At 41.2% G+C, this 138,696-nt stretch overlaps 1 protein-coding gene and 1 non-coding gene across 2 annotated transcripts; one reads left to right on the top strand and one right to left on the bottom strand.

Moving 5' to 3' along the window:
• The first annotated feature begins 65,171 nt into the window (after nt 1-65,171).
• On the top strand, nt 65,172-111,574 carry LOC126174255 (uncharacterized). Its single transcript, XM_049921024.1, has 11 exons — nt 65,172-65,256; nt 70,004-70,071; nt 70,587-70,678; nt 72,164-72,349; nt 74,508-74,622; nt 74,989-75,040; nt 80,030-80,171; nt 93,045-93,183; nt 101,205-101,354; nt 103,800-103,957; nt 111,400-111,574. The coding sequence occupies exons 1-11, from the start codon at nt 65,172-65,174 to the stop codon at nt 111,572-111,574; spliced, it is 1,362 nt and encodes a 453-aa protein (XP_049776981.1).
• Trnas-cga (transfer RNA serine (anticodon CGA)) lies at nt 98,085-98,159 on the bottom strand. The gene has a single exon. It is a non-coding gene; the product is annotated as a tRNA-Ser (tRNA).
• Nucleotides 111,575-138,696: the final 27,122 nt, after the last annotated feature.

Genomic DNA, 138,696 nt, shown 5'->3' with positions numbered 1-138,696 from the left:
ATGTAAATGAGGATGGACGGACGCGAGTTCAAACCGAATGTGAGTCTAGTGTGCTAACCACTGCGCCACCTCGTTCGGTATCGCGCTTTTAGCTAATGTCATTGCAAAATATTGTCTTATTATTATCTGGACACCTGATGCCGCCACAATTCTTTCGAGACACGTCGTATCAGACTAAACAGTGACGTTAAGCCTTGACTGAAGCGGAAAAGTGCGCTGTGTATAACATTAACAAGAAAACACTGCTACTTCATTTAAAAATAGATAAGTCTCTATAGCCTTTAATGTTTTCATTAACTTGAAAGTGCGCTAAAATTAGACTATGACATGATAACTATATTTGCCATTTACGTAGAAAAGCATGCTGTGGAGCAACCAACACACTCACAGTCAAATATTTGCTTATTTATCTCGCATTTCACACTGGCAAGATTATGATATTCTGGTCCTCTCTTACACCTAATCGAACTTCATTTTTCCGCGAAGACAACAATTTGCATAATGTATGTTGTATAATAATAATAATAATAATAATAATAATAATAATAAATATTTACTACTGGATATATGGAACTTACGATATGGTAGTCCTGTATTTATTTACCTGGATCAAACCGTGCCTATAGTTCAGGAGAGATGGAGATGCGACTTTAACTCCATCTCTCCTGAACTATGGACACGGGTTTGATTACAATAGCATGCAAAGCTGATGGTAGAGATCGTCGGATCATTCAGCTGTAACACGAACTGTGGCAAGATCTGCCTATCTTATTCAAAATTCTTGTAAAATTATTAGTAGTTAAGCACTTACAGAGAAAGTTACATAGACAATGTTTACAGAGACCACAATGACGTCATCAGATATTACACTTCCGTACACCAATATCATCGTCATCTTCATCTTGGTACGTTAGAAACTTCGAACTGGTACGAATTTCTGACATGATCTTGCCATAGTTTCTTTGATGTGCCCACCAATATTTGTATAACAATCCCTCTTAAGATTATTGAATGTAATTTACTCGTGAAAATGTGGAGTTAACTAAAATGTTTCAATTGGTTTTGGTTGTTAATGTTTTCGACGTACTGGGAAAAATCACCAGCAACTAGGCGGCCTATATGGATAAGCAACAGTCTACCTTAGGTATCAGTAACCCATTCATTGTGAACGGCCATGGAACTAAGTACTCTGAAGTGTATTCACGAATAAATGAAAGAATATTATTCAGAAATGGTTCTCAGCACTATGCGACTTAACTTCTGAGGTCATCAGTCACCTAGAACTCATAACTAATTAAACCCAACTAACCTAATGACATCACACACATCCATGCCCGAGGCAGGATTCGAACCTGCGACCGTAGCGGTCGCTCGGCTCCAGACTGTAGCGCCTAGAACCGCACGGCCACTCCGGCCGACAAAGAATATTATTATTAAGTGCGTTACATGGATGAATAAATATTATTGTTTACTTGGATCCCTAAATCGAGGATGTTGCTGCTGAAATGAGTTTTCTGTTTCTTAAAATAACTTTAACGATAGATCTAGGAAAAGACGGCAGTGTATGTTACCTTTCCGTAAAACAGTGAAAGCTAGTGAGATACCTGGTCTATTTTGAGGAAGCTCACTGCGTCATTACCACTATTAACAAACGTTCACAACAGATTAGCAAGTCTACATTAAGTCAGTGACAGATTAATAAAACTTATGCCCATTAACAAAGAGGACGACAAGAAATGAACCATATTTTAAAAAACAGTGGTGTCAAATAAATATATACTATAAAGGAAAGGGGAAAATTACATCAGCGAATAGTAAAAATTATAGATATTGCTTCATACGACTGTATAAAAGCTAATTATGTGCGTACAAAAGAGAATCCTTGTCTACATATCTGCATTATGAAAGTCAGTGTACAGTACAAAGCGGAGGGAGCTACGTACCGATATTAACCATTTTTATCCTTTTGTTCGAGCATTATCTGTATGCCTCGGTGTATGCTCTAGCATCTCGTACCTACTTCTCACGATCCCTACACGTTGTATATTGTCAGTGCAGCAGATGTGGTCGAATGAATAACAGAGGCGTGAAATGTTTTCGCGTGAGTGTATTTGGATTAGGCTTCTGGTCATCGAACTCGATTAGATTTCAATTGCGACAAAATATAAACAGTTCATCATCATCAGCATTAGGCCGGTTTAGGTTCTGTCTGTAATGGCAGTCATTTTGACTTCTTCTCCCGACTGGCTTAAATCTTCTTATCTGAAGGGGTAATCTTCCTCCCATCATTGTTTCAAGCTGTTCGTTCACATTTTTCCTATTTTCTTGTATTTTATTGAGGATATTATCTTTATTCAGTTCTCCCTAATTTGTAAATTTCTAAACCTGTCGATTCTTGTGCATCTCCCTTTCTGTCCTTAGATATCTCGTATCTGTTGCTTGTATGCGGCTATCTTGGCATGTACTTATGCCCCACGATTCACAAGCATTGGAACTGCCACTGTCTTATAAAATTTCTATCTTGCTTCTTTTCTAGTTTTATTTTTTAGGGATGTTTATTGCGCCACATACATTACCAAACTTTGCTAATTTCTTCTCTGTCTTCATCCTAATCATATGTGATGTTCCAACCTAAATAGCTAAACTGTTTGACATGTTCTAAAGTTATGTTGTAAATCAGAGTTTTTCTTCTTGGAGGATACATTCTTTTACAGGCTTTCGGTTTTTGTCTTCTTTTATGAAATCATCAAGTAGTACTCTTCTCAAATCTTACCTAATAAATATATTTTTCTTTCTAGGTATCTTCTTGCTCCGTCATGAATGTGACGTCGTCTGCATTCAAGTGGAAATTTCTGTTAATTTTAATTCCCCGGTTAAAAATTTCCTTCCGTAAATGAATTGCGTCATGTAAGTAAATGTTAAAAGTGTGAGTGTCTAACAATACCACCACTTGCATAGTAGGTTAGAAATCAGATTAATAATGTTGCTCACGCAGCGTATATTCGCTTTATAGGGCAACACAAAGGTATTGACTGCGCATGGTATCGTCATAATGGGAATAATGAAGTAACTGTAAAAAAGTCATTAATTTGGGCACTTATCTTGAATGGATTTATAAAATAAATAAAATAAAAAATATTATTTAAATATTAATTTTTCTATCTGTATGATGGTGATTGTGATTGTAATTGTAATTAATATTTGCTTATCTGGAACGTGGACGTTTAATTATTCGGTGTCAGACGCTTGACAATGGCTTTCTCGTAAAGGCAATGTTACTCGTAGTTGACCGTGAAATAAAACTGAAATAATCGGACTTCGTAAATAAATCGTTTCCAAAGACTGCTGCGGTAGGTGCGGACTCATAATCTAAATCTCAATATTTCAATAATTTGCCAGCCATGCCAATACGTCGTACAGAGGTGACTGTCTACTAAACATAAAAAAGTTACACAGTTAGTTAAATCAGATATATTCAATGAATAAGCCTACAGTTCATAATCCTACTTACTTTTATAAATATAAATTCTTTACAGAATCGAGTGCCTAGTCTGGTTGCAACTCGCAGTATTCTTCTATAACATGAAATATGGCGGTGTGCCAGACAATAGAATAAAATACGTGCTTCTCGCACCACTTCTACCAGAGCTCTCCCCTTTCTTAATCAAACATAAGAGTAACGTAATTGTGCTTTTGTTTTATCAGCGACACAGCGCTGCAGTTGTGTGCCATAGGCTTTATTTATTTGTCACTGATTATTTATTTAATTAATATTTCGCGTTTCCGAGGAAACTCACGCTCGGCATGCAAATGTGCCTTTATAGATTCCCACGTAGATTTCGTCGAAGTTGTTATGGCTCATCTTGTTGATTCTAGGGTGATTCCACTTTGACTGCTAGAAGGTCCAGATCTGTATTTTAGCAATATTTGGAGACCTAACAAATGCGTATTTCAGGAAATTCTTAATGATCAAACAATCCCAGATCAGAACAATGGTATGGTAGAAATAATATTTGACTTGGTGTTCACCATCCACATTTTTATTAAACTTCTTGTAAATTCACATATACTTCTTCTTAATTGTCACATCATCAAGAAAACAGTTTTGTTTCAGTCTTCATATATTTAATTTCCACTTTAACCAAACACAAGACTTGACTGCTCTTTTACAAAGCGAAATAAAAACCTAACTTCTGCAAAGTGAAACAAAGACTGCTCTGTGCGCATTCGTGCCAAAACAGTTACAAGTAAGTCAAAGATTATAACAGTCTCACAGAAATGAATACACACAAGAACCATATCAGTGTAATATATCGATACATCGGAGTACCTATAAAATAATATAACCAAATGTGAATATTGTCAAAAAAACATGTTACTTCGCTGAAAAATAGAACGATATTACTGGTATCGAGAACTGGGGTTGGAGTGCCGTAATGGTCACGTAAATAAAGAACCACTACAAGTGAAATGCTGTACTCTTGTGTTGACTCTTGTGTTTGTGACTATGGCTGTGTATGGCAGCGTGTTGCAATAAAATTCACATCCTTTGAAGCAGATACACATTTACGTTAGACCTCCAGCGCCAGTCTAAAATTAGCGAACGTGGAGGACATGGACGGGGACTGGGGATACGTGGCGTTACGTTGTAATGCGAGTCGGCTGGGAAGCGAGCAGAGATAATCCGAGCATTTGAGTTAAGCACTGCGTCCAGGTGGCGTAATGATTAACGCCACTGACCAGTAAATAGGAAATCCCGGGTTCGAGTCCAGATCCAGCACTATTGCTCGTCGCAGCTGATTCTGCAAAACGTTCCGCTGTCGTTGACGTCGTTAGTTCCCTTTCATTCTCCCCTCTCCACCAGCAATTAACGTAATAGTATCACAGCTGCGAATTTCGCGTAGTGTCTGTTCTTTCAGAGATGTCAAAAAACAGCACATGTTCATGAAATATACTCCATTTTATTTTTTAATTATAAATACTGCAGCTACTGGTGACTGGCTCCTCCGAGATCCCATATGTTCTTCGCCTAATAACCTCTCAGCTATAACCTATAATCTCTTGTCTACTAGTCTTCCATAAATTTTTTTTATGTGGTGTCCAATAAGTTCATTCCTCTAAGGTTCTGAAGGGACAGTCGTAACTATGGAAAACAGTGATATTACCTTTGCTAGCGTACATATTTCTGAAATAGCTCCATTTCTCCAGCACACATTAAATAAACTTAGAAATATCATTTGCAGTAGGGTGCTTCGATATTTTAATAGTTCAGCGCTTATGTCATTCATTCAGTTCCTTTTGGAGTTGATGGGTACTATTAATTCACGCATACATCCATAGTCTTCAAACGAATTTCAGTTTCATATCTTTTATTCTAAGCGGAGCATGTTTCTTCGTACCACAAATTCTTGTAATTTTCTATCCATTTTGTAGGATGTTAGCTATTTCAGTAGCTTTCTGTCTGTTACATTGAATATTTTCATATCTTTTACAAGCTTTAGTGTCTTGTTTTTTCTTGATAAGTTTATTTTAATTCAGGAGTTCAAATTTCTAAAACTTTCTTTTTCTATCTTCGTAATGCTTCCTGAGCTGCTTTCTTAAGAACAGTTTCCATATTTTCACATTCCTTCTCTATTTCCCACATTCTCCTTGTTGTTCTAGTTCTTGATTAAGCCTCCTCAGGTACAGACGTATATGCTACGACTATATAGTGACAGTATTCTGTAAATGTCTTTCCTCATATTATCTTCTGTCAACTTTTTGTTCTTTCTCCATTTGATCTACCTATATATATATAAAGGTGGAAGGAGTATATAGAGGGTCTATACAGGGGTGATGTTCTTGAGGGCAATATTAGGGAAATGGAAGAGGAGGTAGTGAAGATGAAATGGGAGATATGATACTGCGTGAAGAGTTTGACAGAGCACTGAAAGACCTAAGTCGAAACTAGGCCCCGGGAGTAGACAACATTCCATTAGAACTACGGCCAGCATAGGGAGAGCCAGTCCTTATAAAACTCTACCATCTGGTGAGCAAGATATATGAGACAGGCGAAATACCCTCAGACTTCAAGAAGAATATAATAATTCCAATCCCAAAGAAAGCAGGTGTTGACAGATGTGAAAATTACCGAAGTATCAGTTTAATAAGTCACAGCTGCAAAATACTACCACGAATTCTTTAGACGAATGGAAAATCTGGTAGAAGCCGACCTCGGGGAAGATCAGTTTGGATTCAGTAGAAATGTTGGAACACGTGAGGCAATACTGACCCTACGACTTATCTTATAAGAAAGATTAAGGAAAGGCAAACCTATGTTTCTAGCATACTTAGAGAAAGCTTTTGACAATGTTGACTGGAATAATCTCTTTCAAATTCTGAAGGTGGCAGGGGTAAAATACAGGGAGTGACAGGCTATTTACAGTTTGTACAGAAACTAGATGGTAGTTACAAGAGTCGAGGGACATGAAAGGGAAGCAGTCATTGGGAAGGGAGTGAGACATGGTTGTAGCCCATCCCCGGTGCTATTAAATCCATGGAGAAGAAATAAAAACTGCGGGAATTGGATTAGGAAATGAGACACTTAATGTAGTAAAGGAGTTTTGCTATTTTGGAAGCAAAATAACTGATGATTGTCGAAGTAGAGAGGATATAAAATGTAGACTGGCAATGGCAAGGAAAGCGTTTCTGAAGAAGAGAAATTTGTTAACATCGAGTATTGATTTAAGTGTCAGAAAGTCGTTTCTGAAAGTATTTGTATGGAGTGTAGCCATGTATGGAAGTGAAACATGGACGATAAATAGTTTAGACAAGAAGAGAATAGAAGCTTTCGAAATGTGGTGCTACAGAAAAATGCTGAAGATTAGATGGGTAGATCACATAACTAATGAGGAGGTATTGAATAGAATTGGGGAGAAGAGGAGTTTGTGGCACAACTTGACTAGAAGAAATGATCGGTTGGTAGGACATGTTCTGAGGCATCAAGGTATCACCAATTTAGTACTGGAGGGCAGCATCCCTTAATCGGGCAGGTAGGTTAGAAAATTTAAAAAGGGAAATAGATAGGTTAAAGTTAGATAATACACTAAGCAGATTCAGAAGGATGTAGGCTGCAGCAGGTACTGGGAGATGAAGAGGCTTGCACAGGATAGAGTAGCATGGAGAGCTCCATCAAACCAGTCTCAGGACTGAAGACTACAACTACAACAACATATATTTCACCAAGAAATGGTCATAACCTCTGTCATACCCCGTTTAGACTCTTGTGTCTCTTGCTTTACCTTGTAATTTTTCATTGACGATAAAGTTGTCAATAAGAGACTAAATTCCTCTAGCTGCCCATATATATTTATGTATATCATTTTTTGCGGAATAAGGTACTGGTTACCCTTATTTTGTTAAAAGAAGCCAAATATTTGAGCTAACTTTGTCATTTATAATGATTTCTCCCTTTATTTAGGATAGGTTTATACCCTACCCTTGCTTGCTCCGATGTTTTACACTCAAAAAACTGGGCTAACTGTTGACAATCCGTATAATAAACGTGTGGGCGTATAAAATACCACTTCATTTGATGCACTGAGCTAAAATAGAATCATTCCAGCACGATCACCAATGAACGTAACTATCATTGCTGGGTATTAGCTTTGAGCCGTGACGTTATTATCTAGCGACTTGTGATGCCAGGTGTTTGTAAGAAGAGATGGAATATAATATTTAAGATATTTATTTTAGTTCTATACTGTTTCTTGAAATATAGCGTGTGCTGACTGACTAAACGACCTGTATGCTAGATTACAAGGTGATAGCTTTATGTGAGATGGCGAAGCCAACGAATTAAAATAAAAAATCTTAGTTGTGGTGAATTAATATTCTATACTGTAGTCCGAGGTCTAGGCTAGGTGATAGTCTGACTTTCTGAACGACCTTCATACTAGATTAGAAGGCAATAGCTTTGTTTGTGACGGCGAAGCCAACAAATTAAAATATAAAATCTTAATTGTGGTGACTTAATATTCTCTACTGCACTTCGAGGTGTAGGCTACGTGATAGTCTGGTTGCCAGTCGGTGAAGCCACGAATGTAACACAATGAGAATGATACTTAGTCATGAGGTGGAGCGCACTTTAGCATTCTGAATTTCCATTAGTGGTTTTATGTTTGCCATTTTGATGTCGTCGTAAGTCAAAGTGGATGGGTGGTTGGGAAGGTTCCAGTTCTCGAAACTAATGTTTTGAAGCAACGAAAAATTTAAACTATAGAGAACACGAAGTACGGTACGAATGTCTCTTAGAATACATCCGAATTTTCTTTCTATTTGTCAGCGAATTCGACTTTGTAGACAGAATCTGATGTTTCTTCTTGTTTTTAAATCACCGTTTCAGCCAAAACGATGCTCACGTTATTTTGTTAAAATGCAAAGAAAGAAAGAAAGCGAAACGGTGACTGCAATTACAATGATGTTTGTGAAGGCTATGGTGGCGTACTAGATTATAGCGATGAATAAAAGGAAACAAAATATGTTTCTCTCTATGTTCAGAACCAATTTTTGAACGTGGTATGCTAAACCTCTAGAATACACTTAAGAAGCAAGTTTAGTAAGTAATCAATTGATCTGTGATAGAATGTAACATAGGAAGCGTGCTGTATATGACGCACATGTTCACGATAGAAGATGTCATGTGAGACACAAAAGTGCATGAACTTATTGATAATGTACGGCTTTGTAGGTGAGATTTCTCTCTTAACTGGTGACATGAAGAGTTGTATGGTAAACATGCAGTTAAAGTAGTGATTTTGGGTTTCTTATTTACAGAGTTGTCAGGTAATAGCACACTCATGTCTATTAGAAAAGGACTACGTCGTGAACAAACCACAAGCACATATACGGAAGTGCATGACTCTTGGCGTTAAAAAGGCAAATAGCACACTAGCCTTAACAGAAAAGAAAGATATAATGATAACGGTGCTAAAATTTTAACCGTTTTTTAACAGCTTATTAAATGATTTGGATTTCCCTAAATCGCCTTAGGCAAATTCCGGGATGCTTCCTTAGAAAGGGGACGGCATCCTTCCCTAATCCGAGCTTGTGCTCCGTCTCTAATGACCTCGTTGTCGACGGGACGTTAAACAGTAATTTCCTCCTCCTCCCTCTCACTCTATAGTTACCTATACAGACTGGATTTAATGAGTTTCACAGAATAATTTTAAATTTTGATTGTAATTATTAAAAATAAATGGGAAGAGATACATGTCGGACTTCTTAAGCAACTAAAATCAGCAACATTGTGTGACCGCGAGGGTCAGGGAAATATGAATCACTATCTTATTATTTCCCCAGTTTTCGTTCTTTGATGTCTCTTGGTGTAAAATGCTTTGAGTTGAGATAAGTCACTAGTAATGAACCATGTGTAGCACTGTATAGTTGCCTATGCAGACTGGGTTTAATGAGTTGCACAGAATAATATTAAATATTGATTGTAATTATGAAAAATAAATTGGAAGAGATACATGTCGGACTTGTTAAGCAACTAAAATCAGCAACATTGTGTGACTGCAAGGGTCAGGGAAATATGAATCACTATCTTATTATTTTCCCCGTTTTCATCCTTTGACGTCTCTTGGTGTAATATGCTTTGTGAAAATCGTCTTTGAGGAAGAAGATTTTCCATGCATTAAGGCGTCCATTAGCATAGTGCTTGACAATCACTTATTGCCAACCTCTGAAGAATTATGAGATATTTGTATTACCTGATCCAGTGCAGTAAAAAGAAATGAAAGTGTCCATAATCGTAAAAAAAGTGAAAATATGATTTTATCTCCAAAAGACGTGAAATATGGGGAACATCAACAATTGATATTTCTCCCTTAACGAACTCTCCGGCTCCATAGTCGAGTAGCTTACTTTCTTCTACAATCTTGTAACATGTACACTACAAATAATAATGACTGAACAGAAAATACGTAACTATAAATTAAAAAGTATTCCGATTGATGAAGCCTAAATCACTACACTCCACATCATAACAGTATAAGCAACATCCGTTCTACCTGCACCACACTAGTGACTGTTCACGCATTACGATACAGTATTTCTGTTTCCCTGTTTTGCGATATCAGGCATCTGTTGGTCTTTCTTAACGTGTGCTACAACCAAGCGTGAATTCACGCACCCATGCGCTCAGAAAGCATTTTCCGGACAGTTTTGAAATTCAGTGTTTGGAAGTTTCACTAGCTTCCAGACGTAATTAATTCTACAGAATCGATGCGCTGAAATCGATTTTCTGTTAAGGTTTACAGCTATTGTTACCAGATTCTACCTCAAGTATAGAAGGAATAAGAAGTTAAAGTGCAAACATATTCAAATCAAAATTACACCATTTATCGTCACGAACTACGACGATAATGTTCGCACTGAAAGGTATAATGTTAAGAATTTGAGACTTAAAACAGTGAAACTTGTCTAAGATGCCCCAGAAAACTAGTTACGAGGCATGCGTGGCACATAACATAGTGATGTCCCTCCACCGGAAGGGTACAGAATACCAATAAATTTTTTGAAGCCTGATGCAACAATACAGGAAGATCAATGGTTCCCTTACTTCGTATCAGACCATCCAGCATGGCCTGCACTAAAGATAACGAAACATAGAGAAATAATTTAAAACTAGGAGGGTAACGATTCAAAAGTGGTTTTGTTAGTTCAGAGAGTAATACAGGCTTGAAGTATAATGTACTTCGTGAAATAATCATAGACCACCCCGCATAGGGTAGCCGTGCGGTCTAGAGCGCCTTGCCACGGTTCGTGCGGCTCCCCCCGTCGGAGCTCTAGTCCTCCCTAAGGTATGTGTGTGTGTGTGTGTGTGTGTGTGTGTGTGTGTGTGTTGTCCTTAGCGTAAGTTAGTTCAAGTTAGATTACGTAGTGCAGTTTGGTCCTACTGGAGCTTACCACAGATTTCCAAGTTTCATAGACCACTTCCCACACTGTTGCCCTACAAATAACTATTCACAGTAAATTATGTACATAAAAAGCCATGGTAATAGATAATATCCGACATCAAAAAGAAAGCTAACTTCATTAACCATTAAGAGATATAGTTGATGACAAAAGTAAATCATATATCGTAACGTATTGCAAAATGCCACGAAAAGTCATCAGAGCAACAAAATGTTGGAGGATAATGTGTTACTCCGACAAAAAGATAAGAAATGTTTAGAACATGATGAAAATGAGACAGAGGTGAGAAACTAACCCATGAAACATGTGATAGGTACTCAGTGTAGCCAATAATACCATATGTCTTCAAGTGTCGAGACCCATCAAGTTGTATGCTGGACGTGCCGACAAGGAGGGCGCAACACAGGCCGTGAGGGGAAAGTGCTCCATTGCATCGTGCTAATCCTTGGGCTTCAGGGAAATGTAGTCAAGTGTGGGCCAAATTCGGGAAAGCTAGAACTGACATGCAAGCTGTGCCCTTAAGAGCTCTCCAGGGCTGTACTCTAGTATACATGTGGGGCTACACACACAGAGAACCCGAGTTACTTGCGAGCTTTTCTTCCTTTACATTTTTGTGCTGCACTCATTCTGTTGTGATTCTTTTCATCCGTTAGATACGAGGGAGTCAATCACAAATTCTAAATTACCTATCCTACAGTGATATCTGAATTTAAGGATGAAGTGGGAATTAGAAGTGGACAAACGTTGCAGAGATTTTTTTGTTTCGTCAGAGGTCTCTCGAGTAGAACTAGCGTGTCAGATAAAATCTACCCACAATACGTGTTAGAACCAATGTAGTGTGTCATGAGGAGGGATAGTTTTATAAGTTTAAGATTGTGGAATTGTAAGATTTAAGGAACTTGTGTAATATCAACGGGATATCCTTTGATGTTTCGTATGCTAATTGCTTGTTGAGTACCGATTGCCTTAAGGTTGTACAGGAGGTATCTAGAAAAACCCCTTTGAAGGACAGAATTAGTCACTCGTTGTGGCACAATAAACTGAACGTTCTCCATTGATTAATTTCTCATGGTCGGGGTTCATGTAGAGTTTTTTAAAGGAGATCATATTCGTCGTTGACTGTATAAATTTTTTATTTCAAAATTGCAGTTTCGGTCTTTGGGTAACTTTTTCACAATGTACAGAGCTTTGCACTCGTCTCATGTTACTGCATTTCTACAGTGAAAATGCTTATTTTTGAAGATGAAATGTATAAATGTCGGATGGTTTTAAAGTCTAACATGTGCTGAAGCAAAATCATTATCAGAAGCAATGCCCTTTAAAAAAATAAACATAAAAGTAAAAAAAAGTCCATTGAAGCAAGGGCTATTGATCAACGACAACTCAGCCCACGTTGTAACAGCCATATGCAACCAATACCTGCCTCAGGTGATGAAAAGAGGGAACGAATGTTTTTGCTGTTATTCCAAGATTATTAAGAGTTGTGAGATTTTGTTTTTGGCTGTATGAGGTAATCCGGATGCAACGATCCAGTTCTTTACGTTTCCTTTATTCCCTTGCAAAGGTATTAATTTCTGATATAAGGCTAGGGTAAGAAATATCAGATTGTTGCCGAGCAAAGGGATTGGGGCGACAAGCGAGAGAAACCGTTTTGTTAGTCATTATTCTAAAGAAATTGTTTCATGTTCACTGCTAAGAATGTCCGAGGAGACAACAAGCTTCTCGTTCTGGGGAATGCAGTGGTACACGGAAAACTGACAATGCGGTGGGCGCACGGGGAAATGTTCACCGACGATGACAGATGTTTGCAAAAAGCGACATGAAGCTGAACATTCTAACAGGACTGACAAAAGGATGACCATACGAAACCAACAGTTGCCCATATTCACACTGCTTGTAATATTATTTGAAGAATGTATTGTGTTTTTAATTCACTGAACAATGGTTTAATTGAAAAAGTGAATTTATACAGAGCGTGCTAGCAAGTTTTAAATAGCTGCGTGACCTCAGATAAACGTTCATTCCTAGGTTTTTGTTGTTGTCGTTTTGTTCAGTTGTTTTATGAGAGGTGCCAGAACTGGTGGAACCTTTCGTAGTGCAGCAGACGCTAAATTATGGACGCAGCTATGCTTTTTTGTACTGGCAACTCAAATATTGAGGGGTTTTGGTTTTAGGCCTCTTATAGCGGTAGCTCATCCTAGTCAAATGCAGAGAACAAAACTATTACTGAAATTAGCACTCGGCACTGAATAACACTTAATTACATTCAGGCTCCATTAAAAATAAAGGGGGGGGGGGGGGGGGGAGCGCCACACGATGTACGAAACTAGCGAAGCGATATTTCTCTGTCAATTAGTGATCGTGCACTTATGGTTCGTTAAAACAAGCTCGCCAACATGTACTCTTCCTGTCTATGAACTAACGTCTAGATTCTTCTGTCTAGCTGAAGGAATACCGGTACCTATGGTAGTATGTAAAGACCCGTGGTTTTGGAGCAGTGCCTTTGATTCATAATCGAAGCGTCTTTGCACCTAGGTTCAAACGATATTTAACCCCCCCTCCTCCATTAACCATGGGCCTTGCCGTTGGTTGGGAGGCGGTACAGGTAGCCATACCATAGGTGCAGCCACAATGGAGTGTATCTACTGAGAGGCCAGACGGTTAGTGAAGAAAGGCAGCAGCCTTTTCAGTTGTTGCGGGAGCAACAGTCTGGATGATTGACTAATCTAGTCTTGCGATATCAACAAAAATGACCTTGTTGTGCTGGTATTGTGAATGGCTGAAAGCGAAGGGAATCTACAGCCATAATTTTCCACGAGGGCATGCAGAGCTACTGTATGGTTAAATTATAATCGCATCCTCTTGGGTAAGATATTCCACAGGTACAATAGTCCTCCATTCGCATTTATTGGTGGGGACTACTGAGGAGTATGTCGTTATCAGAAAGCAGAACTGGTATTCTAAGAATAGGAGCGTGGAATGACGGATCCTTTAATCGGGCAGGTTGGTCAGAAAATTGAAAAAGGGAAATGGATAGGTTAAAGTTAGATATAGTGGAAATTAGTGAAAAAGAAAGAAAACTGGCGTTCTACGGATCGGAGCGTGGAATGTCAGATCCCTTAATCGGGCAGGTAGGTTAGAAAATTTAAAAAGGGAAATGGATAGGTTAAAGTTAGATATAGTGGGAATGAGTGAAGTTCGGTGGCAGGAGGAACAAGACTTTTGGTTAGGTGATTACAGGGTTATAAATACAAAATCAAATAGGGGTAATGCAGGAGTAGGTTTAATAATGAATAAAAAAATAGGAGTGCGGGTTAGCTACTACAAACAGCATAGTGAACGCATTATTGTGGCCAAGATAGACACAAAGCCCATGCCTACTAGAGTAGTACAAGTTTATACGCCAACTACCTCTGCAGATGATGAAGAAATAGATGAAATGTATGACGAGATAAAAGAAATTATTCAGGTAGTGAAGGGAGACGAAAATTTAATAGTCATGGGTGACTGGAATTCATCAGTAGGAAAAGGGAGAGAAGGAAACATAGTAGGTGAATATGGATTGGGGGGAAGGAATGAAAGAGGAAGCCGCCTTGTAGAATTTTCCACAGAGCATAACTTAATCATAGCTAACACTTGGTTCAAGAATCATAAAAGAAGGTTGTTTACCTGGAAGAATCCTGGAGATACTAAAAGGTATCAGATAGATTATATAATGGTAAGACAGAGATTTAGGAACCAGGTTTTAAATTGTAAGACATTTCCTGGGGCAGATGTGGATTCTGACCACAATCTATTGGTTATGAACTGCAGATTGAAACTGAAGAAACTGCAAAAAGGTGGGAATTTAAGGAGATGGGACCTGGCTAAACTGAAAGAACCAGAGGTTGCAGAGAGTTTCAGGGAGAGCATAAGGGAACAATTGACAGGAATGGGGGAAAGAAATACAGTAGAAGAAGAATGGGTAGCTCTGAGGGATGAAGTAGTGAAGGCAGCAGAGGATCAAGTAGGTAAAACGACGAGGGCTAATAGAAATCCTTGGGTAACAGAAGAAATATTGAATTTAATTGATGAAAGGAGAAAATATAAAAAGGCAGTAAATGAAGCAGGCAAAAAGGAATACAAACGTCTCAAAAATGAGATCGACAGGAAGTGCAAAATGGCTAAGCAGGGATGGCTAGAGGACAAATGTAAGGATGTAGAGGCTTGTCTCACTAGGGGTAAGATAGATACTGCCTACAGGAAAATTAAAGAGACCTTTGGACAGAAGAGAACCACTTGTATGAATATCAAGAGCTCAGATGGCAACCCAGTTCTAAGCAAAGAAGGGAAGGCAGAAAGGTGGAAGGAGTATATAGAGGGTTTATACAAGGGCGATGTACTTGAGGACAATATTATGGAAATGGAAGAGGATGTAGATGAAGACGAAATGGGAGATAAGATACTGCGTGAAGAGTTTGATAGAGCACTGAAAGACCTGAGTCGAAACAAGGCCCCGGGAGTAGACAACATTCCATTTGAACTACTGATGGTCTCGGGAGAGCCAGTCATGAAAAAACTCTACCATCTGGTGAGCACGATGTATGAGACAGGCGAAATACCCTCAGACTTCAAGAAGAATATAATAATTCCAATCCCAAAGAAAGCAGGTGTTGACAGATGTGAAAATTACCGAACTATCAGTTTAATAAGTCACAGCTGCAAAATACTAACGCGAATTCTTTACAGACGAATGGAAAAACTGGTAGAAGCCGACCTCGGGGAAGATCAGTTTGGATTCCGTAGAAATGTTGGAACACGTGAGGCAATACTGACCTTACGACTTATCTTAGAAGAAAGATTAAGAAAAGGCAAACCTACGTTTCTAGCATTTGTAGACTTAGAGAAAGCTTTTGACAATGTTAACTGGAATACCCTCTTTCAAATTCTGAAGGTGGCAGGGGTAAAATACAGGGAGCGAAAGGCTATTTACAGTTTGTACAGAAACCAGATGGCAGTTATAAGAGTCGAAGGGCATGAAAGGGAAGCAATGGTTGGGAAAGGAGTAAGACAGGGTTGTAGCCTCTCCCCGATGTTATTCAATCTGTATATTGAGCAAGCAGTAAAGGAAACAAAAGAAAAATTCGGAGTAGGTATTAAAATTCATGGAGAAGAAGTAAAAACTTTGAGGTTCGCCGACGACATTGTAATTCTCTCAAAGACAGCAAAGGACTTGGAAGAGCAGTTGAACGGAATGGACAGTGTCTTGAAAGGAGGATATACGATGAAGATCAACAAAAGCAAAACGAGGATAATGGAATGTAGTCAAATTAAGTCGGGTGATGCTGAGGGAATTAGATTAGGAAATGAGACACTTAAAGTAGTAAAGGAGTTTTGGTATTTAGGGAGTAAAATAACCGATGATGGTCGAAGTAGAGAGGATATAAAATGTAGACTGGCAGTGGCAAAGAAAGCGTTTCTCAAGAAGAGGAATTTGTTAACATCGAGTATAGATTTAAGTGTCAGGAAGTCTTTTCTGAAAGTATTTGTATGGAGTATAGCCACGTATGGAAGTGAAACATGGACGATAAATAGTTTGGACAAGAAGAGAATAGAAGCTTTCGAAATGTGGTGCTACAGAAGAATGCTGAAGATAAGGTGGGTAGATCACGTAACTAATGAGGAGGTATTGAATAGGATTGGGGAGAAGAGAAGTTTGTGGCACAACTTGACTAGAAGAAGGGATCGGTTGGTAGGACATGTTGTAAGGCATCAAGGGATCACAAATTTAGCATTGGAGGGCAGTGTGGAGGGTAAAAATCGTAGAGGGAGACCAAGAGATGAATACACTAAGCAGATTCAGAAGGATGTAGGTTGCAGTAGATACTGGGAGATGAAGAAGCTTGCACAGGATAGAGTATCATGGAGAGCTGCATCAAACCAGTCTCAGGACTGAAGACCACAACAACAACAACAGTGAAGTTCGGGCGCATGAGGAACAGGACCTATGGTCAGGTGAATGCAAGGTTATAGATACAAACTGAAACCATGGGGCAAGGCCGGAGTAGGTTTAATAATGGATCAGAAAATAGGAATGCAGATAAGCTATAATGAACAATTTAGTGGATTTATTATTGCAGCCAAGAGAGATATAATGCCATCACCCACCAGAATAGTAGAAGTTTATGCACCATCTTGCTCCGCAGGTGAGGAAGAGACTGAAGAAATGTATGATGAGGTAAACGAAATTATTCAGATAGTTAAGGGAGACGATAATATAATAGTCACGAGGGACTAGAATTCAATTTTAGGAGAAGGAAAAGAAGAAAAAGTAGTCGATGAATATGGACTGGGAGAAAGTACAGAGTTCCTTGGCACCCTCGTTGTGAAAGGTTCCGGGCCCAAAGGCAGTACTTCAGGGGTACGTCAGCGTATGTGATGGTACGTTGATGAATGTATTAGTCCCGATGGAGAGCACTGATTCACACAAGACAGAATTTCACGTGATATGCTGCTACGTTCCGTTCCTATGTGTTTTACATGGAGAGCTGTAGAGTAAGATTTCTAGCGTGGAAATAAAGCGTTTCCGGAAACATCCATCTAATATGTGTTCTTCTTCTGTGTGAGGAATATTTCCTGAAGATTTTTCCATACCATTTTCGTACAACAATTATATAACGAAATAAATCTCGGGTAAACAGCCTGGTGTGAGTGTATAAAGGAGACAATATTTCCGTAATCGAGGTTGTTCAAAAAATGGTACAAATGGCTCTGAGCACTATGGGACTTAACATCTGAGGTCATCAGTCGCCTAGAAGTTAGAACAACTAAAACCTAACTACTTAAGAATTCGAACCTGCGACCGTAGGGGTCGCGGGGTTCCAGACTGTAGCGCCTAGAACCGCGTGGCCACTCCGGCCGGCAATCGAGCTTGTTGCCATCATCAGGTTTGTACACTCACACCAGGCTGTTCACCCGAGATTCATTTCGTCATGAAATACGCCTGAAGAAATTGAAGAATCACACAACAATTATATACTCAAGAACACTGTAAGGAATGTTACTATGCACGCCGTCATCTATCTGGCAGATACAAGAAATTAACTAATGAAACAACCTAACTGTAATGTATGTTTAAGGAGCCAGTCATTAAATATCCTTCGAGGTAAGGTACAAACAATAATTTAATAGTCACCTCCATTACAAATAAAAAATATTGAAACAAATAAAAATTTACAAAATATGCTAAGACAATAAATTCTATAATATTATTTCGGTTAAATAATGAAACAAACAAAAAGACATACAGTATAACCACTACTCAAGATATGATTTGCACAGAACAGTTTTCATTGTCGGTAGGACTCGATTTTGAAGGTTTAAATGCTAGACTATAATGTCTTGCATGAGTACTGTATCATGTTGTTTTTCGCTGTTGTTGTTAAAGCTACAATTATGGAATTTTTATTCGTGTTACTTAATGTTTCTCAAAGCAGCTGCATTTAAATTTCAATTTACAACCAATAATTAAAATAAAAATTTCCCTGAAATCAAAGCCATACATTTCTCTCTTTGTTCCAGACGAATTTTCATTCTGCAGTTTGTACTGATTTGAAGCTTCCAAGCAGATTAAAACTATGCTGGAGCGGAACTCGAACATGGCACCTTACCTTTCGCGAGCGGATGCTCTACCAGCTTTGTTCCTTTCTTTGTGTGTGTGTGTGTGTGTGTGTGTGTGTGTGTGTGTGTCCAAACCTCATCCCTTCTAGGCCATGCCAATCTCTGTACTTAATTTCCTTCTTCGGTCAGCTTCGTAAGCTTTACTAATTTGTAAAAAGAGAAATATTTTCACAAAAATAATTTGAAGTTTGTAATTAGAAACCAACTTCATTTAAGAAAAGACGTCTTCTACGTAGAAGGCAGGCTTCTTACTGCCTATCGTCACTGCTGGATGAAAGTACATCATGTCTGATTAAAGAATCGAAGTTTAACATCTTTTATAAACAAACGTATTCCTAGAACTTAAAACAATGTCTTCTTTGTGCTTAAGCTTGGTTCAAATGGATCTGACCACTATGGTACTTAACTTCTGAGGTCATCAGTCCCCTAGAACTTGAAACTACTTATACCTAACTAGCCTAAGGACATCACACACATCCATGCCCGAGGCAGGATTCGAACATCGGTCGCTCAGCTCCAGACTGTAGCGCCTAGAACCGCACGGCCACTCCGGCCGGCGTGCGCTTAAGGAGAATGATAACAAAAAGTAAGGGCTAACGGTAAAATATCTTGTTCTGTATTTGTAAATTAAATATTTCTATGGTGAAATAAGTTTGTTTCTCTCTGTGTATAAGTAGAATTCAGTTTCTGCCTTATGAAATCTGTCTTAGGCAACAATGCGTCGTTGCTCACCTATCTTCATCGGTTAAATGATTGACCAAGTAGCTATGCAAGCATGACGAACAACCCATCGTCACAGTTTCACCTTCCCCAGTACCTGTTCTCCCACCTCCCAAACTTCATGGACGTTCTTGTGGATATCTCCATCTCTAATAACTTCCATGTCGATAGTACGTTAAACCTTCATCCTTCCTGCATACATTGCTGTTGCGGAGAAATGTCTAAGCCACAGGGTGGAGGATTGTTCCCAGAATGGTTTACTACTCTGCAGTTGTGTGTGCTCTGCTTTGAAAATCCTTGGTTGATTTATACCAAGCGCCAGACTGTTTCTCAAACCGCAGGCCCTTGCCTTTCATGGACATGTGGTCTACCGAGTGAGACATACAAGCACTGTTCCGATCCGCCGTCACAGTTTCGTGGCTAAATTTTACGTCTAATTGTTACAATGTAAAATAAATAAATAGAAGTAAAACGCCTACAGATTGGGTCGAGCAATTGCTTTTACTTGTTGATCATTTATTTCTCGTCTTTGGCATGAAAATTGCTATCAGACCTTCGATTTTACCACTCGTAGATACTATCACAATTTGGTCGAATTTCGGGCTAATGTTACTAACTCAAGATGGACTACCGCTGTTTAATATTTTAAAACTTCTATCACATCTTGCCCCCTCCACAAATCAATTGACGATCTACTTGTGGTCGGGTACTGTACAGGTATTAAATCAATTACAGCGGAATATTAAATTCCCACACTTCTTATGATGATTGCATTCAAGAAAACCTGCACCTGTATGACGAAAATAAAAGTATCGTTTACGCGTGGTCTTCATCCTCAACGTCATTACAAAACACCGTTGCGTTTAGTGGGCACCTAATATATAATGTCTGATGATGTTTAACAAGTGACGACCTATTCGCTGAAATATTTTCTGTTTCTGAAATGTAAAACATTTGGCTCGCGTTCAGGGTGACGATGATCCAACATCTCGTGCAGCCACCGAGCGAGGCGGCCTCAGTTCCGTTGCGGCTGCGATCCAGAGCGGTTGTGCCAGCACTCTCGTCGCGCGCGCTTGTTGGTGACTGCAGCTTGGTGGAACTTTGTGAGTACCGAGTTCATGTTTGTACCACCGAAGCCCAGTAAGATAATATGCACTGAATACCGCCTTCCCGTATGGATCTGAGGCAGCTGATATTCTATTCGATATCATTATTTTGAAAGTCGAAAAAGTTTTCTGAATGCAACATGACTTCCTAGGAAACTGCCTTTACATCAACCTGCTACACGATCAAACATGTCTTCATGTCATGACTAAAGCTAATGGTGTTGCTACTTTCAGTTGTTGTAGTAATGAAGTCTGTGAAGTCGAGAGTTATTACGCAGGTCTTCGAACTATCTGTATTTTCAATCTGCCTTTTGAAATAATCCATGCACGGATCAAAAAGTGGCTTTCTACATGTGGTACAGTGCGATAAATCTATAGTAAAAATTGGAGCGGTCTGTGAAAATCGAACTACGAAAGCACATCACTCCATATATAACAACCCATGTTTTCAAAGTTCTTGTTGTCTATAACGGGCAGCCAGGTAAGTAGGTGGTTTGTGGCTCTCTCGGTCAAAGCCGCTTGTCTGTGTGTCAAACCTGTGCCTAGAAACCCTAATACATGCACAATTTTAGACGACGGGGAAGCAACAGGCAGAGTGACACACGCGCAAATGCATGCTGGCTCTCCGACGGGTGACCATTAGCTGGCTACCCAAAGTGCGAACACCCGGTCTCTTGGTGAGAATTGATTTACTGAATGTCGAACCGAGTATGTTATTAAGAAGATTGTTCCAATAATTACAAGGAGTCCATGGAATCCAATGGCAACGAAAAATGTTAATCTACAAACTGCACCAGCGATAGTAAAGAGAGTTGCGAGCCCGCCGTTCCTAGCAATACGACCACAAATCTGTGTTATACGTCACCGCAGCTACCATCACAGACGAACCAGCAGCAAGTAACCGAGCAGCGTCAAGTTCCTCATAATTCTGACGTGAAGCGGTCTAGTACTTCTCTTGATGCTCCTGTGATTCCAGGAGAACGGGCATAAAACTGCAAATTATCACGAGGTAGAAAATAACAGCAAAAGCGAAAGCCGCAGACCAAAATCTATGAAACCGAAAATACCGGTAAGGAAACAACGTGAAGATGAAATTCAATACGTTGAGATGAGATTAGATCGGACGTGCAGGATCACCGGTGGTGACATTACAAAAGACGAGGCAGACAATAAAGACATTGTCCACACTACAGAGAAAGGCGTTAACATGGATATCCATAACCAGAACGGACGAGTCATAGAAACTGACGGCCCACACACTCCTGAGAAGGAAGTAAGATAGTCTGGCGACACCAAACAATAAAAGACGTTTCTCTTCACTCATGAGAGCCTGTAAAATACTCGTATCTACACTGAATACCAATGGAATTGTATCGGACACTAAATTGTAACACCTGAAAGATTATCTCTATGCCGTTGACGTAGAAGTAGCAATCCTTAAAGAGGTAATTACATCAAAGATAGTCGACATCCCCGGTTATGATGTAGTTCTTAGTATCAGTAATGACTCTGAAACAGAATCTTTTTTGGGAAGGAACTACCTTCTGCAGAAAAAGCGATTCTGAAAAATGGCATATGAATCAACGCTCTGCATTTGGTCAACATACGTTCTCCGTCAAGAAGCAATGGCAGACTGACCTTAGGGATTTCTTTAATGACTGAATTGCGATCTTTCAACAAATATCAGATCCAGTATAACAGTAGGTGGAAATTTTAATTTTGTATTGCGAAAAGAAGACCAGCTACCAAATTTAAACTTTCCGAAGAGCGCACTTTTTAACGAATGGCTTCGACTTTAAAGATACTTCAGTTAAACTGTACCCACATTTCCTACGTTATACGCGACAGTGTAGTGTATCGGAACACTGTGCATACCACTTAACGGTTCAACAACCTCCGCAGAAAACCTACTTAGGACTAGAGTTATCGCATCTAAATGCAAGGCGATATTAACTGGAACGTGGAAGCGACTATCAAGGTGTTATGAGCAACTAATGTTGTTGACACAGTATGTCAAACCTCAAATCCGGAGATTTATTTTCCAATACGATCGCAACGTAGCTTACTGGCGACGGAACACGCTGTAAAATTACTTCACCGGCTGCGCGAATTGAATTTTAAACCAGCAAAGCTCACAAACAACATCCTTACGGTGAAATGCATGAAAACCCAGATCACTGCTTCGGTACGGAAATCTCTAGACCGCTTGCGATGAATCACCGAGGGCTATTTCCTACACAAAATCCGGACTACAGTCCATCAGGATGACAGCGTTGGACTTTAAGAGGTTATTACAGACAAGGAAATAAAAACTACGGTCGTCGAGTCCCCACACAAGAAATCTGTAACTTCTGGTGGCCTGTCAATTGAATTTTATGGAAAATTTTGAAATCTGACCGATCAAGAGCTTACTAACATGTACAATGATCTGGTGTCACGCAGTTCCCTTCCAATACCTTCTACCGAAGGCATAGTTGTCCTGATTCCCAAGAAACTGCAAAGGAAAATGTTGCAAGATCTGCTGCTTCTTACTCTTCCCAACGACTTTCAAATTCTTACGTGTACGATAAACCACAGAATGAAGCCGATCTTTGTGAACGTAATGGGAGGATATGAAGCCCGTACCGCCCCATTATGCTCAGTGATGGATATTATATTGTAGAGACATAGTGTATTTAATTTGAATGTGCAAAAACCGAATTGGCATTATGTTCTTTACGCTTTAATAAAGTTTTTGAAGAGCGAATCAGAATTTCTTAATGGTTACAATTAGAAAAATCGGTTCAAATGGTCAATTCATGCAACGATACAAATAGCATGCGTGGAATATAGTCTAAGATTGAAATCAGTGGTCAAGTAACGGCTCCTGTACCTATCAGTCAGCCAGGCAAAGTTTCACACTGACCATAAATTTGCACGCTATTGCAGTCGGAACGCTACTTCTCAAATTGCAAGGGTTGCAAATTTTAAATACAAAAACGGTGGGTCACGGTCGCGCATGCGACGTTAGTATTATTGTTAAAAATAAGGCGGAGACAGATGGAGTACGAGGAATCATCATGTATTGTGTTGACTCTTGTGGCTCCAGCCGCGTGGGGTAGCCGTGCGGTGTATAGGCGTCTTGTCACGGTTCGCGCAGCTCCCCCCGTCGGAGGTTCGAGTCCTCCTTCGGGTATGCGTGTGTGTGTTGTCCTTAGCATAAGTTAGTTTAAGTTAGATAAGTAGTTCATAAGCCTAGGGACCGATGACCTCAGCAGTTTGGTCCCATAGTCCTTACCACAAATTAACAATTTTTCTTAGTCTTCAGGAGTCCAAAATAATTTGTTTAGGATTTTATGCCGAATATATGGTTACTCCATATTCCAGATATCTGACGATTCACCGCCTATTCATGACGGTTACGACCAACCTGCGGGTAAGGGGTCAGTTAAATTGGAATCAGAAACACAACACTATATACAAACAATGATCACAGATCATAATATGAGGTCATTAGACAGACTGCACAGGGTTCCACTCGTCAACAGCTTTGTAATAAGCAAGATCTGTCACATTGCTACGGTGTTACCAATATCCACTGCTATCGCGCAAAAAAATATGGCGGTTGCATGCTGGTATGTTTGGAGTGACAACGTCCTCAGAGTATCGAAGACTGGGTATTGAAGACATCCAGTCTCAATTTACGGCGATGTTTCTCAGTCGCACCTCCAAACTGCTGCACAGTAACCAACTCAGCGTATCACGAAACCTATTCAGCGCTTTAGGCTCTAATGATCGATGTGTTCCAATAAATGGTGAACGAATCGGTCCCGACTGGACTATGTTCGATTATATTTCGTCTAAGTTATGTGCACGACAATATGCAAGATCTTAGTACTCGTACATTATACCGTACACTTAATAATGATAACCCCAGGAATACAACTGAAATGAAATATAAACATTAGAACTCGTCAAAGATATGACGAAAAATCGATCATTCTGCTTTACGAACGAATGTAAGTTCTCTTTGGTATCAAGTGGTTAATGGGAAGCTCTCCACATGTGACAAGCTCCACATAATAAATCTGAGACTCACCTCATATTGCAAAAAAAAGTACTCCAGCCAGATTATCTATAAATATAAAGAAGAGTGTCAGTTTCTTTGTTTGTAATTCATACAAAGCTACTTTGCACATTTTACCATCAACATAAGAGGAAGGTCACTGTCTACATCAGGTTTCGTAAACTGACTTGATACATATATGTATGTAACATATAAAGGGGAAAGATTGTAAACAAAGACCTCTAAAATTCCTAGGCTGGCTTACTTCGAATTCCCAGATGATTCCCTAATGTACATTTAGGACGACATAGGCTATATGTTTTTATTAGTATACACAATATCAAAAAAGTTTTGCATCACCCTGACTCCCAAAACTCCTGAAAATAGACGTTGACTGTGGATATTGTACCATAGACACAGTAACTAAGTAACTTTGACTATTCAGAGATGTCATTAAACCCGCCAAAATATGTAAAGCACCACGCATGAGCAGCGCCTATTAGACGGAGGAGGTCCGACAACTGATCATTTCCAGTCATTCCACCAGGAAGGAAGTACCCGGCTCGTGTTCAACCATGCGTAGACGGTCAGTACCACGATTCCATCACGTCCACATTTTTTACTTTTTGCCAGGAATGACTCTCAACAAGGGAAGTGTCCAGGCGTCTCGGAGTAATCCAAAGCGATGTTGTTCGGGCATGGAGGAGATACAGAGAGACAGAACTGTCGATGACATGTCTCTTCTAGGCCGCCCGAGGGCTACTACTGCAGTAGATGACCACTACCTACTGATTATGGCTCGGAGGAACCCTGGCAGCAACGCCACCATGGTCAATAATCCTTTCCGTGCAGCAACAGGACGTCATGTTACGACTTAAACTGTCCACAAATGGCTGCATGATGTACAACTTCACTCCCGATGTCCGTGGCGAGGTTCATCTTTACAACCGAGACACCATGGAGAGTGGTACAGATGGTGAATGACTTCCTTCGGGATAACGACATCGCTCGACTAGAGTGACCAGCATGTTCTCCAGGCATAAACCCTACCGAACATGCCTGCGATAGATTGAAAAGGGCTGTTATGGACGACGTGACCCACCAACCACTCTGAGGGATCTACGCAGAATTACCGTTGAGGAGTGGGACAATATGGACCAATAGTGCCTTGATGAACTTGTGGATAGTTCGCCACGAAGAATACAAGCATGCATCAATGCAAGCCGACGTGCTACTGGGTATTAGAGGTACCGGTGTGTAGAGCAATCTGGACCACTTCGTATGTAGGTCTCGCTGTATGGTGGTACAAAATGCAATGTTGTTTTCATGAGCAACAAAAAGGGCGGAAATATTGTTTATGTTAGTGTCTGTTCCAATTTTCTGTACAGGTTCCGGAACTCTCGGAACCGAGGCGACGCATTTTTTTTTTTTTTAATGTGAAAATATTTGCCATTTAATTCACATTTCTCCATTCACATGAAATAACGAAGAATATCAATCAACAATTGTAGGCCAAAAAAACGAAATATATCGCGGTAAACTGACTGTAACTCCTATCGCGAAAATAAACTACAGCGGCACTACCCATCTTTGAGATAGTACCGTCCGACGTCAATAGATCGGGGTAACAGCGACAGCTCGAGAATTTGACAGAAACATGACTGCAAGATCTTGTTTATTGATCAGTAGCCGTTGTTATATAAAACATATACTCTGGAAGATATTTTAGTAAGTGTTTCACAGTTATTTTTTATTGAAAGCGATACTGACTTACAGTGCCAGTCACGTTGTGTGGCAGATATTAAACATCACGAGCAATTACGGGCACTGCGGCTAGTAATTTATATCTCAGAACAAAACATAGCAGTTACAATTAATTCATTTAACATTACGTAGTACCTGAGGCTTGAAAGTCAAATCCCAACACAGAAGACTGCTTACATAAAATGTGTCAGTGAAGAGCATTTTTGTTTAAAGAAACATCCTAAATATCAGCAGAGTTTTCAAAAATATTTAATTGTTGTTTTAAACCCAGAATGATATTCCACTTATGATTTTTTTCTCAATTAAATCATCCTGAAGCGGTGCTGCTTCCTAAATAAATGCATTATTTTTGGTTCTACGAACTGGCAAATCTGAAAACTGTTCAAATCCCCGTCCTGCCATTCAGATCTAGGTTTTCCGTTGCTTTCGTAAATCACTTAAGGCAAATGCTGGGAAGGTTCCTTTGAAAGAAATTCCCTGCGAATCATTTCTTAATTCAAGCCCGTGCTCCGTTTCTAATAACATAGCTGTTAATGGGACGTTAAACACCAATCTTATTCCCTTCCTCCCTCGTTTAGGCATTTAGATTTAGGTTTCCGATAGTGCCCGTATATCACTTGAGGAAACGGCAGAACGGTATCCCTTGGAACGATACGTTTCAAATGAGCTCTTCGCCAAACAAAGTTAAATTTGGTTGTGCCTACCCTGTTACTGGAAGAACCTGAACTGTGTACATATGAAGAAAATCAGCTCGCTTTCCGAAATTTTAATGCTCTCCACACCTCTCAACAGGTAGTTACAACACCATACCAATACCCGATTGTCACTTCGAAAGTTAACGATGTTCATATTATGGTTTCCTGTTCAATGCGCCTATATAATGATTGGTGCCTAACACCAAATGAAAATTTTCTTTCTCTGTCTCATGTTAAGAGATAAGTTTTTCGAAGAAGAAGACAAACAAGGCCGCTATAAATTGCACTCAACAATATTACACATAATTATATCTAACTGTTGAACAGTAAATTTTTAGTGTTACTGTCACTGTTTCTGTTCAGAATTACCTTATTCTTGCATGTAATGGTCTGAATTTTATATCAGAAACTTTCACTCTCGGTCACTCTCACAAACGCATAGTCGCCACCGTGCCAAACACTCAACTGACTGAGCAACCTTCCTCGTTACTCGTTACTATGGCGTTCACCAGCGGCACCGAATAAAGACTAGTGTAACAAACAAAAGAGAAATTATCTTACAGGAGCACTGGGTGGTTTACACCGATTTTTCCACAAATTATCAGTTGGAGTGAACCAGTCTTCTGTATTCACACCATCCGTAATTGAGGATCTCTCAGACAGAGGACGAGTTCTGATCCAGTTGCGTATAGTAGACAGAACAACAAAGGTCAGTTTGACTGTCATGTCTTCACTGTGACACACTGAGGCTGACACGTGTTGTGGTAGCGGTATTTATGTAGGGAGTCATTGCTGTTGGGTCGGACAGCATGTTATGTGTGAAGGCACCTCTCCAGCGGGCTCTTTCCGTAACGACTGTATGACAGTTCTGAAGTTTCCACTTTCAAAGTATGTCATCTCTGAATTATAAATGTGCAGGTTATCCGCAGTACAGCATTCAAGCAGTTCTTAAACAAAATTCAACTAAATATAAGTTGTTGTTGTTGTGGTCTTCAGTCCTGAGACTGGTTTGATGCAGCTCTCCATGCTACTCTATCCATACAGTAGAGCTGCATGTCCTCGGGAAAAATTACGGCTGTAGTTTCCCCTTGCTTTCAGCCGTTCGCAGTACCAGCACAGCAAGGCCGTTTTGGTTAATGTTACAAGGCCAGATCAGTCAATCATCCAGACTGTTGCCCCTGCAACTACTGAAAAGGCTGCTGCCCCTCTTCAGGAACCACACGTTTGTCTGGCCTCTCAACAGATACCCCTCCGTTGTGGTTGCACCTACGGTACGGCCATCTGTATCGCTGAGGCACGCAAGCCTCCCCACCAACGGCAAGGTCCATGGTTCATGGGGGGCCATTTTTTTGCCGTTCTTACTGTCCATCACGAAAATATAAATAAGAGTTATTTATGCTTATGGTTTCAAGAGTGGCGTAAGGTTAAACAGTATATCGAAGGGCGACGCCCGCATTGGGACTGCTGAAAGTCCAGCAGTAGCGCAGCGGAAATTTTGCCGTGCGATAACCGTGCAGCGCAGCGGGAGTGGAAGCCGCCTAAATCCGCGGGCTCAACGTCCTTCACACAGCTGCGGGCTGGCGCAGCAGAAGTTGCAAGGCAGGCGGGCGCTCGCTGCGGGTCAACTGGTCATCAGTTTGTTAGCGAATCTACAACCTCGTCATACGAAAGTTCACTTGCAGTGGCGTTAGGGAACAATTTCTGAAACACTGCAATTCCTGCCGGGACAAAAAGTAGTGTAGTTTCACATTACCTGGCACGTTGTGAGCAATTACGTGGACTTCAAACTGTTGCAACCACTCAAGCCATTCCTCGTCTTTTTCATTAAACTGGCGAAAAAGTGGTATTGCACTCGTAGCTACAGTTGTACTTGGTGCTGCGTTTGTGGCTTGAGTCGTCAGGAGCTTCTGTACTGAGTTTAGTCGCGAAACAGTTTCTTGCGTCTGAAAATGAAACATCTGTACTAGTTGTGTTGCTTCCATTGTTTGCAGCTGAGGCGCCTGAGCAGGGGGTGGGAGACGTGGGTTGCTCATATCAGAAGAGACAAATGCAATAAACAGACAAGGAAAGTGATGTGTTGGCAGAAGAGCCAACACCGTATAGCTAGAGGAGGCCGAAATGCACGCGTTAAGCTCACGCAGACTGGCGTGAGGTCTGGAACATTACAATGTAATGAATATAGCAAATAAAGTACGTAGTTGATGTAGTACTTAACTTTAATATATATTTGGTGTACATCGCTCTTGATATCACACAAGTGCAATCTCAATATACACTGGTAATGGCGCCTTGCTAGGTCGTAGCAAATGACGTAGCTGAAGGCTAGCTAACTATCGTCTTGGCAAATGAGAGCGTATTTGTCAGTGTAGCTTCGCTAGCAAAGTCGGCTGTACAACTGGGGCGAGTGCTAGGACGTGTCTCTAGACCTTCCGTGTGGCGGCGCTCGGTCTGCAATCACTGACAGTGGCGACACGCGGTTCCGACGTATACTAATGGACCGCGGCCGATTTAAAGGCTACCGCCTAGCAAGTGTGGTGTCTGGCGGTGACACCACAGAAAGCAATAAAAAGAAGGGAAGAAAATTTACGCAACGCACACCTGAAAACACTGATTAGCAAAAACACTATAAAAGTCACTATCCAAGCAAGAAAACACACCCCTGCAAAGAAAAGACAAGGTAGAATTAAGGCACCAGAAACACAATAGCCGGACGCAGTGGCCGAGCGGTGTTAGGCGCTACATTCTGGAACCGCGCGACCGCTGCGGTCGCAGGCTCGAATCCTGGATGAGTGAGATGTCCTTAGATTGCTTAGGTTTAAGTAGTTCTAAGTTCTAGGGCACTGATGACCGCAGAGCCATTTGAACCATTTTTTGAAAAACACAACAGCCCACGAAAAAGTCCAAAAACTGTGGCAGCCAGGCGTGGGGCTCTTCTCACTAACCGCGAATGTTGCCTCCTGCCTAGACGACGAATGAGGTTTATCTAGGAAACCTGCTTTCTCAGGTCGCTAGACAACAATTGAAGGAAATCGTACTTATTTGTTCTATTATTAAAAATAATTGACAAAATTTAACTTTGAGAAATACACAGGTGTGTCGCAAGCATAGGGCGACATGCGAAATAAGCAATGTTCTTCAGTATAACAATTCAAAGATTGAGCTGCATAGAACGTACGAGAAAAGTAATCAGTTTTGACGCTTCTATCTAGCTGCTAGTCTTCAAGCTGCCATAGAACTTGGGCCACGGCCAGTCGGGCCAGGCACTTACGTTCTCTTTGCATAGAGGCCGCTGCTGTGGTGTTGTCGTCCTGGAGAGCGGTCGGTCGGCGTGCAACTGGCTGACGTCTTCTTCACAGCCCTCTCTGCTCTCTCGTTCCCGACTGGCGTGCCGGTGCTTGACTTTACGCCGTAACAATCAGGTTAAAGGGTAAAACGAAGGGCCATCGCATTGTCTCAGCTGGTCTTCCACCAGGGACAATTTTCAACCCTTCACTACACTCTCTGCTCTCTCGTTCCCGACTGGCGTGCCGGTGCTTGACTTTACGCCATAACAATCAGGTTACAGGGTAAAACGAAGGGCCACCGCATTGTCTCAGCTGGTCTCCCACCAGGGACAATTTTCAACCCTTCACTACACTCTCTGCTCTCTCGTTCCCGACTGGCGTGCCGGTGCTTGACTTTACGCCGTAACAATCAGGTTACAGGGTAAAACGAAGGGCCATCGCATTGTCTCAGCTGGTCTCCCACCAGGGACAATTTTCAACCCTTCACTACACTCTCTGCTCTCTCGTTCCCGACTGGCGTGCCGGTGCTTGACTTTACGCCGTAACAATCAGGTTACAGGGTAAAACGAAGGGCCATCGCATTGTCTCAGCTGGTCTCCCACCAGGGACAATTTTCAACCCTTCACTACACTCTCTGCTCTCTCGTTCCCGACTGGCGTGCCGGTGCTTGACTTTACGCCGTAACAATCAGGTTACAGGGTAAAACGAAGGGCCATCGCATTGTCTCAGCTGGTCTCCCACCAGGGACAATTTTCAACCCTTCACTACACTCTCTGCTCTCTCGTTCCCGACTGGCGTGCCGGTGCTTGACTTTACGCCGTAACAATCAGGTTACAGGGTAAAACGAAGGGCCATCGCATTGTCTCAGCTGGTCTCCCACCAGGGACAATTTTCAACCCTTCACTACACTCTCTGCTCTCTCGTTCCCGACTGGCGTGCCGGTGCTTGACTTTACGCCGTAACAATCAGGTTACAGGGTAAAACGAAGGGCCATCGCATTGTCTCAGCTGGTCTCCCACCAGGGACAATTTTCAACCCTTCACTACACTCTCTGCTCTCTCGTTCCCGACTGGCGTGCCGGTGCTTGACTTTACGCCGTAACAATCAGGTTACAGGGTAAAACGAAGGGCCATCGCATTGTCTCAGCTGGTCTCCCACCAGGGACAATTTTCAACCCTTCACTACACTCTCTGCTCTCTCGTTCCCGACTGGCGTGCCGGTGCTTGACTTTACGCCGTAACAATCAGGTTACAGGGTAAAACGAAGGGCCATCGCATTGTCTCAGCTGGTCTCCCACCAGGGACAATTTTCAACCCTTCACTACACTCTCTGCTCTCTCGTTCCCGACTGGCGTGCCGGTGCTTGACTTTACGCCGTAACAATCAGGTTACAGGGTAAAACGAAGGGCCATCGCATTGTCTCAGCTGGTCTCTCACTAGGGACAATTTTCAACCCTTCACTACACTCTCTGCTCTCTCGTTCCCGACTGGCATGCCGGTGGTTGACTTTACGCCGTAACAATCAGGTTACAGGGTAAAACGAAGGGCCATCGCATTGTCTCAGCTGGTCTCCCACCAGGGACAATTTTCAACCCTTCACTACACTCTCTGCTCTCTCGTTCCCGACTGGCGTGCCGGTGCTTGACTTTACGCCGTAACAATCAGGTTACAGGGTAAAACGAAGGGCCATCGCATTGTCTCAGCTGGTCTCTCACTAGGGACAATTTTCAACCCTTCACTACACTCTCTGCTCTCTCGTTCCCGACTGGCGTGCCGGTGCTTGACTTTACGCCGTAACAATCAGGTTACAGGGTAAAACGAAGGGCCATCGCATTGTCTCAGCTGGTCTCTCACTAGGGACAATTTTCAACCCTTCACTACACTCTCTGCTCTCTCGTTCCCGACTGGCGTGCCGGTGCTTGACTTTACGCCGTAACAATCAGGTTACAGGGTAAAACGAAGGGCCATCGCATTGTCTCAGCTGGTCTCTCACTAGGGACAATTTTCAACCCTTCACTACACTCTCTGCTCTCTCGTTCCCGACTGGCGTGCCGGTGCTTGACTTTACGCCGTAACAATCAGGTTACAGGGTAAAACGAAGGGCCATCGCATTGTCTCAGCTGGTCTCCCACCAGGGACAATTTTCAACCCTTCACTACACTCTCTGCTCTCTCGTTCCCGACTGGCATGCCGGTGCTTGACTTTACGCCGTAACAATCAGGTTACAGGGTAAAACGAAGGGCCATCGCATTGTCTCAGCTGGTCTCCCACCAGGGACAATTTTCAACCCTTCACTACACTCTCTGCTCTCTCGTTCCCGACTGGCGTGCCGGTGCTTGACTTTACGCCGTAACAATCAGGTTACAGGGTAAAACGAAGGGCCATCGCATTGTCTCAGCTGGTCTCCCACCAGGGACAATTTTCAACCCTTCACTACACTCTCTGCTCTCTCGTTCCCGACTGGCGTGCCGGTGCTTGACTTTACGCCGTAACAATCAGGTTACAGGGTAAAACGAAGGGCCATCGCATTGTCTCAGCTGGTCTCCCACCAGGGACAATTTTCAACCCTTCACTACACTCTCTGCTCTCTCGTTCCCGACTGGCGTGCCGGTGCTTGACTTTACGCCGTAACAATCAGGTTACAGGGTAAAACGAAGGGCCATCGCATTGTCTCAGCTGGTCTCCCACCAGGGACAATTTTCAACCCTTCACTACACTCTCTGCTCTCTCGTTCCCGACTGGCGTGCCGGTGCTTGACTTTACGCCGTAACAATCAGGTTACAGGGTAAAACGAAGGGCCATCGCATTGTCTCAGCTGGTCTCTCACTAGGGACAATTTTCAACCCTTCACTACACTCTCTGCTCTCTCGTTCCCGACTGGCGTGCCGGTGCTTGACTTTACGCCGTAACAATCAGGTTACAGGGTAAAACGAAAGGCCATCGCATTGTCTCAGCTGGTCTCCTACTAGGGACAATTTTCAACCCTTCACTACACTCTGTGTGCACCACAGATCTGGAAAAATGTCTTCCTTAATCGACCAATATACTTCGGTACGCAGATGATGTTTATAAACTCAGTTCACTCCTTTTTGAGAAATATGTAGACATACTTTCCTCCGCCACGTCCCGTGAGGAAAGCTGGCTCGTAACACACGGCACTGAAGCTTCGGCTGATGAGTCATATTTCGTTGTATTCACCAAGTGCTTCAACCAACGTATTTCCTATAGAATATCCTAGGTTCAGAATGTTACCCAGTGTAATGGCTGTAGTCATAGGTGTCTCATGTGAACCCATTAATTGCTGGCATTCCATACTTGACGAGAGGATAATCTGAGAAAACTACGGATATTTCAGTTTAGACATGTTTAGATGCTAAGAGTCCCTAACTCTACCATTGCTCTTTTAACTGATGCCCATTAAATTGTCTTACATATCAAAAGGCAGCTACAATCTGGCAATTTTCTCCTTAATGGAATGTCCTTTGCAAATCATCTTTTGCAATCCAAACAGGAGTGGCTCTCATGACGCCTTGGCTCCCCGCCCTATCCCTGCCCTGCTGATTAGCTGTAGAATATGGGATCATCTCTCACTAAAAATTCTCAGCACATCTATATGCGCATTCACTCAGTCCTCTCGCATGGTGCGTATCTATCTAGACAGTACAAAATTAACGGGAAATCTACTCATATATTGCAATACAATGTGCCAATGTCCTCGTTGATATCGATGTCTCCAAATGAAGAGAGGGAAAAAATGTGGGCTGTGCCTTTATCTATCTATAAATATAACTTTAAAAAATGTCTCAACTACCAAAAGAAACTGGAGTTTCCTGTAGCAGTACTAGAAGCGTCAAATGTTTCTGCTCTCTTCAGGTTTCCAAGATCCTCGTTCTATCCGATTCTATGTCGGTTTTACTATCTCTGAGGCACAAGCAATGAAATTCAAACACCAGCAACCTTATTCTGGCAACCATCTGGTAATGCATCCTGTGGGTTAAATCTCACTGCGGAAGAAGTCAATCTTCTTGCTAAGGTGGCCACAAAATCCAGAAATTCATCGGCCTCAAACTTCCACTTTCTGAACTATAACGTGTGCCCACACAAAGCGCCTTTCAAAAATGGAATGAGAAGTGCAAAGTGTCTCAGTTCTTAAGGGTAAGATATTACGCTCACGTGCAGCCTGTTATGCCATGTGCACCCTGTTTTTTCGATGTTTGCCTACCTCGATAGCCAATATCCATTCTCTACCGCGGGAGATTCAACCACGCAAGTTTTCCGATGCACCTTCTCCACACTGAAATTACTCCTAACCCATGCTGTTACTGAACACGATAGAAGGTGATGTAAGTCACTACCTCGTTGAATGTTAAAAACAGGAAATGCGCAGACAATCGTTTCTGTAACATTTAAGTCGTCTGAAAGTAGAGTTTCCTACCAGTGCCGCCATTGTACTTCTTTGAGTTATCGCACACATAATGAAGACTTTTGCTATTATTTACAAGCTGCCAAGGTATCTTTATCTTTATAGTAATAACGCAGTCCTGAAAACTGTATCAGTCATCGTTTCATGTAGGTATATGTTTATATGTATAGCCATTTATCTTTTAGCCACTGAACATTTATATTTTCATTGCTGTATTCTTTTTGTTTTAACCCTTGAAGCCGGCCGCGGTGGCCGAGCGGCTCTAGGCGCTTCAGTCCGGAACCGCGCGACTACTACGGTCGCAGGTTCGAATCTTGCCTCGGGCATGGATGTGTATGATGTCCTTAGGTTAGTTAGGTTTAAGTAGTTCTAAGTTCTAGGGGACTGATGACCTCAGATGTTAAGTCCCATAGTGCTCAGAGCCTTTTGAACCATACCCCTTGAATTTGTGGCGCCAGAGCAAATAACTTTGCTAATCTACCGTACACAATTTTACACAGCGTATCAAACAGCTTTGTTCTATGTGTACTTGCGCCTTTATTTATATATGTGCCATTACACCGTTGTTAACCGTTAATATTGTTACATTATTCTTCCGTGTTTTCCTTGAAATTAACAAACCATGTAAAATGTCTTCCATGCGTATTCCTCAATAGCAGGTTTGTAAAACATTTTGCTAAACTTGTCTCTATATTCTCTCATATTATATTAATTTATGTTTGTTCTGTGTGACAATTGTGTACCTTTTTAGTTGACTAAGTGACAGTTAGCTGCCGGACTCCAGATAAAGAGAAAAATAAAACAGAAACTTCAGTATTGTCTCATAGAAGGCGATAATCTACGGTTGCGCCGTAAGACTTAAAGAGCCATAAAAACGTCAATCGACTGACAGATATACGGGCTCTGGGCTTAGAGACTCGTTACATGTCCAGATGTTACACCAAATTATTTTCTCGAAGTAATAAGTACTTCTGTATCACAGTTGAGAATCGTGCCGACATCTCGACTGTTTCATAAATAGAAACAATTTCTTCTCTTTGTCTCAGAAAGGTTCGACGAAGTTGTAAAGACACTCGTAGATGCAGAATGGTTGAGACGACACACAGCAGAATTCAGCACTCCGTATTTCATATCTAGGAGAACGGTAATTTAAATTTAATCGATATCTAATACCTTCGATACGTTTAAAAGTATCGAAACGTTAGTTTATAACCGTCACTCTACATTATTATATTCCCCCACGTACGACATACAGTACAAGTAATATACATTTCTGAAGATGTGTGCAACACATCCGGTTACAAAATCAATGAAACTGAGAAAATGATAGGAGGTCGTAACTCAGAGGGAATGTCATTTTCATGCCTGATCTTTGTAGGCATTAGTTTTCTGGATGATAGATGGCTGTAACGGTAACTGAAACATTATTTAACATGATACTGTGGACAAGTGCTACAACATAGTCCCTGAAGTGATGGTGAGGGACGCTACAAAAATTTTGGCGGGTAATGATGACACTGAGATACAATCCGGCTGTGTCCAAATCAGGACAATATTATGGTGCTAAAAGCAGTTTTTTAGCTTCTAAAAATCAAGCAAAATGTAAAGACATCATTCGTCTTCTAGATTTTTGATGCTCTAATAGCAGCTTCCACCCTTTTGCACAAACCATCAAACCTTTTCTTACTTCTCATGCTCGAACAAGTTCCGGCAAAGTCGGGCCATCATCAGGCGCTATTATTTTACTGAAGTCTTAATTAATATCCGTGAAGTTGGGCTATTAAACAATTTGAGTGGTAGTAATAATAAAAACAACAAGGGCAGAGTATCAGCGCCTCTGTGTGCAAGACAGAAATTTGTATGCGATGACAGGGACAGCGGTACAAATCCTGACGAGCTACCTGATTAGTTCCTGAAGGACCTACACAGCCTAATCGGCTATTAATTAGGATGGTAATAAAGTAATACACCACTGCTGATGCGCAGAAACATGTTTCTTCAAGAAAAGCAAAGTAACAAAACTGCCTAAGACAATTACCATAAATTAAAATTTAATGACAGGCCATTAACCACAGACTATTCTAGAAGAATGTTTGTGTTACCTATTAACGTTTCTCCACTCAGCTTGCGAGACACAGAAACTGTACAAAGAGAGATAGAATTTGATTTAATGGCCCAAGACACGATAAAATATTTTGCAAGCTAGTTGTGGCGTAGTTGACCGGAAAGCATCTTATTATTCTCTGCAGCGACCAGAGCGGAGGAAACGTTATGCGTGAGTAACTGGAGCACATTAACACCAAAATAGCCTTACGGGTTCTTTGTCAGAGCTTACTTCATTAACGTACTACTCAGAGCACTAACGGCTACCAACAGTTCCTCCGTAGCCGCCCGACAGCAAACAACGTACCTCACGATTCATATTCCGGAAATATTATCCTGCAGGTTAGTAACTATATACAGTTGGAAGCTCCTGGTTCTTTTCAAGAGAATGTTCGTCACTTTATCCGTAACTACCACATCCGAGTTTGTATTCCAGCAGCAAAGGTACATAACGTAGCACTGAATCTCATTCGATTTGAGGATGATACGTCGGAAGTTACATTTTTAATACCCCAATAACCAAGGTAAGGCATCTAAGACAAGGCCAGCTATATCCAAAACAACTAATTATATAGAGCTGTGGTTTTCGCCGAGATGTAAAGGACAAAGTGACCAGTTTTCTAACTCACGCATGTATTTACTGACTTTACTATTACTTTGAGTGGAATTACATACTTTACCTTCGGCATGGGAAAGCTCCTTTGAAGGAGACTTCAACGAAATTAAATTTATAGAACTTGATCAAATAGCCTCAAGATAAAGAAGGCAGAAATCACGGTGCCTTCGTCATGAGAAAATAGTCCAAGGAACGTCCAGCCTGCTGCATCAAATGTAAGCAAACACGCAACTCAGATTCCGTTCGTGTGTTTATATTAATGACTGTCATATTAAGTAGCCGAAATGTTGGTCCTGAGTGCTGAAAAAAGCCATACATCGATTTCGAAGTAGCATGTCACGTTTTCGATAGTAGTCACTGTCATCGTGTAGAAGTCATGTTTAATTTTCTAAACAAATTAAAGTCTAGAACCACCGATCCCACGTTCTTCTATTGTCTGTCGCTAAATATATACTTGTGCTGAAACGGCGATTGTGAATTTGCTTTGTATCAGGTAGGATGTCTTCCAATAAATGTGGCAGCATATCAGTAGGTAACTACAGTCATCAAAAATAATGATCTCACGTTGATAGACTAATATCGTTTATTGACTTCTCTCAGCGAACGTTGATTTTCAACTGGCCACTAGTAGACTGTACGATGATTGATTTGCGCGTGTTTTGTGAACAATGCTTCAACTAAAAACAAAACCTTGCATAGTGTCGCTGCATTGCTTCGTAGTTTTTGTAGAGGTCATTCGGAAAATTGTAAGCGATTTCAAAAGTCGTGACGAAGCGAAATGTTGATAGGGTGGAATATATTTGAATGTAGTATTTGCATTATACTTCCTTAGTTGCTCTTGCTAGAATACAGAAGAAGTCTCGTGGTGACGTGTAGGTGATGTGTTACCACTACAAAAACATTTGTTCCATTTATGTCATAAGTTGCTATACTTTCGTGAGTATTTTTTCTTCACGCTTCCTGCTCCTTGAAATTTTTTTATAATGTTTGGAAATATAGATAGTGAGGGCTTGGCAGCGTCTGTATATCTTTCAGCATACATCCGTATTGCAGTTATAAGCATTCTGCGAAATGCGACATAGATGAAAACCATGTCTACATTTTCGGCTGTAATATACTTTGATAAAAGTGAGAATATCTTCCCGAGCAAGCTGTCTGATTGCTAAAACAGTAGACTGCAAACTAATGTGCTTCAATGCAGAGGAAAACACTCGAACCTTACCAGGCTTAAGCGTTGGAACACCGGTTTGCGCTGTTAACTTGTTGTTTTTTGACCAATTTCCAGACATGTTACGTCGTTGAAGTCCTCTTCGAAAGCTCTTCCCCGTGTCACGAAAAATGTGTATAGATTAATAAAAAACACAATAATTTTGTATGTTAATTCGGCGGCTGTAAAGGCTTTTAGATAAGCTAAATCATTATGGTTTGAGTGGGGCAGTGCACAAATGGTTTAATTCATACTTAACTGGAAGAATGCAGAAAGTTGAAATAAGTGGTTCATGTAATGTTAAAACAACAGCTGATTCCTCAACCCGGGGGGCTATCAAGTACGGGGAGTTCGGTCTTAGGTCCTTTACTGTTCTTGATGTACATTAATGACTTACCATTCCGCACTGATGAAGATGCAAAGTTAGTTCTTTTTGCTGATGGTACAAGTATAGTAATAGCATCCAAAAACCAAGAACTAAGTGATGTAATTGTAATTGATGTTTTTCACAAAATTATTAAGTGGTTCTCAGCAAACGGACTCTCTTTAAATTTTGATAAAACACAGTATATACAGTTCCGTACAGTAAATGGCACAACTCCAGTAATAAATATAGACTTTGAACAGAAGTCTGTAGGTAAGATAGAATTTTCAAAATTTCTAGGTGTGTCCATTCATGAGAGGTTAAACTGGAAGCAACACATTGATGGTCTGTTGAAACGTCTTTCAGCTACGTATGCCATTAGGGTTATTGCAAATTTTGGTGATAAGAATCTCAGTAAATTAGCTTACTATGCCTACTTTCATTCACTGCTTTCGTATGGCATCATATTCTGGGGTAATTCATCGTTGAGTAGAAAAGTATTCATTGCTCAAAAACGTGTAATCAGAATAATTGCTGGAGCCCACCCACGATCATCCTGCAGACATCTATTTAAGGATCTAGGGATCCTCACAGTAATTCACAGTATATGTATATTCACTTATGAAATTTGTTGTTAATAATCCAACCCAGCTCAAAAGTAATAGCAGTGTGCATAGCTATAACACAAGGAGAAAGGATGATCTTCACTATGCAGGTTTAAATCTGACCTTGGCACAGAAAGGGGTAAATTATGCTGCCACAAACGTCTTTGGTCACCTACCAAACAGCATCAAAAGGCTGACAGATAGCCAACTAACATTTCAAAATAAATTAAAAGAATTTCTAGATGACAACTCCTTCTACTCAATGGCTGAATTATTGGATATAAATTAAGGGAAAAGACTTAAACATTAGTATCATGCAATATTTTGTGTAATGTAATATCTTGTACAGACATCTTTTATTAACCTGACGCGGTCCACATCATTACGAAGTGTCGTATTCATGATCTATGGAACAAGTATTAATCTAATCTAATATAATCTAAAAGGTATTTGGTGCGGCAAGTCATCCACCACATTGTCTGTTATAGCCCAGTGGAAACTGTAGCTCGCTAAATTTACTCGTTATGGACGTGTTTGGGCTCTCCTGTCTTAGCTGCCTCACCTTATGTAAGAACGATTTTCAATGATTTCGAATTCTTCGTTATCAGGCGACTTTTGTCTTGGAGTAGGTAACTCTTGTATTGAGATATGTGACTAACAGGAAATATTCCCCGATTAAAAAATGGTTCAAATGGCTCCGAGTACCATAGGACTTAACGTGTGTGGTCTCAGTCCCCTAGAACTTAGAACTACTTAAACCTAACTAACCTAAGGACATCACATACATCCATGCCCGAGGCAGGATTCGAACCTGCGACCGTAGCGGTCACACCGTTCCAGACTGAAGCGCCTAGAACCGCACGGCCACACCGGCCAGCTATTCCCCGTTTATTATCAAGATGAGCACAAAACCTGGATGTAAACATGAACCCTAAACAATCAAATTTGAGTCTAATACCACACCGAAAGTTGGTCTACAAAATTTAGTAATTTACTTCCTTACCCCGTGATCGCTTCCACCGTGTTACACTGTTACACTTAAATAAATGGTTGCCGCATCACCCCAGATGAGCAAGATATTTAATTTCCGTTGTACAACACGAAAAATACAGTATTATTTGCATCTAAAGTAATTTGTACTTCTTTTATGTAACTCAGCACACTAAAAGCACTGAAAATTACACATGACTCAAGTTTGCCTGTCATATGTGCAGAAGTTTTGTTAGCTGGTTCAGATTAGTCCTTATCAATCGTATTTATGGTGTATGCGACCACATAAGCGACGCTTTGCATTCTTAGTAACTAGGATTCTCAGTATCTTTCCTAAACTACCATACACTTACAATGATAGTTTAGCTGCAACATATGACCCGAATCTTCCAGAATAGCGCCTGTACTATACACAGATCTGAAACTCATCTCCTTGCCGTTTGGCCAATTGCCTGTGAAACAAACCACACAGTAATCTGCGTGTGGGCTGTAGATTCGGAAGACTACAGGTTTTCACATTATCATTGACGTTTTTAATCTCTTGGCACCAAAGTAATTCTGATTCATATCAGGAGATCTCTGGCCATAAAGCATCAGTTATTTTTGCTTTGTACAGAACCTTTATTTTCCTTGGTAAAAAAAGTTACTCCTTCAGAAGAGATCAGGTAGAAAGAATGGCGAACGTTTGCTTTACCTCGACCACATGAAATGCACAGGCCTACTACATTTCTTTTCGGTGCACGGCGTGCGTTCATTATGCTTTCGTTTTGCGTAATCAAGAACACTAAGCGAAGGCATTACAGTACCAATATGTATTAGCCTACAAAATCAACAGTCAAGTCTCTTTCCTCTCCTCTTACCTCTAAAACTTTGTCCAAACCATCTCAATTTATTTTTTGGCATGTTAGAGCCTATCTGATTTCCTATCTTGTTAACTTCCATCAAACGAATTTTCATCATTTTGTTTAACCGCGCTGTATTTATACATGAATCTTTCATTAATTTTGTAGCCCAGTGTTCCTCTTACGTGTGGCTTATAATCACAATATCTCTCTAACAATCTATTATTAATCACCTCGGTTATGTTTTTTTTTTTTTGCGTTTACTTTTTGCCGTAATGAAAATTGCGATGAATTATTCAGCTCTATTTCGTATGTTTAATTTATCGAGATTGAGTTAGATTAAGGCCTACGCTGTAGCCATAAAACAAGAAGTTCTTCTATTTTCTGTTTCCATCATATACGGACAATACTGTTGTAGATGGAACTGAAGCAGAGAAAAAGGAAGAAGCAGATAATTATTTCCTTGAAACTTCCTGGCAGATTAAAACTGTGTGCCCGACCGAGACTAGAACTCGGGACCTTTGCCTTTCGCGGGCAAGTGCTCTACCATCTGAGCTACCGAAGCACGACTCACGCCCGGTACTCACAGCTTTACTTCTGCCAGTATCTCGTCTCCTACCTTCCAACCTTTACAGAAGCTCTCCTGCGAACCTTGCAGAAATAGCACTCCTGAAAGAAAGGATATTGCGGAGACATGGCTTAGCCACAGCCTGGGGAATGTTTCCAGAATGAGATTTTCACTCTGCAGCGGAGTGTGCGCTGATATGAAACTTCTTGGCAGATTAAAAATGTGCGCCTGACCGAGACTCGAACTCGGGACCTTTGCCTTTCTTTCAGGAGTGCTAGTTCTGCAAGGTTCGCAGGAGAACTTCTGTAAAGTTTGGAAGGTAGGAGACGAGATACTGGCAGAAGTAAAGCTGTGAGTACCGGGCGTGAGTCGTGCTTCGGTAGCTCTGATGGTAGAGCACTTGCCCGCGAAAGGCAAAGGTCCCGAGTTCGAGTCTCGGTCGGGCACACAGTTTTAATCTGCCAGGAAGTTTCATATCAGCGCACAATCCGCTGCAGAGTGAAAATCTCATTCTGGAATTATTTCCTTCTTAAATAATAGTACAACGGAAAGTTACCATATCTTATAATTATTCTGTTTTGTCATGGACCTTACTGCAATTCTACAACGTACCGAACTAAGAGGCTTATTATCTCATATTGAAATGTTTTGTGTACTTCGAAAGAGATAAGCTAGTATCTACTTTTTTATTGTTTTATTTATCTATTAGGTTCCGTGGCAGAAGGTGGACCACAATTACTTGCTCGTAGAACAAGTGTGCATATAGTGTAAAGAATGGTGATTTAAAAAATTATAAACAAAAGAATTAATGAAACACGAAAAGTGGTAATAGAGTTTACTTATAAATAACACATTATAGCGAAAATTTCTCAATACTATGGGGAATTCCTGTATAGAACAGAGGCAGTGTACCACGAGACAATCTTTGAAATTCAGAACGACTGCTTGGAATTTATCATCCAAATTCTTTACGTTCTGCTGAACAGTTCATACCTTTCTTTGCAATAATTTAGAAAGTATTACGAAGAGCAGATCGTTTTCCCGTAAAGTGTTCACTGAAGTGTGTCTTCGGAATGAGTGTCCTTAATTAGTTAACATTAACAATAACAGATCCTATGATGGAATAGCAGAGTTAAAATCCCAAGGCACCTAAACAACTGACTACACGAAGTTAGCGAACTAACACGATGTATCGTTATGACCGCCCTTTTCTCAGATAAGAATGTTGGTGGTGAGTGTACAAATATTCCCGAGAATATAAAATCATAACAATAATAGACTTAATGTAAGCAAAGTAAAAGAATTTTGTTTTAGTCTCAGAGATAACGGAGATCATTGTTATAGTCAAGAGAGCAGCATCAGTTTCTGAACAAGGTTTTGAAGGTGATACTCCCAAGGAAGTCTTCCATCCACCATCAGTCCCAAGTCTTTAAAATGGTGGAATTCACAGACTGTTTGACTAGCTTAGTCCGCAGCTCGTGGTCGTGCGGTAGCGTTCCCGCTTCCCACGCCCGGGTTCCCGGGTTCGATTCCCGGCGGGGTCAGGGATTTTCTCTGCCTCGTGATGACTGGGTGTTGTGTGATGTCCTTAGGTTAGTTAGGTTTAAGTAGTTCTAAATTCTAGGGGACTGATGACCATAGATGTTAAGTCCCATAGTGCTCAGAGCCATTTGAACCATTTGACTAGCTTAGGGCAACAAAGAGCAACAAACACACCCTGTACGCACTGCGTTTTGTTGCAGTTGAGCGAAAATGTAAAGTCTGAACGTCACTTGGGCATGTTACTGACTACCTTGTCAGCTAAATATACATCTACATGACTACTTCGCAATTCATACTTAAATGTGTCAGAAACCTCATCCTTCTGTTGTTATTTCCGACTTTGTAAAATAGCTGTGACGGCGAATGTCAAACATGTCGCACAATAAAATAACAATTTGGCTCTGTTCGACTGTAATATAGTCGTGTCTAGTACAGTCTGTGGAGCTATGGTAGTCGTAGTCGGATATTATTATTGCTTTCTTTACGAGATACTCTCAGTGCAATGCGTTCACACATTTATATTTAAAAAACCTTCCAACAAATTATAACTACAAATCCTCTTCGTCAGCCGAGCAGATGCCAACAGCCTTACCGCAGTGGTAACCGCGGTTCTCGTCAGATAAGTGCTGGGGTAAAGCGTTGATTGGTGGCAATCCGGTTTGCAAAGCTCTGTTGGCAAGCGGGGTGCACCCAGCCCTTGTGAGGTAAATGAGAAGCTACTTGACTGAGAAGTAGCGGCTCCGATCTCTTAAACTGACACATGGCCGGGAGAGCGGTGTTCTAACCACACGCCCCACCATATCGGCGTCCAGTGATGCCTGTGGACTGAGGATGACACGGCGGCCGGTCGATACCGTTGGGAATTCATGACCTTCTCGGACGGAGTTCAGTTTTTTTTCTTAGGTGAGCAGATAATATGTTTTTAACTTCAAAATAGCATTGTGCAATGCCGAATAGTTTGGCGGCTTGCTTCCCTAGCAATATCTCACCTTCAGAAATATCGATGCATAGACAATTGCACGAAAGGAAAAACTTCATTGTTTCTTAAAAATATATTAAAAATCTGAACTCGTATTTTAAGCTGGTACGCATGTGACTCCACAGTAATTCCTTGAACTACTGTTATTTAAATATCATTGCTGTTTTCATATAAGTACTTCGACCGCAGGATTGTAAAAAAATTGCAAGATATTTAACTTCTTCTAGCTAAAATTACGATATCAAGCCTGCTAAACCTCGGGAGTTTTATCTCGCACAATTGGCATGGCGTTGAGCGAAAGTAAACGTCTAACCATTATACTTCCAAACTAAGCTTACTCATCACAAAGAACATGAAACAAAAATCAGAGCTAATCCTACTTGGTACCGTCAACGAAACCCAAATAAAATCAGACTTTCTCCTCTTCAGGCGCGGCCTTCTATCTATCATCATAAATCTAGCAATAATAATCTGCAGAACTTGTTGCAAGCCAACTCCACGTCTTGCTTCAGAATTGAAGCACGCTCCTTCAGTATCCTCCAGCGTATTAAGATAAACGTATACTACATTATATGTCACCAAATTCGAATGGCTGGCTTGGACTTCATTCTCTCCATAAAAGTTACATACATCAATTCAATACCCACAAATGAAGGACTATTATTCATAAAAACAATTACATAGTAAGAAGCAATTCTGTGATTGATGGTGTAGACGACCGACGCCTTCTGTATGCCAGTTTATCTGCCGGCCTCTGTAGCCGAGATGTTGTAGGCGCTTCAGTCCGGAAGCGCGCTGCTGCTACGGTCTCAGGTTCGAATCCTGCCTCGGGCATGGATGCGTGTGATGTCCTTAGGTTAGTTAGGTTTAAGTAGTTCTAAGTCTAGGGGACTGATGGCATCAGATGTTAAGTCGCAAAGTGCTCAGAGCCATTTGAATTTTTGAACCTAGCATCACCATGACCGATGATCGTTGGGTCGAAGTTCTTTACGGCATTGGGAAATCAACGTATTTACTCTGACTGACTTGCTTCTTTGTCTCGCTGTCAGCCCAGCCGTCTCGTACCTGTACGTCAGAGTGCTCTTAACGCTGCCGTGCTGTCGGTGACATCGCCAGCCAGCGGAACGCCACCGCAGAATCTACCACCTCGAATAGCACCTCCTGCTGGCAGCAATCAAAGAGACGATCAGAAGAGCCCCAGCACAGCTAGTACCACATAATTAGAGTGCCATGGCCAGAAGTGAACTACACACAAGACAGATCTGAATGAAGTGAAAATGAGTGTGAGGAGAGTAATGAGAGAAGCGTTGGAAGTAAAATGTTGTCAGCCGCCCTGACTAAAGACCCTAAGAGGTTTTGGTCTTGCACGAAATCAGTAAGCAGTTCGAATTATGTATTGACTCACACAGTGACCGTACGATCGTGAATAGGCGTGCTTATCAAGCTATTACAGTAGAGAGTGACTTCAAGTTGCCAGATATACAGGGTGATTATAATTAAAGTTAAACTTTCAAACCTCTGCAGAAATAACACTACTAATCAGAATGACGTCAAATTGCAACGGGATACAATCGGAGATGGGGGAAACCGTATGGTAGAAGAAATATAAGTAGTTGCAAAATATAACAATTTAATAGTGGTGGACTACAAATGACGACTGAATCATACAACAATGCCTAAAGTGTACGTTTGATGTTAAACAAACTGTACTACTCAGTGTGCGTGGGTGTACAGGGGTGATACTGTTAGTTTACTAAACCCATATACACGGAAACATCGGTTTCTAATTGTCCTGAGGCCAAAAACCGCATAAAAGGCATCAATAACATCGGTTTTTAATTGTGCTGAGCCCAAAAACCACATAAAAAGTACCAATCACAGCAGTTTTTAATTTTATTCAGGCCAAAATCCGCATAAAAAGCGAACCATTTTTGAACCAGTTTATCTCTGATAGCTGGCTCTGCTGTCACCACACCTCGCTTAGGCAGCTTACAATACAGGCAACATAATAATTACCACCAAAATTAATATACACTGACGGGAAATACCGTAACACCAAAAAAATAACTAGTGTAGAGAAATAAAAATTTCAAGAATAGATTTGTCTAGGTAACATTTTAAATGATTAACATCGCAAGGTCGCAGGTTAATGTAAGCGTGAGATATGACGTTGTACTTGGTTGACAATTCGAGGCGGTTAATGCTGGTCGTGGATGACGCTGGAGTTGACGTCCGACGGTGTCTCATATGTGCTCGATTGGAGACAAATCTACTGATCGAGCAGGCAGCATATCGACACTCTGTAGAGCATGTTGAGCAACAATAACGGTATGTGGGCGAGTGTTATCCTGTTGGAAAACACCCCCTCGAATGCTGTTCTTGAACGCTAGTACAACAGGTTCAATCACCAGATAACGAGAGTGGCCCTGCTCATACAAAGTCTCATTCCAGTTGTAGGTCCAGTGTGTATAGCAAGCAGACATGTTGGTCTCGGACCCCTCAACTGGCCGCCTCCTAACCAACACATGACCATCACTGACACCTAGACAGGACCATATTTGTCAGAAAACACAACAAGCCTCCACCCTCCCTCCAATGAGCTCTTGCTTGGTAGCAGTGAAGTCAAATACGGCGGTGTCAGGGGTGCACGTTACAAGGCGATTGGCTCGGAGCTGTCCTTGAGCTAACCGATTCGTAACAGTTTGTTGTTTCACTGTGGTGCCAACTGCTACTTACATTGCTGCTGCAGATGCAATACGATGTGCCACACCCATACACCGAACACGATGGTATTCCCTCTCGGTAATGCCACGAGGCCGTCCGAAGCTCGGTTTTCTTGCGACTGTATTTTTTAGTTACCACCGCTGCCAGGAAACAAACATTCCTGCCAAGTCTGTTTGCAGCATCGCAGAAGGAACATCCAGCTTCTTGTGACCTATTACAATCTCGTTCAAACTCTGTGCCTTCGTTACCTTAAAAAGGCATTCTCGACTAAAATCTACCCACCACATGCAATATCAAAGCTATCACGACTGTTACTGCGTGTGTTTAAACCATAGTAGTTCTAATTGCGCCAGTCTTATGTGACCGGCGCGAAAGTTGAACAGACATCATGCGTTTCTGGATGAGGTATCGAATATATTGCTTCCTCCTACTTATACCTCCCGAGGAGATCACGAATGTAAAATTAGAGAGATTCGAGCGCGCACGGAGGCTTTCAGACAGTCGTTCTTCCTGCGAACCATATGCGACTGGAACAGAAAAGGGAGGTAATGACGCCGGCCGCGGTGGTCTAGCGGTTCTGGCGCTGCAGTCCGGAACCGTGAGACTGCTACGGTCGCAGGTTCGAATCCTGCCTCGGGCATGGGTGTGTGTGATGTCCTTAGCTTAGTTAGGTTTAAGTAGTTCTAAGTTCTAGGGGACTTATGACCTAAGATGTTGAGTCCCATAGTGCTCAGAGCCATTTGAACCATTTTTTGGAGGTAATGACAGTGACACGTAAAGTGCCCTCCGCCACACACCGTTAGGTGGCTTGCGGAGTGTAAATGTAGATGTAGGTGTAGATCTTTCAGATGCGGAAACGCGTCTGCCATCTTTCGTTTATGTCACACGACTCGTAGGTGATGTCGTTTCTTTCCGTCAGTGTACATTATAACACATGTATTTATCTTTGTCTTAATTCTTCAAAAAATGTGACTAGTGAATCGACATTCTGAGTGGTGGAACTGTGTAGAATGAAAACACTCATGCAGAGAAAGTGGTATTCTTGAAGTCCCTGGCAGAGGGTACATCGAACCACCTTCAGACTATTTCTCTAGCGTACCACTCTGGAACAGCTCAAAGGAAAAGCGAGTTCTTCATTATTTTCGTACGAACTCTGATTTCTCTTATTTTATGACGATGATCGTTTTTCCATTCTTTACTCCATATTGTGAGTTAACTAGCAGTTTGCTCTCATTTAAGTATGTGGCCGAAAGAGACAGCCCTCAGGAGCTGTGAAACGGACCCTGTCGTCCAGGACCTTGGGCCACAAAGAGCACAGATACTCCACGAGATGGAGAAAGTCCACGGGTCTCTATTTCGCTGAATGAGGTCAGGCTGATCAGGCTTAAGCGCTGTAGTCTGCGAATGAGACAAACGAGAACCTACGTCTTAAGGAAACCCAGGGAAGCATAGCAGTGTTAAATATGGTGGACCTAAGATCGACCATAAAGGGAAACATATCTGAAAATTATTTAATTCTGCAGTAATTCAGGGAATTAAGCCACAGCTATTTTAATCTACCGTCCTTCATAAATTTTCATGGTTATCCAGATAAAACTTGAATATTGATCATATCTATAACAGTTTAAATTATTAGTATTCTCAGTTAAGAATTAGATCATCATTTCCTCTACGCAAAACACTGTGAACGATGACAGCATGACACAATCTTGAATCATTAGGTAACAGTATATTAGTTGTAAAGTTTAGTGCATAATAGGTACTTTGTCCTTTATTTATTTATCAGAAAGCGCTCTGGTGCAATGCTACTGGCCTTGACATTCAAAGTTAAGAGGCAAATTGTATTGGTTTTATGGAAAAGAATTTAACCTTTATTATGTAACTGATATTATTGTTACTTTATTTAGAACGTGAAAGAGGTCAAGCTTTGATTATTTGAATATGTTAAAATGTAAAATAATGTAGAGTAAGCTGTAGCCAATCAGATGGACAGCTTCAGGAAAGGTACCTGCCCTAGTCAGTTGAGCGAGGATTTTCGGTGCGCCGGAAACGCGGCCGGGGACTGGCAGAGGGGGAGTGCTGGTGCAGACCCGAAAGCGTACAGTTTACCAGGAGACACCAAAGGGTCCACTTCGGATTGAGACGCGAAAGCGGACAGTCGGTCTTTAGGCAGCTAGGAAGTGAAACGACTTAGAAAATTTCGCGTTGTGTGGTATCGCGGGACTTAGTCTCTGAGCAGCGAGCAGCCGCGCTCCTGTTGTGAATACTTTTCGCGTAGATAACTTGTATTTTGCGATGAGATTGTGAATGATCGAACTGTGTCAAATGGATATGCGCTCAAGTGTATCAGTAAATCTAAATACGACCACTTTCGCTGTTAGTTTGCTTCCTGAATAAACATTATTCTAACCAAATCACAACTGTGTGGCCTATATCATTTATGGATCGTTAATTTAGTTTCCGATATTATTATTACTGTAATTATATGTTACGTTAACTTTGTATTTCGCAAACTTGCGATGAGCCAGACAATTTAACCAAAGGGTCACAAGTGTCTAATTTAGGCCGTGTAATGCGACACTTGCGGTTCAACCACTAGACCAGTTTGCACCACGACATTTCGGCGAAGAGGAATCGCATTTGAGCACGAACATCTATGGGATGTTAGCTCGCAATCACATCAGCTTCGACAGAAAACCACCGCCGAAAATCACAGTTTAAATATAAAATGCTGACGCTAGAAGTAGAAGATATAACGAGTGAGATGCAGTAGCTAAGGCACTGAACTTACACTCGAAGAAACCGATATTCACCTACTCCTCCAGATCTATATTTCCCGAATTTCCCGTAAACGGTTAACATAAATGCTGGGCTGGTTCGTTTGAAGAGGATACTGGTTTTTTTCGTTATTGCTCTGTCCGAGTTATTGCTCCATTTCGAAAGACCTTGTCGTTGACGAAACGTAAAAAACTAAACCTTCTCTCATGCATTCCACAATTACGGTATCGCAAAATCCTTCAGACTGCTGACAGTAATCAAAACTTATCTACCACAGAAAAAAAATGAAACACACCAAGGAAGAAACAAAACCAGCCTGAAGAAATATTAAATAGCACATAAATGAAAACATTGTCGCAAGTCGAACACACTTCATAATAGTATTTGTGATAGAAATGGACATAAAAATCATTACTTCAGAATTTCAATAATTACTATCATTCAGTACTAAAGAAAATTGCACCTGTTAATAAACAACAAAATGTAGGTGAATTATATTTACTCAGGCATAAAAATACTTGCAACATAGTTTCAAAAAGCCAGCTCGAAGATGTTAATCAACATCCTATCATCAAAAGGAACTCATATTTCTGGCACTGGTTGGTATTTATCAGAAAATCAGAAGATGGTGACATACATGAAATATATGTCATCTCTCAAGAGCCGAACGATATTTCTTCGCAGCATATCTATAACCTAATCCGTGTATGAAACCTTAGGTAAAGATGTCCGACTGGCAGACCAGTTTGACTATTTCCACTATATACAAAATATTTTAAGGAGTGACCTATAATAGAACACTGTCTTTTTTCACAGAATTACTTGTTAGCTTTTTTGTGTATTGAGTAAAGAACGTGTTCTTTCACTACCTTTCGTATTATTGAATTATCTTCAGGCAAAACGTCTGTTAGAATAAACGTCGTACTGTTTGTTTTGCAGTACCTGTAGGTAAGAGTAGTGTGTAAAGTCTACAGAGGCCACCTCGTACATTTTTAAGGTCTTACACTCACTTAAGAGAACATTTACTCAGTAATGGTGCGTGTTGATGATTATGAAGTTTAATAGTGTAATTGTAATTTACGATATCACAAGACCAAAAAATAATTTCCATTTGTAATTTATCTCCTGAGTAGAGTTCAGAATGAGTTTTTGTGTTCTTACCTGAATGTCTTCATCAAGTTGTAATTTGTCACAAAACAAGAAACAGCTATCAGTTCAAAAGAAAATGATAAAAAATTGTTACCTGCCACTCCAAGCAGAAATCCTCACTTTAAGTGAAAAGGAAAAAAAATAATGTTTTGTTCAATTAGTGTTACTTTATCACTAACTGGTATACGGGTTATTAGACCACCATCAGGTAGCAACAAATGATAAATACTACCAATATCGAATCCTATCAGACTTATACGGAAGGTTAAACAATTAATGGGGAACCAAACGCAGTTATCTGCCTCTAACACACCAATATCCGAAAGATCTGACTACGAGTGACGGAAAAAGCCTCTAACGTGAATTATCTCATTATCTAGATTCAAAGACTGATGATTCTCGTTAGAAGCATTATAACTAGGAATTCTGTATTCCTATGTAACTTGAGGCCACCGTAGCTCGATGATAAAAAATCTATGTAGGACCATCAACAGGCGATAAAGAATAATTGTTTGATGTATGTTTGAAATTATAGCTCTTTTAATTCCAAAGCTTCAGTTCCTGTTAATACTCTATGTAAACCCATCTTGTATGTTAATGAATCAGTGTTTCTTACCATGACAATTATTTTTCGTTTCACGCTTGTGCCCTGCCGTTCTACTCGTAGAAAGCCGCTTCGATCTCTTGAAGCACAAAGTTCCTCTGCCAATATCTGATAAGTGGCGGGAATGTGAGCTCTAGTTGGCTGCATAAAATTTATAACCACCAGCACCCTGGATTAAATTGCAAACCTCTGTGAAGAGTGTCATGGAGTGGAGTTCTTCTGACATCATGGATGGGATGGCAAAGGAAGTGTGTGTGAAATCTTATGGGACTTTTTTAACCGCTAAGGTCATCAGTCCCTAAGCTTACACACTACTTAACCTAAATTATCCTAAGGACAAACACACACACCCATGCCCGAGGGAGGACTCGAACCTCTGCCGGGACCAGCGGCACAGTCCATGACTGCAGCGCCTCAGACCGCTCGGCTAATCCCGCGCGATGGGATGGCGACCTGTCCGCAGATTAAGTGCCTAAGTTAATGTAACCGATGTGTGTGAGATATATATATATATATATATATATATATATATATATATATATATATATATAGAGAGAGAGAGAGAGAGAGAGAGAGAGAGAAAGAGAGAGACAGGTTCAGAAAATTCAAGGAAAGCAGCGCGTTTTATTTCGGTACGAGATTGTTAAGAAAGCGCGCGAGGGGCTGAAATGCTTTCTTAACAACCTTCAATAGCAGACGCTAAAAGTTATAGAGGGGGAGCTTTACGGAGGGTCCAGTTTTAAAGAATCAGTATGCTATTTCATCCATCTCCTGTCTCACACAGTGACTATTGGAGAAATAAGAAGATTATACGTAAAGGTTCCGACAGTGTTTCGGTAACATCCACTAAAATGTTCCATCAGCAGATACGGATGTAGGTGTGTGTGTGTGTGTGTGTGTGTGTGTGTGTGTGTGTGTGTGTTTCAACGCCATTGTGTTTATATAATCATTCTCCTCTATCAGTATCTATACCGATTGTTTTTATCTTGTATAGTTTATAAATCTATAATAATAAATGTCCTGTAATTAATATAACCGAATGCTGGGAAAAGTGATGTAAATTTTTCATTATTTACGTTTCCCCCTTTCAGTTTCAATGTTATTTTGGTTTCATATTAAAACATTGTATCTTTCGACAAAACACTTGTATTTCTGTGTCAGGTGCCCTTGTAAATCTCCTCTGAAATTTTGACTGTTGTTGTACTGCTGGCTAGCTGCAGTCTTTTCGGAATGTTCAGCGTTTTCAACGTAATTTGAAGACAATCGTGTGCAACAAACTTTTAGTCTGTGTAGGGGGTCTCGGAGAAGGAGATTACAGACTCAGAAGGGGATCACACCTACTCGTTACCTTCTGTTTCGCCCCAGAAATGAAATTTACAGAAGTGGGAGCTCTAGCTGGCCAATTATTTAAAAAAATTGGATTTTTGGCATGATTCGGGTGCTATACGAGCCATTTACATTTGCATATCTTATAGACAGCAGTTGGCGTAGCGGGAATAGTGCAAATCCGAGGGTTGTAGAGTCAATTCCATAAGAGGGAACCTTTCTTGTTTTCATTTCTTACGTTACTCACAACAGAAATAAACCCAAATAGTGCCCCGTGTTGTATTTAGTAATATTTTCATAAAAGGCACGAAAAAGGAAAATGTGGGACTGCATATAAATACTCAGAAGAGTTTAAGGCGTGCAAGAGAACTTCGTATATAAAATTAGACTCTTTTACTATTTCAGGGTTTATGATTTACACTACCCTCCATAAGTTTGGAAACAGCATGCTACGTATTACAAAATAGTAAGATGAACGTTATCTGTATGAGTTACTGGTTACAATAGAAAATAATATTCTCCAGTAACACAATATTGTACAGATATTTATTGGAGACATACATACATATTGGTAAGTATTGGTATCGCTCAGTTTTATATAAACAGACTTTACATGTCCAAGCAGTTCTACTAAACACGTCAGCTGGCATAAGTCGACGGCACGAATGCGTAGAAGTACCGTACATTGTTTACAGTTCAGTTAACTTGTAGTTTCATTTGTATAAAGATAGGATACCCCACGAGAGAAGGTGATACAAGCAGCGAAAGTAATTGAAAACGGCACGTAAGTGCCAGATTCCTTATGATTTATGCGTGGAGATAATCATTATACAGCAAGAAGGCAATAGACAAAGAGAAGGGGGTAAAAAACGTTTCCACATACCGATTCGACCCCGCAACCCTTGGATTACCGCTATGTACTCTTGTAAGTAGGCTGTTTAGGGGAGAGAGATGGCGGAGTTTTGAAATTTGTTATACTGGATATTATGAACTGCTATGTATATTATGGTTTTTCAACACTATTAAGGTAAGTACATTGTTTGTTCTCTATTAAAATCTTTCATTTGCTAACTATCCCTATCAGTAGTTAGTGACTTCCGTAGTTTGAATCTTTTATTTAGCTGGCAGTAGTGGCGCTCGCTGTATTGCAGTAGTTCGAGTAACGAAGATTTTTGGTGAGGTAAGTGATTTGTGAAAGGTACAGGTTAATGTTAGTCAGGGCCATTCCTTTGTAGGGATTTCTGAAAGTCAGATTGCGTTGCGCTACAAAATATTGTGTGTTAGTTTAAGCACAGTCTTGTATAAATTGTTCTAAGGGGACGTTTCACTCTTTCCGTTACGCTAACCACTGCCCAGAAAATGTACAAATGTAAATGACTCAGGCCTCGACAGACCATCGCCAAAAATTCTGTCTTTTCTAAAAACTTGGCCATAGGGAGCTCCCACTTCCGTCAATCTCATTTCTGGCCAAGTTTTGCAAATACAAATTCGGATGAAATGGGTGACGACGAGTAGGAGCGGTCCCCTTGTCAGACGAACTGGAAAATCAAATAAGCCAAAGTTCTATGCAGAAGAACAGAAAAATAATAGAGGTAAAGAAGAAAGTTTGAAAACTTGTTCTAGGGAATCTCTAACACAAGGAAAAGAGCGTTCCGTAAATTCTGTATTTGTAACATCGATATATCAAATAAAGCGAGTGTGAAAAGTCCATTTCGTCAAAACTGCGAGATAACAATAAGATAACTAACAATAGAGAGTATCGAGACTGGTAAATGAGTTTTGCAAGAGCGAGTAACAACAATGGAGAGATAGCAGCTAAATGAGAGCCCTAGGAAGAGGTCTCTCACATTGTGTTTGTGTCTGTGACACCAAAACTGCGGCCAGCACAAAAGGTGCCGCTCCGGCGTTCCACTTGCTCTTATCGCTAGGATTCAGTAGCTTAGGATCTGGTTTCCATTTAATCCGGTTCGGTGCTGTCAGATACGGAAAGCTCTCTTTATCTTTTGGCAGAGCCCGTCGGTGCGCCGAAGCGTAGTGCGTCAAGGAAGCCGAGCGCTAATCCCTCGCAAGCTGTGACAAGAGCTCCAACACTCCGCTGACACTATCAGGTAGCAAACGCTCAGTCTCTCAGATAACACTCAATGACTTCTTTATTTAGCTGCTACGTCCACTTTCAGCCTACAATCTTCGCCTATTTTGGAAGATGGTGACGGCGCCGGCGCCGCTTCCTAATGCGAATCTGCCATTCCACTGTCACTGCTTTTTCATAAGATTGTATCGAAACATATTCCATTTTTAAGTACTAGAGACTATCAGTGAACTCGTGGCTAGTGGAATGTAACATCTGTAACCGTTCGGTTGCTGTGCTGACAACAATGGATTTTACTCTTAGAGTTCTCACCACAATTAAAATTTTTTGCTAACTCCAGAATTCGTACGAAACTTACGCTTCTTTACAAGGAATCTTAGGGTAGGTGAACAAACTTTTATTTCAAAGGAAATAAACAGAAACGAATACAAACCATGCATGCATTACGCCGTCAGTCCAATCAGTTTCGAAACTGAATTAATAAAATATAGAGAAACGTTAAAATGGTGATTTCAGTGCGTCTTGTTTTCTATAGAGTAGCCTTCCGCTTTAGAAAAGGCCATAATACGTCCAGTAAATCATATGAAACAGTAAGAAAAGTCCTTCTTTTGTATGTTATTCAACTCGTGCTTCTCATTGCCTTGAAATGTCGGTTATGTCGTCAGTGTTGACATTTCATACGAATTTCTGAAGTACTTTTTTGCAGTAGGTTCCCCTTGATAACACCATGTCTCATCACCTGCGATGATTTTTTTCCAGAAAATAATTGTAGGCGTTTTCTATTTCCAGCATGTGGCAGTAGGCATCCGCGTTTCATTATTCTTGTTCGAGAAACAAGGTGTGCGGGACAAATTTTGAACACACTTTCCTCTTCTTAAAAACATTCTGGAGAATTTCCTGAATATTTGACTTAGAAATGTTGTTCCACTGCTATTTGTAACGCAACAACGTTGACACTTAACGGTCGCACGTCCATTACTTAACGTTGCTCGCAACTGACTGGTCGAATGCACATCAGCTACATCTACAACTACAGTCTGCAAGCCATTGTGAAGTGCATGCAGAGGGCACGTCCCATTTTTCCAGTTATTAGTGATTTTTCCCGTTTCATTCACGTACGGACGGGTGTGGGGGAGGGGGTGGGTGGGTGGGTGGGAGAATTACTGTTGAAATGGTTCCGTCCGTGCTGTAGTTAAACTAATCATGTCCTCACGATCCCAACAGCGGCGATGTATAGGGGGTTGTGGTATACTCCTAGAGTTTTTTACAGTTGTCAGCTCAAGTAACCATCGTAGTTACTGCTCTGACGTCGCTTGTACTCCAGAAGAAAAATCAGATACTGAATTTTATGGACGGCCGGTGTAAGACGATGTAAGATGAAGCCTCCTGTTACAATTTAACGTTTTGTTGATTTGCTAAAGGTGTCATACAGTACCAAGTTTATGGTAGGTTAGGGAATATAAACGAACCTGAGTTTCTACAGAAATAGTTTCGGCATTCACCTTGATGAGTTCGGAGCTTCTGCAGACAGGATGTTCTTACTGTCGAGGTTCGAACCCCATCGTCCTAAATTAGAGACAGTGCTCCATCATTGCGCTCGTCTGTCACGGACACATCTGCTCTCTTTCAAAAGCTATAAATGCCATTTCTTTTTCGTGTGAGTATACTCTTTATTCAAAGACCACCTAAAACAGAAGACACCATAAAGAGCAAGACACACTAAGTACAAATAATTACCAGTGTCTTGCTCCACCGAGCGATGTGGAGCAGTGGTTACCATACTGGACTCGCCTTCGGGAGGACGACGGTTCAGTCCCGCGCCGGGCATCCTGAGTTAGCTTTTCCGTGATTACCCTAAATCGCTTCAGGCAAATACCGGGATGGTTCCTTTGACAGGGCGCGGCCGACTTCATTCCACATCCTTCCCTAATCCAATGAGACCGATTACCTCGCTGTTTGGTCTCATCCCCCAAATCAATCCAATCCAATCTTGCTGCTGAGCATATAATAATTTTTTGGATGAATTCGATTTGGATTGGTTTCATTTTGCTATTGTGGGTTTATGTAATTTTACAGCTACATTGCTTCAGTTCCCAGTTGCTGTTACTGTTAAATACCTAGTATATCTTATATTATCTTAGGATAAAGATAAATTTCCAGTAATGTTAAGCTGACAGGAAACCTTTCCCGACTTAGGTTCTCATAAAGGGACTGAAACTAAAGAACTACACTTATTTTGTTAAAATTGGTACTAGTGTGATACATTTACCCACTTCTATATACAAAAAGGCGTCACGCATTTGTATAAGTAAACATATTAAGTGGCAGGACATTCTTAAGTATAAAACGACATTTAAAGCAAGTTCGACTGAAAAGGATTCCTATAAACTAAAACTGAATGCCTGCATTCTATGGTGTCGAGCACTAATTTGATACATTATTATTCATTGCTTAGTGTGTGTCATACATTGGAGTTTATGACAAGAGAGTTAAATAATTACAATTACTTATTGCTTACGTCTAACTAAGCTCAACAGTGCTATTTTATGTCTGTAGATTTTAACAACCAATTTTGTCCTTTCCATTGCGAATTTTGTGACTGAAAGGTAAAGACAGAACAATTATAAAAGTAACAGCAACCAGTTGTCTTGAAATGTTAGTTTTATTGAATCTATCTTTCAGTTATCAACCTGTCATAATGCGTTGATTAAAAAACTACACACTAAAAGCAAACTGTGCTGCAGATACCGTCATCTAAGAATAGTTCTCATGCGACCAAAACAGCGAATGTGCTGTAAATGGCGATAAACCTGCTAACAAGGGAACCTCCCCATCGCACCCCCCTCAGATTTAGGTATAAGTTGGCACAGTGGATAGGCCTTGAAAAACTGAACACAGATCAATCGATAAAACAGGAAGAAGTTGTGTGGAACTATGAAAAAAATTAGTAAAATATACAAACTGAGTAGTCCATGGGCAACATAGGCAACATCAAGGAGAACGTCAGCTCAGGAGCGCCGTGGTCCGGTGGTTAGCGTGAGTAACTGCGTAATGAGAGGTCCTTGGTTCAAGTCTTCCTTCGACTGAAAATTTTATTTTCGCAAAATTATGATCTGTCCGTTCGTTCATTCACGTCTCTGTTCACTGTAATAAGTTTAGTGTCTGTGTTTTGCGACCGCACCGCAAAACCGTGCGATTAGTAGACGAAAGGACGTGCGTCTCCAATGGGAACCGAAAACATTTGATCGCAAGGTCATAGGTCAACCGATTCCTCCACAGAAAAACACGTCTGATACATTCTATACGACACTGGTGACGGCATATGCGTCACATGACAGGAATATGTTGTCGGCCCACCTAACTTGTACACTTAGCGAATGGGTAAAAAGATTCTTCTACCTTGCCCGATTTAGGTTTTCTTGTGGATGTGGTAATCACTCCCAAAAAAGTGATGAAAACATAAGAGTTTGTCACATAAACTGAAAATAAAAAATTAAACTCTTCACTTGAGGGAAGACTTGAACCTAGGATCTCTCGTTCCGTAGCTGCTCTCGCTAACCACGGGACCACGGCGCTCCTTGACCCCGAGTGTCCTTGATGTTGCATATCTTCGCATGGACTACTCAGTTTGTATATTTTACTAATTTTTTTCATAGTTCCACACAACTTCTTCCTGTTTTCTCGATTGATCTGTGTTCAGTTTTTCAAGGCCTATCCACTGTGCCAACTTATAACTAAATCTGAGGGGGGTGCGATGGGGAGGTTCCCTTGTAAGATCTGAACTCTAGCTTACGGACAATAAAAGTTTCTAGATATTACAACACGTCAAGTAGTTATTTCTGTTACAATTCCTTCTGTATATTACAACGTACTGCATTAAAAAGTTGTATGGTTAGTTCCAAATCCACTTAATTGGTGGAGAAATAAGTGCGCATATAACTCTTGCCCTGGTACAGTATTAGTCGTCTTCTCGTACGCCGACTCCATGTCCGGTGCTCCATATTTACAATTTATAGATATTTTTTCGTACCACATGTGCAGGCAGTATTGCCTTGCTCTCTTCTATAATCGCAAAACGTTTACACGACGATCGACTGTTAATAAATTTGGAACATTGTTGTATTACTGTAACTCGTTGCTGTTTTCCTCCATTACATTTTAAACTTAATGTCGAGACCTATGATATTTCTAATCTTCTTCAGTTTATGTGACAGACTTAATTCCACTGCATTTTCGCAAATAATTTGTCATGGGTATGCATCTAAAACTGAGTTTCCCCACCACTCATTCATGTAATTGATTCACCTCGTTGGGCTATGAATCCACAACCTTCAATGCAAATTAACATGTACCGTACATTCGATTTCCAGCGGGAACCTAAAATTAGCGAGCATGGAGTGCATGGACAGGGACTGTGAGTGAGCTGGGAGTCAGCCAGGGACCGTGCCGAGATAATTCTTGCATTTGCGATAAACACTATGTCCTATTGGAGCAGTGGTTCAACCTACTGCCTAATAAGCATCAGCTCCAGGTTTCGAGATCCGGTCCAACACACATTTTCACTCTTGGCGCTGATTCCACACGCAACTCATGTTATTAGTTCCTTCCCTTTCCTCCCATCTCCCCCTTCCATCTACAGCTGGCATAATACGTATCACAGCTGCGGATTCCGCGCGGTATCTGTTCTTTTGGACATGACTGCAAGAACACACACCATTCATTCATACACTCCTGGAAATTGAAATAAGAACACCGTGAATTCATTGTCCCAGGAAGGGGAAACTTTATTGACACATTCCTGGGGTCAGATACATCACATGATCACACTGACAGAACCACAGGCACATAGACACAGGCAACAGAGCATGCACAATGTCGGCACTAGTACAGTGTATATCCACCTTTCGCAGCAATGCAGGCTGCTATTCTCCCATGGAGACGATCGTAGAGATGCCGATCGTAGAGATGCTGGATGTAGTCCTGTGGAACGGCTTGCCATGCAATTTCCACCTGGCGCCTCAGTTGGACCAGCGTTCGTGCTGGACGTGCAGACCGCGTGAGACGACGCTTCATCCAGTCCCAAACATGCTCAATGGGGGACAGATCCGGAGATCTTGCTGGCCAGGGTAGTTGACTTACACCTTCTAGAGCACGTTGGGTGGCACGGGATACATGCGGACGTGCATTGTCCTGTTGGAACAGCAAGTTCCCTTGCCGGTCTAGGAATGGTAGAACGATGGGTTCGATGACGGTTTGGATGTACCGTGCACTATTCAGTGTCCCCTCGACGATCACCAGTGGTGTACGGCCAGTGTAGGAGATCGCTCCCCACACCATGATGCCGGGTGTTGGCCCTGTGTGCCTCGGTCGTATGCAGTCCTGATTGTGGCGCTCACCTGCACGGCGCCAAACACGCATACGACCATCATTGGCACCAAGGCAGAAGCGACTCTCATCGCTGAAGACGACACGTCTCCATTCGTCCCTCCATTCACGCCTGTCGCGACACCACTGGAGGCGGGCTGCACGATGTTGGGGCGTGAGCGGAAGACGGCCTAACGGTGTGCGGGACCGTAGCCCAGCTTCATGGAGACGGTTGCGAATGGTCCTCGCCGATACCCCAGGAGCAACAGTGTCCCTAATTTGCTGGGAAGTGGCGGTGCGGTCCCCTACGGCACTGCGTAGGATCCTACGGTCTTGGCGTGCATCTGTGCGTCGCTGCGGTCCGGTCCCATGTCGACGGGCACGTGCACCTTCCGCCGACCACTGGCGACAACATCGATGTACTGTGGAGACCTCACGCCCCACGTGTTGAGCAATTCTGCGGTACGTCCACCCGGCCTCCCGCATGCCCACTATACGCCCTCGCTCAAAGTCCGTCAACTGCACATACGGTTCATGTCCACGCTGTCGCGGCATGCTACCAGTGTTAAAGACTGCGATGGAGCTCCGTATGCCACGGCAAACTGGCTGACACTGACGGCGGCGGTGCACAAATGCTGCGCAGCTAGCGCCATTCGACGGCCAACACCGCTGTTCCTGGTGTGTCCGCTGTGCCGTGCGTGTGATCATTGCTTGTACAGCCCTCTCGCAGTGTCCGGAGCAAGTATGGTGGGTCTGACACACCGGTGTCAATGTGTTCTTTTTTTCCATTTCCAGGAGTGTATAAACTGTCACCAAGGTAAAATTTTAATTACGATGCGTTACTTAAATCTGACCCCAAGTTTCAAGCTTCATTCACACAGAAACTGTGCTCTTGTGAAACCGTGTGCATCTTTCGGAAACTGCCTGTGCTACAAGGCCTCAGTTGGTTATCGAATCGGTACTTGCTCGTTCTGCAGTCCGTTCCTGAACACTGTACAAATATACAGGGTGCAACGAGTATAACTGCCGATATTTCTATATGTGGTGCCTTAATATGTACACACATCATTGTGTTGGTTGCTTTTTCTCTGCGTCCAACAGTCTACACGCAGACACGTCACAGACTTTACGACTGCTACTTTCTGCATAATCGTCACTGCGCCACTAGGTGGGCAACGCGTATCGGGTATACACTAACCGTTTTGTGCCCATGCGTCCTCACTGCAATACCTGAGCCGCTGCCCAGGGGAAAATAAGCATTAATGGCTTTCTCTTGCCCCGTGTACTTGGAGGTACTAATCAGCCTAAAAAACATACAATTTCCAATAGCTACAATTATTAGTCTGCAAATGATTTAAATACTGTTGTAATGTTATTCAGCACGCTATCCTCAGTCACCTATAAAAAAAAAATCTGCACTTACACCAGATACATCTTGCGTGTGAGTAAGAAATGTGTAGAATACCTAATTGGTCGTTAAAAAGCAGAAATTCATTGCTAGAAGCCCATGCGACATACGAGAAGGTCGTGGTTACATGTAAGCTTGTGGACGCTCAATTGGAGTTTGTTTAAAGAAACACAAACGGAAAAATACTTGGAAGAGTGTTGGTACTGAGTCATGCTAAATTATTGATTTTGTCTTTTCATCCACGTCATGAAGTTCTCTCTTGGTTATCGATTTCAGTAAGAGATGATGATAATGATAATGGAACACAATGTAATATAGATCCGGAACTGTAGCTAGCAAATGTTTCCGTTGAATAAACTTCGACAGTCACCCAACAACTGACTGCAGTGCAATGTAAGTATGAAGGCCTAAAAGTTGAATTACTCCAGTCAGTGTCACTGCTGGTTCACGAAAAAGCGTTACCTATCAGAATGCTATATATTTCTAGCACTGGAACACTGCATGGACACAAGAATTCACTGCAGCTGCAATCCAGACTTGCACTGGCGGTAAAAACATCGCAAAATCAAGGATTTGTGCGACGTAAACGACAGTTTGTAGGCATGTTACTAGATCTCGAACGTGATGGCAATAGTAGCGCCACTGTAAGGATTCAAATCAAGTTTACTTTAAATACAAGCTGTAGCGCTCGTGCGAGTTGTTACCTTTGAAATTGGCCTGGTAAGTTAATATTAATCAACAACGCCTTTAAGGCCACAAAGACGCCATTATCATCATTTCACTGAGTTTGAACGAGGTCATGTAACAGGCCTACGAAAAGCTGGATGTTCCTTCTGCGATACTGCAGAGGGGCTTGGCAGGAATGTAGCCATGTGATTGTTGGCAGCGATGGTTACGAGAATGTACGGTCGCAAGAACACCTGTTTCCGGACGGTCACCTGGTACTACCGAGAGGGAAGACCATCGTGGTCGGTGTATGGCTCTGGTGCATCGTACTGCATCTGCAGCAGTTCGACCAAGAGTTGGCACCACAGTGACACAACGAAGTTTTACAAATCGGTTACTTCGAGGAAAGGTCCGAAGCAGACACCCCGTAGCGTCCATTCCGTTGACCCCAAACCATCCCCATTTGCGACTTCATTGGTGTCAAGCGAGAGCTCATCGAAGGACAGGTCGGAGATCTGTTGCGTTTGCTGATGAAGTCTGGTTCTGTATCTGTGTCAGTGATGGCTACGTGTTGGTTAGAAGGAAGGTAGTTGAGGACTTGTAACCAATTTGTTTGCGTGCTAGACACACTGGAACTACACCGGGAGTTACGGCCTGGGGTGCGATTTTGTATGAAAGCAGGAGCACTCTCGTGGTAATACCATGCAGCCTGACTGAAAATTTGTGCGTCAGTCTGGTGATTCGACTAGCTGTGCTCCTGTTCATGAATAGAATTCAAGGTGGTGTTTTCCAACAGGATAACTCTCGCCCACATATAACTGTTGTAACCCAACATGCTCTGCAGAGTGTCGACTTGTTGTCCTGGCCTGTTCGATCACCAGATCTATCTCCAATCGAGCACATATGGGACATCATCGGACGTCAACTCCAGCGTCATCCACAAATAGCAACAATCGTCTCTTTACGGACCAACCAAGTGCGACAGGTATGGAACTCTATCCCACAAACTGATATCTGGCGCTTCTATAACATAATGACGCACATTTGTTTATTTGCATTCAACATTCTGGCTGTTACACCGATTATTAATGTACCAGAATTTCACATTTACAGTTGCTTATCTCTCGTTTGCATTATCCTGCGATCTTGCACTGTTAGTAATGTAAATGCATCCCGAAATTCCATTGTTCTACATTAATTAGTTTTAGGTGTTTTGGCTTTTTTCTATCTTTGTATTTAATTTCGTTGGTACACTTTCGGTAGTAACGAATATAGAGTGCCAGTTTATCTACGGAAATGTTTTACTTAATGGTCTTCTTAAAGTAACCGTATCGGACGTGTATTGATCAAATACATCAACTCGTATACAGAGCTGTCATTCAGCTCTTTGTTTTGGACGATTTATCGCCATCGGATATTAGCAAAAGTTTATGATGGGTTATAACAAGTCTAACCTTACTGCAGACAATCGAGAAATGATTATCAAAATTTAAACGATCCGCGCTTCTGAAGATGTTTTAGGTAAAGAAGGTCTAAAAAAACTGCAGTCACAAAAGACAAAAATCTCAACCTGCCCAATACGTCACTGGATAAACAACGACTGCAACTGTATGGAAATGGTTCACACCATACAACATGGAAGTAATAGTACGGTACGTATCACATTAAGAAAGAAAGCTTTGTGGAGTATCGGTGTATATTAATATTGACCAAACACTAATATAAGTTTATAAGCAGCATCATTACAAAAAGAAAAAATGAATTACTGGGCTGATCAGTGGATCATAACCTCTAGTCAAAAACAATACTGTTGTGAAAGGAATTATCGAAAGGTGGTGGCCACTCCATTTCATCTGGCGGAAAGATGGTGTCTCTTGTTTCCCGTGATGAGAAATGAAATTGTGAGCATTGATTGACTTCTTATTGTTAAGAAAATAACTTCAAAATGTCTTGTTAGCCTTTAGCAACGATATAATGAAAAAATACGTGAGAACAATGCAGGTATTGAATGAAACAAGTCATTTTATAGCACGAAGGCGAATCAGGTAAACATAGGCACTTTAAATACGGATTTTTGGAACATTCATAGTTGTCATCAGAACTCGTGCTATTTGAAGTCCGCCTACATCCACATTTAAAGACGTTTGTGTGAAAGGTATGTTTAGAGCTCGCTGAAGAAGTTAGAGCGTCCGGAGGTGGGTAGCTCGCAGACCACCCACGTGTGAGCGAAGGAATCTGAGCACTGGGGAGGCACTGCACATAGTAAGCTAAAGGAGGCTGTGCCGATGAATTTGTGCATGTCTTAATAATAATAATATTAATAGTAATAATTACAGGCAGGAAATGCGACGTTGTCCGTAATGGTGCCACGAGCGCCCAAAACGATACTTATCTTTGTAAGTACTGGTTATAACACAATGACTCGTGCACCTTTCAAGGAAGAAAATTAAAATATTGACATCCAAAATTTCAATTCTCCCACTTTTTATCAAGAATTTTAGCATTTTCCGTCTCCAGCCTCACGTAAAATCTGGGTACTTGGTTACTCTGTTTGCAGAGATTACGCAGAGCGTTGGTGTTTTGCGCAGCCGACATCATGCGAACCATCCCTGCTGTGCTGTTGCTGTTTGTGACAGGAAACACCGCCGCCATGCCAACCAAGCAGCAAGGCTCCTTCCTAGGTATGTCGCTGTAACGTACGTTACCTAATTTCTGATTATATCTTGTTCTGTTTCATAATGTTTCATCTTTCAGGACGTATCACGCGCAGTCAATTATGAATTACACATTTCAGTATCACACCTTCACGGGGAATGAGAAGATTCATTTAGTAGATAACGGTACATTTCATTTAGAAGCGGCACTCGTTGCAGTATGAATCGGAAATTATCGTGTACATCCTGGAAACTAAATACATTCTAATTGAAATTATTCTATGGATCCATTATATGAAATAAAGTAGCTGTTTTTTAATACTAACTTACTCCCGTAATGTGTAAAGTTCTATTTTTAAAAAATTGTAAATCACTGAAATTATGTCCACAAAAAAAAAATTTTTTAATGAACATGCTGTTTTTTTGTTCGAGACGTGATAAGATGAGATATGGCGTCTCGGAAAGCAAACCCATTTTAGTGAATCGAAATTCTTCAGATTTTGCAATATGCTTCAATTTTTTCATAGATCCAATCTATGAAACGAAGTAGCTCCTTTTTAATGCTAACTTATTCCTGTAATTTGTAGAGTTCTATTTTTACAGAATTATAAATCACTGAAAGTATCTCCTCAAAATAATTTTTGTAATGAAATTGCTATGTTTCTGTTCGAGATCTGTTAAGATGAAATGTGGCGTCTCAGAAAGTTAACACTTACAGTGAATCTAAATTCTTCAAGCATTGCATACTTTTCATCTAAGTGATGATAAATGTCTTTAGCACAGGTCGCAAGCTATTAACGTTAAATAATGTTTATTTGAAACAGAGCAGTAATTTGTTCATGAGTAAAGCTAACTGCACTTCGTGAAAGTAGACGTCCTCGTTGCAAAGATCCGAATCAGTGGTATAATTACAAGTTTTGTCCAAATCTCCCATTTTTTAAAATTTATATATTCAGTTTTTAGAGGTACCCGTGGTCTAGGGGTAGCGTCTTTGATTCATAATCAAAACGTCTTCGGTCCCGGGTTAGATCCCCGCCACTGCCCAAATTTTGATAAATAATCATCATTGGCGGCCGAAGACTTCCGGCATAAGAAGTCAGCCTCATTCTGCCAACGGCCTTGTCAAAGAGGGCGGAGGAGCGGATAGAGGTTCAGGGCACTCTCTTATTCCAGGGGTGGGACATTTCCCCTAAAGGCGGAAGAATCAGCAATGATCAACGACATGAGGATGCAGAAGGCAATGGAAACCACTGCGTTAAAGACACGTAGCGTGTATCCACAGGACATGTGGCCTGTAATTGAAGAAGTGTCGTGATGATCTCTCCATTGGCAAAAGATTCCGGAAGAGTCCCCCATTCGGATCTCCGGGAGGGGACTGCCAAGGGGGAGGTTACCATGAGAAAAAGATTGAATAATCAACGAAAGGATAACGTTCTACGAGTCGGGGCGTGGAATGTCAGAAGCTTGAACGTGGTAGGGAAACTAGCAAATCTGGAAAGGGAAATGCAAAGGCTCAATCTAGATATAGTAGGGGTCAGTGAAGTGAAGTGGAAGGAAGACAAGGATTTCTGGTCGGATGAGTGTCGTGTAATATCAACAACAGCAGAAAATGGTATAACAGGTGTAGGATTCGTTATGAATAGGAAGGTAGGGCAGAGAGTGTGTTACTGTGAACAGTTCAGTGACCGGGTTGTTCTAATCAGAATCGACAGCAGACCAATACCGACAACGATAGTTCAGGTTTACATGCCGACGTCGCAAGCTGAAGATGAACAGATAGAGAAAGTGTATGAGGATATTGAAAGGGTAATGCAGTATGTAAAGGGGGACGAAAATCTAATAGTCATGTGCGACTGGAGGGCAGTTGTAGGGGAAGGAGTAGAAGAAAAGGTTACAGGAGAATATGGGCTTGGGACAAGGAATGAAAGAGGAGAAAGTAATTGAGACCTGTAACAAGTTTCAGCTAGTAATAGCGAATACCCTGTTGAAGAATCACAAGAGGAGGAGGTATACTTGGAAAAGGCCGGGAGATACGGGAAGATTTCAATTAGATTACATCATGGACAGGCAGACATTCCGAAACCAGATACTGGATTGTAAGGCGTACCCAGGAGCAGATATAGACTCAGATCACAATATAGTAGTGATGAAGAATAGGCTGAAGTTCAAGACATTAGTCAGGAAGAATCAATACGCAAAGAAGTTGGATACGGAAGTACTAAGGAATGACGAGATACGTTTGAAGTTCTCTAACGCTATAGATACAGCAATAAGGAATAGCGCAGTAGGCAGTATAGTTGAAGAGGAATGGACATCTCTAAAAAGGGCCATCACAGAAGTTGGGAAGGAAAACATAGGTACGAAGAAGGTAGCTGCGAAGAAACCATGGGTAACAGAAGAAATACTTCAGTTGATTGATGAAAGGAGGAAGTCCAAACATGTTCCGGGAAAAACAGGAATACTGAAATACAAGTCGCTGAGGAATGAAATAAATAGGAAGTGCAGGGAAGCTAAGACGAAATGGCTGCAGGAAAAATGTGAAGACATCGAAAAAGATATGATTGTCGGAAGGACAGACTCAGCATACAGGAAAGTCAAAACTACCTTTGGCGACATTAAAAGCAACGGTGGTAACATTAAGAGTGCAACGGGAATTCCACTGTTAAATGCAGAGGAGAGAGCAGATAGGTGGAAAGAATACATTGAAAGCCTCTATGAGGGTGAAGATTTATCTGATGTGATAGAAGAAGAAACAGGAGTCCATTTAGAAGAGATAGGGGATCCAGTACTAGAACCGGAATTTACAAGAGCTTTGGAGGACTTACGGTCAGATAAGGCAGAAGGGATAGATAACATTCCATCAGAATTTCTAAAATCATTGGGGGAAGTGGCAACAAAACGACTATTCACGATGTAGAATATACGAGTCTGGCGATATACCATCTGACTTTCGGAAAAGCATCATCCACATAATTCCGAAGACGGCAAGAGCTGACAAGTGCGAGAATTATCGCACAATCAGCTTAACAGCTCATGCATCGAAGATGCTTACAAGAATAATATACAGAAGAATGGAAAAGAAAATTGAGAATGAGCTAGGTGACGATCAGTTTGGCTTTAGGAAAAGTAAAGGGACGAGAGAGGCTATTCTGACGTTACGGCTAATAATGGAAGCAAGGCTAAAGAATAATCAAGACACTTTCATAGGATTTGTCGACTAGGAAAAAGCGTTCGACAATATAAAATGGTGCAAGCTGTTCGAGATTCTGAAAAAAGTAGGGGTGAGCTATAGGGAGAGACGGGTCATATACAATATGTACAACAACCAAGAGGGAATAATGAGAGTGGACGATCAAGAACGAAGTGCTTGTATTAAGAAGGTGTAAGACAAGGCTGTAGCCTTTCGCCCCTACTCTTCAATCTGTACATCGAGGAAGCAATGATGGAAATAAAAGAAAGGTTCAGGAGTGGAATTTAAATACAAGGTGAAAGGATATCAATGATACGATTCGCTGATGACATTGCTATCCTGAGTGAAAGTGAAGAAGAATTAAATGATCTGCTGAAAGGAATGAATAGTCTAATGAGTACACGGTATGGTTTGAGAGTAAATCGGAGGAAGACGAAGGTAATGAGAAGTAGTAGAAATGAGAACAGCGAGAAACTTAACATCAAGATTGATGGTCACGACGTCAATGAAGTTAAGGAATTCTGCTACCTAGGCAGTAAAATAACCAATGACGGACGGAGCAAGGAGGACATCAAAAGCAGACTCACTATGGCAAAAAAGGCATTCCTGGCCAAGAGAAGTCTATTAATATCAAATACCGGCCTTAATTTGAGGAAGAAATTTCTGAGGATGTACGTCTGGAGTACAGCATTGTATGATAGTCAAACATGGACTGTGGGAAAACCGGAACAGAAGAGAATCGAAGCATTTGAGATGTGGTGTTATAGACGAATGTTGAAAATTGGGTGGACTGATAAGGTAAGGAATGAGGAGGTTCTACGCAGAATCGGAGAGGAAAGGAATATGTGGAAAACACTGATAAGGAGAAGGGACAGGATGATAGGACATCTGCTAAGACATGAGGGAATGACTTCCATGGTACTAGAGGGAGCTGTAGAGGGCAAAAACTGTAGAGGAAGTCAGAGATAGGAATACGTCAAGCAAATAATTGAGGACGTAGGTTGCAAGTGCTACTCTGAGATGAAGAGGTTAGCACAGGAAAGGAATTCGTGGCGGGCCGCATCAAACCAGTCAGTAGACTGATGACCAAAAAAAGAAATTCAGATTTTGCGTTAGTCTCAGTTTAAATGTAGTATCAGATTCAAAGTATTGAATATAATGCCATGTGAGGATACAGTCTTCTATTTATATGGAAAGTATAGGTTAAACAACATAGAAGGGTTTTTTAAATCGTAAATAGAGTTGTTGCATACGAATGTGAACGGAATCCTGTGACGTAGGTTTTCCTAAATCTGCCACCGTCCCATTTCGGTAGTTTCATTAAACCATGCGATAGAAAACAAGTTCTTAACTGGTAGTTTACATGCAAACACCAACGCACTTGTCTATTACTGCTTCCTTATAAATTGTATTATTGTCACCCTACGTCCCGATAAAATAGTGTTCTCTTCACCCCATGTTATCACTCTCGTTGGCTGTTAGTGAATACCTCGGAACATTTACATTTAGAGCAATAGACATGACTCTACGGCTTGCTGTTTCGGCAATTTCACTCATAGTATCCCATTGGACTTCTGTTCGCAGCTATTGAAGAGCCCTTGAAGACAGCTCTGAAGAGTGCTGAGCCGCGCTTTAATGCTCACATTATTGACGTAAGTGCTATTGTCTCTTATTTATACACTTAAAATACAGAAATAGTCACGATTGAAATATTCATATTAGTTTTATTCATTTAGTAACATCGTTGTTGAAGAATTCTTGCAGAAGTAGCCATTCTACTTGGCTTCACTAGTATTATTAGACAGAATATTGACTACCTGTACTAGTACAATGGATATCCGGCAAATAATTTGTCTCATAGCTTCAGCAAGAGCAAATAAAAAAACGCTTTCTTTTAAAACTGAAAACAGTTTAAAATTTGATGCATTCTAGATAAATGTATTTCCTTATTGTCCGTTTTGTGTGGGTAAAAATAGATAAAACAAGTTGTCGGTCTGTAGCAACAATAATACTGCACTACGTAACACATATTTTATTTCTCTGGTTACTTCGTCAGAAAATTCATGCTAAGAACTAGAAAATGTTTCGATTAACATCATGATTAGTGAGGTGTTTTCACTTCTTGAGGTGGGAGAATGACAGGTTTTTGTTTCTGTATTTACTACAGGCGTCCAAGACTATGCCACCCGTGCCCGCCTTTAGATCCCTGCAGGCTATCCTCAAGGACATCTTCTTCCAGCCTACTAAGGAAACGTCGGTGTAAGTAGCTGCTAAATGTATGAGTACTTTAGATTTCACGAATGTCCTATTTCAGTACGTTGTTGGTTACATTCCTTGACGTTCTTGTGGTCAGCATGTTCCCGCTCCACTCACTGTTATAAATCCTGATCATGACCTTTATGAACAGTACGTAACTACATAAAAATATTGAATGAATCTTCAACAAGTCTGGCTCAACCACATACAACAACAACACACAAATTTTTACGTAGCAGAAGAAATAAGTGTCTTCAGCATCATAAATATGTTAGTACAATAACTGTACTGCAAGGAGGTTATTGACGCACTTTCACCTAATCATAGATAAAATCAAAATTAAAATCAATATTGTGTTTCGTAAAGGTGTTTCTCATGTTAAAAGCTAGTATTCATCGTCAGAGGTATTGCTATTAAGGTCATGTTAGCTTCATTCCACATTATCAAATTTATGATTTCCTTGTAATTTGTCAGACTATGTGCCAAGAAAGGGAAGGCACTACTCTGAGAATGTTATCACTTTCTGTACGTCAGCCATAAACTGTAATATTAGCTATTCAGATCGGCATATAGCATAATATGAGGTAGAAGTATGCCTGTGACTATTACACAATTGCATTAACACTGCTTCAGGTCGCTAAGTAACAAGAGTTCACATGTTTTAAAAACTTAGTCGACGCTCTTCAGGAAAAACCATTATCAGAATATCTGTCAAACAGAAGATTAGTCCGCTCGGGGTAGCCGCGCGGTCTTGGGCGTACTGTCACGTTCGCGCGGCTCTCCCCGTCGAACGTTCGAGTCCTCCCTCGGATATTGGTGCGTGTGTTGTCCTTAGCGTAAGTAAGTTTAAGCTATATTACGTAATGTGACAGATTAGGGACCGATGACCTCAGTAATTTGGTCCCTTAGGATCTTACCACAAACTTCCAGTTTCCAAAAGTTTACAATTGTAATGCAAGCACAAATTACATGTCCGTATTAAGTACAAACCAGATTCATAGACAACCAAATTTATGCATCAAAAACAAAATTATTACAAAGTATCATTTCAACTGAATGTGTATAAGTGGAGTTGTCACTTGTCAAGGTACCGTGTATTGTATTGGTTTCTTGGTATGTAAACTTGGATGTCTATGAAATGTCTAGGTTTGTATTTAAAATGTCATTTGTAATTTGTGCTTTTGACAACTATACCGGCCGCTGTGGCCGAGCGGTTCTAGGCGCTTCAGTCCGGGACCGAGCTGCGGTCACAGGTTCGAATCCTGACTAAGGCATGGATGTGTGTGATACCCTTAGGTTATTTAGGTTTAAAGGTTTAAGTAGTTCTAAGTCTAGGGGACTGATGACCTCAGATGTTAAGTAATACAACGCGACAACATGGTTTTGATAACACGTGCATAGGTAATGGGACATGTAGCGCTAGACCCCTCACTAGACTTTCGCTCAGCTTTCTTTGCGATGTCTGCTGCAGAGACCATCCTGTTTCAGGGAGCTGAACGGTATTGAGATCATATCGACACCAATTCTCAACGTGACATCCTGCAAAGTGGACCTGCCGTTCCTCAACATGGTCGTCGAAGGCAGCATCGGCACCATCGCCATCGCGGGCAACTACTCCATTGTGTCGCACCCCATCCTCAGGATGCTGCCTGCCTTCAGCCGCGGCACTTTCGGGTAGAGTGCCTCCTTCCTTTCTTCCCGCTAACCAATGCGCCCACAGAAAATCACGCTTGTTTCAATGTAATTCACATTTTCTTGTGTTTCAAACAACGGCGAAATTATTACGATGGAACAACTGGCAAGCATTACTTGTTATCTTACCATTATTTTGATAAATCATAACGTTTAGGATCTAAGTGGAACCACCAGTCTTTCGACGTAAATATTAAGAATCGAAAATAAACACAAACGAGGTTATGTCATCGTTTGTGGTAAGTTAAAACTGTATGTCGGTCAGGACTCGAGCCCAGACACTTGCCTTTAGTGGCCATACTCTTCCAGATGCTAGTATGGAGCATGCTCATTGACCTGCAGCAAGCTGAAGCACTCGAGTGACTTAAATGGTAGAGCAAAGTCCACTGAAGGTAAAGGCAGCTATGCACGTTCGAGTCCTCTGCCGACATACAGTTTTAACTTATCGCAAATGATCGATATGGCGCAAAATGTGCCAGAAGTAAAAGAATTTCTCTGCAAATGAGGTTCCAGGACAACACAGGAACCAAACACATGTTATGCCACCCACCTACCACTGAAAATTTAAATGAATCTAGATGACATTCTGCAAAAGAAGCGTTCTTCGCAAAATGAACACATACTTAAAATCTGTGTACATAAAGTGATCAGAAAAGTTTATTCTTTTTTCACTGGAAAAGTATTTGAATTTGAAAGAAGTTATTTGATTAACAGACTGAGAAACGTGTTTCACCTGATTGATTAAATAACTTGCCAAATCTTCTTCACTAATCTGCGCGCATTAGAACATAAAAAACGATAAGTGGCATTGATATCTGAGATCAGCTCATTTCGGATTTCGTGTGTTGACTTCGACTTTCGCTTCGACCACCGGATAGATTGTCACAAATAATTCCCGTTTGCTCCCAAATATCGAAAATTAATTTACGCTAGGAAGTCAAGTGTACGCAGATAAAAGATTGGTAGTCAACACACTACGGTTGAAACTGTACTTTGCGAATGAGTACACCCACGTGAAATGCGTAGACGTAGCAAAGTAATGCAACGAAGGTGACTAATAGGAGTGCTTCTAGCAACCCAAGAAATTACCACGTAGAAAGTTAGGAAGCTCTGTAACATGGTCACTGATCAATTGAAAAAAGAAATGACTACTCAAGCAAATCACATCGTTGACAGCAATAGCACAGTTTTCCTTCCAGGACGGCGGCATTTGTTGATTTTCGTACTCAGATTGATGTCATACTGCGTCTTCGTGGAGACTAGTAACCATTCTACAAAGCGTTAGGAAAGTTTCGGATTACCTCAATACCACAGACATTGAGAGCGACAGTGATGCTTGTCAAAAGAACACGATATTACTGTGATTTTGAGAACACTACTTTAAATTCCAGTGCTTGCCGTAGACCTCAAACTTGCGGAATATGGACTTTACCATCACACTTCACAAATAGCTTCCTCTGAATTCTTAGAAGTTACATCGACATTTAATGCCACTTACGCCTAGCCTGGTATTAAGTACCTACAAACGAGTTCCAAAGGTTGTTTTCAGCCATTTTAGAACGATGCTCGTGGTAACAAGCCCTGTCGAATATTTTACACATACTTCGTATGTATTATGACTCATCTCTCGTACATGTGATGACACATTGCTGTCGAAGAATACGAGTGAAGTGAAAAATTATCGCTAACAGAACCTGCAGAATAATCATTAATGTATTTAACGCAGAATCCAATGTAGTTCCTGTTTAGTGTTTGCTTAGATACAATGGAATTCTCTAGGTGCAGCGATTTCGGAACATGCAACGTACGTACCCGCAGTATCTTCTAAATTTGCTGAATTTCAGTCTTACGTTAAGACTAGTTTTGTTTTGACCAAAGAAAAAAGCCTCTCTTCATATGAAAATATATTTGATGGTGTGTTTGTACAAGACACAGAAACATTCAGCGTGCTACAGTGACAGATTTGAAATGGTATGTGCTTAACAATAAAAAGTCCCCGTGGTAAAACCTCAACAAATGGTTACCAGTAAGGATAGACACAGGAACGAGATACAGTTTTGATAAAAAATGTTATATATGTTCGTAAACACAATAGTACACAAAATATGTGTGTGTGACGACGTTTGTGTTGTTGTAACAGGGTGTCCTTGCGGTCGATTGGATTCAAAGGGCGCATTGGTCTCAAGGTGGACGGCGACAACTTACGCTCGCAGAACTACGACATTGAATACTCGCCCGTGCATACTGCAGTGACAGTGAGTAAACCAGCATTTCTCTCAGTGCATTAATGACGTTTCTCGTTACACCTGTAGTTCTCATCCAGCACACCAACTGCTGCATGATGTGTCACACACGAGGCCCACTTGCTTCCACAAATTAATTACGTGTGTAATGTACTTTGCGCTTATGAGTAAAGGTGTAAATTGAGACTAAGAGTCAGCCAGATAGTTCTGAAGTAGTCGAAACTAATTTTAGCAAAATAAAGATTCATACTAGCTTTTTAGTGATGAAAGCAAAAAAAAACAATTAAAAAATTATTACGAAGCTTATTTGTGCTTTCCGCTATATTTACGATTGTTCCTGAAATTTATAGTCTGTACGCTGTCAAATTATTGTTTCAGGTGGAAAGCGACACACCCAGTGAAAGCACTCAGATTTCAACAAAATTATTTGGTGAGTACTGACTGAGAGACACCTTCGATTCTTTATTTGTTGTGCATAAACACAAAAATTGTCAGATTACCGACTTACTTCAGTAGTAACTATCATTAGATCTACATCTACATGATTATTCTGCATTTCACACTTACGGACTTTGCACAACCACCTTAAGACTATGGCTCTACCGTGTGGAAAATGAACGCTTAAATCTTTCTGCACAAACTCTGATTTCTCTTATTTAATTCAGACGATCATTTCCCCCTATGTAGGTTGGCGTCAGTAAGATATTTTCTCTTTCAGAGAAGAAAGTTGGTGATTGAAAACTCATGAGGAGATCCTGCGCAACGAAAACGTCTTTATCTTAATGATTGCCATCCCACCTGGCTTATAATATCAATGCCTCTCTCCCCCCTATTTCGCAGTAATACAAAACGAGATGCCCTCCTTTCAATTTTTTCGATGTCCTCCGTCAAACCTATCTAGTAAGGCTCCCATGCAGTACAGAAATTCTCGAGCAGACAAAAAAACAAGGTAGTCTGTTTACTAGACCTGTTGCAAGTTCCATGCCTTCTGACAGTAAAACGTAAATCTTAGTTTTTCTTTCTCACTACATTATCTATGTGATCGTTAAAATTTACATTATCGTTACTGAAATTTCAGGATATTTAGTCTAACTAAATTTATCACGTAACCGAAATTTAAGGGATTTTTCTTTTTGTTTTTTTGTTTTTGTACTCTTGAATGACCTCACAACTCATCCTCATTGAGAGACAATTGCCACTTTTCGCACCATACGTATACGAGATGACGAAAGTCATGGGATACCTCTTAATATCATGTCTGAACTCCTTTCGTCCGATGTAGTGCAGCAACTCGGCGTCGCATGTACTCAACAAGTCGTTGGAAGACCCCTGCCGTCAACAATTGTGAAAGCATTATCAGTGCAGGATTTTGTCCACGAACTGACCCCTCGAATTTGTTCCATAAATGTTCGATAGCATTTATGTCGACCGATCTGGGTAACCAAATCGTTTGGTCGATTTATCGAGAATGTTCTTCAAACCAATCGCGAACAGCTATGACCCGGTGACATGGCGGAGTGTCATCCATAAAAATTTCATAGTTGCTTGGAAACATGAAGTCCATAAATGCCTGCAAAATTTCGCCAAGTAGCCGAACAAGTCGTCTTCAAGTAGCCGAAAGTAACCATTTCCAGTCAGTGATCGGTTCACTTTGACTAGAGCAGCCAGTCAATTCCATGTAAACACAGCCCAAACCATTATGGACCCACCACCAGCTTGCACAGTGCCTTGTTGACAACTTGGGTGCTTGCCTTCGCGGGATCTGCGCCGCACTCGAACCCTACCATTAGCTCTTACCACCTGAAACCGGGACTCAACTGAGTAGGCCTGGGTTTTCCAGTCATATGGGGTCCAATTGATATGATAATGAGCCCAGGAGAGGGGCTGCAGGCGAAATCTTGCTGTTAACAAAGGCAGCAACAATTGTCTGCTGCCACAGTTCATTAAGGCCAAATGTCGCCTCAGTGTCCTAACGGATACATCTTCGTACGTCCCACATTGATTTCCGCGTCCCTGTCTGTTAGCACAGACAACTCTATGCAAACGCCGGTGCTCTAGGTTGTTAAGCGAAGGCCGTCGGTCACTGCGTTGTCAGCAATGAGAAGTAATTCCTGAAATTTGGTGTTCTCGGCGTATTCTTGACATTATGGATCTCGGAATATTACATTCCCTAATGATATCCAAAATCTAATGTACCATGCGTATAGCTCCAACTATCATTCCTGTTCAAAATCTATTAATGCACGTCGTTAGGCCATAATCACGTCGGAAACCTTTATCACATAAGTCTCTTGAGTGCAAAGGACAGCTCCATCAATGCACGGCCTTTTTGTACCTTATGTGCGAGATACTCCCGCCATCTGTATATGTGCATATCGCTATCCCATGGTATTTGTCACCTCAGTGTACAGATAACGTGGTTTTTTCGATTACATTTTTCGATTGGTTTTGATTTTCTGGTGACTTTACTAGACGGTAAATAATAAAATCATCTGCAAACAGGATGTCTTCTAAATAGTTTATGTAGATAGAAACAGCAGAGGCTTTACAACAAATTCCTGGGGAACGACGGATATCATTTCAGTTTTACTCGATAGGATTTTTTGTCGGCCCATCTGGGTAACCAAATCATTTGCTCAATTTATCGAGAATGTTCCTCAAACCAAGCGATACTCCCTAGGCACGCAGTTTGATCAGAATTCTCTTGTGAGTACCGGTGGAAAAAGCCTTCTGAAAATCTAGAAACATGCAATCAATTTGAGATCCCCTGTCGATAGTAGTCATTACCTCGTGCGAATAAAGAGTTAGCTGCGTTTCACAGGAATGAAATTTTCTGAATTCAGGTGTTTACCGTTATTTCCTTTCTTCAATATTAGTGTGACCTGGGAAACTTTCCAGTCTTCTGCTATGGATCTTCCGTCGAGCGAGTGGTTGTATACGATTCCTAAGTATGTGTGTATTGTATCAACATATTCTGAAATGAACCTTATTGGTATGTTTTATGACCGAACACTTTCTTTCGTTAAGTACTTTAAGCTGCTTTGTTACACCTAGGGTATCTGCTAAATTACTCATGTTGCCAGCAGCCCTCGATTTTAATTCCAGAATACTTACTTCGTCTTCTTTGGAAAAGCAATTTCGGAAAAATGTGTTCAATACAGTGAGTTGACAGTAATGTGATAGCGATTCCATACATACAGATTGCATAGTACAGAGTACGCGAGTTACAAAATGGGGTGAATTGGCGGAGCTGTTACTCATACTTATGTGATTTACTTGAAAATGTTTCCGATGTTATTATGGCCGAACGACAGGAATTAACAGACTCTTAAAGCAGAATGATAGCTGGAGCTAGTCGCATGGAACGTTCCATTTCGGAAATCGTTAGGGAATTCACTGTTCAGACCTCCACTGTGTCAAGAACGTGCCGAGAATCCAAATTCCAAGCATTACCCATCACCGCGAACAACGCCGTGGCCGATGTCCTTCACTTAATGTCCGAGAGCAGCGGCATTAGCACAAGTAATACTGTGTAAAATAACCACGGAAATCAATGTGGAACGGGCAACGAAAATATCCGTTACAGCAGTGCGGAGAAATTTGGTCTGAATTGGCTATGGTAGCAGATGACCGACGCTGCATTTCCTAACAGCACGATATCGCCTGCAGCGGTTCTCTTGGTTTCGTGATCATATCAGTTTGACCCTAGACGACTGGCCAATCGTGATCTAATCTAATGAGCTCAGATCTCAGTTGGTAAAAGCTGATGGTAGTGTTCGACTGACCACAGACCTCACGAAGTCACGGACCCAAGTTGCCAGCAATGCACTGTGCAAGCTGATGGTGTCTCCACAACGGACTGGGCTGTGTTTGTTTACATGGATGAACTGGGTGTGCTGTGGTCAAGCTAAACCGATCATTAAACGGAAATGGTATGTTCGGTTACCTAAAGACCATTTTCAGCTGACCATAGACTTGATGTTCCCAAACAACGATGAAATTATAATGGATGGCAAGGCACCGTGCCACCAGACCACAGCTGTTCGCGACTGGTTTGAAGAACAATTCGAACGAATGATTTTTCCAACCGGATCTCCCAACCGGATCGAAAATTTATGGGACATTATTGAGAGGGCAGTTCGTGCACAAAATCCTGCACCTGCTGAACTTTCTTAGTTACTGACGGCTTTAGAAGCAGCATGGCTCAGTATTTCTGCATGGGACTTCCAAAGACTTGTTTTCTATGCCACTTCGAAGTGCTGTGCTACGCAGGACAGGAGGAGATCCGACACGACGTTACGAGACGTGCCATGACATTTATTATCTCAGTGTAACTGTTGCTGAGTGATGCTATCGCTGATATTACCATCAGTATTTACATTGTAGTTATTGATTGTGGATGGCAACTCTTGTACTTTATATACACCAGAGTCTCGTTGTGTTGTCTGTCAGACTTCGAGACATAGGTTCGTTGTGGAAACTATTAAAAGCATCTTGCACTGAAGTCCATGTTAGGTTTCGAGCGTCAATCAAAAATCGCCTATTTTGGAGATTTTGCGTTCTTTTAAACTGGTATGCTTTTTTCTTTGCCTCTGTAACAGAGTTCTGACCTGTTTTGTGTACCAAAGAGATGAGTATCATCTTTTATTACTATTTCTTTGAACTGAATCCACATCTAATCTACACAATCTAATGTTAAATAGTTGGGAACTATTGAACACTGTCTCTTAGGAATCCGCCAAGAGAATTTTTATCCGTTTTTTAAAATAGATATATGGCCGTTAATTTTGTTGGATTTGGATGTTGCGGTAGTCAGTCTCGCTACAACGACCTTGTGGTCACTAACAGCTGCATCCGCCATAGCACTTCCTATTTACTCAGGATTATTTGTTTATAACAGGTCAAGTATGTTTTTGCAAGCAATTTCAATTCTGCTGGCTCCTGAACTAATTGCTCAAAATATTTTTCGGAGAAAACGTTTAATACAATCTATTTAAAACATATCCTAATATAATAACGCCAGATTGGTAGTGTCTACTGTGTTTTGAACATGGGGGATTGGAGTCATTCCACAGAGTGTGCGATTAATGGATCGAAATAACAGGCTCAACACATAAAGAAAACGTTAAATGATAGTGCCGTACATAAAACTCTTGTTATCACTGATCCTCTAGCCTGATCCAAACGTGGTTTACTCAGTTCCATCTGCAGAAGCATCGAGAAATTACTTAGTACCGAAGAAGAGGACGCTACTTTAATCATAGAAGTTAACGACTGAGCAATTGCAAGCAACTAGAAGTAATTTGAAGCTGTCTAAACGTTGATAACATTGATGGAACTAACACAATATAAAGGGCAAAAAATGGCGAAATGGTGTATGTGCCATAAGAATCTGTCATGATATACTTCTCCGTTGCAGACTCGGAGCTGGTAACCAAACTGAAGTCACGCCTTCAAAGCTGGCTGAACAGGCAGCTACAGAGCCAGTTCGACGCCATTCTGGACAAATTCTCTCTGCGGGAGTTGTTCCTTCGTGACGACAAGACTGTTTCCGGCTTCAGGTGATGGATTCAATGTGTTTTCTCTGTTAAAAACTGCTCTGACGCTAGTTATTGACGTTGCTTCACCAACTAGAATTTTAACATCCACTAGAAAGTTATTTCAATACAAAAAAAATCATAAAACCAGTCGTGCTATTAAATAAAAACGTATCAGCAAACGCAGCGGCTACACATTAATTAATTAAGTAAATTTCATGAAAACATATTCGTCGGTCATTCATAACGCTATGATGAAATGCGTTTATTGTTTCTTTTTTCTAAATATCCAACGGCTTTCCACTGACAGTGAATTTTCAACGGTAATGAAATCTGGCTCTTGGATGGAGCGGTCCATACAGGTACTGCCGGGAACGAAGTAATAAAATGAAGGGAACCAAGTACTGGAAACTCCCATCTGAAATGAATGCAAGCGCTCCACTACCCAGTATTTCCTCTATGTGCCTACGCGCTTTCCTGATGGGATAAATCAAATAAATTATTACGTTTCTCGCCAAAACGCTGATATTAAAATTTATTTTACTGCAGTTAGTTTCGACTATTTCATCATCTTCTGGCAGATCTAAGTCTCCAAGTTTCACAGCGTTAATTACGTATTCAACATACTTTACAATTAAGTTAACCATGGTGTATAAATGGACACTTTGAGATTTAAATTCTGCCAGATGATCACGAAAAAGCTCAAATTTGTTGCAGCAAAATAGTCTGTTAGCGGCTTTTTGGTAGTAGGTATAAAAATACCTTCCGTCACAACTGTGAAGCAAAATCCAATGAAGACAATCCAAATACGTAATGCATTTTCCACAAACTTCATTGATAAAAAATTTTCGCTGTATATTTAACATGTACGGAGAATTATTTTGGAAGAGCGATTTCCTACTCTGTTTCAAACGGCGCTTAAATATTGCTATTAAGTAATGTGAATAAAGTTGATGCGTATTCTCTTTACAGATATCTGCTAATGCCTATCAAATAAATATTCACATTTTGAACATCTTTCACAGTTTTATCTTTCTAATTGTTATTTGTTCGGATCTCAGCAGAAATCAACACTGGTCTGTTTCAATGTGTTTCACTATTCTCGAACGTATGGACGATGACTCAAATGTCGATGTGTCCTGCAGACCACTTTTGGTGTTTGCATTACCACCGATGATAACGACAGTGAAAGGAAGAAAAGTAAGCGAAACGCTGAGTGACGGAGAGTCTGTTGATCCACAATAGTATCCAGCTGGAGTCGAGCTGTTGGTAGCTGCCCGACGGCGAAATATTGACAACCGCATGTCGCGAACTTATTTCGGGTTATACTGCTTGAATATTTGTTATTTAATCAAATTCCTCCCCCTACGGTCTGGTAGTCAGAAAGTGTATGATATAAATTATTATTCTTCTACAACCGAATACATGTAGTGGCCAACGCGGATGCCTAAGTGTCGAGATCGGTAGCACTGGAACAAACTCAAAATGGCAGCGTACAGTCGTATGACAACAAACCGTCGCCTCCAGTAACCGCGAACAGGCGTCAGATTCTCCGAGTCTTGGTCACTCAGTCCAGCATGCTGCAACATCCGCACATGTGTCTGCTCTTCTTCTTGGTCTTCCAAAGCGTGGTCTGGTTTTTGTGGAACGAATTTAAAACAGCTTCTTCTCCCAAAGTAGTATTGTTGATTTCGGTGGTGTTGCCATATTAAGTCTGATGGTGAAATCATTTCGAATCTCTATCAGTGTTTTCCCAGTTTTAACGACAGGAAATTCTCCACATTCCTTATTGAAAAACATCATTTGAATATTGGTTGTTTGTGAGAACATATAATGTCTCGTGTAAAAGGGAGAGACACATACCAGCAATTCTACAACTTCAGGAACGAGCCATCGTGACTGAGTTAAGAGTTCTGCGATAAGATGCCTGCGTTCCTGATAATGTGAATATGGAATCGATTGATTCAGAACGATCATGCTCTACATCACGCAGGGTTTCAAAGTCCTTGCATGTTCATCATCCTAGAGAACAGACCTAATGTTTGTACCTTGAGACAAAGTGATTGTTTGCTGCGAGAGAAGCAACCACGTGGACAGTGCCGTACGCAAGGAGCATCAAGGACATTCAGCAAGGCAAATTTATTTTTGATTTATTGTATTTCGGGCCGTGACCATTCGTACTCGTGTGATGTCAGTTATGATGATACGACCGAAAGGATCATACAACACCCAGTCCCCTAGCGGAGAAAATTTCCAACTCGGCCAGGAATCTAATCCGGACTTCTTTGCGTAGCCATCCGCAGCGCTGACCGCTTTGCTACCGAAGCAGAAACAGGTATCAACTGGTGCTGCCATTGACGTGGCAGCAGAGGGAATGGCCCCAATGGTGGTATGCCAGGCAGAAACACTGGACACGGGAATGGCACCAGGTCGTTATTCCAAAGGAAATAGCGATAGTGTGTGTCCACTGTTGGCACTGGGAGTGCCTCTCACTCATTGAAACTGGTCGCCATTCCGAAAGTCCGCTGTGCTCCAGACGTTAAGGTACGTCGGTGAAGTGAGATACCCGGGCCCTGCAATGAACGCGTGACGTCACACTAGCCGGCTTGTCCGCCACGCTTTGCGAACGCTCAGTTCCGTGCAGGGCCCACGGCAAATCAACATTTAATTGGAAAGATGCCCTCTAAAGGTCTCGATTTTATGAGAGCTATCGAGACCTTGCATACATTTAAAGACGCAGATCAGAATTATTAAACTCGTCTGAAATGGTTACTCGCTGTCCGTTGGGGAAGGCTGCAGGCACTCGTAAGACCTGTTGTAGCACGTGTGGTGACACGCGCCGCGGTCTGTCTTTCTCGTAGGCCTCGAGATACGCTATGTCATCAAAAGTATCCGGACACCTGGCTGAAAATGACTTACGAGTTCGTGGTGCCCTCCATTGGTAATGCTGGAATTCAATATGGTGTTGGCAAACCCTTAGCCTTGATGACAGCTTCAACTCTCCCAGGCATACGTTCAATCAGGTGCTGGAAGGTTTCTTGGAGAATGACAGCCCATTCTCTTCACGGAGTGCTGCATTGAGGAGAAGTATTGATGTCGGTCGGTGAGGCCGGGCACGAAGTCGGCATTCTGAAACATCCCAAAAGTGTTCTGTATGATTCACGTCATGACTCTGTGCAGGCCAGTCCATTACAGGGATGTTATTGTCGTATAAACACTCCACCACAGGCCGTGCATTATGAACAGGTGGTCGATCGTGATGAAATATGCAATCGCCATCCTCGAATTGCTCTTCAACAGTGGGAAGCAAGAAGGTGCTTAAAACATCAATCTAGGCTTGTGCTGTGATAGTGTCACGCAAAACAACAAGGGGTGTGACGGTTGACTTTCCCGTTAGTGTGGAAAGTTGCTTCATCACTAAACACAATCTTTGAAACGAAAGATTCATCTGTTTCCATTTGAGCAAGGATAAAATCACAGAAATCGATTCTTTTAATCTTATCAGCTGCAGACAGTGCTTGAACCAATTTCAGACGATAAGGTTTCATAACTAATCTTTTTCGTAGGACTCTCCATACAGTCGATTGTGGAATTTGCAGCTCTCTGCTAGCTCTGCGAGTCGATTTTACTGGGCTGCGAACAAATGCTTGCTGGATGCGTGCTACATTTTCATCACTCGTTCTCTGCCGTCCAGAACTTTTCCCCTTTGCACAAACACCCATTCTCTGTAAACTGTTTATACCAACGTTTAATACACCACCTATCAGGAGGTTTAACACCATACTTCGTTCGAAATGCACGCTGAACAACAGTCGTCGATTCACTTCTGCCGTACTCAATAACACAAAAAGCTTTCTGTTGAGCGGTCGCCATCTTAGCATCAACTGACGCTGACGCCTAGTCAACAGCGCCTCAAGCGAACAAATGTACAACTAAATGAAACTTTATAGCTCCCTTAATTCGCCGACAGATAGTGCTTAGCTCTGCTTTATGTCGTTGCAGAGTTTTAAATTCCTAAAGTTGTGGTATTCTTTTTGAATCACCCTGTATTTCTTTCCTCTAGGGCTCTATCGCCTGCGGCCGCTGAAATCCTACAAAGCATTCTATATGGCCCTCCTGCACCCATCGATCACTTATTCACGAGCCATTTTCCGGATCTCAACCAAAGCGAGCAATAATATTTATTTCATTTAGTTATTGGTTGCTTATTTAGCCTGACCTTATTAGAACCTTAAGTCATAATCGTAAATCTTATCGAAAACAAACCACACTAAAGAAATCCATAACGACCACAGTAATAATAATTTGCATTAATAATAATAGTAATAATAATGATAATAATAAGGGAGTCGTTTCCCTGTGCTGTTCCTCTGCAAAATATACTGAGGGTGACATGTGAGGACTGATGAGTTCGGGAGGTATGTGTTGATAAGACTCACACCGGATTACGATGCATACCGGAGTATCTCGCCAGTATGCTGCCAGCTAGCATGGAGCTACCACCACATAGCGTGCTCGCTTGTGAGCTGCGCTCTTCTTTTTTCCAGCAAAACAACTATTCACTTAAACTTCCTGGCAGATTAAAACTGCGTGCCGGACCGAGACTCAAACTCAGGACCTTTGCCTTTCGCGGGCAAGGGATCTACCCTTGAGCTACCCGAGCACGACTTACGCCCTGTCCTCACAGCTTTACTTCTGCCAGTACCTCGTCTCCTACCATCCAAACTTTACAGGAGCTCTCCTGCGGACCATACAGAACTAGCACTCCTGATATTGCGGAGACATGGCATAGCCACAGCCTGGTGGAGAATGAGAAGGCAAATGCAAAGGTCCCGAGTTCGAGTCTCGGTCCGGCACACCGTTTTAATCTGCCAGGAAGTTTCATATCAGCGCACACTCCGCGGCAGAGTGAAAATTCTCATTCTGGAGCTATTCACTGACTTACTGTCGTCAATCCATCGGCAGTTAACCACTCTCTATGGGATGGCTGTGTGAGCATTCAAATGGTTCGACGCTGGGATTTACAGATTGTGGAATGGCACGAAGATGTGCATGACGAACAGCGCACAGGGAGGCCCACTATAGCGACATATAGTGATGCCACTACTTCATTTCGCAATATTGTGGAGGAAGACGGTCGCGTCACCACTGAAAATATCCTTACGCCGCTACCTGCTGGGGCTTCAATTGGACGTCCAGCATCGCAAACATCCTGACAACCCTTCTTCGCTGCCGCAAAATCCTTACAAGATGTGTGTCACGTTTTCACAAACAGCAACGGATGAATTCGGTCAGAATGTTTGTGGAAATGCTTCAGACAGAGGGAGATCTGCTATTCAAATGGTCTGTCAATGGGGATCAGTCCTGCGTCAATCATTCAACTCTTGAGACAAATCGTCAGCGCATAGTGTGGAATAAACGTGGCCAAAGTGCCCCAAAAGTGGCAAATGTCACACATTCGGCAGCGACACTCAGGGGATTTTGCTCGTACATTACCTGCTTCGCAAAACTACAATGAATGAAGGTGGGTACTGTAATGTCTTGAATAATCTGCAAACTGACATCAAAAGAAAATGTCCAGGGATTTTGTCCCGTAAAGTTCTCTTCCTTCATGGCGGTGCTTGGTCTCATAAATCTCGAATGACCCAGGCAGAGCTTGGAAGGTTCAGCTGGGAAGTGTTCCCGCATCCTCCATTTTCACCAGGTCTTGCCACAAATGATTTTCCCATTTTCCCCCAACTCAATGGTCATCCTGGGGGTAAGCACACCAGCGCGGTTTGAAGTCACATCAACAGTGAACAGCTGGTGACGAGCGTAGGACCAGAGCTGAAACACAACACTGATTTCGGAGACTTAGGTAGCATTACCAAATAAGCTTGGAAACCATGGTGACTTCGTAGATTAGCAACAGAAACATCACATAATTTCAAGAAACTTATTTTTATAGGACAAATTTTGTGCAATTTATTTTTATGAAATAGGGAAACTCAATTATTGGACGCCCCTAGTAACGTTCACTAAGAAGCATTGATTGCTTTAGAGTATTTGAAGCAGTGTTTAGTGTCAGAAGTGGAAGGACTAATGAAAGAGGAGAAGATTGAAACGCAAATGATAACGTTTCTTAGGAGAGACAAGGGGGAGCGAAAAATGGCGCGAAAGAAAGGATCAATGAGAGTCAGCTACCGACAGATATATACAGGGTGGCCCATTGATCGTGACCGGGACAAATATCTCACGAAATAAGCGTCAAACAAAAAAAACTACAAAGAACGAAACTCGTCTAACTTGAAGGGGGAAACCAGATGGCCCTATGGTTGGCCCGCTAGATGGCGCTGCCATAGGTCAAACGGATATCAACTGCGTTTTTTTAATAGGAACCTCCATTTTTATTACATATTCGTGTAATAGGTAAAGAAATATGAATGTTTTAGTTGGACCACTTTTTTCGCTTTGTGATAAATGGCACTATAGTAGTCACAAAGATATGGCTCACAATTTTAGACTAACAGTTGGTAACAGGCAGGTTTTTTGAATTAAAATACAGAACGTAGGTACGTTTGAACATTTTATTTCGGTTGTTCCAATGTGATACATGTACCTTTGTGAACTTATCATTTCTGAGAACGCATGCTGTTACAGCGTGATTACTTGTAAATACCACATTAATGCAATAAATGCTCAAAATGACGTCCGTCAAGCTCAATGCATTTGGCAATTCGTGTAACGACATTCCTCTCAACAGCGAGTAGTTCGCCTCCCGTAATGTTCGCACACGCATTGACAATGCGCTGACGCATGTTGTCAGGCGTTGTGGGTGGATCACGATAGAAAATATCCTTCAACTTTCCCGACAGAAAGAAATCCGGGGACGTCATATCCGGTAAACGTGCAGGCCATCCTATGGTGCTTCGACGACCAATCCACCTGTCATGAAATATGCTATTCAATACCGCTTCACCCGCACGCGAGCTATGTGCCGGACATCCATCATGCTGGAAGTACATCGCTATTCTGTCATGCAGTGAAACATCTTGTAGTAACATCGGTAGGACATTACGTAGGAAATCAGCATACATTGCACCATTTAGATTGCCATCGATGAAGTGGGGGCCAATTATCCTTCCTCCGACATTGCCGCACCATGCATTAACCCGCCAGGGTCGCTGATGTTCCACTTGTCGCAGCCATCGTGGATTTTCCGTTGCCCAATAGTGCATATTATGCCGGTTTACGTTACCGCTATCGATGAATGACGCTTCGTCGCTAAATAGAACGCTTGCAAAAAATCTGTCATCGTCCTGTAATTTCTCTCGTGCCTAGTGTCAGAACTGTACACGATGTTCAAAGTCGTCGCCATGCAATTCCTGGTGCATAGAAATGTGGTACAGGTGCAATCAATGTTGATGAAGCATTCTCAACACCGACGTTTTTGAGATTCCCGATTCTCGCGCAATCTGTCTGCTACCGATGTGGGGATTAGCCGCGACGGCAGCTAAAACAAATACCTGGGCATCATCATTTGTTGCAGGGCGTGGTTGACGTTTCACATGTAGCTGAACACTTCCTGTTTCCTTAAATAACGTAACTATCCGGCGAACGGTCCGGACACTTGGATGTTGTCTTCCAGGATGCCGAGCAGCATACATAGCACACGCCCGTTGGGCATTTTGATCACAATAGCCATACATCAACACGATATCGACCTTTTCCACAATTGGTAAACGGTCCATTTTAACACGGCTAAAGTATCACGAAGCAAATAGCATCCACACTGGCGGAATGTTACGTGATACCACGTACTTATACGTTTGTGTCTATTACGGTGCCATCTATCACAAAGCGAAAAAAGTGGTCCAACTAAAACATTCATATTTCTTTATCTACTGCATGAATATGTAATAAAAATGGGGGTTGCTATTTAAAAAAACGCAACTGATATCCGTTTGAGCTATGGCAGCGCCATCTAGTGGGCCAACCATAGTGCCATCTGGTTTTCCCCTTCAAGCTAGACGAGTTTCGTTCTTTTTTCGTTTGATGCTTATTTCGTGAGATATTTGGCCTGGTCACTATCAATGGACCACCCTGTAGAAGATATAGCTATTATGATAGGTGGACCGTTACCTTTCTTTTGAAGTAGGAAAGGAATTTCATACCTCTGGTACTATGAGGAATGTCGTTCCACAGTCGTGTTTCTGATACCTAAAATGATTTACAGGACATGGCAGTGTTATGTAGTGGTACAGAGACGACTCTACTTTGTTGAGAACGAGTATTTCTGCTGTGCTGTTTACACAGTTGTGTGGGTTGAAGATAAATAAGAGAGAGTGCAACGATTGAGAAGGCGATAGAGCAAACAGAGGATGTGATAATCTCTACGCTTATCGGCACGTAGCCATGTCAACAGTCCTCTGGCAGGAGTGATATAGTCGAAGTAGCGTACGTCATGAATGCATCGCACATAAGCATTCATCGTTAGTTACAGCCGGCGTGATCTCTCATAACAAAGTTCTTGGAGAATAGGATCACCATAATCAAGAATGGGAAGTATTAGTAAATTTATGAGATCCTTTTTAAACTTGCTTGGAAATGCTTTCCTAGCGATTGAGCTTCGAAAGACGGGCGTGAATGTGACGACGGTTCAACTCCCGCTCAAACTTGATTATTAATCAACTTTTTTCACCACTGGTCACATCATTTAATTTATATGAAGTTCGAGAGGTAATAATATGAAAAAGCACCTGTATTTTCATGAAGTATTTGCGTCATATTTTAATTTATGTTTCCCATGTCTGTACGACAAATACCACTCTGCAACGTGTGATGTGGAGGAAAAATCCGATGAGTAATTCTACGTTACTCTTGTGGTCTGGCATATTGTGAGTTACTGTATTACTGATTGTGATTAACGTCATTCGCATCATTATTTACCGAGGTTTGACTTTGGCTTTCCAAGTCTGTCCACCGTCCTTGCAACTTTAATTACAAACAGTAAATAATCAGAGAACATTACTTCTCAATTATCGTATAAATGAAATAAAGTGACCAGCAACAGAAAAAATATAGATTAAAAATTGGTACAGTGATTCGAATTGCGGCCTCGCCAAAGACGATCTAGCCACACGCGAATGCTAACAACTTGACAATAATGACTTCTCAAAGCTGGTACCGTCACATAAGTACATCAGAGGCATAATAGAAGCGTAAAACTTCTCTTGCAAGTTTCTCGGGATCCCCAGACTAGTGCACCTTCTACTTGCACATTATGTTGTTTTAATGGCCTGCTTAATGTGTATAAGGCTTAAAGTAAGTCCGTGATCCCAACGTCGTGGCCTCCCATTGTGAGTACGCTGCGTGCCCTTGGCCCAGAGACATGCAAGACGCCGACGAGATGTCCTTGAAAGACTTGCACTGCGTTGTTATTGTTAGTAAGCTCGAGCAACCCGAGGTCCGTGGTTCATCCCTCAGCTTAGTGAAGTTTCTTATTATTCAGCTTATTTCCCACTTGTGACAGGGTAATCTAAAGTCAGGAAATCGCTCTTCTAAGTTTCTGTCACCATATTCTCCTCCCGTCTCTACAAGAGAAACTAATGAAAAAAAAATAAATGTTAGATGCACCATCTTCTTATTAATCATGTAAATATTCGTCTGTAAGTATATACATATTCATTCTCAGTACATTACGTTCTTAAACCAGACGCGGGACCGTTATATTTACATTTACTTAGCATAAACCGCATTAAAACAATGAAAACTAACAGCAACCTGTTTCAATAGCAAAATTGGCGGATACGATCTTTGTGATACCTCCCTATCTTGCAAGACAATGCATTGCACGTAAAGGAGTAATATAAGACTAATTTTTTAATATGTTCTTTCTAATGCTTGCGCACAACTCGTTGTGTTTTCAAGGTCAAACAAATAATGTACTGTTGAAAGACCGTCCTATTTCTGGGTAATTTGTGATATGATACTGAACTATATCAAAAATACATTGAAGGAAAAATAATCGCATCACCAAAAAAAGGTTATTGTAGAGTAATGAGACTTCGAGAATGTACTTCTCTAGGTAATATACACTCCTGGAAATGGAAAAAAGAACACATTGACACCGGTGTGTCAGACCCACCATACTTGCTCCGGACACTGCGAGAGGGCTGTACAAGCAATGATCACACGCACGGCACAGCGGAAACTCCAGGAACCGTGGTGTTGGCCGTCGAATGGCGCTAGCTGCGCAGCATTTGTGCACCGCCGCCGTCAGTGTCAGCCAGTTTGCCGTGGCATACGGAGCTCCATCGCAGTCTTTAACACTGGTAGCATGCCGCGACAGCGTGGACGTGAACCGTATGTGCAGTTGACGGACTTTGAGCGAGGGCGTATAGTGGGCATGCGGGTGGCCGGGTGGACGTACCGCCGAATTGCTCAACACGTGGGGCGTGAGGTCTCCACAGTACATCGATGTTGTCGCCAGTGGTCGGCGGAAGGTGCACGTGCCCGTCGACCTGGGACCGGACCGCAGCGACGCACGGATGCACGCCAAGACCGTAGGATCCTACGCAGTGCCGTAGGGGACCGCACCGCCACTTCCCAGCAAATTAGGGACACTGTTGCTCCTGGGGTATCGGCGAGGACCATTCGCAACCGTCTCCATGAAGCTGGGCTACGGTCCCGCACACCGTTAGGCCGTCTTCCGCTCACGCCCCAACATCGTGCAGCCCGCCTCCAGTGGTGTCGCGACAGGCGTGAATGGAGGGACGAATGGAGACGTGTCGTCTTCAGCGATGAGAGTCGCTTCTGCCTTGGTGCCAATGATGGTCGTATGCGTGTTTGGCGCCGTGCAGGTGAGCGCCACAATCAGGACTGCATACGACCGAGGCACACAGGGCCAACACCCGGCATCATGGTGTGGGGAGCGATCTCCTACACTGGCCGTACACCACTGGTGATCGTCGAGGGGACACTGAATAGTGCACGGTACATCCAAACCGTCATCGAACCCATCGTTCTACCATTCCTAGACCGGCAAGGGAACTTGCTGTTCCAACAGGACGATGCACGTCCGCATGTATCCCGTGCCACCCAACGTGCTCTAGAAGGTGTAAGTCAACTACCCTGGCCAGCAAGATCTCCGGATCTGTCCCCCATTGAGCATGTTTGGGACTGGATGAAGCGTCGTCTCACGCGGTCTGCACGTCCAGCACGAACGCTGGTCCAACTGAGGCGCCAGGTGGAAATGGCATGGCAAGCCGTTCCACAGGACTACATCCAGCATCTCTACGATCGTCTCCATGGGAGAATAGCAGCCTGCATTGCTGCGAAAGGTGGATATACACTGTACTAGTGCCGACATTGTGCATGCTGTGTTGCCTGTGTCTATGTGCCTGTGGTTCTGTCAGTGTGATCATGTGATGTATCTGACCCCATGAATGTGTCAATAAAGTTTCCCCTTCCTGGGACAATGAATTCACGGTGTTCTTATTTCAATTTCCAGGAGTGTATTTAAGTGATTAACATTGAAAGTTTACGGGTTAACGTAAGCACAAGATAAGCCATTGCAAACTTCAGATGCTCGTACACTAATAACAGGTGTATTCGCTAGAATGTTTAATGCAAGCAGGCAAACGTGCATGCAATATATTGTACAAGTGCCGGATGCCAGTTTGTGAAATGGAGTTCCGTGCCAGGTGCACTTAGTCGGTCAATACACGGACGACTAATGCTGTTTGTGGAAGGCACTGGGGTTGTTATCCAAGGAAGTCGCCTATGAGTTCGACTGGAGACAGACTTGCTGATCGAGCGAGCAAAATGTCGACAATCTGTAGAGCATGTTGGGTTACAACAGCGGTATTTGGGCGAAATTTTATCCTGTTGCAAAAGACCCCCTGGGATGCTCTTCATGAACTGTAGCACAACAAGTCGAATCAAGAAAATAACGTAAAAATTTACAGCCAGGGTGCGTGGAATAACGACGGGATTTCTCCGGCTGTCATGCGAAATTGCACCTCAGAGGATAACTCCAGGTGTAGGTCCAGCATGTCTAGCACGAAGACAGGTTGGTTGTAGGTCCTCAACTGGTCTCGTTCCAACCATCACACGACCATTACAGGCGCCGATACAGAAACAGCTTTCATCATAAAACACAACAGACGTCCACCCTGCCCTCCAGTGACGCCCCTGAAGACGCAGGTGGTTGTCGTTTGGGGTCAGAGGAATGCACGCTGCAGGGAGTGTGGCTCGGAGCTGTCCTTGAAGTAACCGATTTGTAACAGTTCATTGTGTCACTATGGTGCCAACTGCTGCTCATATTACTGCTGCAGATGCAGTACGATGCGCCAAATCCATACGCCGAACAGGATGGCCCTCCAGAGCTCCGTCTCCTTGCTACAGTACATTCTCGTGACCATCGCTGCCAGCAATCACGTACAGGGCCACATTCTAACCAGGTCTTTCTGCTACGTAGCAGAAGGAACTTGTAACCCTATTACACCACCTCGTTCAAATCCATTGTTTATAATGGCATCTCCGTCGCCACGGAGGTATTCTTGACAAACATCAACTCTCCACATCCAGTCTCAATGCTCACGACTGTTGCAGCGTGTATTAAAAGCAAACTTGATTTGCATCCTCATAGCTGCACTATTAACGCAACTCTAATGCGACTGGCGTGAAATTTGTATAGATGTAATCTTTCAAATGTAGTAACAGCCTACCAACTTTCGTTTACGTCGCACAGTTCCTTCTTGGTGTTTTAATATTTTTTCGTAAGTGTAACAAGCAGACATGGTAAGGAAAAATCAGAATATGTATCGCTAATGTATTAATTACTGTTGATAAATCACAATGACGGAGGAAGAATTTTTACGGGCAGTCTTAATACACTAACCTGATCCACCACAGGGCCCGCGCTCTCTCGCTGACTTTCAACGCTAACGCGTACGTGGATGCGGTGCTGGAGCACGTAGCGGCGCTGGTGAAGAAGATGGGCCTGCAGAAGCTGCCCATACCCCTGGACCTGCAGTTCTCTTTCTCCAGGGAGGTCAGTGCCAATTATGCTCACTGTGCCGCTATCTCCATCCGGTAATGTTGTAGCCTGGATGTGTCTCAAAATGTTCAAATGTGTGTGAAGTCCAAAGGGACCACACTGCTGAGGTCATCGGTCCCTAGACTTACACACTACTTAAACTAACCTATGCTAAGAACAACACACACATGACCGAGGGAGGACTCGAATCTCCGGCGGGAGAGGCCGTGACATATATGTATCTCAATCAATTACAAAGAGACATGTTTATCATCACGTTCTGATAGGACTGTAATTTTTAATTATTTTATTTTTTACGTTGCATAACGACTAGTTTCATATAAAACCATAACCAAAAGACGAAGGAAAAGGTTACTACTGACATAATACATGAGGGGTAATCAAATGAAAACGAGAGAGATAGAAAAAAATAATTTCGCTGCTTACATGAGCTATTTTTTTTCCAACCTCCGATCGCTCACAAAATTAAAACGGCAGTGAAAGTCCGTTAAAGCTCAGCGCAGATGCGTTGGGCAGTGTCTCTAGTATGCCTGTCACCTCCTCACGTGTTTGTTTTCAGTTTTGAGCGCTCAGTGAGCTCGCAAAGATGCCTGGAAAATAGTGTCCGCAGCCACGTGTGCCGTCTGCTCAGCGGTTTCGCCTGCTTTCAGTAGCACACATAACGTAACTGTCACGCGTTTCCTTCTTTATCAGTGGTAATTACCCTGTTTCCTACCGCCCACTAGTGGGCGTTCCTGCTTTCGTAGTGGGCGGAAGGCGTTAAGAGTTTTGAAAGCTTTCTCATTAGATGCCAGAAAATTTTGACGTAATGTATATTTTTTGTAATTATTGTGATATACTGTATCTTGCTGTAATTTTGCTTCCTAAATTTTATAAAGTAAAGTTCTCCCTAACTTTATAATTCACCATTGCGGCGGAACAGGTGGGTGGTTAAAAATTTTGCTACTAACAGGGACACAAAATTTGGCCGCTGGTAAAAATGTTTGACTATCCTTGTTCCTCATGACAATTCACGGTCGAGTAATGGAGGTGCAACAATGACGCCCCTGCAGCGTTTTCGATGAGAAGTGTTTGATCGGTCACCATACAGCACGGACTTGGCTTCCTCCGGTTTTACTCTCATCGCTCATACGTACCGCTGATCATGAGAACAACCATTTGGCACAGACAATGAACTGCAGACCAGCCTAGGGAATCAGGATTACAGGCGGCTGAGTTCTATGACGAGGGCATTCTAAAGTTTGTACCACGCTACGACAAGTTAAGTCGGAACTGAGAATAAGTAGAGAAATGGATGGTAGATGTAGCTAAATGTAGCAAATAATTATTTTTTTTATTTTCACTCTGGTTCCCATTGGTTGGTGACCAATCGAAGGTTCAAAACAGCCCCCGTATTATTTTAAGATTAATAGCCAAAACTTTTAATACATTGTTCCCACTGTGAGAGAAGAGGGTCAATGTCTTCGTGGAAAAATGTTTGGGTAGGCCCACATGTTATCGAGGTTGTTTCTGCTACGTTGCAGAAGTCTCGCTGGGAAGTCCTTACACATCCTCCATACAGTCCCATTCCACTCTATGCGATTTCCACATTTTTGGAGTCCTGGAGAACGGCGTTTGTGGCTGTCGATTCACTTCGGACTAAGAGGTGCATGCCTCAGTGCGACCATGTTTCCGTAGAAAACGTCAAACGCTTCTTCTTGAAGTTATGGATCGTCTTTCTCACAGTGCGATACATATATTATGTTATGCCAATTCACTTTTCGATAAGCAGTTTACTTACTTTTCTTCTTTGTGTCTCGTTTCCATTTTATTGCTCCCTATACAAACAGGACAAAAATGGATTATTTCATAACACCGGATGTAAAACATCTGACACAGAGTTCCTCGTCAGAGATATACCATGCATAAAATGAAGGTGCTGAAGTAGAAACGATCACGGATGCCGGTCAGCTGGAAGATTTCCGGAAAAGATGAAAACAGTGACCCCTACAGACTGTCAAACATAAGTTGGAGCATATGGGACAGGTTCTCAAAACTATAGCTGTGTCCCGGATTTGCAAACATTTTTCTTAGATGTCTTATACTGTCAGAATTTTTTGGGAACTTAAGTTTCCAACGAGTTCCTCCGTCGTCGTCGTCAGTAGTTAACTGTCTTACCAACAGGCTGTGTGGTACTTTCGTATGTAGTTTGTCGAAAGAGGTGATGGAGACGTCATGAAGTCATGGAATTTCTATGTCTTAGCAGAGGCTGTAATGATGACGACAAGGAAGTCGTTGAAAGCTTTATTTTACAAGAAAATCTGAGGCACCACGAACTCCGAGAAATATTTAAGGAAGAATGTCCCTGTGTGGTTTCTGGGCTTTGAGAGTGCACGTTGTCCTCGATGGCGAGTGTTCACCATTTACAAAGATATCATCAAGAACGCCCCAACAAAGTGTCGTAGCAGCTCTCGTGTTTCCATAACCGGACAAATCATACGTGTAGCCGACTGAGACTTTCTGTTGTATGACGACGTTGTATGGGAAAGGGACGACGGCGAATGACTTCAGAGGGGTTTAGGATGATTTTGCCATTGGTGCCACATATTTTGTCTTAAAACTTGATCAATGTTGTAATAATAAAAATGTGAGAGCAAATACTATGTATAATTTTATTGTATGTTGTTGTATCAACCAACTGCAATCTCAGATGCTCCAGGATAGGCGTCCTGAATGACAATGTAGTTTATTGTTAAAGTTCCGAGAGAGCGCTATCCTAGAAGAAATATATTGCTTACTCCTACGAATATCGCTCGAAAGACGATGGATGCAAAAATAGAGAGATTCGTACCCACACGAAGGCTTACCAGCAAACGTTCTTCCCACGAACTCTTCGTGAATGGGACAGTGAAGAGGGATGTGACTGTGGTATACAAAACATCCTCCGTCACACACCTCAAGGTGGCTTGCGGAGTATAGATGTAGATATAGAGTGGACGTCCATCGGTGAATTATTGCTATAGGTTCAAACAGAAGATTAGTATAAAATCAATTACAGACTAAGAGCTCAAAAATTATAGTATTCTATGTACACAACTGAAGTATAAAGTCGAATTATTATATTAATATCAGCATCTATCCATCAATGTTTAAAATGAATAGCAATCCAGTAAAGTAGATGACGCTCGTCGACAGTCATCTTGTGGACATGCTTCTTTTTTTAAAAAAGTGAATTTTCAAATTTTCAACAGCACACGCGTAGGTGTTACGGAAGTCAAAAGAACTCTCTCTCGTAAAATATGGCGGACAAGTAACCATCGAAACTTATGGGACATTGGTGGGGGAACCAGAGTAAGAACTGCGGTCTTCATTATTCAGAATTATTAATCTGCGTATTTTCATGAATTTGTTAGAATAATCACTGTTCAGGAATCACCAGACACTCAAATGATCTATATGCATCGAATGGGCAACTGCAAGCCTACTTGTACTTTGATTAGCAGCTGCGTGTTCCAAAATTTTTTGTTAGAATTCGGGGTTCTACTTGTCCTCCGTTGATGTTCAAAAATGGTTCAAATGGTTCTGAGCACTATGGGACTTAACATCTGAGGGCATCAGTTCCTTAGAGTTTAGAACTTCTTAAACCTAACTAACCTAAGGACATCACACACATCCATGCCCGAGGCAGGATTCGAACCTGTGACCGTAGCAGTCGCGCGGTTCCAGACTGAAGAGCGTAGGACCACTCGGCCACACTGGCCGGCTTCCGTTGATGTCCTTTCACCTGACATAGTTCCTGCTTCCCTCAGTCTACAATAAATTTTTAGTGACTTTTGGTTTGATAGGTAGTCGTCTGTTTGGCTATGTTTCCACCCATTTACCCTCCATAAGGACAGACGTTTTTCAGATCAGTTGATAATGATCTGCCTGTACAATTATACAGAGCGCAAGAGCATCACAATAAGAAAACAGCTGTAAAATTACTCAGGTGTATCTGTGTAGTTGCATACTTCTCTGGGCCATCGCCCCTCAATCTGCAACATAGTGTTAATGGATGGAATGGGAGCTATCGAAGGGATAGGAAATGAATCATCCCACAATGCTGAAAATACGAATACTCCACTTAAAATTTAGGTCCAGTTTTCTCTGGCGAAAAATGTACTGAGCAACCGCCCGAATTTCGAAAACTTCATTCCGCAACACCCTGCATACTCACCTGAAAATACTTAGAATTCGCAAACCTCCGCAGCACAGTCCTGAAGTATGCGAATGGACTGCAATCTGAAATGCTGCACATCATCATAATGAAACCAGATAATGAGTTTGATACAGGGTGGTCATAAAAAGTCTGAACAGCTTGCAAGGATGTTGCAGCGTATGTCATACTGGCATATAATTGTTAAGAAAAAAAGAGTTCGATACATTGAGTTGTTTCCGAGTTGATTAGCATTGAAGTGTGCCAATCAGGTCGTCGCGCGGCCAAATTCAAACGGCCCCATCAGAGACGGTATCATCAAACGTTTTCTTCCTTTGGTTTCCTAAGTCAAAGGCTGAGCAGTTTCGTGCATTAACATCTAAGCTATGAGAACAACTTACACTAACTCTATCTGGAGGGCCGTTTGAATTTGCGCACGCAACGGCTTGATTCGTTAACTTCAATGCTAATTAACTCGAAAATGGCGCAACATATTGAATAATTTTCTCAACAACTGCTTTTGAGCACATCCTACCCTGAAATACATTTACAAACCTTTCAGACTGTTGCTCACCACCCTGTATTTAACTTTTACATCGGTTTCATTTGGTAACTGCAGTCGCAGGTTTAAGAGTCAAACAGAAGGATCAATCCAGAATGAGATTTTCACTCTGCAGCGGAGTGTGCGCTGATATGAAACTTCCTGGCAGATTAAAACTGTATGCCCGACCGAGACTCGAACTCGGGACCTTTGCCTTTCGCGGGCAAGTGCTCTACCAACTGAGCTACCGAAGCACGACTCACGCCCGGTACTCACAGCTTTACTTCTGCCAGTACCTCGTCTCCTACCTTCCAAACTTTACAGAAGCTCTCCTGCGAACCTTGCAGAACTAACACTCCTGAAAGAAAGGATATTGCGGAGACATGGCTTAGCCACAGCCTGGGGGACGTTTCCAGAATGAGATTTTCACTCTGCAGCGGAGTGTGCGCTGATATGAAACTTCCTGGCAGATTAAAACTGTGTGCCCGACCGAGACTCGAACTCGGGACCTTTGCCTTTCGCGGGCAAGTGCTCTACCAACTGAGCTACCGAAGCACGACTCACGCCCGGTACTCACAGCTTTACTTCTGCCAGTACCTCGTCTCCTACCTTCCAAACTTTACAGAAGCTCTCCTGCGAACCTTGCAGAACTAGCACTCCTGAAAGAAAGGATATTGCGGAGACATGTCTTAGCCACAGCCTGGGGGACGTTTCCAGAATGAGATTTTCACTCTGCAGCGGAGTGTGCGGTGATATGAAACTTCCTGGCAGATTAAAACTGTGTGCCCGACCGAGACTCGAACTCGGGACCTTTGCCTTTCGCGGGCAAGTGCTCTACCAACTGAGCTACCGAAGCACGACTCACGCCCGGTACTCACAGCTTTACTTCTGCCAGTACCTCGTCTCCTACCTTCCAAACTTTACAGAAGCTCTCCTGCGAACCTTGCAGAACTAGCACTCCTGAAAGAAAGGATATTGCGGAGACATGGCTTAGCCACAGCCTGGGGGACGTTTCCAGAATGAGATTTTCACTCTGCAGCGGAGTGTGCGCTGATATGAAACTTCCTGGCAGATTAAAACTGTGTGCCCGACCGAGACTCGAACTCGGGACCTTTGCCTTTCGCGGGCAAGTGCTCTACCAACTGAGCTACCGAAGCACGACTCACGCCCGGTACTCACAGCTTTACTTCTGCCAGTACCTCGTCTCCTACCTTCCAAACTTTACAGAAGCTCTCCTGCGAACCTTGCAGAACTAACACTCCTGAAAGAAAGGATATTGCGGAGACATGGCTTAGCCACAGCCTGGGGGACGTTTCCAGAATGAGATTTTCACTCTGCAGCGGAGTGTGCGCTGATATGAAACTTCCTGGCAGATTAAAACTGTGTGCCCGACCGAGACTCGAACTCGGGACCTTTGCCTTTCGCGGGCAAGTGCTCTACCAACTGAGCTACCGAAGCACGACTCACGCCCGGTACTCACAGCTTTACTTCTGCCAGTACCTCGTCTCCTACCTTCCAAACTAGTTCTGCAAGGTTCGCAGGAGAGCTTCTGTAAAGTTTGGAAGGTAGGAGACGAGGTACTGGCAGAAGTAAAGCTGTGAGTACCGGGCGTGAGTCGTGCTTCGGTAGCTCAGTTGGTAGAGCACTTGCCCGCGAAAGGCAAAGGTCCCGAGTTCGTGTCTCGGTCGGGCACACAGTTTTAATCTGCCAGGAAGTTTCAGAAGGATCAATATTTCGTGGCCTTGGGCCAGGTATTACAAGATGTGTAGAAGTAACACATGTATCACATCACTCGTAACAGTCACAAAAAGAGTAAGTTAGAAGGAAACGAGTTCAATCGCAGAACAGATTTGACGTTAAAAATCAGTATGTTGCGTGGTTACTTAAGCAACACGTTTATGTTACGACAGATCACGGTTCATTAGTGAACAGTTCTCGGAGAAGCTAAATACGTCCAGTCTGCAAATCTACTGGGGCATGGAAAATATATAATATTTTGTACATATCCGTGTAGTGTCTTAGGTGGGGTAAAAATAATACGTCTGAAGTGACTTTTAAGGCATGTATAGTAGGAATTTATGAGCACAATATGGGCATTCTTAATAAAAAAAAATTTCCGTCCTTGTTGTACAAGACACGTCATACAAAGTTCAGTAATAAGTAACGTTTTGGGTACTGTTTGTAGAACAGTGTTGAATGGGACAATACACTATCTTCTCATTGTGTTCTGTGTTAAGACACCGATCTGTAAGACAGAGTAGAATATTCCGTATCTAACGTGAAACACTGAACTATAATAAGGTAAAATGGATACCGAAAGTGAAACAAACAGATACACTCTTTGGAGAGGGGAAAATCGTAATCAATGTCTAACCTTTTTTCTGCGCTTAAAAACCTGAACAATGTTGAAGCAGAATAAACGCAAAGTTTACAAATAAGAACTCACCTTTAATAGGAGAGCAGGTGAAAAATAAAACTGTACACTGGCATCTACACTAACAGCTCCGGTTCAGACGTGAGCCAAAAGCTTCTTAAATTAAAAATTCTCCTCAGAAAACCATACAGAACTGAAATGTGAATGCTGAGAATTCCTTCAAAGAAGAAACCGTTAGTATTTCTATCGGAGTATAATATAAGCATATCAATTAACCTCTGATTCTGAAGCTTATGTGTCGAAATACTACGAATTATTAAAATTAATTAATAGGTTCAATAAGATGAGACTGTTTATTACTACGAAAGTCTGTTGTAGCCATTTCAGATAATTAACTGCACCGATAATATGTGAAATTATAAGTTGCAAAATAGAAATATGTCACAGAAGCACAAGGATAGTACATAAGAGAGACATTGGTGAGACGTGTAGCCATCTGTGTCTACTCGTAGCTAATTTTACCTGAGCCATAGATGCGAGCCGGCCGAAGTGGCCGTGCGGTTAAAGGCGCTGCAGTCTGGAACCGCAAGACCGCTACGGTCGCAGGTTCGAATCCTGCCTCGGGCATGGATGTTTGTGATGTCCTTAGGTTAGTTAGGTTTAACTAGTTCTAAGTTCTAGGGGACTAATGACCTCAGCAGTTGAGTCCCATAGTGCTCAGAGCCATAGATGCGAGGATCGAAAGATAAATTAAAATGCACGACACAGACTACTGAAAGACTTTTCTGTGGAATGCATGAAGAAATAGGGAGATGCCGCAGTAACAAAATGAGGAAATCAATCTAGTCTTACGAGTAGTATGTGAAAAATGTAATAGTAATAAAATAATTTGAAACAAGTTTGTTACAGTGTTTTTTAATTTCCAGATTCTGTGGATTACTTGGCACGGTTCGCTAGCTGTTGACGGTCTGTGGATCAAGAACCTCGTGAACCTGCGGAGGAAAGACGACATCAGCCTCGCCTATGAGGGGCTCGGCGTCACCGTCTTTGGATCTCTGGGCATCGCTGACCTGCAGGTACGGTGGAGGGCAATGTCCTGTTTTCAGTAACGCACGGATTTTGGCTTCTCCTTGTTAGTCCCACAGACTCGCAGAACTGAAATGTTCTAATCGAGGGCCGGCTGCGGATTGGATCCACTTAATGTTGCAAAGACGGTGGATGCTGTAATAGCAGAGACATTATGTCTACTTGCGCTCGCTGTTTCTCAGGGAACATGAAACACGACGGGGAAGGTGAATACTTTTCATCGGGACGTAATCAATCGGTTCACATTTCATCAACTTCTCGAACTGAAAGAACAGGTACCCAATCACTTTGCCTTAAACTCGTGACAGAGTTACTTATTGTTAAAAATTGTAATCTGCGTGTTATCTTGGCAACTACAATATTTAACTGAGCTGCGTAGCCTCAGACTTTCGCCCTACAGTTATTCTTGTATGAGATTATGTCATCATGATTTAGAGCTAACGTTAGATTCCATGTAATCGACACACAGATGAGATGGTTTGTAGACCTGAGAAAGGCAAAGTTATCCAGTTAAATTGTTTGTATATATAACAAAGCACTGTTTAGCGATACCCTGGTCATACCACGCCGACTTCATAAAACGTCATTATGTGCAGATTATAGGTTAAAAATACTTGCTAACAAGGGGAGTTGGTTGATTATCAGTGGATTCTTGTAGACTGTTTGTGAGCGAAATATAAACTGCGTTTTCTTCTGATATCAATCAGCTTCATCTGTGTCATGATGACTGGAGCGAAGCGTATCTTGTCGAGACTCAGAGGGGCATCTAAACCCATCAACAAGGGGGACTAGAATGGCAATAAATTTCGGAGTGACTACGTGCCGATGGAATTTCAAACAGTGTTTATAATTATCAAATTCGAAGCGCGTGTGCAACAGTAGAAATTCATATTTTAAGTGCAATTAGTTACAAATGACTTTCAGTAATGGATACTACGACTTAAAATAAAATCGGTTAGTCTGGTAAACAGTAACAATTCTGTCTGCCTTAACTACGTTTTACCTTTCTAAAATAGCAGTTGGTGCCTTAAGGTGGAAAAGCGCTCGTTGATAATATTCTATTACACATTAAATCTTACTAATATTTTTTCTCCATGGTGGTATTATTGTAGTCCTTTTTCCTTCAGTTATTCATCTATTTATTGAAAACTTCTGGTTTACTGAAAACTTTTATTCATTCGAGACCATTAAGTTCCCTTCACTTTATTCCATTTACATTCTACGAAACGAGTCCTACATCATCTTGACCCTAAAATTTGTCATTCTTAAAATTTTCTACTGCTATCTGACAATCACACAGCAGTATATTTTTTTCTCTTTTTAATAGAAACATTGTTTCAGATATAAAAATCAAAGTATGAGCGTAATTTTTTCTTAGTAGTCTCGAGATGGCGTTGTGATTGAGACACTCCTGTTTGAGAAGTCCGGTTACCTGCCTTCATTACAGCGGTTTGCATAAATCACCTCATTGTTTTGCCAGTATGGTTTGCCCAACAACATTACAGCTTCCATAATGAGTTTTGCGCTTCGTAGGTGCTAGGAAACTGTTGCAAAACGGTTTGACAGATTGCATCCGTGGAGCAGCATGAATGCTCACCTTGGATGATCGAAAGGAACAAGGTGAATCCTAATCTGTGCGTGGATAATTCAGGCTGCAAGACTCTCGGTCAAGCATACAGTTTTAACGTAAAGAAAGACTAAGGCTGACAACCTATTCGTAAGTACCAATACCAGTGCTTCTTATCGTCCTTTCTTCAGAACACTAAATAAACTCTGTTCTTTTTTTGTACTCCCTCTTTCTATTAATATTTTGTTCATTGTTATCACTGTCCCTGAAGCATTCCCTGAAGCATTGTGCAGAAATAGAAATATCTATAATTAGTAGATGATCTATCATGGCAACGTGGAAGAACGACGTTAGCAAGCTGTTAATGAATCTGCTTTTGAATTAAGCCAGAGTCGAACATGCGATGATACGTGTCATATGTGGATTCTGTTAATGTTCTAGTTGAACACATCTGTTTTGTATCATTCACTCCTCTTCTACCAAGTCACCAATGGAAATTACACATTTTGATTAACGTTTGGCAAGTGATTAAAGTTTATACAGAAACCATTTGCTTTTTGCAGAATCGGCACTCCATCGAGATTCTACACAGTAACCCTCGGCTTGCTCACTAATGACGATCACAGCACGATCACAGTCTTAGAAAAAATATGTTTTAGGAACACAAATCCTTCATGATCAGTAGCGCTGCTGTCCTCCTTATGTAGCTATAGTCCATTTTACGAAGACAGTACTGCTATTGTGCTGACGGTTTTCTTTAGCTTCGAGACTGATACTAAGTTATTTAGGAATTAAAACTATCTCGTTGTCACTCGTCAAATCCAAGTGTTATTTTAAGGCCTAATTGGCACTTTCGTTTGTTGTGCAGGTGGGCCTCGACCACTACGAGGTGGACTTCATGGGCCTGGGACCCAACGGCTCCATATCGGCCACCATCGGCTCCGCCTCGGCTTCACTCAAGGCCAGCGTCAACCTCATGTCAGGCATCGCTCCCACGATCGAGAAGCTCAGCATTGACTACTTCGAGTAAGCTTGTTGGCCCGTCACGAATTCCTGCTCTGCGCTAGTCTCTCCATCTCAGGGCAGCATTTGCACCCCATGTCCTCAGTTATTTATTGGATGTATTCTACTCGCTGTCTTCCATAGTTTTTACTCTATACAGTTCTCTCTGGTCCCATGGAGGGTATTTCGTGATGTCTTAATACACCATACCCATTTCTGTTGTGAATGTCTTCCACATGTTCCTTTCTTCGCAGATTCCGTGGAGATACTATTCATTCTTTTTCTTGTCATTCAATCTAATTCTGAACATTTTTTGTAGCTCCATGTCTCATACTCTTCTATTCTCTTCTGTTCCGGTTTTCCCAGTGTCCATGATACACTGCCATACAATGCAGTGCTCCAAATGCATATTCTCAGAAATTTCTTCCTCAAATTAAGGCATATGTTTCATACCACAATTTTTATAGGGGTAGCGTCTTTGATTAGTAATCAAAATGTCCTCGGTCCCGGGTTCGAAATACGCCACTGGTTAAAATTTGATTAATAATCAGCATTGGAGGCCGAAGACTTCCGGTATAAGAAGTCACCCTCATCCTACCTACGGCCTTGTCGAACAAGGTGGAGGAGCGGAAAGCAGGGCACTCTCTTCTCCTAGGTGTGGGACACTGCCCCTAAAGGCGGAACAATCAGCAATGATCAACGACATGGGGATGCAGAAGGCAATAGAAGTCACTGCACTAAAGATACCTAACGTGTATCCCCAGTACATGTGACCTGTAATTAAAAAGGTGTCATGATGATCTCTGCATTCTGATCTCTGGGAGAGGACTGCCAAGGGGGACGTGACTATGACAAAAGGTTTAATAACCAATGGAGAGATAACGTTCAGCGAATCGGGGCGTGGAAAGTCAGAAGGTTGAACGTGATAGGTATACTGTCTCCCTAAATAAAGAGACATCAAAAATAGGATGCATTCTCGGCAGGCACAAAATAAAAGTGATTTGTCGTCCTCCACTTAAGACAGCTGCACTCGTGGGCTCCGTCAAAGATGATTTGCTGCTCAGAAAATCTGGAGTTTACAAAATTCCATGTGAATGTGGCCTCTCTTACATCGGACAAACAACTCGTACTGTCCAAGAAAGATGTACAGAACACCAGAGGTACACACGGTTTTTACAACCTAACAAGTCGGTCGTGGCAGAGCACTGTATTGATAATGGTCACAGTATGTTGTATGACAACGTCGAAATTTTGGCAACTACATCGTCATTTTGGGACTCGATAGTAAAGAAGGCAATTGAAATACGCTTGACGACGAACCTAATTAATAGAGACAGTGATTTCAATCTTGATAAATCCTGGAATCCGGCACTTGCTGTAATAAACTCGCAAACACGTCGTCACAGTGCAGCTCACAATGATATATCGATATGCCAACAAAGATCAACTGCGGAGTCATAGATACAACTCGCGCATTATGCACGTCTCTGCCGCCGACCAACGTCTCTGACGCATTTGCATCTGTGGCTGCATGCGCAGTCGCGCGGTACAATAGTATAAAGGGACGAAGCAAGCACTGGAGCGGCAGTCTTTCGGCTCACTCTGAAGATGGCTGAACGTTTTACAGCCGAAATATTAGAAGAAGAAGGAGATTTCTTGCGGCTGCACACCCGAAACTTAATGGAACAGTCTTTGCGCCGCCAAAACCTGAAGATTCACAATACAGTAGGACTTTATAATATAATAAAAATATATAATAATTAATGTTAATATATATAGAAATAATGAGATTAATTTTTCGGCGCTAGGACAACCAGAATAAGCTGGGCTATGCCTGCGAATGGGTTCATACGTATTGGTTCATATTAGTTCTGTATGGACGAAATATTCTTTCTCTTGTTGTTGGTTTATGCTTACCAATTAATAATACGAGTACTACGTCCCATCGCCGTAGCCACTTACAAATTCTTGACCGTGTCCATAATTCCCTTTGTAATCGGATCTTCTATGTAACTCCGAAGCATACAGGTGGGCTTCTTGAATTCTTCTTTATTACTGTACTACTTGGAATAAGAACTCAATTTTTCACTGGCGAAAATACGAATGTATTACTTCTTCTACACAGATAAAAAAATACAGATTTTTTACTTGTACTCTCAACTTAAAATTGCTGCCGCTGATCACGCTCTAAATTAACGTGCGTTCCTCTTACCGAGGAACAGGAAAAACGTCTTATGTTTTTTAACATTTTAAATAAAAAATACGTGACGGTAGGTGCAGGCTCTACGCTGGGCTACCGCTTCTCCTTTTGTCTTCGCCTTTAAAGAAAACGAAAACATAAAAGCAAGAAATGCAAAAGTTACATCACATAGGGAAACTAGCAAATCTGTGAAGTGAAATGGAAAGAAGACAGGTATTTCTGGTCAAATGAGCACAGGGTAATGTCAACAGCAGCAGAAAATGCTATAACGGGAGTAGAATTCGTTATGAAGGGAGGTAGGGAAGAGAGTTTGTTCCTGTGAACAGTTCAGTGATACGGTTATTCTTATCAGAATCGACAGCGAACCAACACCGACAACGGTAATTCAGGTACACATGCCGACATCGCAAGCTGAAGATGTAGAGTTAAAAAAAAAGTATGCCGGCCGGAGTGGCCGAGCGGTTCTAGGCGCTACAGTCTGTAACCGCGCGACCGCTTAGGTTAGTTAGGTTTAAGTAGTTCTGAGTTCCAGGCGATTGATGTTATTTAGGTTTAAGTAGTTCTGAGTTCTAGGTGACTGATGACCTCAGAAGTTAAGTCACATAGCGCTCAGAGCCATTTGAACCATTAAAAAAAGTATATGAGGATATTGAAAGAGTAATACAATACACAAAGGGAGATGAAAATCTAATAGTCATGAGCGACTGGAATGCAGTGGTAAGGGAAAGAGTAGAAGAAAAGATTAATAATTAGCGAACTAAGAGAATTAAGAGAATTTGGGCTTGGGACAAGGAATGAGAGAGGAGAAAGATTAATTGAGTTCTGTAATAAATTTCAGAATCACAAGAGGAGGAGGTATACTTGGAAAAGAACGGGTGAGACGGGAAAATTTCAATTAGTTTCCATCATGGTCAGACAGAGATTTAGAAATCAGATACTGTATTGTGAGGCGTACCCAGGAGCAGGTACAGACGCAGATCACACTGTAGCAGTGATGAAGAATGGGCTGAAGTTTAAGAGATTACTGAGGAAGAATCAATCCGCAAAGAAGTGGGATACGGAAGGACTAAGGACTGAGTATATGACCATAGAAAGAAAGATCCAAAACTCTCAAAATTTAATTGTGAACCACACCAGGTATAAATATGTGAAAGAGTTCAAATATCTTGGATCAATTTTTACAGAAGTAACATCAACCAAAGGAGAGACAAAAGCACGGCTGCAGGCGGGAATCACATACTATCACTCTCTAGACCCTATATTAAAATGTTGAAATGTTTCTGAACAACTAAAACTACGATTGTATAAGGTATTAAAAATGCCAGTAGTACTTCATGGTTCACAAACCTGGAGCGCTGGAAAACAAGACCTTATCCGCCTGCTTACATTTGAAAGGAAGATCCTCAGGAACATATTTGGAACAGTCCGAGATCAGATTACCGTAGAATGGAGAAGACGCCACAACACAAAATTAGAAGACCTTTACAAGAAGCCTAACATCTTGGGAATGATGAGAAGCAAAAGACTGCAGTGGGCTGGACTTGTAACTAGAATGGAGGCAACAAGCGGCCCCAAAATTGCAATGGACTGGGTCCCGTCAGGTATCAGACCAGTGAGAAGACCTAGAAAGAGGTGGATCGATGGAGTGAAAGAAGACTTGTTGCAGCTGGGAGTCGCGGAAAACTGGAGACAGGTAGCAGAAGACAGAGACAGATGGTCAGCTCTAACTGTGGTGGCGCGCGGTCCATTGGGTCTGATCACGTGAATCAGTGAATGAATGACGAGACACGCTTGAAGTTCTCTAAGGATATAGATACAGCAGTAAGGAATAGCTCATTAGATAGTATGTTCATTTGATGAGGAATGAACATCTCTTAAAAGAGCCATCACAGAAGTTGGAAAGAGAAACATATGTACAACGAAAATAACTGCGAAGAAATCGTAACTAACAGAAGAAATACTTCGGTTGATCGATGAAAGGCGGTGGTACAAAACTGTGCTGGGAAATTCAGAAGTACAATTCGCTGAGGAATGAGCAGTTAGGAAGTGCAGGGAAGCTAAAACGAAATGGCTGCATGAAGAATGTGAAGAAATCGAAAAAAAATGATTGTTGAAAGGACAGTCTCAGCATACAGGAAAGTCATAACAACCTTCGATGACATTAAAACAAGGGTGGTAACATTAAGAGAGCGACGGGTATTCCCTTGATAAATGCTGGAGAGAGAGCGGATAGGTGGAAAGAGTACACTGAATTCATCTATGAGGGGGAAGATTTGTCTGTGTTGTGGTGGTCTTCAGTCATGAGACTGGTTTGATGCAGCTCTCCATGCTACTCTATCCTGTGCAAGCTTCTTCATCTCCCAGTACCTACTGCAACCTACATCCTTCTGAATCTGCTTAGTGTATTCATCTCTTGGTCTCCCCCTACGATTTTTACCCTCTACGCTGCCCTCCAATACTAAATTGGTGATCGCTTGATGCCTCAGAACATGTCCTACCGACCGATCCCTTCTTCTGGTCAAGTTGTGCCACAAACTTCTCTTCTCCCCAATCCTATTCAATACTTCCTCATTAGTTATGTGATCTACCCATCTAATCTTCAGCATTCTTCTGTAGCACCAAATTTCGAAAGCTTCTATTCTCTTGTAGTGGTCGCGCGGTTCCAGACTGTAGCGCCTAGAACCGCTCGGCCACCTCGGCCGGCTATTCTCTTGTTGTCCAAACTATTTACCGTCCATGTTTCACTTTCATACATGGCTACACTCCATACAAATACTTTCAGAAATGACTTCCTGACACTTAAATCTATACTCGATGTTAACAAATTTCTCTTCTTCACAAACGCTTTCCTTGCCATTGCCAGTCTACATTTTATATCATCTCTACTTCGACCATCATCAGTTATTTTGCTCCCCAAATAGCAAAACTCCTTTACTACTTTAAGTGTCTCATTTCCTAATCTAATACCCTCAACATCACCCGACTTAATTCGACTACATTCCATTATCCTCGTTTTGCTTTTGTTGATGTTCATCTTATATCCTCCCTTCAAGGCACTGTCCATTCCGTTCAACTGCTCTTCCAAGTCCTTTGCTGTCTCTGACAGAATTACAATGTCATCGGCGAACCTCAAAGTTTTTATTTCTTCTCCATGAATTTTAATACTTACTCCAAATCTTTATTTTGTTTCCTTGACTGCTTGCTCAATATACAGATTGAATAACATCGGGGAGAGGCTATAACCCCGTCTTACTCCTTTCCCAACCACTGCTTCCCTTTCATGTTCCTCGACTCTTATTTGATTTTGATTTGTCTGATGTGATACAAAAAGAAACATAAGTCGACTTTGAGGAAGGGGATGCAGTATCAGAATAATAATTTAGGAGAGCTTTGGAGGACTTAACATCAAATAAGGCAGAAGGGATAGCAACATTCCATCAGATTTCCTAAAATAGTTGACGTTTGTGTGTAGAGTCTCGCGACATACTATCTGACTTTCGGAAAAATATCATCGATATAATTTCGAATATGGCAAGAACTGACAAGTGCGAGAATTATCCCTCAATCAGTTCCGGCTGATAATGGAAGCAAGACTAAAGAAAGTCAAGACACATTCATAGGAATACTGAGATCCACACAGAGTGCAATGGGTGGTCACAACCATGAGACACTTAAAGTATTAGACGAGTTTTGATTTATGGGGAGCACTCTGTGTGTATCTCACTATTTCTTTTGAATTATTTTAGCATTTTGCTGGATGCAGAATATTCATGCTGTTGCAGTGGCAAGACGATGTAATAACTCAGGACAGTTCGAAGTAGAAAGGACATAAAATGTAGACTAGCAATGGTAAGATAAGCGTTTCTGAAGAACAGAAATTTGTTAACGTCGAGAATATGTTTGACTGTCAGAAAGTCGATTCTGAAAGTATTTGTGTAGCCATGTACGGAAGTGAAACATAAATGGTCAATAGTTTAGCCAAGAAGAGAATAGAAGCGTTCGAAACGTGATGCTACAGAAGATTGCTGAAGATTAAATGGGTTGATTATGTAACTAATGAGGAGGTACTGAACAGAACTGGGAAGAAAAGGAATCTGTGGCACAACTTCACTAGAAGATGGGATCGGTTGGTAGGACACGTCCTGAAGAATCAAGGGATCATCAATTTAGTATTGAAGGGAAACGCGGAGAGCAAAAATCGGAGACCGAGGCATGAATACACTAAACAGATTCAGAAGGATGTAGGTTGCAATAGTTACTCGGAGATGAAGAAGCTTGCACAGGATAGAGTAGCATGGAAAGCTACATCTAACCAGTCTCTGGACTGAAGACCGCAACAACAACAACAGGTAGTGCTTGCTTATCTTCAGACGTCTATATCTTCATGTACATACTTTCTTCATATATACACTGACTGCACGAGTTCTAATTTCTCTTATCTCCACGTCCCTTACGCGATAATTGCTTTGGAAGCAATAGAATCATTCTCCTGTCAGCTGGAGAACCTGGTTCTCTAAATTTTCTCAGTAATTCTTTTACATCACAATGAATTACATCAAAAATATAAAATATTTCTAGCAACTGCTTCGTCAGTGTGACGTAACGTCTTTTAGTTTCCTTAACCTGTCGGATATACCTGGGTGCATAATTTAGATTCTTCGTACCGACCCATGATCCTCTTGCTATCTTCCCGAACTTCGCAACAGATTTATGACACCTGCATGCGTGTTGCGTATACAGGCTGTTAATATAAGTGTCTACACTTTGAGAGGTGGCAGTAACCACCAAAAGCAAGAAGAATGGTCTGATAAATATGGGCTGTAGATTCTATACGGTAAGAGCTATGGGCACTTGATAATTTTCGATACTGTGAGACGCATCTCTTCCACTGCAAGCTCTTTGAGTTCCAAGGTTTAGGAGATAAGAAACATAGACCAGAGCGAGGAAAAATAAACATGGGCTCTAAATTACATACCTTAAGAGCTATGAGCACTTGTTGAATAGAAAATTTTTGTTTCATAGTATCGAAGAAGAACGAGTGCCGATACCTCTATACATTTTAGAGCCCTTGTTTACTGGACTTTTTCTGTGTTCTGGTGAGTACTACCACCTCTCAAAATGTTCGACACGTCGTGTGTGTGTGTGTGTGTGTGTGTGTGTGTGTGTGTGTGTGCATGTGTTTGTGTGTGTCTATTAAAGGATACTGCCTACTCACTACACTTTCTGGAGATGCAGTCACAACATTCATGTTTCTTTGTGTCCACAGGAACGTTGAGGTAGAGATAACAGGCCTGGGCATCCTCAACTGGCTGGTGTCGTTGATCGCCTCGTGGCTGTTGGGATTCTTCAGCGACAGCGTGGTCACCATCATCAATGATCAGCTGCACAGCTTGGCTTCCATCAGCCTCAGCGCCATCGACGCCACGCACTACTTCTACTGAGTGGCCAAGAGCTAACTCGCTTGATGTCTCCACCTTACTAAACTGCATCCAAAAGACACGTTATGATACGTAATACTGTGAGAGAGAACTCTACCAATCCTGCGTCACTAGAAAACGCTGCTTGTAACATTTCATTGATTATACGCTAATGTCAACTTCTTCAACTTAAAAATAAATTTTATCCCATTTGTCATACACACTTCTGTACATACACATGAGAAAGTCTTGTAATAATTATTCCAGTTTCTTCTTTTCTTCTTTGTAAAGAAATAAAACAACGTTAGCCGTTTCATTGACTATTAGTTGAAACCTCTGTCTATAGTGAAAAACATTATCATCTTACTGTTCATCACATAACTGGTATCAAATAGTTAAACTTTAATATAGTTGAAACTGATGTCAGCATTTTCAGAACTCAGAAACTCCGATGGATTTGTTACTTTCCTCGATCGTGTCCAGTGTTGAGCAATGTTGTTCCAGCACAGAGCATATGAGCAAGTAGACTGGATCTTGTGCTGTTCCCCACTTCCAGTGACAGAAATGTTCAGGCTAAGATACGTTGTAATTTCCACTTAGAAACGGCCTCCGGACGCTGTGGCCGAGCGGTTCTAGGCGCTTCAGTCTGCTATGGCTTCAGGTTCGAATCCTGCCTCGGGTATGAACGTGTGTTGTTAGTTTGGTTTAAGTAGTTCTAAGTCCAGAGGACTAATGACCTCAGATGTTACGTCCCATAGCACTTAGAGCCATTTGAACCATTTTGAAGCCGCCTCACATGAAATCAATTATAAGTTTTACGAACAACGAAGAAGTTTTGTCACTCTCTGTCCAAACAACCCTGACCCTTGCTTGATCTAAAACCAGAAAGCTGACTGATGGGAAGTTAAGTCAGAGAACGAAGCTCCGAAGAAAGCAGTAACAAAATTCACAGAGGAAAGGAAGAGAGCCCTTGCAGAAAAAATAAGAGCAGCGTGGAAAAAAAGGAAATAGAATCAAGAATCTTCGGGTGATCCGACAGGGTATAATCGCACACACACACACACACACACACACACACACACACACACACACACATATATATATATATATATATATATATATATATTGTGTGTGTGCGTGTAATAATGTGCCGGGTATGACTACCACTCGCTCACTGAGGTTTCCGAACAAACTTGATTATGTATACAGACAGTTTATCGATTTCCGGAATCGAGGATATTGACAATTATTGCCTGTTACGGACATTGATACCGCCAGGATGACGGTCCACAGGGATTCCAAGACTTTAATGAAAGTTTAAATTTTAATTTGGAAGTCGGATAACAAATGAGAAAAAAATATTTTTCGTGTCACATATAGTTACAAATAACCATTGTTTAGTTGTACTGTAAAACACTGCTTCTTGCCAAATTTCGTGATTCTAAGTCAACGGTTTTTTTTTTTTTTTTTTTTTTGAATGAGTTGCCCCGTACCAGAATACTTTATATGAATTGCCGTAACTTTTCATTGCATTGACTCATAAGCTTAAAACATTTATACCGCTAAGGTACAGACGAGGTCACAGAACCCTAAAAATAAATAATTTTAAAAAATTTGTCACTAATGCCAGAATAAAGCTAGCTTCAAGAATGTGGTGTGGTATAGTAAAACAACTATAAACACTTTAAAGGTCTCTTGTTTAAAACTTGCTCAGAGTTTTCTTTGCTGTCAATTTCATCTTCAGACATTACCAAGAGACTGCTCACAAAGCATGCGCTGGTGGATGAGGAGTTAAATGCCGATTTGGCGGCCAGCTGGGGCTAGCCTCAGGTAAGCCGAGTGACCGGTGGACGCGCAACTTTCGCCGGCGGATCCACAGAGCCATGGGCCAGACGACGACCACTACAGAGACGAAAATATCAGATGGATATTGTATTTTCAGGGAAATTACGTTACAGACACAATAAAAATAAATATACCATAAAAATCACGGTGTTGAGATGAGCTCATTACAACACTAGGCTTTCTTCTACGATAAGTATTAAGGAGTTACAATTGTTTTTAATTATGAATAACGCAATGGACAGTAGAAGTTAATATTAATTTATCCATGTTAGTGATCACTTGGTATGAAGTATCAAACGAAAGCTGACACAGTCAGCAAACACCAGTCCACCTTTCGAATACATGATGTATATCAAAAGTTCCAGACTTTTTTTTTTTTTTGTAACATACAGGTATGCAAATGCGCCACGGCAATAAATCCTGCACAAGCTACACGTGGTAAGAAGACAGCATCAGTCACATAACCGAGATAAAGACAACCTATCCCTTAGCTATCGGATGCACCTCAAATGATTATGGATGTCAAAGGCATTTACTAAAAGTTGTATTAAATCACTACTGAAGTGCAAATAATAAAACCATGTGCACGAAAAAACAGGTATCTAGAGGGCAAAAGGAAGAAGTTTCTTCCGCCTGATCACATACTTATTTTGTAATTTTAGTGTAACTATTTCATATTGTAAAACCAAATAAAAGGTAGTTTAGAAATTCTTTTAGTAAGTTAAGTAATATTATGTTGTTTTGTAACGAGATGTCACAAATTAATCGCAGTAACCGTAGTTTTATCGTGCCATTATGTATTTTATTTTGTAGCATAATAACTTTAGTTTTAAAAAGCAAACATATCAACATTCAGGTACTATATTAATGTAGACGTCCAGTAAATAAGTGTTAAATTTTTCTACACAACACAGAGAGAGTGACGCAGTGGGTAGCACACTGGTGTCGCGTTCGGGACGACGATGGTTCAAACCCGCGTCTGGAAATCCCGATTTAGATTCTCCGTGATTTCCCTAAATCGCTTCAGGCAATTGCCGGGATGGTTCCTTTGAAAGGGCACGCCGACTTCCTTCCCCATCTTTCCCTACTCCGACGAGACCGGTGACCTCGTTGTTTGGTCCTCTCCTCCCAAATCAACCAATCAATGTACATAACCTGTAACAGCGGTTAAATAGTACGATGTGAAATTTAAACAAAACACTGGCCTATTTTCACGTTACGTTAATATTCGGGTAGTTGGCAATGAAGTACTTGTTTCGACCGTTCGTAGTAAGTTACTATAAGCTAGAAGACATTGTTTGATTCCAAGCGCGGTCTACAGTTCAGACGGTACACTGTCACGCAAAAGTAATACCCGTTTTGACACATCAAAAATTGTAATTTTTCACGCGAAAGGTAAACCATATAGACAAACTGCTGCCACGCTTAATATGAGTGAGAGTGCAGAAGGAGATACCGTCAGATGATTAGAAACTGAGTCTCTATACCTCAAAAGGGCCAACCTAAGAAGCTGGAGTCGAGTACGAAAAGGAATGTAATATGAAAAATAAAGAAGGATCTTACACTCAGAGCACCAAGATTACCAAGTGAACTTCTAGATGAGACCAGAAAGAAGGTACATCTCAGAAGATTCGCAGAGCATTGAAAGATAGCGGGTACAATGGAAGAGTGGCTAGGATGAAACCGTACGGGAAAAAGCAGAATCGAAAGAAGAAAATGGAAATAGCTAAAGAGTTTACTACGAGGGGAGAAACATGACAGATTCTTCTGTATGGCGAAGCTCACGGAAATCGATGAGCTGCTCGTCACCTTCATCAAGGTCGCTGTGCACGTCTGTTCCATCGATTACCCTTTTCAGCACAATTACGTAATGGTTTCGAGAAAGAGGTACCTTCACCGGCAGCAGACGAGACTGTGGAGTTCGATGGAGACGTTGAACACCTGGACCATAAGAGACTGTACTGCATCATATTGAAGAGAATCCGTCAACGAGAAGACGGGCAAATGCGCGAGCAATGGACGGTACTTCCAAGCACCGTCTGCTATAACCAACAACTACGTCTATACCACCTCCAACACTCCATACCACCTCACAGACACATCAATGTGGCCCGAACTAGATGAGACAGGTATGATAGGCGACAAAAGACAGTACCTAATCCGACGTTAAGACCCCCCTCCACCATGACTAACCTGTTGAAAACCTACCTAGTAAACATGTTTTCAGACGGCTGTAACACAGAAACTATATTTCTGGACATAGTTTCCTATTCAAAGTAATATATACTCAATCCCCTTAACAATTCCTAGAAACTTGTAACGGGAATTTCCGAACACCCTTTGTATATTTGTCACAAAAATTTGTCTTCAAATTATTAACTGTGAAAAGTGTGCGAATATTAAAGTAACGTGAAAACAGAACCGAGGTTCATTTAAATCTTATTATTAAAGAACTTTTATAAGTTACGTCAATAAAGTTTATGTAATTATTTACAGGATATATAACTTAATATAATAGGCCCACTTGCTTATGTTTTAGTTTGTTTTATTAAGAATAAAGTTATGATGCTACAAAGTAGTGTCGGAATATTAACGTTTTTCACTGTATATCCGTGGAAATACCCTTGATTTACGATGGTGGTCATTGTTTCGACATTTAGCAGGCACTCGGTAGTATGGGACCTCACAGAAGCATTTAAAGAAGAGTAGCAGTGTGCGTACCGTTTTTAGTCTTTGCTTGGTTGCCTGTCATTGTTCGGCGTTGTGGTCTTTTACGAGCAGATATTCTCGACGGCAGTCGAGATAGTCTGGGCTACGAAGGAATTGCGTTAGTGAAATACTTTAACTTATCATCGAACTTAGAATATTTGATAGTGGTTTTTAGTCACTGAGTTTGAGTGCTTATACGAAATTTAAGTTTACTTGTAGGTCTAGAGGAGGCTGAAATTTTTAATTATTTTGCTCCGGTTAATATCGAAACTCCCTTGCTTTTCCATTTTTTTAGTTGATTATGTAGTTTTACACCGGCAGTTAATCTCAGTCAGATAAAGAGCGTTTGTTTTCGAATCTCATTATTAGTGGGCTGTTAGATAAACATTGTTGCCACGTGTTCCATTTCGTTGCTCTGTTGCACTGCGCTAACGCTTATTTATCTTTGTTTTGATTTGAATCCGCAGTTGTGTTAGTCCACGATTCACAAATGTGTGAAATATTTTCAATATATACCGATGGGCCAAGACACTAGGACCACCTGTTTAACAGCGCCGCCCGAGCGGTCTCACGCGCTGCAGTCATGGACTGTGAGGCTGGCCCCGGTGGAGGTTCGAGTCCTCCCTCAGGCATGGGTGTGTGTGTTTGTCCTTAGGATAATTTAGGTTGGGTAGTGTGTAAGCTTAGGGACTGACGACCTTCGCAGTTAAGTCCCATAAGATTTCACACACATTTGAACATTTTTTTGAAGTATGTGGCACCAGATGTCTACTAACAGGGCCCTAAATTCCCGCAAATTACGGGACGGCGGTATGTGGGCCTGCAGCTGACGCCAGAGTACCGATCACGGACATTTTCTGGCTAAAACACGAATGTGTGTTCACTATCACGCTACTCAAACCACATCAGCACGATTCCGGCCTTGTGTCGCGGAGAATTATCGCTGAGAAGACTTCAACCATGTCCACAATAACGTTCACGTAGTTCGCCACCTTCATGGTGTCTTCTAGTAAAACCAGAATCCCAACTTCATGTACCCTAAAGCGTAGTTACATTCTCTCCGGCCTTCATCTGTGGTACGGTGCATGTTTCAAGCAGCTATTTCCCTGGATGACAACGTGTTACGTCCTCAACCGTCGACCTGGTGTAATAATAAATGCGATTATTCGACAGGCGACACGTTTCTATTGATCTACGGTGAAAACTCAGTGACGCTGTGCCCACTGCAATCGTGACTGACGATGTCGTTGGGTCAATACAGGGACACGTAAGGGTCGTGTGATGTGAAGCTCCATCGTCAACAATGGACTTTGAACTGTGTGGTCCGTAACACTTGTACCTGTCAGAGCTCTAAGATCTGCCACAGATGGTATCTATCCTGGATTACACAGTGACGGGACGCTCCGACCTCTACGTTTTACGATGAGACTTGGACGTCCACTACCACCTGGAATTCGCCTTATTCCATCAGTTTCCATAGATGCTCACGACAGTAGTACGTAAACAGCCGACCATCTTCGCTGTTTGAGAGATTCTCATTTCTAGTGGAAGCGCCACAACAAAGTTTCCTTTGTTAAAATCGCTTATGTCAGTGGATTTCCTCATTTGTTGCCCGTAACTTTGCAATAATGACTGCCCATTTGTCTCTCTTCCGCTTACATTCTTTCCTTACTGCGTCATTTTCCCGCAGCATTACCAGAAGGCATTCAACCTCGCGGTCGGCAGTGGTCCTGTTTTATCGGTATTCCTTTATTCCATTTAAACAACAGGCATTTAGTTTTGATAACATTATTAATGCTATTGCATTTACCTCCGCATTTTATTTACCTGTAAATTATTTGTCTACCCTCTCCTGTGTTTCAGAAATAATTTGTAAGCATATCAAGCTAGAAAGTCACAAAACTGTACCATCAGTTGTGGGAAAGAAATCAAACTGAATTAAAGTCAAACCTCCGGAATTTTGCAGGAGCAATGAGTGAAATAAATATTCTGGGAAGTACAGCGAAAAGAAAGGCTCTCGGAATTTAAGGTTACAGAGCAGAAGTCCATGGAAAATATAAAAATTATATCAAAATACATAAAAACACAAATAAGTGAAATACAGCAAGTTAGTAAATTAAAATGGAGAAGCCAGTAAATAAAAATGGAGAAACCATACATCAAGGTGAACTGGCAAAATTAGCAATAGATGTAAGAGTTAATAGAATGGAAAGAGCATCTACAACGGGAAATGCATAATTAGAAGTATGTAACTAAAACTCTGTGCCACAATGTTTATATGCAGCTGGAGAGGATAGAGATACATGATACTGAATTATTAGAAAAATAATGGGTGAACTACAGACTATAGATGGTTGTAAAATGAAAAGAAATTATGACATCTACCAGGATACAGAGAAAATATTACAAATAATGGAAAAGTGAAGGTTAATCTTCTTTCGACCCCTCTAGCGAATGAATGAAAACAGGTTAAAGAAACAAATATTCCCGTATTTCTGGAAAAATAAGTTAAGAATAGCGCATAACACAGAAATAAGAAACGAGTTAGAAGAAAAAACATCAGGAAGTAGTAAATAATATGAAGAAACATTTCTAAGAATAAAATATTAGCTTTAGAAGACTTTCAAGGCAGGAGAAATAAGACATCAGGTACAACATCAACAGAAGAATGGAAAATACAAAATTGGGATAAGATGCAGCACTTAACATTGAAAATCTCTCTTAACAGGAGGAATAACGTCTCAGAAATCCGTGACCATTTGTGATTATAACTGAAGAAAGACACCGTCTGGATCACTTCGTACGTTTACTACGATTATCAGTTACAGGTTATGCTCGGATCCAACACCTAATTACTGCAAAGCCCAGCTATTAGCAGCGTGAAGATTGATTTTATTTTTTTGTCACACTCCGCCGTACTGACGAACTGTGCATCCCAGTAATTAGACGTTGCATCCAGTAATAAATATCGAAACAGATAATCCTAATAAACATGTGAAGTGACGATGTCTTCCTTCGTTTACTTGTGTTTACTTGTGCTTAGGTGGGCATTTATAAACTGTTTTAAACTTGTGATGCTTGAGACAATGAGAACCTATGTTCTGTCTACGTTTTTGGGGTCTTACGATGTTATTTTGTGAATATCTGTGGGTTATGATGCCTGAAAACCGAAAATTAAAAAACTTTATAATCATCAGCATTTGGCGCTCTCAAGACATCTTTTACGGCATGACGAAAAATCTTCAAATTATATTTTCTGGAAGCCTGAATCCTCTATGGACACATTAAAAGGTTAGAAATCGTAATCGAATGATATTCATTACAGAGAACGAAAATTGTATAAGTAAAATTCTGGTATTAGATATTTTGTTAACAACTTTAACGGCATCAACACTAAAATCGTATCATAGGTTATTTTTGAATGGGTCCAAAACTTAAATGATTCCAGCCAATCTCATCGGAAGATCGGATTACGTATTTATCTTGCTTTATAAACTTACTTATGACTGCTCTGCGGCAAGCTAAAACTGTGTACCAGACTAATCTCTCAACCCATAATCTTGTCTTTTGCCAACATTGCCCTGCTATCAGCCACTCTGACTTCGTGTATGGGGGAGGGGGCGGAGGGGGTGGGGGTGGACAGTCGAGGATTCAGCTTACTGCCAATTACTGCCCATAGTTTGCGCAGAGGCTCTCCTACGATCCTTCGGTACTAGAAACCGTGAGAGGAAGGAAATCATGAAGAGTTAAGCATAACCACTGGTTCAGAGATGCTGGTAAAATGTGATGTATTACTTTTTAGCTGAGAGTTCTCTACGATAGACAAGCTGAGACATCTTGGTGGCGTCCTGGAATACTGCAATTGTTTGAGCGCTGTCTACTGATGTCTGGGCCATGATTTCGATTGTCGATCTGTTACGTTGACGCTAACGTTAATTACATGGTGTACTCCGCTAAAGAATTTAAGTAAATCATACATAATCTACCATCTATGTGTTTTCGAGTTATTGTGATGCCATCGTCAAGTCAATGCCCGTGCGCCCGGAAGTAGAGCTACCTGATTTATTATATCGTCCAGTGCTATTGTCGTACGGCAATGCCATGTAGTTATCTAGTGCGCAGAAAGCGTTACCTGGGAATACCAAGCAGATACAAGGAGCACGTGTTTGACCGTGGCGTATAGACGTCCGTAATTCTCTTGGCATTGTCTTCGTTATCGCTCTAGTTAAAATCACGCCTTTATCATTTAGTCCATCGGGCAGCCGGAGAAACTCTTCCTCAAGTAACAAAAGATTCTTGTGCACGAGACACGGCACCAAAACCTACACTGGTGACAGATAATCTAAAGGGCATTTACTTTATCGTCCTTTATTCGACATTATGTTACTGACAGCTGACTCTTTCATTGCATCGTTCAGGTTATCAAGTGGAGCTAATAGAAGCTAGAAGTTTACAACACTAAATAAAAAGCTATTTACATTCTACGGACACTGCCTCCACTTATTTCGTCAGATATAACAAATACAAAACGAAAATCTTGTTTCCAGACAATTTCACAGAAACGGCTTTACTGTATCCTACTTCCTCTGTCTCTATTGAAGTACTTTTTGAGGCACTTGTTTCAGCTTAGTAACAGTATGTATTACATTTCAGTATTTAGACTGCGACAACAAGTTTGTCGTAGCTATCAAAACATCCTAACCGAAATTCTAGTCGTACTGCTCTTACGATATTCAAGAAATTGGAGATTTCTTGTGACAGAAATCTGGGAGTATGTTCTCTCAGAATGTTCAGTTTTAATAAAATTATTGCAAGTTTAATTTATTATTTCAGAGTCACTTTTCAAATAGTTAAGTCTTAGTAGTGGATATCGGTTAACTTCTCCGAGTCTCAAATTCTACAGTCCCTTTTCTAGGCTAAACATTTGAAAAAATGTATCTGTGTACGAAAATCTAACGAAAAAAAATGGAAAACCGTATAATTGCTAAAGCAAGAACGGTCGACGACATATACAAATAATACTGATAAATAATTTCTTTTGTTGCTTTTAGAACACTCGTAGAAACGTCTCTCACTATCCACAAAAATAGTCTTTCTTGCTTGTGCTGTGCCTGTTAGCCGTTTGTCTGTTCATATTCCAGTGTATAGTCTACTTCTTTAATCACAATGGGTTTCAATATGCACTTTAAACAAGCCCTTCGCCTTTAAGGCTTTTGACATCTGAATTTCAATTATGCATTGTTTTCATACACCGTATCTCACCAAATTCGTGCTATTAGACTACAAGAAATATGGGGAAAGAACATTTCTTCGTGATTTTCAATTTAAATTTTCTTCTTCTTAAAATCGTAAACGTGGCTGCGCTTCAGTTCAGGTGCACGTAGAAACTTGTCAGGAATGGAAAATAACAGCCAACTAGTTAGAGATATAAAGGTTTTTAAACATTTACCATGGTTTCGACAGATGTTAATCTGCCTTCTTCAGAAGGAAAATGGACCTATTTTACAAATTATAGGTCCTACTAAAGGCGCTTAATTGATTCTGGACAAGTTCCTTACCTGGAATAAACAAAGTGCCTACATAATTGGACGCCTTTCAAGCGTGAAACGAATTTTTAAAAAATCTCGGACGTGTGTACCGCCTATGCAAGCAATTGAAGACAGTTTGTTTGTTGCCGTACGCGTTTCGCTTCATTTATTTGTGAAGCATCATCAGTGGTCTGTAATACATGTTTCCTTTTTTTACATACAATAAACGTATTATGTGGTAGATATGCTGCTCTATTACAATTTTTCGTGAGTTTCTCTTGTTTTTTTACGTTAAAATCAACTATTTAGGACAAAGTTCGTAATGTGTTACTTACGATTTCTAGCGCAGTCAACTCTGTGTGTGGTCGTGGAGATGTATTCGTTAGTTTCCATATTCCAGCTGGCCAGTTTCTGGCGTTCTTTCGCCCACGCTTGTCACATCGCATGTATCACTTGTACTTTCCATTTTGTGAACAATATATGTGTGTTTTTGGTGTGTAGTGTTGCCAACTGCTGTTGTGTATTTGTCTTTCTTTTGTCGGCCTACTGGAGTATGGAAACTAAGGAATACATCTCCACGACCACACACATGAGTGTGGAAATTGTAAGTAATACCGAACGATAAGTTTACATTACGAAGTTTGTGCTACAAAAGTTGATTTTAATCTAAAAAATAAGAGAAAAACAGGACAAAATGTAATAGAGCAGCATATTATATCTACCACATAATAAGTTTATTGTATGTAAAAAAAGGAAACATGTATTACAAGTCACTTATGGTGCTTCCCAAATAAATGAAGCCAAACGTGTATGGCAACAAACAAACTGCCTTCAAATGGTTGCATAGACGGTACATTCCTCCAAGGAATTTAAAGCAGCTAAAGGAAAGACGGAAAACAGAAAAAAATGACGAATTTTAAAAATTCTGTACAAGTTTGCTTTCGGCCGTTAGCGATTCATATACACGATGATTCACATAAGACGTAACACATCTTTTATTTACTCAACGAATCCAGTTATCAAAACAAGGTTCTTGGCAAATGATAGTACATCAGAGGCATGTAGTTTTGTTATGTGATGTAGATGGCTCTGAGCACTATGGGACTCAATTGCTGTGGTCATAAGTCCCCTAGAACTTAGAACTACTTAAAGCTAACTAACCTAAGGACAGCACACAACACCCAGCCATCACGAGGCAGAGAAAATCCCCGACCCCGCCGGGAATCGAACCCGGGAACCCGGGCGTGGGAAGCGAGAACGCTACCGCACGACCACGAGATGCGGGCAATGTAGAATCTTAACTGCTGTATAGATCGAGATAATGAATCAATTACGATATTTTAAATAGAACAATATTTCTTCGGCTTGCTCGTTAAATTTTACGTTCAAATTTTTCGCAAAAGAATCCGAGAAGTATTCTAAAATTGGTAGACAAGTTCACCGGAATCGGCTATTACATTACAAAGTCGGGTTTTGGCAGTAAAATGAATGTTGCGCCCCTCGAAAACGACGCAGAGCTTTGGAAAGGAGGGGTCGCAAGACTTAAAAACGTTAGGCATTTCTGTTTTCCCAGAAAATGAAACCTCAAATGCATAGACTATTTAGCCCATATGTGCTATCTGGGAAGTTCATCATGTGGATGCATTCTTTGTGTGGCAAAATAAACGCTTCGCAAGACTGTAACACATAACAAAAAAGTCATCTATACCCAACCACAAAACAATTTTCACACATTCCACTTATTTGTATACCGGTAGTAATTAAACTATACAATCACCTGTTCTATACTATTTGCATTACTTGTTGTTGCCCTGTTAGTACAGCTGATCACTTAGGTCATTTAATGAATAACCGAGTGTTTGAGTGACAATGTCACTTGTTTGAGTAACTACAGTAATAGACGTTGTACGAATATCAGTGATAGACCCGAAGAATGATACTGACGAGTGGTGCGAGGATGAATGACGGTTGGTGAACTAGAGCTACATTAACACTCACCTCTGACAATACGGAAGACTACAATCTTTGGTGTGGACTGAAAGTTTTTCATGGTCGTAGCCTTGCCTTTGAAGAACATATTTGCGCAATCTATTCTGGTGGTGGATTCGGGCAGTTTTTAAAGTATCGTTAAGAATTTAATAAAGGCATCATTTTATTTCCTCTTTTTGATCTTGGCCAATTCTTATGGCTAAAAGAGGTGACTAAAATGTCTAATAAGATTTTGGCGAAAGTAGTTCATACGCAGTTGTTGCTGCAGAGGCTATTACTGGGTTCCACCAACATATCAGTGCCATTTTCCGTATTTTCATTGTGGAATATAACATTTTAAAACGTTTTCCTTTCATCCTCCAGACATGCTAGAGAGCTCAACTATACCAATACCAAGCTCTCCTCTTTTTTTTTGGAACAGACCCCGTCAAACTTATTTTCTTTTCTCTCTCTCTACTGTATCGATCACAGATACTCTTCCACCATCTTCGACACTCATTCACTAGAACGCAGCATACAAGGCGTTAGACTTGTCCAGAACCATCTGGCCCGTCACGCCCAACGTGGGGTGCTGATGCACTATGTGCATCATGTACTACGCGGCGCAAAAGTACTGCTCCCAGGAAAACACGGTTTATCACGCTCTTGCCGGGCGACGTCGTTGTACCCAGCCTTTCGAGTGTTTACTTGCCTGCACTGCAGAGCTAGTAGGAATTGTGACGTCTATCGACAGATCATTTCTGCCTGAACTTCCCTTGCATGCAGACGTATACACCATTAGGCAGAAGTTTAGACATGCTGCTTTTATATGGTGACTGTCAAAGAAATGCTGCCCGCCACGAATTCCTCTCCTGTGTCAACCTCTTCATCTCAGAGTAGCACTTGCAACCTACGTCCTCAGTTATTTGCTGGATGTTTACCATTCTCTGTCTTCTACAGTTTTTGCCTTCATCAGCTACCCCTAGTACCATGGAAGTCATTCCCTGATGCCTTAAATGATGTCCTATTAGTCTGTCCCTTCTCCTTATAAGTGCTTTCCACATATTCATTGCCTCCCCGATTCTGCGCAGAATCTCCTCATTCCTTACCTTATTAGTCCATTTAAGTTTCAACATTCGTCAGTAGCACCACATCTCAAACGTTTCGATTCTCTAATGTTCCGGTTTTCCCACAGCCCATGTTTCACTACCATACAATGCTGTACTCCAGACGTACATTCTCAGAAATTTCTTCCTCATATTAACACCTTTATTTGATACTAATATTCGTCTGTTGGCCAGGAATGTCCTTTATACCATTGCTAGTCTGCTTTAGATGTCCTCCTTTCTCCTTCCGTCATTGATTACATTACTGCATAGGTAGCAGAATTCCTTAACTTCCTGTACTTCGTGACCATCAGTCCTAATGTTAAGTTTCTCGCAGTTCTCATTTCTGCTGCTTCTCATCACTTTCGTCTTTCTTCGACTTACTGTCAATCCGTACTCATTAGATAGTTCATTCCATTCAGCAGATCATTTAATTCTTCTTCACTTTCACCCAGGACAGCAATGTCATCAGCGAATCGTATCTTCTGTATCCTCTCATCTTAAGTTTTAATTCCACTCTTCAACCTTTCTTTTATTTCTATCTTTGCTTCTTCGATATACAGACCGAACAACATGGACGAAAAACTACATCTCGGTCATACACCCTTTTCTGATCCGAGCACTTTGTTCTTGGAAATCCACCCTTATTATCCCTTTTGGCTCTTGTACATATTGTATATTATCCGTCTCTCCCTGTAGCTTAACCCTATTTTACTCAGAATATCGAACATCTTACACCATTTTACATTGTCGAATGCATTTTCCAGGTCGACAAATCCTATGAACGTGTTTTGATTTTTCTTTAGTCTTGCTTCCAGTATCAAATACAACGTCAGAATGCCCTCTCTCATGCCTTGACGTTTTCAAAAGGGAAACTGGTCGTCATTTAGCACATCTTCAATTTTCTTTTCCATATTTCTGAATATTATTATTGGCAGCAACTTGGATGCATGAGTGTTACGCTGATTGTGCGACAGTTCTAGCACTAGCCAGCTATTGCAGTTTTCGGAGTTGTGTGGATGATATTTATCCGAAAGAAGATATGTCACCAGACTCATACCTTCTACACACCAACGTTAATAGTCGTTTTGTTGGCACTTCCCCTAAAGGCTTTAAAAATTCTGAAGGAATGTTATCCATCCCTTCTTCTTTATTTGATCTTAGGTCCTCCAAAACTCTCTTAAATTCTGATTCTCATACTGGATCCACTATCTCTTCTACATCGACTCCCGTTTCTTCTTCTATCACATCAGCCAAATCTTCACAATTGGAAATAAACAATTCACTGGCATATTCAGTGACTCATCACCACCTAGCCAAAACCGCTAAGGACAAAAACTTTAAATTTGGGGAAGGTGTTGATCTTATACTGCAGGCATCGTTTAGTAAGGACTTGCTTGAAATTCCATCCCTAAAGGACTGAAGTAGGCGATGAAAATTTCTTTGAAAATGTGGCATATTAAGAAAATTTTGAAGCCGAAACTATGAAAGTTGATATTTTGTTTCTCAGTCATAAATGAAAAAATACATGGGACAGCATTTTCGGAAATTCAGCAACTAAGGATGTAAAGTAGTGGGTGAACCTCTATTTTGAAAATAAATATTTATTAACGCTTTTCTAAAGCATTTATAAAGCTACATGAGTGAAAAGTGGTAGTTTACTTCTCAGCTAGAAATAAAATAATACGTAATCAGTATTTTTGGAAATTCAGACCCAAAGGGATTGAAACAGGGGATAAAATTTTTTATAAAAATATTTCATTATTTATGAATTTTTAAAGCCATATCTAAGAAAATTTGTATTTGGCTCTTCAGCAAAGGATAAAAAATTACGTTTCAGTTTATGGAAATTAAACCCCTAATGTGTATGAAAATAAGTTGTTATATTAAAACATATGTAAATTTAAATCTACGGAAATTGGTATTTGACTTCTAAGGAAATAAGTGTGAAAGAATGAGATCTTTTATGGAAATTTCACTGTATATACGAGTATATAATCATTGAGATCTTTTTAGTTCAGATGCATTCACTCTCCTGATCTCTTGTGGGAATCCAGCTAGGAATGAGTTTAGTTGACAGGGGGCGGTACGTAAGTAGTGTGCGATAACTTGTAAGCTAGCCTATGGTGGCGGCAGTTCTCCATCTGAAATAATGACTAAAATGTAGTAACCACTACACCCAAGAGATGCCACATTTATCAACAGCGCAAGGAAATCTGTCATCTGTAAATAGTGGCCCCTGTGGGGATCATCTAATTAGTTGACTAAATTGACATAAAATTAATTTAATGCCTTCAAACCCACAACAAAATAAATGACATCGTATCGAAGGAGAATGGGTGTCGTTGAAAAATTAATAACAAGGACCTACAGTATCGCAAAGAGATTTATGAACTAATATCAAGTTTAAGAGAGAATAAGCTTTTAAACAAAAACTTCAACGGTATAACATTTCATTAACATGAAAGGTTGGTTGGCAATGGACTTGGGAAAGCTAACTGGAATTTACGTGTAGATGAGACTGGCTGCTTGAGTGGGAGAATGCCAATCTATGCAAGCACACTCTGCTGTATCGTTCCACTGGTTGGTCTCTCGCGTCAAAATATAATTAAGCATGCAATGGGCACTGGGAGTGACTATTGTGAGTACGTGGCTGCTATAAAAAAGGTGTCTGTGAAAAAGATTGATAAGCTTCTGAATTTGCTGAAGCTGCGCAACATTACTGATATAGTCAGTGAAAGACAGTATGCTGTCATCAGCTGCCGAAACTGCTAGGTACAGTGGGACATTGTACTGTGGGAGATGACGCCACATCCGCCGGTAATTGGCACACGTTCACGAAAATATACAATTTCGTCTTCGTGTCCGGACGTTCTTACAACTAGTAGCTCTCACCACAGAAATGGAGGAACTCTGTACTCCGCGATGTTCGAGAAGCAAGTCGTCTCCTCTCCCTTTGCTCACAACCTTATGAAAAATAAATCTTCGCCCCCCCCCCCCCCCCCGATGTTCTTGAATAAATAATGGCCCAGCAGTGGTTACTGTGAAAATCATGCTTTCTAGCAAGGAGATCAGATCTTCCTCAACCAATCACTGTAGTGTAGTACACATTCTGTATTCCGAGAAAACAGCACATAATGCCTGGAGGTACTGTAGCCGAACCCCCAGTGCATTTCACAAGATGAGGGAAGCTTCATAGTGAAAACAAGCTCTGTATCATCCTTAGAACAATTTAGTGGGCGCCAATCTGGTGAGGCATGGTGGCATCTAAGAAACGCGACATCCAGAGAAATTCGTCGCTGCGTGACACGAGGTACGCTGTTCTTGGAATAAACATATTAGCCAGGCGCCAGCCCGAAACTGTTTTATCTGGACCTACATATGGGATAAGGAGACCTGACTCCTACACCACGTCCACCCGCTAATAAAGTGGTTAGGCCAGTCCCAGGATGCACGGCGCCGCCTGTTTCTAAAGTAGTGTGATTTCGCATTCAGCCATGATGTTCCCACCCTCTTGCTTGGCCGCAGGCGGAACCAGGACGACCGCCGGAATGGAGGCCCATAAACCACTGCCCTGCAGGGCTCACAGCGTTTCGGTGACTACAAAGGCAGGCTAGCAATGAGAAGGCCCCGCGAACTCGCGTGCTACTCGGTGAAAGCAATGGCCATCTCCAGCATCCAAAAATCTGCCTCTATAGCCGAGTTCAGTTATACTACTGCTACTCAAGTCATTCAAGTAGTCTGAGATCAATCAGTGCTTTAACCTAACCCTCACAGTCCATCAGATTACTATCAGTCAGGGAAAATTTAGATACACCAAAGGCGAATGAAATTGTATGATGATCACCGAAAGAAAATGAAAGGGGAAGTGCCTGACGGGTATTACCAGAATAGTGGCCTGCCCGGAGGACACAACTTTCAAACTTAGGGGAGAAAGCTGAAGTAAAAGTAGAGCACTTGCCAGCGAAAGGCAAAGGTCCCGAGTTCGATTCTCGGTCCGGCATACGGTTTTAATCTGCCAAGAAGTTTCATATCAGCGCACACTCCGCTGCAGAGTGAAAATCTCATTCTGAAAGCTGAAGTAGCTAAGCCGACTCTCACACAAAGTGAAAAATTCAGATTAAAGCCCCGGTCCAGCACAAATTTCCATTTGTAGCCATTAAATTCATTTTGATGTTCAGTTCTGTCCGATGACAGAATTTATTTCACTTCATCATGCTTTCATCTTTAATACTTCATTGTAATCAGTTGGAAGTGGAGGCAGATGTGTGGGGTAGGGGGGAGGGGATGGGAGGAGTACAAAGCACAATTAGGCTAGTTTCATTTTTAAAATTTGTTTTACTCAGATTGGACACCTCCTTTTAATACTTCAGTGTAATTGGATCTGAAGAGGACTAGGACCAGCTGACCTGGTTGTACCATTCTGGATTTTTAAATTTCATAGAATTTCCAATTTTTTACTTTCCCGTTAACAACAATCTTGGACTTTTGTTTTCCCGACAAAAGCAAGTGCATCATCGTGAACGTGGCGTCAACTAGAACAATCTGGAACGAGGAACTGAAATTGCCTTCTGCTCTATACTAATAACATATACCATTTTCATCAACTGTTTGTATGCCAGTTGAATCATCCTCTTCTCTTCTTTAAGATAGTATCTAGCGCTTCCCTCCAAGTGCTATAGTTTGCACTGTCCCTGCGCAAACGTATAAAAATCTGTATACGCCTATGTGAGTGCTGTTGCGGCCCGTGCCTTTGAGAATTTTGACACGTCCGTGCGCTCTCTCTCAGTGCCTCGCCTCTTGGGGCTGGTACGACTCCCTGTAAGCTGTTAGCGCTGCGACGGCCGGCATCCTCACTGTGGTCTGCGTAAACCAAATGCCACGCACAACCAAAGCCAGTCACCTTTAATCTCTTTATAGTATTTTGTGTCACAATGTGCCACTACCGTATTCCAGTTTACCTTCGTCCTACTTGTATTTTCCCTACTCCTTGCGGAAATAATACACTACTCTGGATTTTGGCCTCTATACCAAACACTCATAAAATTGCGCCACTCCTCTCAGCCATCATTCAGCACAATGCATTGCTCCGTTATCTATCCCGGTGCATATGAAAATGGTTACGAAACGTCATTCATTTAAACTGTGTGTAAATTACTTCACGATAATCGTAAGCAACTTCTCAACCAGTATTCATATTAACTCCTAAAGTCTATCACCTACAATTATTCATTAATAGTTAATTGGCTTGTACTAGAAAATTAGAGTGTTACTACTGTGAATCTCCCACTTATTCTGACTCCTCATTCCTGCTATTCATCATACTTACCCCATTCATTTCGCCTTTTTTCCATATGGAAGCAACCTCTGTCTGGTAGTCATCTCACCGATATCCACCAGAGAAGTTTCTAGCAAAGCCTGAAGCAGAAGTGTTCGTGATAAGTCAAACGCAGAAGGGTCGATCTTCTTTTCTTCAACGAGGAAAAACTCGAAAAGGGCGCGTCAGGCATATGATTGGCCTGTTTATGCTTTCAGAGCGTAGAAACCAATTGTTTATTAAAAATGTCGTCACGCCTTCCCACACCACTCTTTTGAGCCATACCTTCCACACTCTAACGTTCTTACAGCATTGCACAATCACCCATATATTTTTCTACATGATCAACACAGTTTAACGTGGACGAAGGTGTTGGAGTCAAGAAATTAGTGTCTCAGCTACTACAATCTGTGCAGTCCTCTCCCTTAGATACACCACGGCACTTAAACCATAAACCATTCTTAGGTAATGACTTTCCGACGAGACGTGCTTTTCCTGTTTTCTAAGCTACTGCTTGAACAGAGAATTAATAAAACTGTGCTACGTATTTTCTTGCAGATACAAGTAATTGCATTGACGGAGCACAGTGTAATTATTTCGTGCTGTACTTGCAGTTCTGTCAGCAACTCTTACATGTAAGATAAGCGATTGTTGTTTCTGTTTGTTCAATTTTACATCCTCCACTTTTCTCGATAGCCCAACAGTTAATTTACAGTGTATGCTTGTATGGTTTTTTTTTCCAGAACCTCTGCACGTAGGTTTCCTGCAAATGGCTATCAGTTCCTCAATGTTGAGGAAAAGCAGAAAGCCGCTGTTTCATTACTTGAAGGTAGCTATACAGTTCATTAGCGCCGTATCAGTAAACACTTTTCATAAATATTCAATTCAGTCTGGGATACACATCCAGCCAACAAATCCTGTATTATATTAAATATTGAGAGCGACGTTCCTCACATAACCGGTGGAAACTGAAATTTTATTGATTTACGGAAGTAATCTGAAAACTCAGTTTTCTTATGTACTTGTAGACGGATGAGCAAAATAAGAAACAGAAGCACAACAGAAAAGGTTAAAGAACAAAGTCTAAGTTCGGCAACGTTCCTTCTTTTGTTACTACTAGGTGACTTACTCGAACAGATTTAGCGCAAAAAGGTTTCCTTTGTCATCCGGGAAGAAAGAAACGTTCTTCTCACTCACTAATTTCTTCACTTCATCTTCACTGGGAAACCATTTACCTCGGACAAGTATCTCCTTTTTCGCCAACAAATGGGAACCATAGATGAAAAGTGCACGCTGTAAAACGGGAGGGAAATATATAAACAACGCAGTGTGTGAGAATGATTCTCGGACCTTGATTTGACAGTATTCTTTACGATCGATCCAAGCAAACTTTCTGTAGCATTACCTTATTGCGTGGCAATATAAGTATTCTGTTACAATACTGGGTGAAAATATTAGCATCTTTCCACCTTTAGTAATGTAAAATCTTCTGATGAGGGAAGAGGCGAGAAGTGCTTTGCTGATTTATCGCCAGAGAATGAAGAGCGTCGCTCTACACCACAATGAAGGCTTAAATCGTTAACGACCAAGGTCCTTTTCTATTGTCTCCTTTTCTAGTTAGCTGGGTGTCTACATTAGTGAAGGAATGTGCTACAAAGGGTAATTCCCCGATGATGCTACAAACTTTCAGGGGTGGTGAGAAGGGGAAATGAATCAAATTGAGGTGAGGACCTGAACACTGAGAACGGAATGTCCGTCTGACAGGCGGATACGGCTCTAGGCGGCTAAGAGAGTCTCATTTGCTATTTAGTCGTAGTGTAGTGAGGGTCGGGTGATTCGGTGCGCAGATTAACCCAACAAAACTTTGCTTCCATTCCAGACCCACCGTGCTTCACATGTGGATGTTCCAGGCAAGAGCAAGTATTGGAATTATTGTTCCTCACACGTGGACATCCCAACTTATGTTTTAAGCTCTTTTACAAGACATTTTCAGTCACCTGACTGACCCACAGCTTAATTTTGGTTTTAGTAAGTTTGGTTAGAGTAATTTGGACTGAATAACTTTGTCCATGAAATCACAACAACCAAATTATTTATTTTTACTACGGTTTTAGTTCGTTTTAGTCTTTTGATCTTTCTTTATGAAGCACAGTTTTACTTGCGGAAACATTTTCTGTTCATAGATAAGTACTTCCCATAGCATCAATTGTGATTTCATTTATTGCGGCTCATTCATTTTACTATAGTTTTGTGATTGTTAGTTCTTGAATACAGATAGCTACTCTTTTGAAGCTAGTTTCGCTAATTTCTTTAAAAAGGAAGTCCTAGCTTATATTGGTTTTTTACTCAGGCTGCAGAATGTAATGGATAGAAAAACGATGACACGTGGTATGACCCTCCAGATAGGGATGCTCTTAGGTTTGGCTGAACGGTGCAAGATGGAAGGTAAAATTAACGTACGGTCTACACCTCTTCTTCTGGTTTCTGCGTCTACGTCTAAAATGTTAGTAAATCGTTATCACCTTTCCCTCATACACCACGTCCGCCGAAGGGTGTGGGCAACCGCTTTTGTTTTTGTACTAGTTTTCAAAAGCTACGTTTGTATCGGCTTACCTGAATATTCCGGTGAAATCTAGTAAGTAATTGCAATGGCATTGAAATTAAAGTCCTTGGTAGTACAATTGCCGTCGATCTCCACCAGTGAAATGAAAACTCGGGTTTGTAATGGATAAATGCACAGCTGGCAAATTTCGTTCCATCTAATTTTCTACTAGTTCAGCCAGCATCGGTCACTTCTCGTCCGTAATTTGGACAGTGATTCTGTTGGGCCATAGGGCTCCTGCGCGCTCACTGGTTCGAGAAATTAACAGCTAATTATCGATTATGGAATACGCTGGCGAGAATTTCTCAAATTACCGATTTACAAGTGAGCTAATGGTAATTAATTGACAAACAACCTTCACCTCTAATATTTTTGTCAATACAGAGAGAACAGTTTGCTGATTTTTAATTTTTTACACGCAAGGATATATGATGGTAATCAAATTTCACTCTCTTGCGGAAAATGAACGTTGGATTGCTGCCAGTAAATGAACGTAAAATGCAGAAAAAATCTGAAGCAAATTAACTGCTATTATTAGAAAAACTCCCGTCATTTTCACATTAAGTCAATTTTAAGTCACGTTCAGCACGACAGCCATTCCTCATCCTCATAGGACTAAAGTTTTCTGTTTTTTTTTTTTTTTTTATTGCTCATATTAGTATAAGTGGAGTGGCCATTTCACTCTTAACGGGTACCCAGTGTAAAGTATCGGCTAACCCTTGTTATGTTGCAGACAAGCTGCAGCTACGTTACAACAGTTCTACAATTACTAAATAACACGTATAAACAGGTATATAATCCTAATTAAAGGAAAATTAATACGATTAGTTGTTTGACATGCAGGACTGCGAAGCAACTTAGCATATTCTAAAACAATGATAAATGGCAAATTGGGAACAATATGTCGTTTTCTTCTTTCGAATTACTGTCTCTGACGAACTTTGGCCTCAGCAACACGTCTCTATACATCTCTGTTCTCTTCCATACATAAATTTCCTTTCGGCCAGGTCATCCAACTCAATGACCATTCGTTATGTACTGGGCCATCCTCCTGGTGGAAGGCAGTCATTCATCCGTTCGTATCTTGGGCATTCTGTCAGTTGATATTATGTCCATATGTCCAGACCAGAATATTTTTTTTATATATGACTAATCTAGCTACAAGTTTCTCTGATCCATGGTTATATATTGCCTTTCAGAGCACTGCCTGCCTCACAGACATAGATAATTTTGCAGGATTTTTCTTTCAATACGTGTTAGGTCTAACTACGCAGTGTATAAAAATTTATATTCTTTTAACATGTACTAAAACGACGTAATACACTTATGAATAAGCGTACACATATCGCCTTTTATTGCTCTAATTAACACGATTTTCCTATAAATATGCCTTAAACATATAATTGTATCTCAGGATAGTCAAGAGAACTGCGTGTTCTCTCTGAGAATCAGCAGCAAAATCATTCAGAAGTCTGCCTGGAAAAAATTCAGCAAAAGTAGGCAAAAGGAACGCTTCAGCACCAAAATAGTACGGAATGGGCGTGTTTAAACTTTTTTGGCGGATCTACCTGGTTGATTTGAACGTGCCATATAAGTGATTAGAGCAACAAACTTACTCATAATAAATTTCCCATTTTCTCATACGTTCACTCTTCAATCTATTGATTACGTTACATTTTATTTGATTTTCATACAAATCAATTTTGTGCAGTTTCCACATAACCAAAATCTTTAAACAATTTATCAGTGTTCGCTACTTATTCCCCAAGTTCATCCAATTGTATCTTAAGATGTTTACAGAATATTCCTTAACATTTTCTCCACTAGCTGGTGGTGGTGGTGGTTAGTGTTTAACGTCCCGTCGACAACGAGGTCATTAGAGACGGAGGGCAAGCTCGGCTGAGGGAAGGATTGGGAACGAAATCGGCCGTGCCCTTTTAAAGGAACCATCCCGGCATTTGCCTGAAATGATTTAGGGAAATCACGGAAAACCTAAATCAGGATGGCCGGAGACGGGATTGAACCGTCGTCCTCCACTAGCTGGAACGCAGGTTTTCACACAATATTGCTAATCTAGCTCAAAATTACGAATCATACAACCCTTTCCCTGCTCTCACTCATAATTTAAAAAGAAACTTTTTTTATTTTGAAGTCCAAACTAAAAATTAATGAAATAGTGGCTATTATCGGTCTGCCTTATATTCTCTAATTCATACCATTTTGGCTGAGAAATTATAACAGATCTCCTTCTTCTGTATCATCAGCATTCCCAGTCACATCTTTCCAAATGCCTCCCGAAGTACCACTTAAACTGTTAATTTTTTCACAAGGTGTACCTTTGCCTTCACAACAATTCGTGGTTAGATTTATACCGTCAGTGACCCATCTACCAAATCTGGTCCTCACACTCACGCTGTGGACTTCCAGTGGAGCAGATCTCAAGTTATCCTCGCCGTGTCTTCTAACCTCTTGTCTATATTGGTTGTATAGCTGATGCTTTTTATGTGTGTCTCTTTTTCTCCACTAGATTCCCTGTTGCCTTTTCTTGTTCTGATATAGTATTTCGTGGTAATTATTGCTATAATTATTATTTTCCATTTTCTCATCATTATCACCTCTACCGTTTCGTTACCAGCTCTTCAGTGCTGAATTCCCTGAACGGTAATTTTGCCTACTAGTCCATTTAAAAGCCTCATGCAATTTTTCTGCTTTCTCATACTTCTAAAATTCCTCAATAGATTTGTGTGTTCCGCTTACCAATGTCCTCTGTATCTTTTCAGGTAGTCTCCCTTTCAGTGCATCTATTAGAGTTAATCCATCAAAAATTGGTTTAATTGAATTATATCATTCACTTTAGTGTTAAATATTTTTTCATGATGTCTTTTGTTCTTTTATCCAAGGCTGTTTAAAAACTCACTCTTTCTTCTGAACTTTATTCAGACCAGAATTTATTACAAAATAAACTCTTTCTTAACCACAAATTGCCACACAGCAGTTATTTTGTGTGGCTCTAGAGCAGACAGTTCCCCTCAGTGAACTGTATTTATGAATGTAGGTTTTTAAGGAGTACGTCATACTGAGGACAAAACTACGTTAACATTTTTGTAAATAAATTTATGTAATGCAGAATCTCTCATCCAAGAATACTTCCCACTGGCATGTTAGTCCATATGTTTCAACGGTGTTGCAAGAAACTATACCTTCATTTAGTGCTTTCTGTTTTTGAAAACTTCCCGTACTTCCTTCCAAAGGAGACGTTACTTCTACAATGAACTCCATTCCCATTACTGACTTCTCAGTTTCAAAAGCTTCATAAATTTAATCATGTATGTACCTGATTTTTAATATTAATACTTAATGATACAATTTGACGTTCAAAATGAGATTGAACGTTTGAAATCTGAATTCACCTGAGTCACCCTCTACACTACAAATTGGGAAGTGATATCAGCATTGGTTACCATGTTAGTTTCTAATTTGTCTTTTTAAGTTCTCTTTACTTTCTGCTATTCTGTCATCTGTTTCTGTTATTTTATCATTCGTTCCTATAGTCTGACGTCCAAGCTCGATTTTGGATTCGAATACTTTTTTTTCTTTCGGTCATCATTTGTTCTACCACATCATTTTCTGTGAACTGTGATGGACAACTGAAACTACAATCAAAACTGTAATAATTCTCCATCTTCCCTGTACTCTCCAGACCATGTTCTGTTCTCACTACTATTATTGTCATGACGAAATATTCGAAATTCCTATGTATGATATAAACAAATCCACAAACATCACTCACATTGCAGAAATCAAAGTAAAAAATTCAGAACTTATCTTTCTGTTGCCAACAGTTACATGTCACAGTCTCTCAGTACAGAGTTTCAACTCAGATCTTTGCTCTGGTGCAGTGTATTTCTTTTACTTTGGTGCCCACTTGTACCATTTCTTTTTCCATTCCGGTTTTGCTCAGCAGAAATGCATTATAGTATGAATATTTGCTTATTGCAGAAATTATCCCAAATCTGAGGCGTCACTTGTAACTTTCCACATTTTGATTTACTCCTGCAAATAATTATTAAAAGAAAATGGCATTTCATAAAAGCATCTTTGCACTCATAACGTAAGTTTATATACATTGTATATTGTTTAAGACAGTGAATAAAATAATATGAATTCTAAAAAAAGAATGAAGTACTCATCATTAAAAATTATTGCACATTAAATTTTTAGGTTTTACTCAATTCAGAAAATACTCAGTACAAGGTTTTCCTTTGAAAATAAAGAATATAATCGAAATGAAATGAACGTTTGGCGTCATTGGCCGGTAGGCCCCATGTGGAGCAGGTCCGGCCACCTTGGTGCAGGTTATGTTCTTATTACATTCGACGCCACATTGGGCGACCTGAATTGGGATGAAATGATGATGAAGACAGGACAACACCCTGTCCCTGAGCGGAGAAAATCCCCGACCCATCCGGAAATCGAAACTGGGCCCATGGGACGGCAATCCGTCACACTGACCACTCAGCTATCGGGGCGTACAAGCCGCTAACTCTAACATGTAAATTATTTTATTGTATTCATTATTGATACAAACACTGTTCTGAATTTATGTGCAGCTGTACCTCTTACAGACTCAATTCTTACAACACTGCCTCACGCTATGGGACTTCTAGCACTTAGAAAACTTGTATTTTTTCATGATACTTTAAAATATCTTATGCAATAAAAGTTTTCTCATTTACATCTAATTAACATAAAGTTACAATTATAAGAAATATTAAATAACGAGCTCTAATAATAACGAAATTCAATTTTTAAAAATCTTGTTGTGGTTAATATAGCATTCATGATGATTGTTTCCACTTGTCAGTCTTATATTTTTCCAAATCATAATGAAACATGAAAAGTGACAATTTGGTTTTACAGATATTACTGACATATAACTGTTTTTTTTCAAAAATACCAAAATGAACAATATTTTCCCAGAAACAATATGCTACCTAAATTATGCAGACGCTTTCATAAGACTATTGCTGCCAACCATACCTGTAATCACATCACATACCTAAAAATATTTATTCTACCAATACGTGTAAGCAGCCTTGTCCCAGTTTCCTTTGTGCTATATAAGACACTATTATTTCAATTGCATAACTAATGTACTTATGAAAACAATTTATTGTTATATATAATCTTGCTTATAATTTCATTGATAGCTAAATTTGGTGTACAAAAGCCAATTCATGACAATTTTAGCTATTCCATACAATATTGCAATAATTCTATCAAAGGTCTTTGTTCTGAGACATATGGGTTGTTACTTATAAATCTCCTTAGTAAACATCACATTTGAAGAATGAGATTTTCACTCTGCAGCTGGAAACATCCCCCAGGCTGTGGCTAAGCCATGTCTCCGCAGTATCCTTTCTTTCAGGAGTGCTAGTTCTGCAAGGTTCGCAGAAGAGCTTCTGTAAAGTTTGGAAGGTAGGAGACGAGGTACTGGCAGAAGTAAAGCTGTGAGTACCAGGCGTGAGTCGTGCTTCGGTAGCTCAGATGGTAGAGCACTTGCCCGCGAAAGGCAAAGGTCCCGAGTTCGAGTCTCGGTCGGGCACATAGTTTTATCTGCCAGCAAGTTTCATCAGATTTGAAAGCAAAATGTATCTGATTAATAGAATTAAATAACGATTAGGGCAATTACTTCATCAACTACACAAAAAAAATTGAATTCAATTTCTGGTGATCACTGAAGGTTTTTTAGCAGCCATGGTGTTAGTTTCAGCAGCTGCGATCACAAACGTTGGCATTTTCATGTGTTTGAGGCATATTCTACGAACGATAAGAAGGAAGCCGCTTTGAAGATGTACCAATCACAAATCTCCACGTATGAAGCTTTTTTTAACATACCGTGTCCTGCCAAATGGTAGGGTAGTCTTACATCCGATTAAAACATAAAAATGAATACTATTGCTGACAAAGTTCCAATGCACCCATCGACTAGGGCTTGCTTCTTTGACTTGCAATCAAACTTTCTGAGCCCCAGGTTCGATACGAGCTACAGCTTAAATTTTGAATAAAAG

This window comes from Schistocerca cancellata, chromosome 1 (genome assembly GCF_023864275.1).
Source record: "Schistocerca cancellata isolate TAMUIC-IGC-003103 chromosome 1, iqSchCanc2.1, whole genome shotgun sequence".
NCBI classification, from domain to species: Eukaryota; Metazoa; Arthropoda; class Insecta; order Orthoptera; family Acrididae; genus Schistocerca; species Schistocerca cancellata.
The sequence above is the reverse complement of the archived record's forward strand: the minus strand, read 5'-3'. Positions and strand labels throughout refer to the sequence as shown.

Excerpts from the sequence above, each read along its gene's own strand:
- LOC126174255 (XM_049921024.1), top strand. The coding sequence starts at position 65,172 with ATGCGAACCATCCCTGCTGTGCTGTTGCTGTTTGTGACAGGAAACACC. Across the intron at positions 93,184-101,204 it reads AGTTCTCTTTCTCCAGGGAG|ATTCTGTGGATTACTTGGCA; the intron begins GTCAGTGCCAAT and ends TTTAATTTCCAG. Across the intron at positions 101,355-103,799 it reads TGGGCATCGCTGACCTGCAG|GTGGGCCTCGACCACTACGA; the intron begins GTACGGTGGAGG and ends TTTGTTGTGCAG.